The following is a 144,179-nucleotide window of genomic DNA, read 5'->3' as shown; positions in this document are numbered from 1 at the left end:
CGTCTGCTCCTTGCTGCTAGAACAAATCAAGGTATGCTGCCCATGCTGGCCAAGTTCACTGAGTATTGATTAAATTGATTTAGAACGCAGATGTCAGAATTAATCAGAATTACCAGCCTAGGGAATCTGTGATGCTGCAGCAACTCAAATGGGAAAGCTTTGACGTATCTTCGTAATGCTCCTATATCTAGATCTCTCTCTTCACAACAGAAGAGACCAATAAAATTCCTGAACATTATCACAGCCAGAGAAGCTACTTTCCCCCATGCTTTTATCTTCTTTGGACCACAATATTGTAAGCAGCAAATTCTAATAATGCCCAGCTTCTGATATGCCAGGTTTACTGGATAGGTATAAACAGGACCACATCCATTTCACATTTTTACCTAAGACTTTCAGGGTTAAAATATATTACTTTTTATATTTTTGCACTGCACAGTTTAAAGGGAAAGCATACCCTGTTATGCAAAGACCACAACAAAAATCTCAATACAGAGGATTCCGAGGAGCTATGTGATTGCAGTTACAGCAGTAGGGTGTTGTGTTCACAAGTTGTCATAAGATCATTATTCCTGTACCACAACCAGTCGCTACAGGAAAATGCACAGACACATGCACACGCATCAAGTTGCTCCACTCCGATTATGAGTGAGAGGAAATGTTTTGGCAGATCTGAAGAGAAAACAACCCAAGTCCCCAATGTCTCAGCACCAGTAAATAATGGGACCTTCCACTTGCCCACTTGGCTGGAGATGAGCTTTTGGTATCAAGTTGTATTTGCAAATGACTTCCCACATTATTTTGAGTCAGTGTTTGGACCTGTTTATTTAGTAAACACCATGAGAACAAGTATGTTGAATACTGCGATGTTTGTAATGCAGTGCTGCTTAGCTCTCTTCCACAAGAGGGAAACCCAGAAAAGTCTAAAGGGCAGATCACAGCACTCAGTTAATACAGAGAGGTATTTTTTTCTCTTTCTCCCAGTCTGTGCAGGTTTCCCTTACAGTAGAGTGCTGGCTGGATGATGCTTGCGCAAGGATGGGCCTGAGGGCATGTTTCAGCTGAGCAGCTTCTTGGGGTTCTTGTGGAGAGAAGTGCTCTCTCAGATATCCTCCCTCTGCCCTACAGAATCTGGCATGAACACAGCTAGGTGGTGTATTTTCTGTAGTCGGCCTTGGGGAAGCCCTTTCTAGACTGCAAGTCTTGGCAGCCAGAAGCGGAAAGCTACTGACAGGGAGCTTTATAGCAGCTCTCCAGGAATGAAAACAGTCTCAGCAGGGAAAAGCCTGCAGGTCAGCTTCAGTTGCTTTTTGCAACGATGACTGCAGTCTGCAAAACACATTCTGCTTTCCATCTTTTATCTCCATCTCAATAGATGGTATGTCATGACTTCCCCTATTGTAACATCTCCATCCTGAACAAATGTTGCTGCATCTCCCTTATATCCTGAGGGCAGACATCAGGGCACTTCAGATTCTTCCATGTAGCTACATAAATATCACTGCACCACACAGTAGAGCTCTCATGTTACTTCTTCTGTTTCTGAAAGTTTTTTTTTTTTCTCTCTCCCTCTCTTTTCTTTCCTTTTTCCACAACTTCAGGTCTCCACAAACCTCTCCCAGTCATTGGTGGATCATGACTGGGAGAGGCCCTGGAGAGTGTTCAAGGAAGGGCAAGACAGCTGGAGAAGGTTCTGGAGCACGGGTCTTATGAGGAGCAGTTGAGGGAACTGGGATTGTTTAGTCTGGAGTAAAGGAGACTTAGAGAAGACCATATTGCTCCTTACAACACCTTGAAAGGATGTTGTAGCATGGTAGGGGTTGGCCTCTTCTCCCAGGTAACAGAGATAGGACGAGTGGTATTAGCCTTGAGTTGCAAAAAGGGAGGTTGGATATTAGGAAAACATTCTTCTCAGAAGAAGTAGTGATACATTGGAATGGGTTGCCCAGAGAAGTGGTTGAGTCACTGTCCCTGGAGGTGTTCAAGAAATGTGGAGATGTGGCACCAAGGGACACGGTTAGTGGGCATGGTGGTGATTAGCTGACGTTTGGACTGAATGATCTCAGAGGCCTTTTCTAACCTTTATGATTCTATGAATCTATGATTCCATGACACAAAGGAGCTGGTTCTGAAAAAGCTCTCCAGCTGTAGTTTTTCTTCATTCCAGGCTTTTGTCCTTCGATTACTTTGATTTTCAATAGAGACTTCTTCACTCCTCATGGCAAGACTAGCATAGGGCATATTGCATAGTATTGTGACCAGAGTGTTGCTCCTTGCTGGGACGTCTCCTCCCACTGTGTTCTTCATGCACACTGCACGTGTTGAAGGACTGACAGACAGCTCCACGTGTCCTGAAATAATGCATTTGGCATTATCACATTTCAGATACGTGGCACTCCCTTGAGAGATATTTTAACAAAGTTAATTAGTAGCACTCATTAGTAATAAATGAAAAGCATAGAGATAAACTAGAGCAAACACAGATAGGAGATATTTCAGCTTCTGCATGTTTCCCTCAAGAAAGTACATCTATGTTGTATCTGCTCACCAGTGGCAGTAACACACAGTCCTCCCCTTCAAGGAAGCTTTAATTATTTAATGCTTAGGAAATTAAATAGATGGTCTTATTCATTCTGACATACTGCAGGCAGGTTTGATTTAGTAGGAAAGAGATATCTTATTATTCTGCTGAAAATATCGCTAATAGCAAAATTAATTAACTTCTATATTAATGAACATGTAGCTCATTCTGAAATATAAGTTGAAAAGCCTGGGGCAGGGTAATTGAGTGAACAACAATTGTGAGGGTAAGCCTTAAGTGAGTTTGGAAGTTTTTTGTTGTTTTTGACCAGCAGAAACCTCCCCTTCTTTGACTGGTAGGAAGTCCTTTCCCTTTGTACAATACCAGTTCCTTGGGTGAGGTCCTCAAATGCATTGAATCAGCCTCTTCGTGCACAGCGTCCAGAATGACCCTTCTCAAATGAGCAAAAACAACTTGTTGGCACATGTGGAAAACAGTGAGTCAGAAGGCAACTCAAAGCCTCCAGTCCCATACCCCAAATCAGAACATGTTGTATGGATGCTTACTCTTGCAAGAGAATGCTGGCCTGAAAACTGAAGTATTCTCTTGCTCCTATCACACACTGAATACATAAGAAAACAAAACAAAATGAAACAACAAAACAAAAGAAACAGCAACAACAAAAAACACCACTGGATCAGGATCAGATCCAAGCTTTGCTCTGTTGTTGTCTACATTGGGTAACCTGGATTTATACAAGTAAATGTCCAGGCCAGCTCCCCAGGGTTCGAGAGGAACTGTGCTTGGAATCTTTCCAAGATGAATAACAGAGTTACACCAATACATAACCACCACAAATGAAGACAGTGACTTAAAGAGCAAGAAGTTCATATCAAGCTAGCAGATTTGCTGTTTTGCTCCTCTTGGTTACAATGGTTTTATTTCTGTCCTATTCTTTGCTATAATTGAAAATGGCCAAATAGATCTTCTGCTGAAAGGATTTATTGGATTTTGCTAGTACATTCTTGAGATCACTTAGGCTTTCCATACCTTCCCATGAGAATGATCTCCCGCAAACCCTTACACATTGTAAAGAAAATGATGTTGAAGAAATAATGAAGAGAGCTGTCCTTATAGATTACTTGAATTTTTGGGGTCCTAATAGCATTTTTTTAAGTCCTCTTTGTAGGGAAGCAGTAAAGTGCATGTTTGGATCTCTGTGTTTGTTAATAGAGAGTTTCCATTTGAAAGTAAATAGTAACAGTGTTGTGGGGGGTGATTTTTACATGTGGGCATAAGGCTATCTCAGTAAACAAGCAGAAAAGTGGTGTACAGTCTAGAAACTCATCTCCAAGTGTTGTAGACTTGATTTTCTCAATCCTGTGCCAGACTGTTTTAGTGGTTGGTCAGAGACCTGAATATTGAAGGCTGGGGAATTTATTCCCAGGAACATAAAACAGCATTTGTTTCTGTTTTATACTGAGCTGACTGTAAAAAGGAGTTTGCTGATTGCTGGTAGGTTTTGTTTCAGATTCTCTGAAGGCTTTGTGAGCACTTCAGATTGTATGAAGATGTGCTAGACATCATGAAATTTTTTCCACATAGACAAATAATGGCTGTATCTGCTATACATAATACACAGGACAAATAGAGGATTTTCCTAAGTGAACACAAGGCCCCATCCAACCTGGTATTGAACACCTTCAGGGATGGGGCATCCACAGCTTCTCTGGGCAGCCTGTGCCAGTGCCTCACCACTCTCTCAGTGAAACTTTCCCCCTAACATCTAATCTAAATCTTCTCTCTTTCTGTTTAAAACCATTTCCCCTCATCCAAAATACCATGTTGTATGGTAACAGATCCTATCTGTACAAACATCTATCTGGAACTTTCTGCTCTCATTGCTTGGTGGGTACCCACTAGAAATGCAAAGAGGGATGGATTGGCAGGACACACATGAGCCCATCAAGGCTGGGCTTCCACTTTCCAGTTGTGTTTGGGGAACCACCCATTCTGCTCATGTTACACAGAGAGACACCATGGCCTGGCTATGGAAATGACATTGTGGGTCTGAAGCTGCTGCTGGAAAAGAGGTAGATGAGATATCCAGAAGTGAAGCAGCCAGGTCATGAGAGATTCTGGTCTTCCCCCACCTGCCCCACAGACATTTGATTGATTCCAGGCTTGTAGACACTGTGTCAAAGAGAGCTCAAAGATCATGTAACCCAGAGCCCCAGGTAAGTAGAAGAATTAGCCCAGAAAGGCTAGCTGGACAGAGTTCAAATGTTCAGTTCAGTTCAGTTCAGTGTGGGCATAAACAGAGTTCAGGAGTTAATTTATTACCTTCACACAAAAACTGCAAGCAATGGAGTCAGCTGCTGTCCTACAATCAGGCTGAAGCAGAAGGAGCCCATAGGCATTATATTTTAGGTAACAGTCCTAAAATCTCCTTTCTCCTTTGTCAGGTCAGTGGATTTTGTGCTTCCCTGCAGCATGTGTTTGTGTATGCACATGCACATAGAAGGAATGAAGATATTAAGGATGAAAAGCATCACGGACAGAACTGGTCTAATGAACGGGCATCATTATTCATCTTTTTTCTTCCCTTTTCCATTTGAAAGGGTTTTGTTTTGTTATTTTGTTATTTTTAATTAAATTGATAAATAAAACAGCTGGAGGCATGCATCAATGGATATATATTTATGGCTTTGAAATTTATCCATGTCTTAAATCTGTTTTGTTTTCATGAATAAATTTGGTATATATACTAACATCAATAGTAAGGAGCTTAATTAACAACCTTTTAGAAAGATAAGTAATTAGAGCTTAGCAGAAGACAAATTATATCTAATGTTTAGATCATTTTCTCTAGCAATATTTCACGTTGAAGGCAAAGAATTGTGCTGAAATGCAAAACTGTAGTGTAAAATGCCAAATTATATGTGCACCTCCTGCCTCCCAAACCTTGCTATTTCTGCAACATGCTGTGTACAATTTAATTAAGAATCCTCATGCAGGGACTGTTGTCAAAGAATGTGCTTTTCTCTGCATGCAGTAGTTAATAGTTTGGTTTTTTAAATAAAAAAAAATTATAATCCAATAGAAAGTGGAAAATCTGCAGCCGCTCTCCTGCAAAGCCTCTGAGATGCCAATTAAAAAGATTAAATAGAAAAGAATGTAATTTTGAGTTATTACTTGAGAAAATACATCCATAAATTATAAAGCGCTGTTCCCACCAGGAAGTGTGCAGAAGCTGCATGCCTAATTCAGGCACGTTACCAACCAGTGCTTTCACAAGGGACTGTCAAGTAGGAACTAATGCTGCTCTCAACGAAAAAAGATACATTAAGGGAAACCTACCACAATGACTCAACTCAGAGTGAACTGAGCTGAAGGATGGTGAGGAGGTAGTGTTAGCCACAGAAGTGCTGTACTGCCCCATAGCACAGGTAAGCACAAGGGCTGGCACTGCCTCATTGCTCCCGGTCTGGCCCCTTATCTTTTGCTGCCAGCTTTTGTTTGATCCTCTCAAGCGTGTCAGAATCTGGGACATGAAAAGCTCCTCAGCCCCTTGTTTCTCCAGAACAAGATTTACACTTTGAAATTATTCAGCCACACTGCTGAGATGGAGACGGAAAACAGAAAAACAGTCAGACGACAGAAAGCGGGAAAGAAGGAAACACTTCCAAGCAAACTCAGTTTTCAACACTGCAGTCTCGAGTAGCACAACAAACATGAAGTGCAAGCTTTCCAGCACTGTTGCAGAAGAGAGCTCTTGTCCACAAAACTGTTGTTACTGACTTTTATCAACTCCCCAGCAACAAGTGGTATAGCATTTAAGTATTTTCATCTAATCCTAGAAAAATCCCTCCTACAGCATACTTTAAATGTGTGCCAGTTGTATATATGAGAATAATATGACATTATGCCCATTGCAGGACCCTTAACTAGTATAATTTCAAGCTGCTGCAGCATTTGGACAGGGATGTACCAATTTCAGGCCACAATTATTCTAGAGGGTGTGCCATATTTCCACCATGAATGTTCACATTCAGAGACCTCTTTACTTTCAACATCCTTGCCAATAGAACAGTCTCACACTGGCAATCATTATGAAAATGCAAACAGTAATTTGTAAAACTGGTAAATACTGCCTCATCTAAAGCTGTCACAGTGACAAATGTGTGCTTCCTTAAGCACCCATTTCAGAAAGAGCAGAATGCGAACACCAGGGTTCCTGTGACACTGAAGTTCAGAGGTGGATTTTGACACGTGACCACGCAGATCACTGCTGCATTTCAGCAGTTTGCGGGTCTGTTCACTTCTTTGACTCTGGAATGACTGTGCATTTAGATGATGACATATCCAGAATTAGCCAGCAGACCCAGAGTGCTGCATTAAAAAACCTAGAAGAATATATATACAGTGACGGTGTGTTGCTCACTAATGGCGCGTTTATGGTTCTGAGTAAATGCTTAACAACAATTTGATAAGCTGCATAAATAAAGCACACAATAACTGTATGTCATGGAACGCTCAGACAATGGATGACGCAGTTCAAAACAAAATCTAAAAACGGATTGGTATGAGCTTATAGTTTTCAGTGCTTAGATTTATCACACATCACATGGTAGCATGGTATCCCGGATTTCTCTGAGAAAAGCTTTTCATTTAACGCAACAGTGAAGAATGCTAAATTATAAGAAAGAATTCCTACAGGTTTGGAATCTCCATCAATTAAATACTGGATCTCAAATACTGAAGAGCAAGTAGCTCCTAAAAATTGTACAGATACTTTAACATCTAAAGAGAGATTGTAACCAACATGGATGCAATACTGAATTTCAAACTGAGAGAAAGAATGAATTTTTGCTCTTGCTATAAAATGAAGAAGTCTCAGAAATCCCAGGAGACGTCAGACCAGCTATTCAGTTGCTATGAAGTGAAGCAGTTTTCTATGTGCAGTATGGTGCCCACTACGGAAATTTTCTAACACAAAGTGTGATAGTGCTCAAACCACTGTGACATGAATAATTCAGCACACAAAAAATTGGAAGAAGCACCTACTCTGAAGAAAATGAGAATTATGCTTGTGTTACTTCTCGCTTCTATTATGAACAAGACAATTAAGTGTGGAAATGTGTCAATTTAAAATTTGCAGCAGTTTGAACACTCACTTCTGTGCCAGACAAATAAAGAACCAGATCTTTGGTTTAAATCCATACCAATCTGGTTTGGCACTGTTACACTAGGAATATAACACTGATTAATGTTCAGCCCATATGTTTCACTTTAACTAAGAGGAGTGGGTCAAATTCTGGCTCCCCCTGTATGATCTGCCCAGTACGAGATATTATACGTTCACTTTTTTGTTCTCTAACTTGTTGAATTTAATTCTTACTCTCTTACCAATTATTACCAATAACCTCTTACTCTCTTACCAATTACCTTACACTCCACCCAATTATCCTGACTCCTAATAGTTTACAGTGATGTGTTCACAGTATCTGAATGTAGTCAAAGAACTGTATAGAAAATCATATTTTTACCATTTTTCTTGATGCACAAATGCAAATGGGGATAGTGGTGCAATGCCCAGAATCCAGTGAGGTGCTGCAACTTCATGTTTAGATGGTGGTTGACAACATGGAGATAAAGGATCCAGATTGAACTTATGGAGATGAAGGACTCGAGCCATCAGTTCAACTTCAGTGGAGATAGGCAGCTAACATTATCTGATGACTCACTCCACAGATCTTTAATAGATCAGTTTATTACACAGCTGCTGCCTGTAAAGTATTTCTTTCTTCACTAGTGCAGTAATGTCTCAGTGCTTTAGAAGTGCTAAAGATATATTTACCCTCACAACCTGTGTAAGTAAGAAAATGCTTACTTTGCAGATAGAAAAGCAGAGTACAAGTACACAGGAGATCCACAACACCAAAGGACTCCAGGCACCCATAGCTTGCTAAACACTGACTACTTTAGAACATCTAAGCCTAAACTTCAAGCAGAAATCCCATAGGAATAGTGCCATGAGTTCCTTCAGTGAACTCTGTTTCTTATATAACAACAAGTGGGTACTTATTCTTCATGTATTCCACTGGCTTTTTTTTTTCTTTTTTTTTCTTTTGCATTTTGCATTTTGCACTTTGTAACTGAAATGTTCCAACTACTCTGATTCTAATGATTTCAGAAAAAAAGATTTTAAAATTCACCCCGTGGTGGCGCACTGGATTAAACTATTTCGAAAGATTTGATCAAAAAGGCAAAGTTAATACAAATAATGGCATGCACAGGAAACCTGCAATTTGTACAGTATGCTTTGATCATATTGAAAACAGGCTCTACAATGAGAATACTTGTGCTGCTTCTCCTAACACAGCAGGGTGTTGTTCTTCATTAAATAAGCCTTACAGTGCGCCATAAATTAAACAGTGTTTATATTTTGCAGACTTTCCGAGAAGTCATAAAGCAAACTCCAACTCAATAAAGCATTGGGAAAGCTCTTATGCACATGGCTAATTAGTGAAGTGAGAATGGCTACTTGCACGCCATTAGGCACATGCTTGTTGATGTCACAAAATGAGGTCTTGTGATACAAACACCACCAAGATCTTGATAATAATGTAGACAGAAGTCTGTTACTTCTTGCCTGGTTACTGGAATTGGAATTTCAAAGGCACATATTGGAATTTGACTCCCAAGTCTTACTGAATTTCAGCTTCCTGTTCCTTTAGCTACACTTTGAAACCCCATCTTAGGCACACAGCTGGCCCTTTGTCTTCACAAAATGCACAAAGACTTGCTAGCATGTTCTTCCTGCATAAAATATCCCTTAGATAAAGATTTTGTCAGATGCAATGCATGGTAACTTTATGATTAATATATAATACATGGTAAATACAGACTTTAAACAGTGACAATTCTAAAAAGCAACGAATGTCAGTAACCTTGCTAGTCAGTAACAAGGAATATGGTGTTCCACTACATGACAAGTACATCAATCATTGCATTAACTTCCAAGTTACACAAATGCTTCTGAAGAAAGAGTTGGCAACTCAGCCATGAGTGTTACACTGCATTCATCACACTAATGAAGCAGTCCACGAACTGTAAAAAATAATCCTATACAACAGCACCAAATGTATAATGTTGATCTATACGGCTGAGCTTTGGCAAAATCCCAGTCTTTTTCTTCTCCTCACGAACTCAAAAGAGCAGCCAGAGGTTTAAAACAATTTCTGATAGAAAGAAGAGAGGCCATACAGTCTGAGACTCATTTAAAAGTGACTGAAACAATGCACTCACACCAATAGGTTTATAGCTTGGAAAACCATTACAAAATTCCTTTCTCTCTAATAAATTAGAGAACCTCTTAAACTTTCAGACTGACCCCTTGCCTGAATGCTTTGTCTGAGCTTGAGTGCTAAGGTCAAAGTGTTACTAGTGGTTGACAATTATGACTAACACCCATTAAAAAGGTCCAACGAAATTTTGCGTGGATTAGCTAAATGAGAAGGAAATCCCCATACTTTTCCAAGTTTCTTCTGAGCAAATTCTTTTACGTACCACAATGTAGAGTCAAGTTGCTAGACCCAGAACGTTATAAATGGTATTTGAAACACGTGGGCCTATTTGGCATCCCAGGTTGCTCATTTTCTTAGGCTCTGAGAGAAGGGGTCTCTGTTATGCTGGGTTGGGATTCTCAGTCACAGGCTGCCTCTCTCTTTTCTGTTGTCACCACACGGTATGAGTATCCCAGACAAAGATGAAGGGGAGCACATTTCCATTAACAGTCAGATGACAGTTTAGGCATATGGAACCTATTAGCTCCTAAATCTCCCCTAGACACCATCCACATACAATGCCACAAAGAAAACATATGCGCTTAGGCATATTGAGTGAAATTAGGACTGTCAGATGATAGCTCTAGCATGATATAGCACACTGGTGGAAGACAGGCAATTGAGAGAAAGATTTAGTTAAAAGTTTCTTGCTGTAACAACTATCACTAGGGCTTTTGTATAGAAACCTTGAGTTTTATCATTATGATTAATACTTTTGCTGGTCATTTTAACCAAGAGGTTTAAGCAGAGAGCACTTATTTTTTATGGTATAAACAAGGTTCTGAGGAATACTGGAGGATTGATGGCCAGAAGGTAAAATAACTTTGCCCAGTATGACCTTTTAATAACTCAAACCTAATAGTTGGTAGTCTGGGACAGTGGCTCCCTAACCTCCAATAAATATACTGTGACATTACATCATGTGTCTTACTATTACAGGGAGCATCTAGAGGGATCTGCTGAAGTCATTAATTAGTTCCACCTTCCCCTTGAGGTGTTTGGAAAGACCTGAGTGGTAACTTGTGCCAGGTAAAACCTGTACTCATACATGTTGAAATTTCACGTTTGTTCTCTCATTTAATAAAATAATAGCTACATTGGCTATATAACTGTGCTACTAAGAATTCCCTTTGCATAAGACTACAGTGTTTGTTTCCCATGCCATTTACCACATGAAAATCTGGGAGTTCGGGTTGCTCCTTTTTAAGCCCCAGGTTTGATCCATACATTGCAACTCATGGGTGTTCTTCTCTACTGCAACCTCTTGGTGGCAATTGCATAAGGCAACATACCTGAAAGCACACCAAAGGCTACACCTTTTCATGTTTTGAGGCAGGCCACATGGGCAGAGATGTTGGTATTAAAAGTCTAACTCCTTGTGCTTTACCCCAATCATATATTCTTTTAGATTTTTTGAGCTTCCTTCTTCCAAACATGCAAGCTCTGATGTTGGCAAGAAATGTGGTTTTTTAGAGGGAAAAGGATTAGTGGATGCTCACAAACTCCTGTTAATTACGCATATAATTAACACAGTTTGGATGATCCAAAGAAAGTGAAGTTTTCCGGGATTCTTTTTGTTTGTTTGCTTTTTAATAGGCTCTTTTGTTCTACTTCCACCTTCCATTCATAGGCACCAATATCTAGTTTTAACTATACACGTATCATTCCAAGGAGGTTTTTCCAAGTTTGCCTGAACGAAACCCAAATAATTGATCACACATCCTGAGAAATTCTCTTAGATGAGAACAAGTGTGCAAGTCAGAATAAGCAGCCCTTGTGCTTAGTGAAGTGCAAGCCCTCAGTCCATGCAGGAGACTATCACCCAACTGATCTAACTACCATATCCTGTTTAATGATGTGAGTAGTTATATATATAAAGCCACAATAACATAAACTGGCAGGCTGGATGTAGCCACCTTGAGCATCACTGTGTTCTAATTCCTTTGCTTGGACATCTTTTGCTTGAGTCCTCACAAATCTGTCTGGCACCATTCTCTACTACAGGCACAACGCAGGGGAAAATGTCTCATACAGCCTTCCAGGCCTGTCCCAAGAGGGGTGTCAAGAAGTTATCAAAGGATATGCATGCAGAATCACAGAAACACCATAGTTGGAAAAGACCTACAAGATCATCCAGTCCAACCATCCACCAATCACCAATAGTTCTCACTAAGCCATGTCCCTCAACACAAAATCGAAACATTCCTTGAACACCTCCAGGGTCGGTGACTCCACCACCTCCCTGGGCAGCCCATTCCAGTGCCTGACCACTCTTCCAGAAAAGTAGTATTTCCTAACGTGCAGCCTAAATTTCCCCTGGCGCAGCTTGAAGCTATTCTCTCTAGTCCTATCACCAGTTACACAAGAGAAGAGGCTGACCCCAGCTCACTACAACCTCCCTTCAGGAAGTTAGAGAGAGAATTTGTAGGAACTTGTCTCAAAACGATTGCACAACCAAGGCTCTGTGGTGGGGAAAGGGCTGTGGATAGAGGACTTTACTGAAGGTTGGATCCAGATTACGTTACTCCAAGTCTCCAGCAGAGCATGCACAGGGACAAGGTCATATGAAGTTCAGGAAGCCTATGGGTGTCCTCTGCCTGGTCAACCTCCTGAGATCCTCAGAAATGACAGCTATCCATTCTGAGAAAGTCCTTGGACCTAAGCAGTGAATGTGTGAGCAATGATACCACTCCTTAAGAACATGGAACTACTGGCTGTATAAAAGTACCTGTTCAGAAAGGCAATAGGTGGATCAAAGAACTGAAGACTCCATCACTGGATCTTTGGATGATGAATATATATATCTACCTCTTGTTCTTTTCGTTTTTTCCTATTTATCTATCTCTCTTTCTCATGATGGTACCAATCAGATACACCAAGCCAGTCAGTACGTTTCATGGTTACCAAATTTCCCTGAATTTGCTGTTTTGCATGGTTTCATTGCTGTTTTGCATGGTTTTTACTGTTATCAGGTTTGCCTGACTCATTGTTTTACAATGAATAATAAAGATAGTATGTTGAATAGTTGCTTGACTGTTCTGTCTTTTTACATTCCCTGGGTGATTACAGTGGCTGAGTGACAGTGACCCTAACGCTGCATAGCCCTGCAGACCAGGGACATCCCTCACTCAGAGCAGATAAAAAACTCATCTCCCTCGCAATTCACTGAGTGGGATGAATAAAGGGGGAAGTCTGATATCCCTATATCTGTAACTTTAGAGGCTCCAAACAACCCAAACAACAAAGCCTCAGTAGGCCATGAAGGACAAAACCTGCCATCTCAATTGGAAACCATTCCAGAAGCTAAGGATAAGTGGCATTATAGGCATGGTTCATGGTGAGACAGGGAGCCTGTGGCATTTCTGACAGCTCATCACAGATCATCTGAACAGCTAACACTGTACAGAGAAGGGTATGTGTTATTTTTCCCTGGTGCTGAGGCATTTTGGAGCCCAGTTTGATGACCATAAATACGCACTGTGGATTGAGGGGGTTGCTTGGCCCATTTTCAGTAAAGGACTGAATCCAATATTTTAATGGAGTAGTTGTATCCCGCAGACACCTGTGTTGTAAAATGAGTCTGAAAACTCCAGGTGCTCCTGAGCAGCTGTGCTAATTGCATGGCACAGTCTGTTGCATTTTAGCAAAGACAATTGCTTCTTTTTTTTCTTTTTTCCTTTTTTTTTTTTTTTTTTTTTTTTGTTAATATTATGAAAAAGGCAAGCACAGCACATGCTTTTTCAGTCAAATGAACCTGAGGCTCTTCCTACCTTTAGTGAAATATTCCACTTGCCACACATGATCATTTCTCCCATTGACCCTAACAGCTATTGCCAGCACATGCTGAGTGCAATGAGTGGACTACAAGCAGAGCTGAGAAGGACCTTTCATTTGACAAATGGTCTTTGCTTGAAAAATACTTTTACAGCACAGTAAGCATTTAAATCTGTTGCCAGTTAACTCCTACACCATTTAGCTGGTGGTTGAACAGGAAAATTCATTATTTGTTTTCCTGCTTCTCTGAGGAAAAGTGCATTTCAGATGAGGTAGCAATGTATGGAACTAAGCTCCTCACAGGGTGTACTGGCCTATTTCAGGTGTGACATTCACACTCAACTGAAACAGTGAATTACTATCGATCAGGAAACATTATTGTCTTATCAAAGTGAAATGAACACTCTGGTAGTGCATTTTTACTTCGGTATTCCAGGATGTTACACACAGACATATAAATTGACTACAAGCAGTAGAAAGAACATTAATAGAAAATAAAAGCTGTTCTTAAAATTTCCAGCAAGATAGCAAGTTCATCAGCTGGTTAGGATTTAGCAGCTGAGACATTTTTAGTGGCATGTCTCTACTCAGAATTTATTTTCACATTAGTTGGTTAATTGCATTCAGGAAACACTTTGTGCTTGGTGAAGATAAAACAAGATTTAAACTTATGGTCTCTCTCCCTGTTTTATTCGTATCATTTATCTTTTAAAAGCAGAAAATCCTCAAAATCAGTTTACTTATTTACGTACTGACTTATGCCTGCATGTGTGGACACTGATATAAAGCTTGGTGTATATACAAATTAGCATGATTTCTACTTAGCATACTGCACACAGAAATTCGAGCATCTGTAAAACCTCCTATATATTTATGATTATCAATGAAATGTTTTACGTTTTTTGACAAGGAAATCATTAGAAATTATTTTAGTAGCTTTAATGGTTACAACTATCTGTCCTCGTCCAAGGCATTCTACCTAAAAATTCCTGCAACAGGCTTTGGGTGAGGAAGACCATTATCTTTAAAAACCTGTCAATCGTGATTTAAAGTTAGCAAACTGAATAAAAACCTGTACCTTCCCTTTGCAAGCTGTTCCCATTCACAGAAATCCATATTATTTTAAAATGTACACTGGGAGAGGTTTCCTCTCTTGGTTCTAAGCACCTATGCTAGACTCTTTATGGACAGTGGAAAAAAAAAGGCATTGCCAAAGCACAGTTCAGCTGACCTTTTTCAGACCAGCTAAAGAGTGATCTATCCAAGTCACTTCTTGTTCTTCCACTGAATGAAGAGGAGTCCACTGTAAGTATAGAGGTGTGAGTACTAAAGGTATATTTACCAGATGCATGGTATATCCATACATGAACTCATACATGAAAATAGCCACAGGTATATTTCCACATTTTAGAAATCAATATTTGGAAAGATGAATCTACTGCCCCACGCTTTCCCCTGGACCTTAATTTTTCCACAGTTTTCTCTAATGAAAAATCTGTTTACTTCAGACCATAATCAACTAATGCCCTCATTCTCTCTCTAATGAGCTAAATTGATTGAATTTCCCTATCTCCCAGTGCACTGCAGATTTTCAAGCCCTAAGGTCATTCCAGCATTAGTTTATGAAGTCCTTTCTAGTTCACCAGCATCTTTTGAGATGGTGGACAGCTATGTATGATGGTGCTTTTCAAGATTGATCCCAGCAATGCTATGTGTTTTTTGGACACAAGAACACTGGCCCTGGAGTCATGCATGTTCATTTCAGTGCTGCTGAGCCTGAGCCACTCACACAGCATCTCAGCCACTAAGTTCACAAAAATCATTGTACGTATGTGACTGTTCACAACTAACTGGTTTCTCTCTGCACCCATTGCCTTCTGTTGCACAGCAGTTGGGTTTAGAAAAAAATCATTCTGATTTAGACATCTATCCAAGATTTCTGAAGAGAGTACAGCAATGAATTTAGATTAGTATACTAATTGCTTAAACAGATGAAAGGAAATATCGAAAGGGAAAACAAAATACCAAGCATATGCCAAACCTGCTAAGGTATTTCATTGGTAGAGTTCTTTAAGTAACCAGCAAGCAAAACCAACTTGCTGGCTATGATGAGAATATTACCTGAAGACATGTATGTGCAACTGGAGCAGTTAAATTTTGTGCAATGCACCTTCCAAATAACTAAATCTGGAGGCGTATCACTGTCAATAAAATTGTTTGTAACTACACAATCAGTGTTTGTGCAGCAACTGATATTTCAGCCCCTGGATCATAATTACTTATTTGCCTTAAGCAAAATGAATCAAATACACCAATTACGGTTCTCAAGAATGTCAAGGTAAAATGAGCCTGAGCTGTGATGGTTTGTTATTTACTGTTCCAGCATCAGAGGAAGCAAATTCATGCCCAGGGAAACCTGATGACTGGGGAATTCACAGCTCTCCAAACAGTGTGCATGCCTCTAGCAGATGAAATTACATGGAGGGCAGCAGCTGCTGCTTAATTAGCAGGATGATAAATCTCAGGGGAACGTTTGCCCTCTGTGTGACAAAACAGCAGACGGCAGAGGTGGGGCACTGACTGGGGGGATGTCGGTCAGTGCTGTTAGTCCTTGTATCACTTCCCTCTGCTCAAACTGCCCTGAATGTTTCAGTCCTGACTCCTGTCCTGGTCCCTCACAAACTTCACACAGAGCCAGGGGGGAAGCTGTATTGCCAAGCTGAAAAAAGACAGAATTTTTCCGCTGTAATATAATTTCCCCCCAAAATGGTCTTTATGGTCTCAGCTGAGAGTTCAGAACTGGCAAAATTGGATCAATAGGATTCTTTTTTCCCCCAATCTCAATACATCTTTCCTTCACATGTTTATTTTCTTGTTCAACTCAGAGAGAGCAATGAGTGCTCCAGACCTCCTCCCAAAATTAGTTTAAGCTCAGCAAGTGCTTAGATCTCATCCACACTGGCCAGACAATGCAGAAAAGATGAGATGGGAAAAGCACTCAGAAGTATTTCACTGCAGTATTTTCACTCATCTCCATTATAGATATATCTCCTTCATAGAATCACAGAATCATAGAACCATAGAATGGCTTGGATTGGAAGGGATCTCAAGGATCATCAGGCTCCAAACAATCTGCCTTAGGAAATGTTGCCAACTGCTAGATCAAATACTAAGCCAGGCTGCCCAGAGCCCCATCCAATCTGGACTTAAAGACCTCCAGGGATGGAGCATCCACAACCTCTCTGAGAAACCTCACCACTCTCTCAGTAAAAAAAAATTCCCCCTGACTTCTAACCTAATACTTTTTTATATGAATTAATAATAAAGATTTTTTCCTCACTGTATTTCATTTAAAGCTATACAAGCTTTAAATGAAATAAAAGCTAATACCTATACAATAATTTTCTTTTTGCTTAGCTTTTCTGTTCTAGTTACGCAGTTGCTGGACATGATTTGTTTTCTGTCTCTGTTGAATGAGCTGTATTTCATTGTGAAGAAACTGCCTCATCATAATGAGGATGCCCTTGTCAGTGCAATTCATTCTTAATGACAACCTGGAACAAAAGGGTGCAGAGAGAGATGGCTTAGTTTTTCAGCAGGATGAAAGCCTAGTAGTTAGTGGCTCCTGCTTTCAGTCATTTATCAAGAAACTGTGCTCTGTAAGAGCTTAGATGCCTGCATGAGAAGAAATCAATCTAGTCTCATTGTCTGGCTGGGATTCAGTGAGAAAAACAAAGTAGTGATTTCAGAATGGACCTTGGAGAGTATCTTAAATGTTTCATGAAACTATAGAGACCTCTTGGTTGGAAAAGGCATTCAAGATCATCAAGTTCCACCATGCTGTGCTAGATAACTGAAATTCTTTAAGAAAGCAGCACAGATAAGTAGATATATTCTGTTATGAGAAAAGTCACCAAGGTCAGAAAATGGTCTCTGTACTAGAGATATTTTTTTCATATTATCTCTAATAGAATGATTTCTCTTGTTTCATAACCTCCAGATGCTCCAAGGTCACAGATAGGCAAGATGTTTGCCAACAGAGAATTAGTGCAAATGTGGCTGAAATTTAAGAGAGCACCCATTCTGTTACTTTTTTCAAAGGTTACAACACATCACAGATAAATTCTTTGTTGGTTTTGTTGTTTTTTTTTTTTTTAATTTTTTTCCCCAACCAGCTGCAACAGTGAAATATTTTTCACTGGCAGAAGCAGTCACACATTTTTTTATCGGTAGAACTGGAAGATCAGATTATAAATAGCATCATACAGATGTTCTCCTGCTAAGGATAATACTACTTGATCCCATAAAAATCAATGTGAACTCTGTGCTGATAGGGCAGCCTTTTTCAGAGATTAACTAATCTAGAGATGGAGGGATTGCTGAGTGAGCAGTTTACAAACCATAATTTATCTGAGAAATGATGACTCCCTTTCCATATCTGATGCCCTACACCCTGGCTAGAGTAAGGGGAAACTTGGGTAGCAAATGTGAACTGGAAATAGAGACCCTCAGTTGCTCTGCTTCCCCCCCAGTCCGGAAAAGAAGTGGAGATATTAAATGAGCAAAAAAGAGATCCATTGCTGTGACTGCTTGGCTCTTCTATCCACTTAGCAGGTACAAGGAGCCAAAGCCCCATGTATATCATCAGCCCAACCCCGTATTTTGGCACCCAGAGAAAGCTGTGAGAAAAAACATACCTCTTTTCATAGATGTCTCTGCATTGCTTTGTGAGCCAAAAGGCATCCCCTAGACCTTTCTTATTTTCTGATGAGATTCTGAGATGTTTTCCCTTCACAGCTATGCTCAAGAGTGCAGAACATCCTGTGAGCAGGCATACCTCCCTGCTTTCCAGGCTCGCCAGTGGACATAAAAAAGCAGATGTTAGAAGATCCTACAGCAGTAATGAACTCTTATAACCAGTTAACATAAATGATAGAATACACATTGATAGCCAATGTCACTTCATAGCTAAATAGTGACACTTTCACTGTAAATGCCTCTTACAGCCTTCCCCCTTCTGTGATCATTTTGTCTCTTGTCTCCATTGAGGTTATCTTAGGTAAAGGAGAAGACAAACTGCCAAGAATGGGACAGACAGTTTTGTAATTTCTGATATACCACAGAAAAGAAGTGGGTCTGATGTTGGCCAGAAATCACAACAAGTGAGCTCACAGGGGCCTGCTTTTTCCAGCCAGCAGGGGAAATGAAGAACAAATTTAATGTCTTTGCCTTAAAAAAAAAGATTCTGCCAAGTCTTGAGCATATCACATAAGTAACGTTGCTGCTGTGTGGATGGAGATGAGATAAAAAAATTAGTATCTGCAGCAATACCCAAAGCAGAATTTAAATCAATGTGGCAAATTAGCTATACTAGCCCTGTAATAATGCAAGAAAGCACCTGATGGGATAGCAGCCTTACTTTTTCTCAGTGGAATCCATGGAGACTTTGCCCACAAGGGAATTATACTAGATAACTTGCCCATCTATGGTCACAAGTAAGTTGTAAACTCTGAGTTAAGCTACACTTAAGGTAGTGCTTCCTTAACATGAGCTAAGGCACAGGGGAAGGCTGTGGAGCTGCTGATGGCTTCTGCTTACTGCAAATGAGTGAGCAGCAAATACAGGAGGTGAGCTGAGGTAAGGCCAGACAGCTTCTTCAATAATGCAATTTCATCCACCTGCACACAGAGTTAAAATGCTCTTAATTGTTGCTCTACAGATGGGACCAAGATCCTCCGTGGTTGGTTTGCTGCTCCCAGGAGAGGTAGAGCTCAGTTAGAGAAATGTTATCCTAATTAAAAAAAAATAAAAAATAATAAAAAATAAAAAATTGATGGCTATTAAAATAAAATAAAATATGCTTTTCCCCTTCCTTGTATTGCAATCTTCTCACTGACAGGTTAGGTAGCAAATTTAGAGTAATGCAAAAATATTTACCAGAAATGTACTGCAGTATTTCTAGGGATACCAGCAGGTGCTGCTGAATAATTAATTTTTAATGTATTCATTCTATTTTACTGCTTAGAGTGACAGCCATTAGCAACATAAATAACAGTAGGTTCTCTTTTATGGACCAACCTCCTGTCAACATTCATTTTTAAAAGGGTAGGACAAAATATTCTCCAGAGAAAGAGGAAATGCATTTATTTCATACTCTAATGTAAATGCACACACACTCACATGTGTATACGATTTTTTTTTCACTGAATGATTTGCACTGGCAGAGAAAATCAGACTGACACTCTTAACACCTCTTTCTTTTCTCTGACCTCTGATTTTATTTTGCATTTAAAAGACATTTCTTCCTATTTACATCTCTTGAGCTAAAGAATTATGACATATATGGTATAGCATGCATTAACATGCAAAGCAAGCTTATTGAAACAAAATTATGAAAGCTCTTTAGAGAAAAACTGTTGTGTGAGATAGCTCTGTCAATACGTCAGTCCCTATCAGTACAAATGCAATAATGCGGAACAGCCAAACAAGACAACCAGCTGGTGAATATCAGTGAATTTACTGATGTCAGGAAAACAGTATTTATTTGTTCCAGTCATCAATGCTCATGGATATTTTTCCTTCCAGTTAATTGAAGCCTGCTATAAACAAAGTTGCTAAATATGATGCCACAGTAGCAAGCAGCGGTGTATCCCTAACCAACATTGCACTCAAAGCCGAAGTCCCTCTCCTATGTTACAGCCCCTTACTAGCATCCTGTGGGGTGCAAGAATTTGTTCTAGAGCCTCCAAGAAAGCTTCAGCACAAGAGGGAAAAGTACAGATTTTGCTGCCTGTGTGACATAGGGGGTTGTTGCTGTCTTACAGATATCCATTCTCAAGGTTCTCCTGGAGATGTGGTCCAGATCCTGTGGTGTCTTTCAGGCCATTCTATTGTACCTGGTCTCATACTGAAAGTGTAGAAAGATGAGTGCAGCCACAATTCACTCAGCTAACTAATCCAGACTGTGTTTGAGGGAGGTCTTAAACTTAATGAGTCCCTCGGGGGCTTCAAAGTGAAAAGTTCTATCTGTCCACATGTGGATAAAAGGGTAGAACTTCTACACTTGGCATTCTTTCCACTTGCCTGTTGGGTGCCACTTCTTCCAGCATCTTGCTGCTGCCTGAGAACATGTTTGGTAGAGAACCGCAGTTCAGAGGAAGAGTGCAGTGAGTCACCAAGCTGTTTGGAGCCTGGGAAGAAGCTGAAGCACTTCCTCCAGAGCAGCTACAGTCTCTGGATTTAAATACAGGCTCTTCTAAGTATGCATTTAAGCACCTTGTGAGCACTTTTTTGCTTGATGGGCCATGACACCCCTATCTGTTGAGGTCTGACCTTTCACTGTGAATATAGGGATTGACTAAACAGACATTTTTACGAGGAATTTTGCTTAGGAAAAAAGTTGTTGTTGATAATGGCAGCTAAACCTCAGAGCACGTCTTTTCAGACAACCTTGTTCATAATTTCCTGAATTCTTCAATTCAAAATGGAGTCTAAGATTCTCATCACAATAGTAGTGATGTGAATTTGGAGCAGCTCCAGCTCCCCATCAGGCTAACAATGCCAGGACATCAATTTGCTTCTCTCTCCCTGTGCTGGCAGAAAATGCATAAAATGGCCCATTTTATGGTGCAGGGTACAATAAATGATTTTAGGACAATTCCCTATATTTGACCATCATCTTATCCAAAAATCCAGCTCTTCTCAATGTCTTTATTGCATACATGCATCAAAGGCACTGATTTTGTCTGTTATTGAAAAATCTAGCCTCAGACTTAAATCCTAGATGTGATCACTGTCTGTATCCAAGATCTCCCTTTCTCATTCTCTCCTATTCTAGACCCAGTTATGATAGCTGTCAGCCAGGATACAATTAAAGATGATGGCTTTTAAGGCTTTCAAGAGAACTTCCGCTGAAATTTAGGCTGGTTTTCTGCTACCATCATCTGAAATCACATAGAACAAGAAAGTCCTGCTCTGAAATAAACTACTTTGCATTTTCAGCTACTAAGTTCTGTAACATTACACTTCCCACAGGGTACAAATGCCACCAAAGCTATGGCCTGCCACTGACTGTGGAGCACTGTGGTATCTGCAGTGTTTGGTCTTACAGAATACATCCTAGGCCGTGGAAAAAGCTCCACAAAATAGCTTCAGAAAGCTATGAGGAAACATTAGAAAAAGCAAAAGAAGGAAAACAACATACAGAAAAAAACACCTCCACTAAAGCACTGCAAATTAATGTTTACTGTTTATATCAACAATACTGCACTACTAGAAGAACTTTTAATAAAAACTAAAAGGACATTCATGTGATATTCTGGCAACAGTGCAGCCAAAGTAGTTCATACATTTTCCAAAGCAAAGTACTATGTTATCTAAAATTCAAGCCTTTGCCCTTACAAATTTTCAGTAACCCAAATCTTCTATTTCAGCTATGACACTCCCAATCATAACTCCAAAAAATGATTTACATGTATTACTATGGGAGGACAAGCAAGGCAGAACAAGTTGCTCGTGACCTCATGATGTTCCCTCCTTTGTTGGGGAGGACAGTGATGCTCATCTTCTCTTTGTTCATGCAACACAGAAGGGGTTATGAACCTAACTTCATCATGAGGTGTTTATTTTTCCACCATCAGGTGGTAAGAGCACATCCTAGCAACCTGTCTTTGTACTAGGCAGTGAAAGAGGTTACATTAGCTACTGCCATAACAAGTTAGCCTCCCAGCAGAAAGCACTGAAGTTTCTATGTGATGCTGCTGGCCCATCTCCCCCTCCAGCCAAAGAGAGAAATTCAGTGTGTCCTTTTTCAGTCTCCTTGACTGAAGATTTTCTATCAAGATGTGCCTAAACTTAAACTTTGAAGGATCTTACTAATTATGAATAAACAAGACACCAGGAGACAAAACAAAAATATTTTTGTCAACTAAAAGCAATCGCATTTTGTTACTGTTTTCCTTTCTCCAACAAAATTAGATTTTCCATTATTACTATTTTGAATCCCTTGAGAAAGCAAAAAACCAGTTCTTCCTGTCTTTGTAGTCTTGATCTGGTATAGTAGTTGGCCTATTTAGAGTAAAAAATACTGATGTCCTGCATTTCTTGCATGTAGAGCAAATTAACAGAGACCTGAGATCTGCACTCTCAAAATAGAGACAAATATTTACATCAGACATGAGCCTGAAATTCATAGGCAAGGCTCCGTTCCCATGCCATAAATTCAAATGGAAATCCATGAAGAGGACAGAGGGAGAATATTTTTTCTTCTGCTCCTGGAAATGACAGTCATACTGATAGCTCAGACTCACTAAACAAGAGTGTATCCATTATTGCACGAAGGACACGAAATAATTAAAATTAACCACTGTGAAACACTGGTAGAGAATCAGCAAGTATAGTTAGATCCTATAGCCACAATCTTTGACAAACTAATCCAGGACACTGCCTCCAGCTCCCTTTGGTCTCCCAAGACAGATTTGAGCAGGATGTGCTTGTACTTCTGCCCTCCCATAGGGCTGCTCTGCTGATTCATTCATAACAAGATTTGCTTAGCATTGAGTAGACCCAGGTAATAAGAAGCAAAAGCAAACTGAGCCTAGTGCTGGGGAGGACATGTTGAAAGTCACTGCTGCTGCCTCCTTGTGCAACAGGTGACACATACTTCCTAAAAGAAAGGGTGAACAGGGAATCCAAGCAGCTAGCACAAAGCTGAACAAGGTTGGCTAGTGTACTGTATTGCTCATTCTACACTGAGGCAAGATGAATTACTGGTTTATGAAATCCCTCAGTCTCAATCTTGCTTAAAGAGAGCACAAGCCTGGTGAGGGAATCAGGAGCTTTTCTATTCTCTTTAGAGAACCATCTCAGTCTCTCCAAAGGACTTAGGTGAGCAGAGTTAAACAAGGCAGGTTGAAATCTGTTAACAGAGCAGTAAGGGCACTGCAAGCAAAGGCTGGGGCCCCTACCAAGCAGTACCAGGATACTGTAATTCATAACAGCAGTTCCTGTTCCTGTGCAGTGTGTTTGGTATGATCTGGTGGATCACACGTGGGCAGCAAGGAAACGCAGTAGGGAAGAAATTTTTGGTGAGTCTTAGATCAGCAGAGAAAAGAGTGGAAACACTGTTCTCAGTCTGAACTTGTTCCTTGGAATCATGTTCCCAGGTTTGGGATTGCCTGCTAATAAAGAGACAACAAAACACCTGAGCAGACTTTGAAGAAAATGCAGTTCTTCAGTCTTAAGAAGGCTGGAGTATGGAGTTATACAGTCTGGAAAATAGAAGGGGTGAACAGAAAACGCTACCTCAAAGGAGCCCAAAGAGACTCACTTATTCTTAAGGAAAAGGAAAAGAAAAAGGAAAACAGATTTTTTAAAATCCAGAATTAGAGACATTACATGCAGTGCTTTCCTATCAATTTTTGAGATTATCCTCTTCTTCGGAAGCAACAAAAGAGCAATCATGTCAGCTGAAACTCATCTGTTCTTAAAGATCTGTATTTCAACTCCACCTATGTTTGCAATTGATGCAGGCACTGTAAAACAGAAGCATGAAATAACCTTAGACACACACACACAAAAATGCTTGCTGTCTAAACAGACAATCCAGATGAAGGGAGAGAGGAGGCAAAGATGAAGAGGGCAAAGCTGCAGGAGGCCAATGAGAAAGGAGCGCAAAGGTCCTCAACATCAACTCATTGCTTTGTTTCACAGTCCATGTTCTGCCTCCCTCAAAAAGCAAACCAACCAACCAACCAAACAAACAAACAAAAAACCCACAATGAACTGGAGTTGGTAAGAAAATCCCAAGAAATTCCATGTTGTATAAATGACTAATGGTTTTTCTCAAAGACTGGCATTAAAGTAGAAAAGTTTCAGAAATCAGATCTGGCCCATCCATATGACTCTGAAAATCAGTTTCAAAGGATTGTTCTTTTGTACTCATGAAAACTTGTCGAAAAATATTCCAAATGTAAGGTGGCCACACTGGGAAAGAAAAATACACAAAAAAAAGAAGGAAGAGCAGAAGTAATCAGGTGAGCTCACACCTCCAGCTTCTCCCAAATATAAAGACAACAACTTTAATGGCAACAACAGCTTTATTCTTCAAATCCTTTCATTCACAAAACCCAAAAGCTGTTGAAAAATCACTGGATCCTGATAGGAATTCAAGGAACTAAAGCCATCTAGGAATCTCAGAAAAGCCTCCAAAACTCCTCTTCAGCCCCTAGAATTCACAGGAACTGGTCTTCTAACTTGACTTGAATTTTTTGTCTAAAAATGGTAAACATGAATAGAGCCAGTAGACTGATGAATCACCCGGGTCATCAAGTCTCCATTCATAGAAAACTAGATATTAGTACAGTCATAATATACATTAGTTTAAAATTAGATAGTAGTCTTAAAAACTAACTTAAAAACTGTTTCAGAGTAAGCTACAGGTGTCATAGCCAAAGCTTTTCAAAAGTGTTGAAATGTGAATAGAGTAGCCAAGGGTAATTAACTAAAGTCAGAACTGTAACTGTATTCAGATGAAAATCAGTTTCAGTCTTGTTTTTCTCAAGCATTCCCCAGATAAGCTAAATTATGAGTTATGGCAATAAAAATCAGAAGATGACAATGAGAGCAATAAAGCCAGCAGACAAGCTCTCACAAAGAAGATATGAGAGAATGCATGAATAAAGGGAACACATTCATCCTTAGGTAGGAAAGATGAAACAGACAAATAAGACTTGGACATCAAAGTAACACAAAGCAGGAAATAGACACAAGATGAGGAAATTCAGAACAGACAACCTAGAAGAAGCATGTGACACAATGAAACAGAAAAGATTTGAGATATTCATGCAAAGGAGCATGGCACAATAATTGTCTGCCATTATGTACAGTAATTTCTTCCCCAAAGAAAAGATTAAGTCAACAAAGATATAGGATGAGAAAATAGCAGCTGGTTCAGAAAATACCTGACAAAGAAGTGCTCATAAAGCAAATAAAAAATACCTCACTAGTACATCATCTAACCCACTCAGATCCATTAAAAAATAGAAAATGTTAAATAAGTATAGTCTCAACACGCATTGATCAAATGCACGTACAATTTGGCATCAGCCTTATTAAGAAAATACAAAATTCAGGAAAAATAAATGGACAAATAATTTATCCAGCCACAAGGTAATTCACAGGGAGCAACTGATACGCCAGCAGTGAGTAGAGATAAAAAACACACAAATCCGTAAGATATTATCTTATGTCTGTCCTCACCTTCACTACTCAACTTTTCAGTGCTTTGTTGGCTGGCTTGCAGCTACCATCCTCTTATACTGTTTTTTGTCATTCTTACTGTGATCTGATGCTCTAGTGCTATTGCCCTGAGAGCTCCAGTCTGAACTGGCTAAATGAAACATCAACGCAGCACGGCTTCTGATTCCCGGGAAAATTAATATCTCTAAATTGAGTATCTTTACAGAAGATAAATGCATGCTTTCTATTCCCCGGGGGAAAAGGTGCATTGTTCTTTCTCGCAGCCACTCCTTGCTCAAACTACGAGGATTGCTCCAAAATGAATGCCTCCTGTTTTATGACGCTGGGCCATGACATGAGAGACAGGTGGTGGTGGTATTACAGCAGAAGTTGAACCTACTCATCAGTATTCCATTACATTTTTTGCTGTGTGACAGATGGCAGCAAAGGGGCAGTCTGACAAAATGGCGTCTGACACAGAAGTGCTGATGAAGCAAAGGTTTACAATTGAACTCTTTCATGCAGAAAAAATGGCACCCATGCATGCTTGCTGAATGTTTATTGCAACCAAGCAATGAATGTGAGCACAGTGAGGTGGATGGGTGAGGTGGGTGGTGATGCATTTCAGAAGCTGCAAAAATGGGTCACCTCCTCTTACGCAGAGTCTTATCAGCATGGCATGCAGGTGCTTGCTCACTGCTGGCAAAAATGCATAGCTACTGGTGGTGTTTATTTTGAAAAAGAATTGTACCTGAGAATTTCCTCTAGTAGTGTCATTGTGTTCTTTGTATCTGTCATAGTTTCCATAGAAATAAGTAGGAGGCATTACTTTTGGAGCAACCCATGTGTATTGGCACCAGCCAGCAATTGCCAAACTTAGGTAGCAGCAATATCTAACAAGCATCAGCTTGGAAAAGAAAAACCTAATTCAGCAAACTGAGGTTGGCAAAAAAGCCCATTGTAGGCTGACTCAAAGACAAAAGGATGGATATCTTTCCAGAACAGGAAATTTATTAAAGCAAATAGTAATCCAAAACCTTTAAATAAAATCACACATTTCTAAAGTGGAAGAAGGAAAGCAAGATGCTAAGCTTCTGCATGTGGATCTATTGCCTGAATATTGATAATACGCTGGAAAAACATTGGTCAAAATCTTGCCTGAGAAGTAAGATCCACATAAAATTTCTTATCGTAAAGTGGTAAAGGCTAACATTTATGTCCTCAGCAGCTTTGGTATCACAGGTAGCATCATTACTAGGCCGTTTTCTGGGGAATATGATGTTTATTTTTACAAAAGTTTAACATCAATGAGGGTCTCATTGCTAGATATAATACCATCAAACCTCTGGACAACAGCTGGTATTTCAGAGGTGCTTCAATGGCAATGGGTAACACCATTCTGTTCATAGAATCATAGAATCATAGAATCATAGAATCATAGAATCATAGAATCATGGAATCATGGAATCATAGAATCATAAAATGGCTTTAGTTGGAAGGTACCTCAAGGATCATCAAGATCCATACCTCCCACCTCAGGTAGGACCATCAACTTCCACATCTAATAAATACTAGATCAGGCTGCCCAGGGCCCCATCCAACCTGGCCTTGAACACTTACAGAGACAGGGCATCCACAACCTTTCTGGGCAGCTTGTTGCAGCATCTCACCATTCTCATGGTTCTCAAGTTCTCAAAGAACTTCCCCTTAAATCCAACCTAAATATCCAACCAGTATATTCTATATCCTGTTCCTACTGGCCAAATCATCCTTTCCCCTGCCTACCAGATCTGACCTCTCTGGAGGGTATACATCATCACAGCCCCTGCCCCACAGCCTGGGCACCCCTCCACCTGCACAGCATTGGCTGTCCTCGGATAAAAAGTCCATACATGAAAATGGAGAGGAGGGGCAGTAAAACTGCTTCCCAGTCTGTTGTGCAGCCTCTCTTTGCAGTGAGATTGTGGAGAAAGCAGTGACCCAGGCCCACAAGCAAGTCATGGAGAAGACAGGTAGAGGTGAAAATGGTTAGGAAGTGCAGAGCCGGGCTGCCCTGCCAGGTTATTCACAGCTGGGCACCAAAACAGTGCCCTGAGTACCAAGAGAACGATTTTGCCCTTCCATGCTTGAAGAATCCTGGCACTATCTCATCATCTCTTCTCTGTGCATCATTACTGCAGTGCGAGATTTTGAAGTTCAAGCCCTTGAGTATTCTGAAACATGGATTAAATCATTTCAGATCCTCCAGGCTGTAGTGACAGGATGTCTTTCTTTATTTTTTTTTTTATTTTTTTCTTGGAAAGCTTATAATAACTATTCATTTCATTATAATGCAAAATCAGAAAACATTGAAATCTTGAGAAAATTGGTTTTTTTGGCAAAGCATATGGAAAATATATTTAAGTACATCATCACACTTCATTGGAATTTCAGGGTAGCTAAGAGTATTAAAACTTTACTGTTGCTGAAATGCATATTGTGCAAGTGCAATCCCAACTGTATAGTTATGAGTGTTTTACATCAAATTTTGGCTTACAGAAATGATACTTGGATTATCCCCAAACTAGCTGGGTAAAGAAAATCTAGACTTGATCTCACAGACTACATTATATTGGTTGTATTATGAGATAATCATAAGAGAGATAGTTCTTGGCTGAGGGAAACTGAAAATTGTTCATTTCCAAAAAGAAAACATAGGAGAATATTCAACACCTACTTTATATTGACAAGTTGTCCACCAGCAGCAGAAACATTAGTATCCTACTCATCCTGATCTTTGTACTGATAAAGAGCCCAGAGCACACTGGAGAGTCTAGCCATTCAGAAATACATATGTGACCTAAACATGAAAAATTACTTCAAAACTGACATAATAGGGCCCTTTGGCTTTTATTAAAACTGGTTTATTTACCATTCCTAAAACTGGCAATTCATGCAATTAGTCATTCTGTAGCTAACAGAATTTCATACTAATAAATACATCATCAAACAAAGAGATCTGGTAACTATTGATCCATACTGATGTGCTCAGTAAGAAGGAAGTCCTTGGGGAAAAACTAGCAAGGCTCATTGACAGGGCTTTGAATTATATTTAAAGGGGGAGCAGTCTAATGGTGAGCCTTCCTGTGATAGCATTGGGGATTGCACAGCTAGGTTAGGGGAACAAGAGTGCTAGTGGATGCCCTCAACCTGCTGCCCTGAAATGTGCTGTAAATGCCACAGCACACTTGAAATCTTACAAAAATGAGTCAGGGGCCACTGAGGCAATAAAAAGTGGCAACAGGGAAACTCAAAGGAAGTACTTGAAAGGAATTGAGAAGTTATCCTCCAAGAAGTCACCGAGGCAGGATGCCCAGCTGAATTGCCTCTACACCAGTGCATGCATCTTGGGAAACAAACAGCATGAGTTGGAAGCCACCGTGCTGTTAGGAAGACATTATGTAGTTGCTGTCACTGAAACATGGTGGGATGATTCCCATGACTGGAGTGAGGCTACAAGATGTTCAGAAGGGACAGGCAAGAAAGAAAGGGAGGAGGTGTTGCCCTCTACATCAAGAAATGAATAGTGTGTGAAGAGGTGTCCCTGAAGAATGGCCACAAGCAAGTTGAAATGGGTGAGTTAGAGACTGAGGCAACAAAGAGAGCCTTGCAGATAGAATCCACTGCTCAATTAAGCAGAGCCTGTTGATGAGGCCTTCTTCCTCCATCTACAGGCACTTAGTGCAAAAGAGCTTATTGCTAAAGAGCTTATTGCAAAAGAGCTCTCCATCTTCAGCTATGAAATGTCAGGAATGGAAGGCAAAAGACCAGCATGGTTTGACCAGGACCTATTGATCAAATTGGAAAGCAAGAAGAAAATACACAAGCAGTGGAAGAAGGGATCCTGGGAGGAGTATGTTGCCAGGCTGTGTCAGGAATGGGGTCAGGAAGGCCAAGGCCCAGCTGGAACTGGATTTAGCAAAGAGTGCAGAGAAGAACAAGAAAGACTTCTACAGGTACCACAACCAGAAAAAAAATGTTTAAGAACACATAACTTCCCTAGTGAGCAATACAGGTGGGCTGATAAAAAACAGATAAAAAGAAGGCTGACGTATTCAACATCTTTTTTGCTTCTCCTTTGCAGTCTTCATCAGCAATTGCTCTTCAGAAAACCCTCAAGGTGATGGGTCAGAAAGTGATGTCTGGGGGAGCAATGCCCCTCCCACTGTAAGCAAAAATCAGATTTGCAACAACCTGAGAAACATGAACATCTATAATTCCATAGGTCCCACGAAGATGCATCCTAGAGTCCTGAGAAAATCAGCTGATGTAGTCACCAAACCACTGTCAATGAGACTGGAAAGTCATTGCAGTCAGTTGAAGTCCTGGTGACTGCAAAAAAGGTAACATTGCATTCATTTTTAATAAGGGTGGAAATGACAGCCTAGAGATCTACTGACCTGTCAGACTCACTTCTGTGCTGTGAAAAGTCACAAAACAGATCCTCCTAGAAGTTATGTTAGCCATATGGGAGACAACCAGCATGGCTTCATCAAGGGTAAGTCCTATTTGACCAAATGAGTGGAATTCTGTAATGGTGTAACTGACTTAATGGATAAGGGAAGAGCCACTGATGTCATCTGTCTGGACTTCAGTAAGGCTTTTGATATGCTCTATCACAATGGATTTGATGGATGGAATGTTTAATGAATGAGGAACTGGTTGCAAGATTGTACCAGAGAGTGGTGGTCAATGTCTCAGTGTCCAGATGGAGATCAGTGGTGAGTGGTGTCCCTCAGGATTCAGTACTGGTATCTCTGCTCTTTATTATCTTCATCAGTGATGTCAATAATGGGATTGAGTGCACGCTCAGTGGTTTGTTGGTTGCATCAAGCTCTGTGGTGCAGTTGATACATATGAGGGATGTGATGCTGTTCAGAGACACCTAGACAGGCACAAGCAGTGGGACCAGGAGAACCACACGAGATACGAAAAAGCCAAGTGCAAAGTCTTCCAGCTGAGCTGTGGCAAGCCATGCTATCAATACAAGTTGGGGAATGTAAGGATGGAGCATACCAGTGGGGCTTGGAAGTACAGGGGGATGGCAAGCTGGACATGAGCCAGCAATGTGCCTTCACAGCCCAGAATGCCAATCATATCCTGGGCTGCATCAAACGAGGCGTGGCTAGAAAGTCAGGGAGGTGATCCTGGCCTTTTTCACTGGTGAGACCTCACCTGGAGTACTCCATCCAGGTGTGGAGTCCTCAGTACAAGGGAGATACGGATCTGTTAGAGCTTATCCAGAGGAGGGCCATGAAAATGATCCCATAGACAGAACATCTCCCTTGTGAACACAGGCTGAGAGATCTAGGGCTGGTCAGCTTGGAGAAGGCTCCAAGTTGACCTGATAGTGGCATTTCAGTATGTAAAGGGGGCTATAAGAAGGAAGGGGACAGACTCTTTATCAGGGTTTGTTGTGATAGGACAAAGGGAAATGGTTTCAAACTAAAAGAGGGGATTTAGGTTGGATATAAGATTAAAAAAAATTAATGTAAGAGTAGTGAAGCTCTGGAAAGTGCTGCCCCAAATTGGTGGTGGATGCCCCATCCCTGGAGACATTCAAGGTCAGGCTGGATGTGGTTCTGAGCAACCTGATCTAACTGTAGAGGTCTCTGTTCATATCACAGAGCTGAACTATATGAGCTTTAAAGATGAGCTTCCTACTCAAACAATTCTATGATTCTAAGTTTTTCATTGATCATGCAGGAAGATTAACTATTCTAAACAGCAGCGGCTGCAACAAGAATCTAAACACAATTCATCAAAAATGTTTATTTATTTCAGATGAATAGCTAATCAGGAAAAAAATTTCAATCCACAGATTACCGCAAACAAATAAATAGCTAAGAAGTTTATCTGAAGCTGAGGTACCTGACTGGTCACTGTGATCTTGAAGGAAATCTAAAGTAATAGGTGGTTTGAGGATCTGTCTTGGGTGGCTGATGACAAACAAGAATCAAAAATCTGACCTCTGACTGCATATTCAATACCCAGATTTTTTTCTACTTAGTTTCCTTTTGGTGATGTTTGCAGTAACTTTTCCACTTGGTCTGAATAAATGACCACAGCAGAAAGACTAACTGTGAGTTGTATGAGCTTAGTGTCAAATCTCAAGAGCACATTCATTCACATATCATCTGTTAAAAATATCAGTATATTTGTTAGCTAAAAAGACATTCTTTGGCTTCATAATATACTCCATTTAGCTCTCTGTGAATACAAAATCAGTACTTCAATGGCTCTGCTTGGAAGCCAGTGCTACGTACAGGTAGTATAACAGATAGAGATGATGGATGGCTTTTCACTTGTGATGATTTGCTAGAAGGGTACATCAAACAAAAATCTCCACTACCATAATTTGTTAAACCAGCCAGGAATTGCAAACTTTTCTGAAGGGTTTATTTTTTCAGGTCACCATTATCATTATTTATTAGAGCTTCAGAAGTTTCCGATGGTAGCTCTAACACATACACATTTTTTAGTGTTTCAGAAATGCTATGTAAAGCATTTATTAACATTATGCAATTATGCACTTCAATGGTGCAACGCAATGGAAAAAAAGACACTAGAAGCTAGATAGTGAGTGTTTCATATTGCAGATAATTAGGAAAGCTCAGCAGCAGACAAACAGTTTCTCATTTCCAGTACAGAATACCAAAGATCTGGGTATTTTCAAAAAATAAATAAATACACAAAATCTGGGAGTAACACACAGTCCTTCTCCAAAAGTAATACACTATTACCTGACACAGAGAATAGTATCCTTTACTACCTCTCCAAATGAGGAACACACTGCAGTTGATCAGACGAGATCTGACTTTTTCTCTCCTGTCCAAATATTCCCACCCATGATTCTCAGTGAAACTCCAAATGAAAATAAAATTCTCCACAAATGGCTTCTGACAGCTTATATATCTTACAAATTTATTAAAAAATTTTTCTGCCATAATCATGTACAGAAGCACCCCGAGGCTCTCAAACCAGACCTGCTTTTGCTAGCACATGAATGCTGATAATTTTTATGCTATCTTTAACTCCTCAAGTTATACCAGCATGAATGTATTTAAAACAAAGGGCCCATTCCTTCCGAAAAGTTTTGTTGCCACAGTTGTCAAACTCACAGAAGTCAGAGAAAAATTGAAGCAGCTTTATTTTAAAATTCTGGGGAAAAATGAAAGAAGAAAACAGCAATATGTGGAAAGGAGGCCTGTTAAAATACATGGGAGGGAAGCCCACTGAGCATTTCTTCAAAGCATATCGATATCCTACTGGAAATTGTGCTGATTGCAGCACGAACTTCCAGGGTGTATACACATGTACACAGTACAGAAACCTGTTAGTGTTCACCTTGTATTCAGTTTTGTTGCAAGCTTCTATACCATCTGAATATCTGAAACAACCTTCAGTTGCTCCACAGCTTTGTACTTAGAAGGTGATGACAAAGGTATAATTGAAAGTCACAACTCTGCTGTACTCTCAGGTCTGCTCTGTCTGCCTAGGTGCTGACATAAGACTGACCTAGCTGCATGTAAATCAAACAGATTTCAAAACATTTTATGTAACTGCTGCTCTAAACCATACTTCTCTGTGCATTCATTGCTAACATGGCCTGTTTGCTACCAATAATCCAATCAGTGCCACATTCATTTCCATTTCTGGGTTTCCCTTTTTTCAGGCAGTTCTTTCTTATTTCCAGCTACCACATTTATTTGGATGCTTTCTCTTTCAAGTGCGAGTTCTAAAAGAAAGTATTGCAATGATAAAGTATCAATGACAAATAGTAAATGAGTCAGTGATAGAATAACTTGCTAATTTGTCACAAACACATTCTGACCACTGAAAACACAGTTAAGCTAAGATATTCTTAGCTCCCCAGACACTCCCATAATATAGCTCAGAAAGGACGGGTGGGGATGCAGGTTTTACATGATTGACTTTTCTTTGTGCAGTGTAGTAACCTTGACAAGCAACACTTTGCTGATACACACAGACAAAGCTTTTGCCCATGCAGACAGCAGAGCACAGTTGTTTTCAAGGACACTCCTCCTTTAGGCCCTGGGAGGTGGACCAGAACTCAAATTCTGATTCCCTTTGTGCCTTTAAGCAACATGTATCACAATCTATCTCCCTTGGACAGATGTTATTCAGCTCTTCCCATGAATTCTGAATGCTAGCTTACCTGTCTGTTCCTGGCTTCTATCAATACCAGCACCACCAGGGAACAGACAAGTAATTTCTGCAGAGTTGGAGAGCTTTCTAAACACACCTCCCAGAAGTGCTTCAGGAAAAGCTATCTAGAAAAAGGCAGTTCAGTAAATAAAAATAGTACTGGGTCAAAATTAATCATAGCTTTCTCACTGACTTCAGCAAAGCAAGATAAGACTCCCACTTGTCATTATCCTATTGAATGCAAGTGGTGTTTCTCACCACCTTCTGTTCAATTACTGTTTATTAGATGCTAAACGTCAACAAACAGGATTTCAGCAGTGTTTTCTCTCATCAGGTAATGCCATCATTATTTACATATGTTGTTTCAAAAGTAATGCCTTGTATGTATTTCCATGGAAAATACAATGTCTGTAAAGAACACAGTAGCAATATTTGATAAACCAAATTCTCAGCTACAAAACACTGTTTTTTTCAAAATATTTGCTGCAATTAGCAGCAATGAACAATAAGTAAATTAGGCATTTTCATTCAGCAATGAATAAGAACCTGTATGCTGTGTTTATAAAATCTGTACCAGCAGAGGACCCACTGTTTCATAGCTTCTATGATGGTGTTATTTCTGAAACATATCATGCACACCCTCACTGTGCTCACCTCCAGTATTCGGCCATCAACAAGCATGCAACAAGCTTTGATGAATATCAAAGGGTGAAATTTTTTCCTCATGGAGGTATTCAGTCACATACTTTTGCTTCATATACACTTCCATGTCAGACTCCCCCTTTGCTGCCATCTGTCACATGGCAACAAGAAGTGATTAAATATTGGAGGAAAGATTCTACCTCTACTGCCATACCACCAGCAGCCTCCTCAGAGGTTGGGGGCTAACATAATAAAATGAGAGGCATTACTTTTGCGGCAACCCTTGGATAAAATGACCAACATCAAATGCACTCTGTCCTTTTTGCCCAATAATTTGAAAGGTCTTAGAAAAAAGTCACTCGGAAGAGCAAAATAGAACATATGCAAGATGAATGCACATGTGTAGCTTTGGAATTGGGCAACTCTTCCCTTCCCCTTTTTGCTTTCCCGCTCCCTCTCCCTTTTCCTTTCCCTTTCCCCTTTTCCTCTTCTTCCTTTCTTTTCTTTTTGTCTTACAGTTCATTTTAAATAAAAATTCCTTTGGGTAGTGCTAATGGTATCACAAGCCTGGGGACTCTCATACGTCCCAGCCAAAGAGCAGGAGAACAATGCAGTTTAAGAAGGGGAGAAGGACAGATTGGGGGAAGGTGCCCTCTGGGGCTCAGAAATACTCTGAACCAGCTGTATGTTGTATTTATTTTAAAATAAATTATTATTTAAAAAAAAAAGATGATCAAAATGCTTTGAAAATCAAGCCAAAATGTATTCAAACCAAAAGCAGAAACCTAAATTTTAAAACAGAGAAAAATCCAGAACCAGTGTGGAAGGCAGAGCATCCTACTTCCAAGACGTGACCCCACAGACTTTCGAGAGGCTGTAAAATACAGCACACAAAGCACACAAATGAAACCAGTATCATCTGTCAAAGGAAAACTTCAAAACCTGAAAAAAGGCTCTGATGAAGAAATATTTGGCCTTTTGATTAGTAGATGAGTCTCCACCCCATCCTTTTTGAGTTTGGAAGGAAATTTATTTCCACATCCAAGTTATGGATATATTCTTATTTCTTAATCACTTCAGAAGAAGGCTCCTTCACTGCTATTTCTTCATACTGGTCATTTGTAAGGATGAGATGTGATGCGGGGGGGGGGGAAGCAACTATTTTGTTAGATTTCAGATATGCTGTTAGTTTCCATAGGCAATCTTCTTTAAGAACTTCCAAACAGCATCACAGGACTGTTTCAGGAGAAGATACGCCATGTCTGCTAAGTGTCTCATTGCTCAACTAAGCCTCTTGGAGAAGTTTCTTCTTTTCTTTTTTACTTTTTCATGGAACTGGCCCTTGCCAGCGAGGGTCTATTCTTGAGAAGAGCCGTAAGGCTGGGGAAGCAGAACATCAGTGAGCTGTCATGTGGTGAAAAGATGGGCTTCACAGCATGCTACTTCTAGCTCAGGCAGTCTCTGCTGGCAGCCGGGCTCCACAGATTCACAGGGGGCGGACAGTCTGTGGCAAAAGACATGTCACCTTCCCTATGAACCTTAACTCACCTACTTCTTTGTATCACAGCTGCAGTTACATTCCCAAGCTAATCACATACTCTAGGTAGAAAGAGGTATTGTATTTAAAGGGCTAATTCTTGTGAAACAGCAAGCATTTCCATTTTTCCTACTTCTCTTTAACTGTTGCCAAAATGAGTAATACACGGAAGTCTTATTTTTAGAACACCTGACTGGACACCATAAGCTTTAGCAAAGCCAACAGCTGATAAAATAATCAGAAAATGCTGTAAAATTCCACTGTTTTGAGGAAAATGAACAATCTCAATGCCTGCTAAATGTTAAAGGGCACTTGTTATCCATAGCACTCAGAAAGGTCGATATCACAATATGGGCATCAGATGTTACTTTGCCAGTTGCCTATTCCCAGCAGGAAGTAGGAAGGGAATGTGGATTGCTAAGTGCCCTACAGCATGTTGTTAACAGAGCTGTAAGTATAAGTGCAATTGGTGTCCTCACCAGAACTGTAAACACATGTGGCTGCCGAGATGCTCGTAGCTATATTCCTAATGCTGATTTATCCTCTAATAAACAGAATACTTACCCATGGATTACCAAGCACTAAGATAGTAATTAAGAGAGATTTTTTAAAGGGACAGGTGTGAATTAGGTACCTGTTAGCATGCAATAGATGCTAAATACCTGATTACTCCCTTTGCCTTTGAAAATCTCTTTCAGTTCTACAAGCAATAGGATTTATGATGCTAGTTTTTGGCTATCAACCATTTACGAAGCGAACTGTGCCCAGAGTCAGCAAGTCCCTGACCATTAACTAGGGTGGAACCACAGAGCCAGCAGAACAGCATTCCCTGCTTCACAGTTAGACAACACCTTGCTCCATTAATTTCATGTACTTTTTCCAATTCATTAACTAAAAGTGAGTCCTTACCAAGAATGGAAAATAAATGCCTTGCATTGCTACTTTACTTGTTCTAATAGCAATCCATTCCCAAAAGGCAAACCATGATGAGCTGTACATTATATGCAGAAATAACATTCCAGGAATACAGTTCTGGTCCAGGTAAATGATTACCTGCTACTCATGAGAGCAGCACAGAAGCTGTTAGCAGTTTATCACAATGTCACTTTCTAGTACCGACTGCTGTAAAGATAGCAGTCCAACAACATGACAGATTCTTTTGAAATGTGTTATGAAAGGAGGGCCCTGAGCACCATAGTTAAGACAGTTAATGCTAACCTAATGCATGTACATGCATAAATGGGTACGTATGTTTGCCAAATCTTCAGCCTGTGCAAATATCTGAAGATAAAACCTGAATGATAGCAGATAGAAATGTGGCCCACAGTGTGGCTTTGTAAGGCTGCTGTGTAGAAGAAAGGCTCTCCTGAGTCATGGACACTTACATCATTCAGATCGTCTTGAAAGACATTATGAGTGTTTCTATGCAGCCACGTTGAGTAGGTTACAGGTCTGCTTCCTCAGCCACCTCTGGGCTCTGCTCCCAGATGCTCACTCCCTGCATCCTCCAGCCTCCTCCCCAAAAAGCCCTACATTAGTCATTGGAAAATTCCTCCATTCAGTCAGAGAGCCACCATGATGTCCTCTGTGTTTCATGTAGGAATGCAGAGATGGGATTCTCACCTTGGGCATTTCACAGCTCCCACATCATCCTCATCCAAGGAATTAGAGACAGCTGGATTTACCTGCCTCAGAACCAGAAAAAAATCTCTGTTCTTTCAACCTCAGAAATTGATACTCATGATAAAAGACAGCTGTATATTAAGCAGTTTCCAGCCAGCAGACAGCAAAAAGTAACATGGTAGAATCTCATTATCATGGTGGATACCTACAGGCAAGTGACATTGTCACACAAGACATGAGCTCTCTGCTGCGCTGCCTGGAGGAGCGAAGCTAGCAGGCCACAAGAGGAGATACATCTCCATTGTGGTCGCTGGCTTCCAGCCAGGAACACTGCACTTACAGTCTGGGTGCTCTGCTTAAAGAGCTACAGCTTAAAGACCTCAGGGAGTGAAAAAAAAGGATCTAAGAAAATGCCCAGTCAATGTTAAGGAATGAGAATTTTCGGCAGACGAAAGACCAAGAGGAGACATCAATGTTTTCCTAATGGAGAAAAACCTGCTTTAAAGGTACCAGGATAAAACATCTTCTCATTAGTACTGAAGATAGATCAAGTAGTAATGAGCTTAAACTGCAGTTAGAAAAATTTAGATTAAACAAGAGAAAAAATGTTATTAACATTAAAATAAGCAGCTAAGTAAGGCTATGGAACCATGAAGCTACTTAAAGCTAAATAAATATGCGTGTATTAGAGAGAATTTACAGCCACTTTGCTCAGATTTTACTGCTCTGCAGTGTGTGGGTGAAATAGGATTGAACCTCTTTTGTAGGTGAATTGAGACCTTTCATGTATAAATAGACATATCTATCCATGGACTCTACTTGTAGTGAAAATTACTCTAACAGAAATAGCACACTGCATAAAGAAGGGCATGCCTGGGACATTGGCAGCAGTTTTAGAATCCAAAATACCAGTTTGCCTTAAGACATTTCTATAGTGTTTGTGTTACTATAACCCACAGTATTTTGCAATCCAATGTGTGAAGTGACCAAAACTCCATGCAGAACTGGCCAGGAATTGATCAAAAGAGTTAATGAATGCAAACACAAATATCCTATCAGAACATAACATTTGTCTGCGGTACATTTGTACATATCATAACACTGGAACAGGATGACCATGGAGTTGGAATCACCGTCCCCGAAGGTGTTCAAGAAGCATTATAGACGTGGCACTGAGGGATGAGGTTAGTGGGCATGGTGAGGATGGGTTGGGGATTGGACTGGATAATCTTAGAGGTCTTTTCCAGCCTTAATCTTTTATCTACTGATAAAACACAAGAGTGCAAAAGGAGAATACTCCTCTAAAACAAGAAGTAATAGGATTTACCATCCGAACAGATGAGAAAATTGAAACTCACTGAGGGTAATGGAGGGGGAGGTGCATCTCAGTCATAATAATCTCTTGGGGTTTGACCCCTTCTATCAAATGTATCTTAAAAGGCAGCATTGTTCATGCAGGGAGAGGGACTGCTCAGTCAAAGAGCCAGCTGAACGGAGCTGCAATGGTAGTGTTCAAAAACACTTAAGATAACTGCAGCAAATGAGGATAATTGCTTCTCCGCGTCCAGAGCTCATTAGGTTTAAGAAGTAATGAACTTACATTACAGCATGGGAGATTTATGGTAGCCATTACCAAAAATAAAAAACAAAAACAACCAACCTTCTAATCATGAAAATAGTAAACCACAAGAATAGATTTGACAGAGGTGACTATAAAGATCAGCTCGATGGTTAGTCTTCATAAAGAAAAACTAGCTAAATGTTTTTTTATATAGTTCAAATTAGACTTGATCTGACCTTGGCAAGGGAAAAAGGACTAGACGGTCTCTTCAGGCTATTTTCTTAATGCTAGTCATGTTTTTTTTCAGAAACTTACACTGATGAGTGCCCTCTGAGCTTTCTTCTGGGTGAAGGCATGTTTGTATAAGCTGTTCTTTTTGTGCAGGGTTCAAACATGCCCATTATAGGCAAGGCAATTAGCAATAATAAGTGAACTTGTGCCACTGTCCTTCACAGACTCATTAGTGCATCTGGGCTGATTTGTTTCCTATCTTGCACTCCTTCCTTGCTCATCTTCATTAGGGAAGTTCCTGATGGTGGGTCATTAAAATGGATTACTTTGATGCATGCTGCAAAGAGATGGCTGTCAGCTTTGCTGTTCCAGTTAAAAGCACAACCTGTTAGCTGAGTCCATCTTCCTGAGGACTGCTACTCTAGCATGTTTGGAAGACCATCTTCAAGGAAATGCCAAAAAATTTTCAGCCTTTCAAGGAGGGATGGAGGCAACACTTCCTGGCTTTGTCCATGCTTAGCCATCACCACATGCCCCCCTGCCTCCCTGTTGTTTCTGGTGTTGTTCAATTCCCAAACCCAGCTGTTACTGCTCATGTCCCTCAGCTGCCTCCATATGCTCCATATTCTCACTCAGCATTGCCAAAAAGCCATATGGATAAATGTACATTATTAAGACTTGGGACTAAGCATGAAAACATAACATGCAAGCTTTACTAGGTAGAGTAAAGCTCTAAAAAAAATGGGAAGCCAAAGAGATGAAACAATAAATACAGTCTGGGGAATATAGTCAGGCTTTGGTTTGGAATTTTGCCTGTTTTTGTGACACCACAGCTGTGGTTCATATTGCCTCATGGAAAAAATAAGGGAAATGAATGTGACTAAACCTTGAAAGAAGCACCAAGCAAAAGTTTGTTACAGGTGTGACCCCTGGGATATTTATTCTCCCCTGTAGTTATGCATGAGATTTTGGTTCTGCTAACTTTGAGTGGCAGAGCTTTCCCTGGACCTACTGCTGCTCTTGTGGAAATACTGGCAGGGGACTTGGGAAGAAGCAGAGCACTGCACACCAAGTGTGTGTAATGGCAATATAAACTGAGAGATGCTCTTACTACCTCACAGTGTGAACTGCGGTACCCAAGTGATTCAGGGCTTCTTCGTATTCACATGTAGATATCTCCAGGTATGTTACCTGAGAGTAAATGGGGTCAGTGCAGGTTCAGTGCAGTGATTACATCTCTTTTTGGATCTAGTCCAAAATATGTATTGAACATATCAATTTCCTCCATCTCAAAGCATTCATTTGCCATTCAGCTATTAAAAGAATTTTTCTTAGCAAGATGATACAGCGAGTTGATACAGATGCAAGATACTTTGTTTTCTGAACATGCCATCCATTTTGTTCTGACTTGTGATTATTCATCAATGTTATGCTTATAAAATCCATCTTACCTAGTAGGAAACAGAGAGCAAATTTTCCTAGCTCTTATCTCTCCTCCAAACCACTGTTCCTTCACGAGTCATATAACTAATAAAATCCACAATTTCCAACGTTTCCGTCAGTATTTTCTTAAACTAAAAAATTTGATGTGCAGGTTTAGACCTGACAGTGGGATATAATATATCATATTACCAATAAGTCAGAGGTTATTCAGCAATATGAATTCAACCATACTTATAAGTTAGATATTGGATCCATATATAATGGAGTGAAACCTTGAAACAATCAGTGAACTCATTTAGAACTGAATATTGGAAAAGGAGAGAATCTTCTAGATGTTGCATTTGTCTCCAATTATGTAATTGTGGTCTCATTAACGCAGCATAGAAGAGGCCAAATAAGAGCTAAGAGTTAGAAATAAATGTTAGAAAACTTCAGTTAGAAAGAGGGCAAAAACTTCTCAACTTCTCATTTTCAAGACAAGAGACAAGCAATTAGAATGGAATCACTGCAGAAAGTAGGAAAATTATGAAAACAAATCCCTTCCCCAAAAGTCCTGAATGCTTTTCTGGACGGTAAGATCTAAACATACATTATCTAGATCAACACGGGCCCTTCGTAGGCAAAGATTTGTCCCACACTAACATTAGAGTAGATGAAAAACACTGTAAGGCCAGCAGATTATATTATTACTATTTGCAGATCACAGCATTTTCATTTAAGAAAGAAAATTTGACAACCAGAAGCTAGATCTTGGGGCTAGGTTAGAGTGAGCAGGGTGCTGCGTATGTCAGTCCTGTTCATAATATCTCTCCCTTTGTTTGAAAAGGAGCTTGCTTCTTAAATACCTGTGCATGCATTCGCTGTTCCTGCTTGTCCCTACGACTGTTCTTTCTCCAGCTTTGGTTTGCTCCAGTTCTGACACTTTCTGTCATGCATCTTCAGTTTGTTATGACCATTATCTTTCGAGACAGCTGCAGCAGCAGTAGCAGTGTGGTAAAAACATGCCGGTGGATATTCAGTGCTGTTCTCTTTCCTGGGGTTTTCAAATGCTGTATACGAGCAGCCCTGGAAATGCCAGTGTTCATAGGAATTGAATTTTTTTCATATGATTCTTCACAGATTTTGGATGAATAGTTTCTGGACACAAAGTAAGAGGAATAGCACAAAGCTTCCTGTAATTGAACCAATGAGAATTATAGAGCACTTATAATGCAGAAGATTATTTTGTCCCATACATCTAGAGAGGGCTGTATTCATTACTTCTCTCTGGACATTATGATTCTCAGTCTTTCAACATGAAAAGGAACACCTTTTTTGCTGCACTCTGTTAGTTTTGTATTAATCACACTTAGTGGATGCAATTTTAGTATTGATTTCACCACTCACTTAAGTGGGACCAAAATCTCATATTATAGCGATAATCCTCCAGGCAGCTACGCTGTAGGAGACAAGGTAATGCTGAATGCTTTCCCTCTCCGGACACAGCTCTAAATTGTTTTGTTTTTTTTTTTGTCTTGTGGAAAAAGTGGAGGTTTTTGTTAAAATCATCAGTTCAGAGAAAAAAAGAAAAGATCGAAGGGTGAAAATAGCTGCAAGGAAAATCTGGCATGACACCTTCTGAATTATTTAGTTTTAATTCTCTTTGCCTTCAGTTTTAAAATTGAGTTCTGCAAGTAGCCAAGAGTAATAAATATCAATACTGATAAATCAAAACAGCCAAAGGATGTGAGTTAACCAGTGAATACCATGGGTCTGTTTAAGCACAAAAGGGATCCGTCTGCCTAAACACCAGCAACCCACAGTGAAATATATGTTGGTTTCTCTGCTCCCCTTCCAGAAACATAATTTGAGGGTTAATGCTTGGGATGCATCAGTTCAACCATTCCATTATCATATCTCCAAAACTGTCAAGTTGCTACATTGCACCCACTGAAGATTCTCTTCCTTCATCAGAGCCTCCTATTTGTATCACAATTGAAGTATTCTGCGCTCATACAGCACGAAGTTTTTGAACCATGCATCAAATACTTTTGATTACAAAGTAAATAATTACAAAATGAGTTTTTGTCCTCCAAGGATATGAAAGATTTCGTGCTCTGTTACATCCATACTAAACTCATTCCCATAAGGAGTTCCATATGTACCATACATACCTAGTGACCTAGATGCTGGAGACCTACAGAAATTTTCCCTGTAACTTTTGAGCCAGGAAATCATTTACAACATGAACGAGTTTTAAAACAAACTGAATTATTCTAATTCTATAAATGAATCATTAAATCACCTCTAGGATAAGTACTAGGAAAGCCTGAAAAACTGACAATGAGTTTCTCAAACTTCCATGGTTTCCAATCACTGTTGCTAAATAACATGTACGAAATAGCAGACAAGACTTTTTCTTTGGTTAAAGCAAAATAATTTGAAGTTATTACAATGCATTAATTACACAATAGCATTAAATGTACCTTCATAAACTGAGGAGCGTGACTCAATCACTCTTTCTTTCTGTTTTTCTTTTTTGTCAAGTTTGTATTATCACTAAATTAGATCTACAGCCACAGCCATTTGCACTTTAAATTGATCTTCCAAATCTGGCCTACTGAAAGCAAGATTTATATATGTAATAATTAGATTTCTCTCTCTTTCTTGGGCTTAATTTTTTGGTACACAACTAGTGTTTTGCTGTTAGAGTAATTGAATTATTGATTCTATTGCATAAAAGCTGATTCTTGCAAAGGGGCACACTGATCATGGAGATCATGGAGATGTTGTGGCATCTCACTAATTCTGCATCACAGTGCAACTCTGGCTCTGTACCAACAAATCATTAGCAAGGCATAGGTCCCTCCTACTATTATTTCAGTTTTATTCCACCATGCTTCATCTTGCCTATTATTTCTCTTCAGCACCTTGGGCACCAGGACCAAGCAAATGCAGAAGCAATACTGAAATGCACAAAATCCCTTATTAAAAGTGAATTTGCACACAGGTTCTTCTGCATTTCCTACCACAGCTGAATTTCTGCTGAATAATGGACTGACGTGGCCAAAAGAACACAATGGTGATGCAGTGGTAACATGGAGATGTTCCACGAGAAAAGCTTGCTGGGAAGCCTAATGAGACAGACAGGAGTGGAGGATGGATTGAAAACAAAACTGGCGTTCTCATATTTCTATGACTGTAATGTCACTCCAGTTTGGAGCAAAAACTTCAGCACTCGTTGAAGAATGCTAATAGCAAAAAGTACTATAGTTCTATAATGGTCTTTTAAGAGAAAAAAGATATCAGAAACAGTGATACTAAAAAGTAATGACTGCTCCTGCAGAGCTGGAGAACACTTAGGATGGTTTTCAACTGGAAAATTCTAAGGATGTGGTGCAGCATCTTATCAAGCAGAGAAGCAAGTAGAAACTGAGAAAGCGGTAGCACAAAATTTTTACACAACCAGCATGATTACTTTGCCATGGAAGTTCGACACTACTTCACCCTCTCAAACCCTCTCTTTGAACTAAGTTGGGGATATATTTTTCTATTTTTTTTTTTCTCTTTATTATTGCAGCCCTCTGCAAGGAATACACCAGAAAACTCATAAATAAAAACAAGCCAAGTAAACAAGCAGTACCCAACACAAATCATTTCAGAATCAGACTTAGAACCGACCTTCAAGAAGAGTCTATATGGTGGAGAGCAGAACATTTTTTGTATTTCTGTTTAAGATCTACAAGAAAATTAATATGTTTACTCAGTTTTTAATTTTTTTTTTAATCTGAAATCAATGCTTCCATACAGTATTTCTATCCCCTGTACAGGTCCTTCACTTACCATCGGGAGCTTCCTAGATATCTGCAACTGTAATTCTTCAGACTTCTTTTTTAATGTGAAGTCATTAGCAGTTCTTTACGAACTTATGCAAGCTCGTTTGTGTAAAACAAAGACTATTGACTGGAGGTTTGCTCCTGAATCGTAAGAATTGCCACATAGCTATTATCATCTAAACCAAAAATTCAGATTTTTTCAGCCATTCCAATGTGCTCTTGTGAGATGCAAATTCATGAAATGTTGATCATAGAATCATAGAATCATAGAACCACCAAGGTTGGAAAAGACCTAAAAGATCACCCAGTCCAACCGTTCACCTATTCCCAAAGCTCCTACTAAACCATGTCCCTCAACACAACATCCAGTCTTTCCTTGAACACCCCCAGGCTCGGTGACTCCACCACCTCCCTGGGCAGTCCGTTCCAGTGCCTGACCACCCTTTCTGAAAAGTAATACTTCCTCATGTCCAGCCTGAATCTCCCCTGCCGTAGCTTGAAGCCATTCCCCCTGGTCCTATCACTAATGACACGAGAGAAGAGGCCGACCCCCAGCTCACTACAACCTCCCTTCAGGAAGTTATAGAGAGCAATGAGGTCTCCCCCGAGCCTCCTCTTCTCCAGGCTGAACATTCCCAGCTCCTTCAGCCTCTCCTCATATGGCCTGTGTTCCAGACCCCTCACCAGCTTTGTTGCCCTCCTCTGAACACGTTCCAGGGCCTCAATATCTTTCTTGCAGTGAGGGGCCCAAAACTGGACACAGTACTCGAGGTGCGGCCCCACCAGTGCTGAATACAGGGGAACAATCACCTCTCTGCTCCTGCTTGCAACACTGTTTCTGATGCAAGCCAGGATGCCATTGGCCTTCTTGGCCACCTGGGCACACTGCTGGCTCATGTTCAGCCGAGCATCAATCAATACCCCCAGGTCCATTTCCTCTACGCAGTCCTCCAGCCACACCGCCCCAAGCCTGTAGCGTCGCCTGGGGTTGTTGTGGCCGAAGTGCAGGACCCGGCATTTGGCCTTGCTGAAACTCATCCCGTTGGCTTCAGCCCAGCTCTCCAGCCTGTCCAGATCCCTCTGTAGGGCCTCGCTACCCCCAGGCAGATCCACACTTCCAGCCAATTTGGTGTCATCTGCGAATTTACTGAGGGTGCACTCGATGCCCTCATCGAGGTCATCAATAAAGATATTGAAGAGGACAGGCCCCAGCACCGACCCCTGGGGAACACCACTCATGACCGGTCGCCAGCTGGATTTGACTCCATTTACCACCACTCCCTGTGCCCGGCCCTCCAACCAGCTCCTTACCCAGCCAAGAGTGTATCCATCCAAGCCTCTGCCTGCCAGCTTCTGCAGGAGAATGCTGTGGGAGACAGTGCCAAAGGCTTTGCTGAAGTCTAGGTAGACCACATCAACAGCCTTTCCCTCATCCACCAGACGGGTCACTAGATCATAGAAGGAGATCAGGTTGGTCAAACAGGACCTGCCCTTCATGAACCCATGCTGGCTAGGCCTGATCCCCCGGTCACCCTGCACATGCCGCATGATCTCCCTCAAGACAATCTGCTCCATAACCTTCCCTGGCACTGAGGTCAGGCTAACAGGCCTGTAGTTCCCCAGATCCTCCTTACGACCTTTCTTGTAAATGGGAGTCACATTGGCAAGCCTCCAGTCTTCTGGGACCTCACCAGTCAACAAGGAGCGCTGACAGATGATGGAAAGCGGCTCGGCTATCACCTCCGCCAGTTCCCTCAGCACTCTTGGGTGGATCTCATCTGGCCCCATGGACTTGTGGCAGTCCAGTTGGAGCAGTAGGTCTCTGACTGTTTCTTTCAGAATCACAGGGGGGTTAGTGTGCTCCCCATCATAGAATCATAGAATGGCTTGGCTTGGAAAGGACCTCAGGGACCATCAAGCTCCAGTTTCCCTGCTGCAGGCAGGGTCACCATATCTAATACTAGACCAGGCTGCCCAGGGCCCCATCCAACCTGGCCTTGAACACCTCCTGGGATGGGGCATCCACACCTCTCTGGTTTGATGCTGTACTCTCACTAAGAGAGAGTTTCCATAAAGAACTTTCTAACTTGGAAAATTTCCTACTTCAATTAAAATTCCTTCCACTCTGCTTTGATCCCACACCTGCAGCCACAATCAATGAGAAAAGGAAATCAGAAGTGTTGCTGTTCTGTTGCCTGTTGACAGCTGTGAAGGATTAAAGTATGGTATAATTGCTTGATGAGGCTCTGCAGTTTTTGCCATCTAATCACCTTGCCTTGTCCTCCAGGTCTGTGAAATGACCATATAGTCAGAACTCAAAATAGTGAAAAGCTATTGCTTGGGAGGAAGTAGAAAGCAACAAAAGCAACGTTGTTATATTAGCCTTAGGGCATACATGTTAGCAATAACATAGGAATTAAGGATTTAATCATTTGTTCAGGGGCATTAGTTAAATATACGATGTTTCCCAAGCATGCTTTTCACTTGTAATGACAATTAATTTGTGCCCATTGTTCCATCTCCAAGTGCCTATCTTTCATGAGAGCAAAACATTTGCATTAGTCTAGGCCAAACTAATAACAATTACCAAAAGAATTGTAATTTACCCATTTAGACAATTGCTGACAGCTGTTTAACAGATGAAAATAACGTGGTTTGGATGATCTCAACAGTCAGTCTTGCACAGCTGACTATTGCTCCAAAAATTGCACGTTCTACATGGAGGATCACCTTTTTAGGAAAGGGAAAGCACAAAAAAGAACCTGACTAGCCAAAAGCAATAGCCATGCACTCACCATGCAGACAATCCAAAGAACCTAATGAAAGTGTCGCTGTATAAGTTACTAGACAGAATGTCCCATATATAATAAAAGGGCATAATATTGCTTGTGCTGAAGGCTGCTTCCCACCTTGTGATACTGTGGTTACAGTGACTGCACTGCACAAAGCAGAGCTGTCATTAAAATGACTGGGATAGGCAGTAGCAAAAAGAAAATTGCTGAGAATATTGAGTACATTTGCATTGAACCAGGGTGTGATCAGATTTCAAGCTCCAGGCTTAGCCTGCAGAACAATGCTGAAATCTAAACACACACATAATAGCTGATGTGACACTTGAGATCTGTAAGAATATTAGACTATCAATGTACGAAATGATTTAATAAGCCTTGTGAAGAAGGAAGGAAATAAGAACTTCTTCATGAATTGATATAATTAAAATATAACCTTCTGTTAGGATAAAATCCAGACAGTGATGGTTCATACTCTACTAAATCTGCATTTAGTACTAGCACAACTGCTTTAGAAATAGTTACAAGCTACTTTGCTGCCCACACTTCAAGAAAGCTTTTGAAAAAGTATAAGGCTGATAAAAACAATCTAGAGGATGTCAAAGGCTTGCAAAACATTCTGCAGAGAGTCTTGAAGAACTCAAATTTAAGTTTCTTGAGGCAGTGGGGGAATGATGATCATAGGTCTGCAAATATTTCCGTAGAGGCGAACATGTACAAACAAAGCTTTCTTCACCCTAGCAGGCAGGCAGTGATCCTGATTTCTTCAACCTAACAGGCAGGGGAAGACAAGTGACCTTACCATCAAGTTGGATGACTTCAGAATAGAAATGAGGTACATATGTTACCAGTGAAGTTATTACACTTATATATATATATATTTATCTTTTTTGCCAACAGAAACACCAGCTCTCTGCTCTAGCTTCCTTCCTAGTTATGAAAATCCCTCTCTGCAGCCACCCCTCGCTTCTGTACATATCTGTGTAAAAAAAATTTTCAAGCAGAATACACACAATTTCTGCAAATACAGAGCAAACACTTCTTGGGCGATTCACATAGTGAATAAAAAGGATTCAGTGTCACTATGGTAAACACATATCAAGTCTTTGCTGTACAAGTACCAATGATCTGGGCAAGTGATTTCTTGGGAAGGTTTGATCATCAAGCTACCTTTAGTTTTGAATGTTTTTTTTTCTTTGGTTTTTTTTTTTTTTCTGATACATTTTTAAATTATTTTTCTTTTTTCCTCTTAAGGTCTTGAACCACTTCAGGCCAGTAATCCTCTTTTGATTTTGGTAGTTGCTAATATCAGTGGTTCAACATCTTTACTTCACCACTTCCCTTTTCTCATCTTGCATGGCTTTAGCCCACATACTTTCTCATAGCTCAAAACTGGTTTTCTCAATAAATGTGGCCATGGCCACACAGCTCTGCTAAAGCAAACAAGACCTTGGCTCACCACCAGCTTGATCTCTAGGGCTGAGTTTATGGTTCTGTCACAGGGTTATCTAGATCTATCTGTGTCCATGGCAGGGGAACAGGAAGCCCACAGGCCCAGTGGCTCAAAAGAGGAGGGGAAGGAGGGGGTGTTGATGGTTTACGAGTCGATTCGACCCAGTACTGTGACAAATGGGGCAGGGAACTCTTTTCATCATTACCTGGGAAAGGGGAAGGGGAAAGGGTAAGAAGATGAGAGATGGGCCTACAAACAGCGGCAACAACCTGGAGGAGGAAAGTTAATTTGCTAGATATGATATCGGAATGCAAGGTAGCACAATGTAATGCAATATATAGTTGGAACTGAGGCTAATAAATCAAATTAAAAAAGAGTGTCTGAAACCAAAGACCTTACTCTGAATTGAAGGCAAAATGGCTGGGGAGCACACCCACACACTGCCAGGCAGCGAGAAAGTCTCTGACTTGTGGGTCTTATTTCCCCCTCTGAACACAAAGTCCTCTGGGGTATGTAGTTTTTCTCTTCTGAGAGCTGGGTATCTGAAAAGTTGTCATTCCACGGAACTGGAGTATTATCTCTTTAATTCCCCAAGCTTTACATGATGTTATAATGTGGAATACCACTAGCTAAAATCAAAAAACCATGACAGGTTCCTTCATCTTCCCAGCTAGGACTGGAAACACAACATGACAGTAATGTAATAATTACTCCCAAAAGTTTTGTGACTAAAATTGATACCATTCCTTAATTACCATACATTAATTAAGCCATTCTTTCCCTCAGATTTCTTTCTGAGGGCAAAAATCACCCATTATAGGATTAGAAATTGTAAGCTCACAGATTTCCTGTTTGTTTCATAGATATTTTGTTTGTTTGTTTTCTTCTGTTTGTTAAACACCATGAAGGACTGAAATTATCATTTGGGATAATGACATGGGGAAGAGGGCACAGCCTGAGTGGTGCCTCTCATCTATGTGTGTTTTCTCCATCATACAGAGATTGCCCTGGGGACCATCATGTTCTACTGTAGTTTTCAGGGAGACAGAGGCAGAGCTTCACGTGCTGAAGGCCTTTACAGACAGTAGAAGTTTATACAAAGTCTCACAATATCACATCAGGATCTTTCAGTGTTCATTGCCAGAGTTTCCCTAGGAGAGGGCTCAGATCTTCCTAGCATTCTATGCAGAAGTCCTGCAGAGACAGGGAACTAACCCAAAACAGCCCTGAAAGTATTAAAAAATTGCTTATCTCAGCCTGTAACATCTGCTCACAATACTTGCACATAGCCTCAACCTCAGGTGACACCTCTAAAAACCTCTGGTCTTGTATAATCACACCTTCCCAAGGTGTGAAGACTGTTTCTGAGGTCCTAGAGTAACCACTTAGTGAGGATTTCCTGCATCTATTCTGTAGAGTGGCAACTGCGCATAGTGAAGCAGAAAGCACACTCTGCAGCCAGGTGGTCATCTTGCTTTCAGTCACATAGGCTGCTGTGTTTCACACTGATGAAGGTGGCATATAAGCTGAGCTTGTATTTTATATTACCTGTGATCTTGATTCTCACCAGGGGCTCAGGCAAACCTTGTACATAATCTTCCTCCTCTGGATCATTTTTTCTTCAGTGACACATTAGTAATAAGGTCATCCTAATAAGGTTTGTGGGATCTAGACAGAAGATATTTCTTCTCCTTGAGAAGAGTTCACTGATGTTGCATGGTTGGCTGGTTGTTGCTGTGTTTAGAGCTCCCCAGGACAGAAGAGGATGCTTCTTCTGACTATAGTCAGGGATATAAGCAGCCATGTGAAGCCCCTCTTTCAACCCCTGCAAGATGCCGTTAGATCACTTGTCCATGGTGATGAGGAGGAAGGTGAGCAGGGGCTGAGCACAACCCTTTCCTTGCAGGCTACCTGCCAATCCATCCACCTCCAGCTGGGGCTGCAGGTTAGGGTGCATGGGAGGGAGCAGGAATGGACACAGCCCTTTTGGTCCTTCCAAATGTAGGTGAGCAGTCAACAGGAATCATGCCTGAGATTTATGTGGCCACCACATTCCCAGTGTGCATGAGGGCTTCCTGTGATCCTCTTAACTCGGCTTTTCTTCTCCAACTACCTACACTGTCTTAAAAAAAACACAGACCTGCTGTGTTCTCACTCTTTGATCACATCAGTACTGTCAGCTCCCAGGCCAGCACTTGTGATGCTTCTCTGTTAGTAGGCACAACAGGAAAATGATACAGATGATATTTCCAATGAACAAGGAGCCAAAGTCCAATTGCTTTCACATGTGGAGGAGGTGATATCAAAAAGCAGTTGGTTGAATGCATTAAAATCAATTAAGATTTTTCAAGACCTCTTCAAATATTTGTGTCTTGTGTCTCTTTCCTGGGACGGTGTACTTACTGTACACACACAACATGAGGATATTGAACATCCTCACATTCACAGGAACCCCACAAAGCAGCCCTGGAATCCCTAATTGCTGCTTTTTTCAGAAAGCTGATCTACAGCCAATCACACGTGTTCAGATCTGAATTTTATCAGGTAATGTAGAAAAAATGCTGCAAAAAGTCACTTTGTGTGTGTGCTGCTGCACATCAGAGAGCTGTGCATGGTGTCAGTCCATAACCTATAGCAGCTTTGATTTCATGAGGATGTTCCAAGAATACACCAAAATAACTCTTTCACTACTGTTTCCTCCACTTCTACCAGCCTCACATAAACAGGGAAGAAATCACAAAGGCATAAATGCCCCTTTGAAAGGATGGAACCCCTAGGAGTCACATGCCTGCATTTAAGGACACTTTGTGAGCAATGGAGGGCTGCTCTTGTTCACCCCTTTCTGCTCCTGCACCAATCTTATGTAAGGTGCTTCTTACTGGCAGAAGGTGCTGATGTGAATGAGTGTTCCACAGAAAGCAGTTTTCTCTACAGAGATCTGCACTGCTCTGCCTAGGCTCTGGTGAGTGTAATGCTGGCTGTCAGAAACAAGGAGCCACAACAGGGCTTGCCAGATTTGACAAATGTCCGGGCAGTTATCACCAAGTCAACATCTGTGTTACAAACAGCCAAAAAAATGAGCTGGCTGAGCACTACTACCAAGTTTGGATTTGGACCAGTGGAACTCATTGTGTCTGCAGCATCAGGGTGCAGTGTTTCCTTGGGAGCACCACGTCGAGGAGAGTGGCTGCAGGGAAATGAAGCTGTGCACAACCAAGGGGTGAATAGATGTGAAAATGTTTTATTTTCGTGCTGTGAAACATTTGATTTTATTAAAGATGGCAGCTAATTTAGGAACTGGAAGGAGGCAAATTGCAATTCTGGTCACAAAATAAATCATTCCAGGACTATCCACAGCAGACTATTTGTGGTGTGCTACAAATAAATGGATGTTATAAACAAGAAAACATGCTTAATGTAGACTGAGAAACTAAAATAGGAATATGGGGACCCAGAATAAGGTAAGTAAAATTTAAAAAGTTATTAATGATGAAAAGGAATAAATACAGGAAAATATAATGAAAGTAGAAAACAGAAAACTGTTTAAAAACATAGTCAGAGCAACAATCACACCACAGACATTGGGATATATGTGCTGTCAGAAGTAGGTCTGAACCAGAAAACCAGGCATGATAGAACAGTTGCAGAAGGCAAAACCTCTTAGTGTCAGAAAATATGGGATCTGTTGTTGCTAGTTCAAAATCTAGGTCATGTTGCCACATGTGGTCATGGTAGTGGTGGGTTGACGGTTGGACTACATGATCTTAGTGGTCTTTGTCAACCTTAATGATTCTTGATGCTGTGATTCTATGATCCTGTGCCTGTGTGCAGAGCAGGCTGAGCACATACAGTGAAACCAATGGCCACTGCAGCATGCGTGGCCTCACAAAGGTATTGCTACCAGATGCTCCTTCTGGAGAGCTGCTACCAGCTGAGCTGGAGGCCCCATCCACAGCCGCCCATTCCATGTGGGGTGTCAGCAGCACAAATTTGTGGTCTCTGCAGCAGGGACAAGGCCTGGCCATGACTCAGCCATGCCATCCATGCCATCAGGTTGTCGGCGCTGCACGGGCCTTCATACCAGCATGCCACAACTTGTGTCTGGCCTTAATACAGAGCAGGAAAACATTGCTTTAAAATGTAAGCCATACTAGATGTGGATACAAACAACGGCAATTAATAAAGAAAAGGAAGAAAATAGGAAACAAAAAATGAAAGAAACCATCTCTGCATAAAAACTGAGTGATAGATTCTCAGGCTGAATTAAAGGCAGATTAAAATAGATCACCTCAGCTACATGGTGGCTGTCAGAGAGGAAATGAGCACACATCTTTCCTCACTTCCTTCATAGGTTAAAATCAGGCAAAGAGATAGTTACTTCCATTAATTTTCCCTTAAGCTCTTCATGGGAATTCATTCATCTTGTCCTGGCTCTCATCTTTTCTTCCTTTTCAAAAAGCATTTCAGCAGCACTGAAATGTATGTGTTGTTTTCAACTGTTTGACATTTCTGTGCCTGTCACTAGGAAACCACCCCTGTGGCAATGAGGTCTCTCCTCGAGCCCGTCCAAGTCAGCCTCAGCTGCTGACCAAAGCTGGAGCCAAAGCTGAGAGGCCAGCTTGATGTAGAAAAGGATGAAGGAAAACACTAAGTGTGGGCCTTTACTTCTTTGTTTCTGCTAGGACATACTTGATCTGCCAAAAGGCCTAGCTTCCTGATACTTCCAGTCTGTTTCACATCAGAAAAAAACATGCTGCTATTTAGCCAAAAACTCCAAATCAAGGTACACGATCATCCATTGTTCTTGCTTCACACAGTTCACTGACGCTATTCTTCCCATTAGTCTTGTACACATCTGCCCCATACAGAACAACATTTCCTGGCACAGTTCTTCCTCTTGCAGTTTTACCCATGCCTTTTGTCAGAAGATCTCTAACTGTAGCTTTTGTATTTGCAAACACATGGATTCTAGCACCTGTTTCCTGGCCACTACTGTGAGTGTGAACAACTTAACTGGTCAGGGAAACCCACAGTATCCTCACATCAAAATCAACTACCAGCTGCAGTTGCAACTGCACGCTGCAGATATTACCTTAATCTGTTGAAACACACAGATGAATACTGGTGCAGTCCCCGCATAACTAATTGCTCTGTGGTGGTCATCTTAAGTGCTGTGGGAAAAGCTTTTGTGATCATTCATTTTTTATTATTGTTTACACTTTGGAGTAAATGTTAATGTGCATTCTGCAAATATCTGAATCTACCATGTTCTGCCAATATGTGCTATATGCTACAGACCATACAAGCAATTTTTTTTGTTGTTTTATTTTTTTCTACTTTTTTTCAAAGTAGAATTGTCTAATTAGAAACAGTTTATTTGATTGCACAGCTTAATCTATTCACAGACTCCAAGCAACATCTTACTGACTGTGCCTCAGGACCACAAACAGAAAGACCCTCATGTTCAGGAGCCCAAGCCTGTGCAGATATGGCCCTCTGTGCTGATGTCATGGCATGTTACATCATGCCATCATAACTGTCAAAAGTCAGGCCAGGAAGCAAAAATAATAAAAATCCAAGCAATCTACCACTGTTTCCTCCCACACAGATCTCAAACTACTTCACTGCATTCCATAAACGACCTAGTTCCCATAATCCAATATCGAAGAATATAAGACATTTGCAGATGCTTTTTGGTTCACTCATGCCTACCAAACAACTGGCAACAATTTTCTTCACATTTGAAAAGCAGAAACTAAAAGCAATATCCACTTCCAAAACCTTCTTTCAACAGATGGGTCCAGAGGCTACATCTATACCAATAAACTATGCCCAGTGATTTCCCACTGGTCTTGCCCACATCTACATTAATAAAATCCTGTCCAAAACGAGAGATTGACATACAAAGTGCTTTTGGGAATGATCCATGGGTTGTCCTCATTACTAAACTGTGCCTGGCAACCATTTGGGAGGGCCCCAGCTGGCAAAGGCACAGGATTATACTGACAGCTTACTAGTACGAGTGATGGTGTTCCTGTGTCTGGGAGCCAATCCAGGCACCACAGAGCTTACTAGCAGAGAGGGAGCCATAAAGTCTCTGGCAATGAAAAACAGCAGATCATAACTCATCCCCATTTCTCCAGCATGGGAATCCACCAAGGACAACCCAAACCACTAGGAGCCACTGTGTTATGCTACGTTGAAATCTCACCCCACTGAAATGAATGCTTTTACTGTGGCATCCATTGCTATCTACCATCAATCCATTATTTGGCTGTCAAATAGCTCAAATGTGCTTAGACAAAAAGCTTTCTGCATGGCCCTGTATGTATTGTATAAACTTCCCACTGGCACTGAGATGTCAGCCAGTGTCAATAGCTGTGGATAATGGTTACTTTAACCAGTTGTGTGGTATTTGTCCTTCCAGACCCCTGCATTTGCTCATATATCTAGCTCTTTTGAAATTATGCATGAGCTCTGTAGAGGATGGTTCCTTTTTTTCAGAAAAACAAACCATCATCCCCAAAACAGGCTGTGTTATTTTTAATGATTTTGGAAGCATTATTTTTTGAGAGTTATTTAGGAGAGGAATCTGTCCGAAAGTGTTTTTAGATAGAGTAAAGCAGAGATCTGCTGAAAACCAGGTGCCAGGAATGCTCTAGGCTGAATTTGGAAGCTGCCTAGAATGTAGCTAAACCACCACTGGACATTTTGAAAACCCAAACCTTAATCTTTTATTGCTGTAAAAAAAAGATTATTTGTTTACTATCCAGATACTTGCATCTGAATAAAAAGACATTAAAAGAGATTATCAATACATTTTAGCTCTCAATTCTGCTGCTGATTTCTATTTCGTATAATCTTCTCCATCTCGAGTACTTGAGTACAGTTAAATTTTATTCTGGAAGCCTGTCTTTAAAGGTTAAAGGTATATCAACAAACAAATTAAGAACAGTGAACTGAAGGTAGTAACATTATGAAGTGCTTACAATGATGTGGATAATTCCCTGAAAATTTTAACTTTAACAGAAAGGTAAATGACTAGCAAGATTTTCCAGTATGTGTTTCTTGGCAGATTCATTTCTGTTCTTTCTAAATCACACTGGAGCAGAGATTCTAATTCTCTTGACTTTAGATTTCTGGTGAACTGAGCTTGAACTCAACTTACAGTTTTATTAATCCTGTGTAATTTTTCCAGAAATCCTGCTACTCTTTAAATCCAAACCATCTGTTTGCAAGTTGCATTCGCACAGAGGTGAACTTTTCCCTTTGCACCTGAGATTTGTTCAGTTCATTATCTGAAATCAAAAGTCTTGTTCATATTCTGTTTTACCACGTATATGCCAAAAGGTTTGTGTACTATTGGAAACTGACCAAAATATGAACACATTCCTTCTAATTGCACTTTATCTTGAGAAAGACTTCAACAATCGAATTTCATGAAAAGAAGCAGAAGAAAATATTGCTCTGGCAAGTCATTAAATATCAAATGCCCAGTTCTCTAAGAAAGGTGCAAAAAGGCCCATCCTTTTCCTCCATGACAAGGAACATTTCCTACTTTTCTTCCTGAAGCTTTGTTTGATGAAACTTCTAGTTTTAATTCAATTCAAGCCCAGCATTTTCAAGACAGAGACACAACTGAGAATGTACACAGTGAATATGAGCAAAGCAAGAGCCTTATAAACACAGTACTTCCAGCACAGAGTGAGACTAAGGCAGATCATAGTTGATCTTGTAATTGTCCATTACTAAGGATAAAGCATAAGCAAATGATAGCAGGGAAATTTGTTAATGAAATGAAAAAAAAAAGAAAAAAGGAGGGAGTAGGGAAGAGGAAAACAAAGATGTAAAGATCTTGCCCAAATTGCTGATGATGATGCAATGAGCTGAACATGAGCCTCTTGCTGTACAGAGTGGGCCAATGAGGCCAACTGCTCAAGGAAGTTCCAGCAGTTGTTGGTGACTTGATATTTCAACAGCTAGAGGATAAATTATTATCTTGTTTGAACTTGAATCAAGCAAAGATTATTTCAGGCCAGAGATTGCATTACATGAGACAAATAACATGGATACAAATGTCAACTTGCTTCATTTTCTAACATGGTTGAGTGCTTTATTCACAGACTCAACTGCTGTGCAGATAACTTTCCAAATCTTGTGTATGCAAGCAAACCGATTCCACCAAATTTATGCTGGGGATTGTTTATTTAACAACTTCCATAAACTTTGTTTTCATTAGCCTCCAGATATTACCCTGCTGGATCCAGAGACTATAAATTATTTCTACAGTATGATCAAGTGATGTTCTTTTTTTACCTGAGGCCTTTGCAGCTTGCTTATCTGGGTGATGATCAAAATTATAAGGCCCTTATAGAGGTACTCAAGAGAGAAGGAAGAATCTACTTGTTTTCAGGTATTCGTGTTTACAAATTTTGTCATGTAATATACATATGATAAACTGATGATTTCTGCATGCACACACAGAATAATTCCATGGCCAGGAAATACCATTTCCCAAGATAATCCCATTTTCCTCTGGGACATACCCTCACTCAGGTGCAGGTTACACTGCTTCTCCCTCATGCCAGCTAAGAACAAAGAAGAAATCCCTACGTATAAAGGGAAATTTCAGTATTATATCTACAATAAGTTGCTGCTGTTCCTTGTACTGCACCAAGGGGAACACCAGCTGGACCTGTGGGTCATCCCCTGTATTTTGACATACTGTGACATCTCTGTCAGACACAGGGGTTCAGGGATGTCTTAATAGAGGACACATGCTGGTTCACGGGTGCATCACTCTTGATACGCAATGATAATAGGTTTTATTTAGAAGGCTTCCTTCTGCCACTATTCATTGAGTATTTTAGATCAGGTACCTTACTCTGTTCAGTGGTTCTGTATTGCTGTCTGTAAATACTGGAGATGGACAGCCTGTGCCAGGCATTTGTGGAAGAAGTTGCATAATACTTGTTTCCACTTTCTAAATATATCTGCCTTGAGCTCTGCATGATGCCAGCAGGGTTTGCAAGATTAAGACCAGGAGATTTATCGACTCAGAACTGCATGTGCTTTAAAAATGTGAAGTTTTATAACAGCAGTTATATAGCAGTTAATACTATAATATATAATATAATTTATATCATAATATGATGTGATATGATATAAAGTATAATATATAATAAATAGTTTTACGGTATTAATACTCATATAAATTATGATTAGACACCAGTGTTTGTTAGAAACATGACACTGTCATCATCTGCAAAAGCACATTTTTAACAGGATTGGTTTTCTGTACTCCTCTTTCCCCACTAACGTACTGCACAGCACATGCTGGTATGTAAGAGTTATAGGCCAGACTTACTCAGAGATGCCAACACCCAAGAGTTACAGAGGGCAGTGATGAAATGGAGTAGTGCATAGTGTAGCATAGACACAGGGCAGTGGTAAATCAGAAACTGTATTGCATTTCTCTTTCATGAATCTCTTGCATATACATCTTGCATACAAAGAGGTGACTGAAATGATTCTGGAGATTTTGCAGTGAGGAATCCAAATGCAGAAGAGAATGAGCCTCTCTCAAAATGCTGAGGTGCAGCCAACCTCGCAGTCACCAGAGGAACTCACAAAAAAGAGTGTTCTCCTGTGCCTCCACATGGGGAGTTCCCAGAGGGCTTCACTGGAAACCTACAGGCCCTCTGTGATGTACAGCATGCTAACAAGACAGGGACAGCTGCTTCACGTGACTTTCCATCCCCCAGCTTCAAGAAGAAGTCTCAGAAGAAGAAAAGTAAAGGGGCAAGAGCATCCCTTACGTTATACTATTATTACATTATGTTGGTATTATTGCACAATACTAGTTGCATTTTGGTTTTGACCTGGACACCTACCTATGCAACCTGTTCTAGTGTGCATGCTTTGCAGGGGGGTTGGACTCGATGATCTCTGGAGGTCCCTTCCAAGCCCTGCAACTCTGCGATTCTGTGATTCATCTAAAGAAGCTGGATGAAGATGTTACTCTATAATGATACATCTAAGGGGAGGGAGCTTGTGAGATATTAGCTGGGCAAACTCACAATGCAACACAAGGATCAAAATTAGTCTAATCTGCTTCACTTTCTTCATACCCTCATCTGCTTGTGGCTTCCTGCTCTAGCTGGCTCTCTTTCTTTTCTTTTTCTCTGAAGATTCGAGTACTGGTTGTTTGAAAGCAGGGTGCACCCAGATAAAACTCTACTAAATCTTGATATTAATCTTGATATTAACATTCAATTTGATTGAGAGCCTCGTTATAGGTCGGTGCTTGTGGAAGTACCCACGAAATTTCATGCAGGAACAGTCAGTGTGTTACACTGAGCTAAGGTTATACCTTTACACAAACTTTCCAGATATTCTTCTTCCCTCCCTGAAAAGTATTCAAAATTACTAGTCAAAATAATTGAATAAATGTTCCTAAAAGTATATCCAAAAGAAATGCAATCAAAGAACTCTAAGTCATGAACCCGGGCACTTCAGAATTAGAAGATATGAGAATTATGTTTATCCGTGTAACTTCACTTTCCAGCTCATTTCACTTCTCTTGTGTTTGTACTGAGTTATTTTTATTTTTTTTTTCTTTCAAACATAAACTTCTGCTTTGTACACTGACTAAACAGTTATTTTTCTTCCTGTTTTTATCCATTTATTCAATTCCATTGCCCTGAGCTACCTAAAGTTCATACCATCAAGATATGCACTGGTGAAAAAGAATTTGCTTCCTCCAGGCTATTTCTGCAGCATTTTCCCTATGGTATCTGCCTTGGTGCGTCAGATGTCTTTAACGCAGACGAGCAGTTTTAGCATTGCTGGTGGGGATCTGTGTGGAAACAAGTGGGAGGAAGCTGGGAGGACATGAAGCCTGCAGGTGGGGAGCGGGAGGAGAGCAGGAGGTGGGCAGAGATCACCACAAACAGCTGTGCTCAGGAAGGAGGAAGAAAGTGGGAGCCCAGAAAGAAATGGAAAATAACAACTACCCCAAAGGAAATGGACTAAAAGCAGGCAAATAGAAGTTTTAGATTTGATTCTCTGGGTCTTGCTTTATCACAGAGCAATATTATTGACACCTCTGCAGCTCACAGCACAGTTCAGATTGGGCAGGACGTCTGGAGCTCAGTTCTAATTTTAAAATTCAGGCAGGTTGCTCAGGTCTTGTCCTGTTCATGTACTGGGTGGAAATTGCCAAGGGTGGAAACACCACAGCCTGCCGGGGTGCCTGGCCAAGTGTTAGACAACCCTCACAGTGAATTTTATTCTTTACACGTAATAGGATGTTTCCTTTTGCTACCTGTAGCTGTTGCCCTTCATGCTTTCAGTGTGTACCTCTGGTAGGCTTCTAGCTCTGCTGCCAGTCACCTTCTCAGCAGAAAGTTGAAGAGCATCGTTAATCACCTCTCAGACTTCTCTGTTTGAGAATCACTGAATCAGAGAATCAGAAGGGGCGTCTAGGGATCATCTGGGGTAACCCCTCTGCTAAAGCAGGTCCCCTACATACAGCAGGTTACACAGGAAAGAATCCAGACAGGCCTTGAATAGCTCCAGAAAAGGAAACTCTAAAATCTCTCTGGGCAGTCTGTTCTGGTAACAAAGCAGAGATGAACAGCTGCCTCTGTTCCCTTTGAGTGTCCTGCACTCCCAACCCACAGCCATGGACTCACTCCTGTTTTCTGATATCTGTGTGCCAGGGGTTCAAAACTGGACATACTACTCCAAATGCAGACTTACAATAGCCTCATATGGGAAAATTCCCCTCCCTCATCCTCTTGGCTATGCCATGTAATGAGTGCTCATCATCAGAGGCACGTGCTGGTGAATTAACACTCAAATTGTCCACTTGCTCAGACCCTTTTGCTACAAAGGTTGCGCTGTAGTCTGATGGAATCTGTCCCACATGGAAAACTTTGCATTTGTCTTTTTTTATCAGGCATTGCTGATGGCTGATATCTCCAACAATTATTCATCCAGACAGCTAATAATCCCAAGAGCTAAATCACGTTTGACAGGCCACGTGTAATTTAAACCAAAAGTGGCATGTCACTCAATGAACCTAAGGCCATACCACTGTCACTCATAATTTCCTTTTGGTGTCATGTTTTTATCATTCTCCTGTCCCCAGACACGTCTGGTATGTCACCAAAGGTGGCTTCTCCCACAGAGCTCTTGTCTGTAGACAGGAAGTGTCTGCAATGGCAGTGGGTGGGAGATGTGGTGATGGGGAGCTTGAAGAAAGCAAGCTGTTAACAGTGACAGGCTGGGCATCTGATCTACAATAGATGGATTGTTAGATGTTTTTATTTGCTTTTGCTAAAAATACTTGTTCAACCTGTTCAGGGCTTCAAACCAAAAGGTTTTTTAATCATTTGAATGGAGGAATTTTTTTGAATTTGAATGGAGGATCTGTGTTCTAAAAGGAACTCTGGAACATATGTTGAAACAAAAATGCTCAGTTTTGGCTTGGAACTGTAAACAAGATTGTGGTAGAACTATTTTAAACTTTCTGTTGTCTCTCCCATGCATATTTTCACAGTCTCATCTCCTTCCTGGAAAGTGTTACACTCACATGATTTTCAAGTACACTGCTTTATTTTGAAGTTCTTCTTTTTAAATTTAAACAGCATACACACAGTCTGAGGATGATCTGGCACATACATTTGTATTTTATTTTTAGCATTATGACAGATAGATAGTTTCAAAAACATTTGAACAGCTATTCCTCATGATCTGTGATGCATTTCTTGTAGTAACCCCTTTTACACAGTAAAAGAATGCAGACCTTGTGAAAATAATCCACTGGATTATTAATTATTTTTGTCTTGATTTTAATAGGTACGCTTGTATCACTGGTTTTAATTCTAAATAGTAAATACAAATTTACCAAAAAAAAAAAAAGAAAGAAAAAACAAACAAACAAAAACCCCACCAGTTTGCATATGCTGGCTGACAAACAATCTGGCATCTTTTTTGTGATATTGAATTTTTCTTTGGCAGTATATACATGTACTCGACTGTTTTTTAACATTTTTCAAGCTACCTGCATTTCTGATCTTGATTAAGAATATCCTGCTTTTTACACTCATTAATAGGTACATAAGAATGGGAAAGTACAAAGTGAAAGAATTGACAGATCAAAATATTGAAAATAATACTGGGAGCTCTGTGAGAGCTGGTTCAGTTTGGGTCTTTAGAGAATGAAACACATTACAGTCTGTTTACTGTTAAATGTCTGCAAAAAAATGGACTTAACAAGAGTGGACCAGTCAAAGATTCAGTCTCACAGTATCTTTCATGGTAAAGAAATTTAGTCTTTAGAAAATTAGCCCATGCAGATGTTTTGATAGTAAGTGTGTCCTAATGTTTTTTTCTAAAAAATATCCAAAAGCTAACTGATGTAATTTTGCTCCCTCCTTAGTCGGAAATCTATTGTAGGTATCTTTTCTCATAGCAAAACAGGAAGTACATAGAAATGAAATAGAACAGTAATGTAAAAAAAAATAAATAAATAAAGTAAAAAGTTATCATTCTAGAATTTAGTTTCAGTTGATACCCTCTTCAGACTTGCAGACTTTGAGGTTGCCAGGCAAGAGTCTAAAAACTGGCAATGAGCAAAGTCTAACCTGAGAACCACTCCAAACACTAAAAAGACACCTCTTATTTAATATCTATTGGATTCTAATTCTTCTACGTGAAAAAATAGAAACAGGAAAAAAAAAATGGGGAAAAAATAGCCACATAGGGAAAGGCAATAGAGATAGGATTACTGCATTAAGAAAAACAACTAAACAGGTCAAGGAGCCTTAATCTCTTAATGTGGAGTAAAAAGGATTCAGGGTCTCTGGTGCAACAGATGGAAAAAAAGGCTGAAGTACATGATGGGAAATTATCTACCACACTGAATGTGTATTGAAGGAAGATGCTTTTCCGGAGCTCTGTCACCCTTGTTCTGCCACTGGAAAGCTCCTGGCCCCATCCAATTAACTCTCACCCAGTAGATACGTATAAGCATTGATCCCTCCTCAGTCTTCTCTTCTCCAGGCTGAACAGCCCCAGGGTTACAGCCTTTCTTCAAAAGGGAGATGCTGCAGACCCTTAATCATCTTTGTATCCCTCTGCCATTGTTTTTCTTGAACCAAAGAGACCAGAACTGGATGCAGTACCTTGATGAGGCTTCAACAAAGGAAGAGGGAGAGGATCACCTCCCTCAACCTGATGGCCACACTCTATTTACGAACCTCAGGATACCATTGGCCTTCTTGGCCCTAAGGGCACACTTGTGGCTCATGGCCAATTGGTTGTCTACCATGACACTCAGATCCTTCTCCACAGAGATCCTTCCCAGCAGGTCAGCTCCAGTGTGTGCGGTTACACCTTCCCAGGTGTAGGACTGTTCACTCACCCTTTTTGAATCTCATCAGGTTCCTCTCCACCCAATTATCTGGTCTGTCTAGGTCACACTGAACGGCAGCACAGCTTTTTGATGTGTCAATTGCTTCTTGCAGCTTTGTGTCATCAGCAAACATGCTGAGGGTAGGCTCTGTGTCTTCATCCAGTTCGTTGATGAAAATGTTGAGCAAGACTGGGCCCAGCCTCAACCCCTGGGAATACCACTAGCTACAGGTCTCCAACTAGACTCTGCACCTCTGACCACATTCCTCTGAGCTCTGCCAGTTTTCAGTCCACTTCACTCTCCACTCGTCTATTCTACACTTCCTAAGCTTACCTACAAGAATATTATGGGAAACAGTGTCAAAAGCCTTGCTGAAATCAAGGTAGACCACAGTCACAGATCTACCCTCATCTACTCAGCTGATTGTGTCACCATATGAGGCTATCAGGTTGGTCAGGCATGACTTGCAAGCTTGACTGTATCTATCAGAATAAGTAATCCTCCTACAAATGCCTCTGAAATGGTCAGGACCATTTTATCCCATATCTTCCACAGGTTTTAACAGAGGGGTTGAAGTGAGAAGGAGATTTTCATAATCTGAAAAGGAACTCGATGCCAAGCTTCTGCTACCTCAAAGAGGTTTGTTCTAAGAAAATTTGTTCTTGAAAATTTGAAGACATCTAAGCTTGGTCAATTTGAAATTCAGATATCTAGAATCACCATTTGCTTTAAGAAATGTGGTAGAAGTCTTTTATGTGAGTATAAGACTGAGTATAGAAACACCCATTCCAAGCAAGGGGGTTCAACTAGTTTGAATGCAGAGTGGGAATCTCTTCAACAAAGAGGTTGTATCTCCTTGGAACTTCTAGATACACTCAAAGTCATTTTTGTCAGTGTACTGGGAAGGTAAAAAAGATTCAAGTTTAACTCCCAATAAATTCTCAAACATTCTACAAATAAAGTTGTCTCACCAAATAAGCTAGAAAGAGAAGGATCTGAGTAAACAGGAAGATGGGCATAGTAATATCAGATGAGGACAATGTATGTAAACCTTGATGTGACAAAAGACCATGCAGGACAAAAATGGAAGAGGAATTAGCTTTCATTATTCGGACATACTGAATTACATAATGGGGAAATGATGTAAAAAAAGAAGGCCCACAAGTAATATTTTCATTTCATAAAGTGGAGATATTTATTTGTTAAGATCAGTAAAACCAAATTATAAATAACATAACAGTTACCTATGTAAAGTTCCATCAAAATCAAAACAGTGAGCCTGTCCCTTCCAGTTGTGTTCATCAAAATGCTTCAGCTATGAAAAAAGGCATGGACTGCTATAAAATTGAGATTTGTTTCTGTCCATGTGCATGAATATTATAAATAAGACTTCCCTTATAAAAAATCACATGAGATGCTAATGGTATATTCTGTAAAATGTGACTAGGAAGTGACAACAATGTACTATTAATAAATAATACACTCAATAACAAAACGATCTTTGCTATTGAAAGACATTTGGGGCTACATACACGATGAAACCACTTGGAAAAAAAAAAAGACATTCTTCAAAGGAGCACAGAGCGCTACTTGAAAATGAACAGACTCTGGACATAATAGAAAATACGTTATTGCCAGGCAAAGAAAGTCAACCCTTCAGTCCTTGTAACAGTGTCAGCCATCAGCGAACATTTGCTACGTTGGGGACAATTAGACTGAAGCCCTAACCACAATACGCTAAACAACAACACACTTTGCGATGTTTAAAACACTCTACACAAGTACCTCTGCCCCTGAGCATGCCAGAATGATCGTGATTCAGATGTTCAGCCAAGTGCTCGTGCCATTTTGACACAACTTCCAGCATGTAAAGTTTACATAGACCTCAAATGATTAATATTACATGTCAGTCACTGGAGGTAAGACAAATCCACAGAATTACATGACCTCAGAGGCATAATGATTTGCTTATCCACTTTAAAACCATCTCAAGACACTGAACTACCACATTATCATCACTTTTTTTTCTATAAACTTGTCAAGATAGGAAAGATGCAAATCAAATTACTAGCATAACACAAGGGCAAAATTCACCATCTAACACTAAAGTCCCACATCCCATTGCTCTTTGTGAAATGATGCCATCACCAGCTGACATCAGTCTTGTGTGAGACAAAATCTCCCAAAATCGCCCAGTCCCTAGAAGCCAAGAGACACCGTGCATCTGTCTTGCCTGTGCTCCTGTATGCCAGCATTACTACAAACCACAGACTGATCCCAGGTCAGCTTGTTTCAACCACTGAGCTCCTACCAAAAATACATGTGTGGTATTTCAAATTCGTTCCTATTTCTCCATTGCTGTAAGCATTACTTTGCCTGAGCACCCCACCCAGAGGAAGGCTTGCCCTGACAAGCAGGCTGCCCCCAGAGCCAGACCCACAAGTGGGGTCAGATACAGAGCAGAAGGTCTGAAGTGCACAGATGGAGTGACAGGAAGGTGAGGGCAGGAACCTTGCAGCTACACGCCAAACCACAGTCACTTCTTTATCAGAGTGGCAACCAACAGATAACTGAAATAAGTGGGCAGGAAACACACACTAAGTGTGAGTCACACTGATACCCCACCAACACAGCCTTGCCAACCCAAGCCTGGAAATAGGTCTGATCTGATGGAAATGCAGACAGATACCCCCTTATGGTGCTGGAAGGAGGCATACTGGACTTTAGGAAGAGAGCTACTCCACTTGTAAGCTTGTTTATTACCATCAAACCTGTAAGGCTTACATTTACCAGAATCAGAGGTTGGTCATGAAAAAACAGGTAGAAGATGTGGTTCACTACAAATCGCTAGAAGTATCTTCTTTCCACGTCACTTCTCTTTTCAGTGTTTCTACAATACAGAGCTTATACTAACAATCCACCTCATGGACTCAACATTAAAAGAAAAACACATGCAGTCATTTACATTCATCTGCATCTGCATGCTATGTTTCACAGTTCATTATCAAAGCAACATACCACTCTATAAAAATATCACAGTGAGGCACCTTTAATTTCCTTCATATCTGTGTTTGCTTTTCTCTTGAGCTTTCAGAGACAGCCAGATGGAACCTGCAGTATCACATGTTAAAGCAGGATGAGTTGTGTGCATAGGAAATACAGCGGCTTAGGAGTCTTGAAATTTACATGTAAGGACAGAATTTCATCTATTTTTTGATATCTATTTTTGTCCTTGAGTCCTTGAGTTCATTAATAATAATAATAATAATAATTTTAAAGGAAGGTAACCTGTAAAGGGCTAAAATATGGCATGAAAATGCTTTGCACCACTTTCCTTTCCATAACATAGGAAGAAGGGCAGCACTGCTATCAGGTTACTACAGCACTTGACATTGCTTCTGCTTCTAAGAGAGCTGAGACACTAACACCAGAATCAGTGCTTTCGGACCAGAACACTCAAGAAGAGTGCAAAATCCTCTTCATTTAAAATTCAGACTGCTGGTAAGACTCCAGAGGAACAGAAACCTTACAAAGTGCAATTGCTGTACATCACACTTAGTACTGATTTTGATATTGGATGCACAGAAGGCATATGCTAATTCCCAGGTGAAAAAAAGCCAAAGTTCTCTCTAAAAGGATACACTTCAGATGGGTGTTCTACTTACTTAGAGATAGGATGCATTACATTATGTACATGATACACACAAGTTGCCCAGAGAGGCTGTGGATGCCCCAACCCTGGTGGTGTTAAAAGCTAGATAAAAGGCAGGTGGTGTTAAAAGCCCTGGGCAATCTGATCTGCTACTTGACCTACTGGCAGCCCTGCCCTGCCTGTGGCGGGTGGGCTGGAACTTGATCCTTGAGGACCCTCCCAACCCAAACCATTCTATGATTCTATGAGAATCTGCAAAACGGTCACAGAGATGCAAACAAACAAACAAAAAATAAGGAAGGTCAATGGAAAAGAAAGAATGTAGAGAAACCATGAAGACAACCGGATATACGTACTTCAGCTGTTTATACCTCATCTGAGATAGTAACTTCAGTGAAAATAAAAAATATTGAATGCAATGAAAACAAAAAATATTATTTCACCTCAGTGGTAGCAGGTCATAATCATGAGCATTTGTTAAAGGTTCCTCATTTTACATTGAAAGCTATTTTGGAAATGAATTTGTATGTTATTGATGGCTGGTTTGAGTTAACAAAGATGAATGCAAAGATTCAAGATTTGGCTGCAGGAAGTCTAATACGTGGACACCTGCAGTCAGAAGGTGTTCCACAAAAGCCAGAAGAATTTTCAGAGTTTTAATGTTTGAAAGGAAAAGTAATTTGTTGTCAGTCATCATATACAGAGTTATGGAAAGAGTGCACTACACAGCGAGAAAACAGAAGAACCACCATTTCAACATTTTAAGACAACTGATATCTTAGACCAGCGCTGAGCCTTTGATATAAATTGCCAGTAGAAAAAATTTTCCCTTCAAGAATTATCAGAAAAGAAAAATTGCATTTGAATAGCAGGGGGGGAAAGATCATCTCATTGCATTATTAAAGTCTGAAAAAATGATTTGACAATGACTGGAAACATTAACAGTCTTCAGATCCATCACGGAGGATAAATCACTTGAGAACATCCAATTCTCAGATACAGGCAGTCAGTGAAGAAGCTTCACATTGCAGAAAAATCTTTTTTTCATTTTCATCCACCTCACAAAATCTACTTGGCAGATAGTGCAGTACATGAATCACTTCTCTGCAACTTGCTGCAACAATTCCTCATATAGGACCTAAGTCATGATTTGATTTCAGATCATGATACCTCAGTGCGGCAGATGTTTGAAATGCAGAAAGATATTGGCCTCACAGCAGCAAAGTACAGCAGAAAACATCCATGATCTTCACTTGTGGGGAAAAATCCAGTAGCTTACAGAATAGGTCCCTGTAAGTAGGCAGCATTGCCTGGATTTGCTTTGAAACAGCTCAATTTAAAATTTTCGCAGGATGAATTCCCTCAGGTTTGAGAACAGGCAGCTGATTAAAATCTCTGCAATTCTATTGATTTGTCCAGAGTCAGAATGGTAGAAGAGAGCAGAGAATTTGGTTTATAAGTTGGAGATTTGGGCAGACAGAAGAAAACTTATTATTCTCATTAAAATTTATGAGTTTGAGCTTTCTGCAAGCTATGCATTATCTGAAGGGAATGTCCTTTGTGTACTTGCTAACCATGAGGGTGGGTTTTAACCTGGATGCATAAATTCAGTCAAACAAATATGTATATTTACTTGTTTGCCTTAGCTGTTGAAAAGAGATAAAGCTTTGCAATTTATTAAATCTCTACCCTTACTTTCCAAATGTGAGGTAACCAACTCTCACAGCACCTCTCTCTCAGTGAGCAAGCTAAGTAAGTCTCTATTCACCCAAGAGAGCATTCACAGCAGGAAGAAAGACATCAAACATCCTATAAGTGGCATGAGAAATAAGAAAGTCTCTGCTGTACTTTAGAGTTGATGCAGTAATTAACACTGGAAAGACATGAAATACTGCATGCAAGCTTGGTCACATTCAGCTTTAATAAAACTGGAGTGCTCTATGTTCCTGTGTTGTGTTTCCATATTTCCACATTGAATACCAAGAAGAAAGTTCATCATACTCACACAGTGCAAGGGAGGATTGAAACAACCTGTGGACTTGGCAGATTTTTCCCCAGTACCACAAGAACTGAGGAGCTGAGAAGCAAGAGAGCAAAGAACTTACATCTGTATAACTTCAGCAAAGCATCGAAATGTAGGTATCTCCTTTTCCTCTATCAAAAAACTGTGTTACTTTCCTTATCTCCTTCTGATCTTTGTCTGATTCTTCAGATGCCACCCCTAAATGTCTGTACAGAAACAGTAACAGACAGACTCCAGAAGATCTAAACCGATGTTCTCAGTTTGGTTGGATTTTTTATTTATTTCATTTTGACAAAAATGAAAGTAGCCTAAAATTGGAAGCTTTGTAGAAGCACAGACTCGAGTAAAATCTACAAACACTGAATAACTTGAGAATTGCTTCTTCAGTTACTGGTGTATCTATTTTAACAAAAATTGAGATCCTTTCTCACAACTATTTGTGGTGACGTTTTCTTATGCTGCCTTTGGGTTGACTCATGATATAACCATGTCTAGACTAAAAGAAAAAAAAGGTTGAACTTGAAAGGTGAAAATACTAAATAACACAGCAAATTCAAGGTGATTTGAATGTTGCTTGCCTTAGAAGGACCAAGATGGGATAAATATTTATCTTAACAGTTGACCAACGCAACCACAGCATAGAGTAGGTGGAGATCATTTTAAGATGCAGTTTTAATAGGTACTACTGAGACTTGCCAGCAATCAAAATTGCTTTGGGGTGAGAAGCGGGTTGGTCTCCAAAGCAATAGATTGTCTGCCACTGTTTTCGGAAAGCCCAGCATTCTGGCTGTGAAGGAAGAAAGTGATAACCTTGCCATATCTCAGGCCTGCTCTGCAGTGTTGTATGTGTGAACCAGGGATGACATATATGGTGACATTCATTTTAAGTATGTGCATTAAGCTAAAGAGGCTGAATACACCAGGGCTCTGAATACACCAGGGCTCATCCTGAATAATCAGAGAGGAATAACTAACTGTTTAACTTCTTGTTGCTGCGAAAGAAATATCAGGTAGGGATACCGGGCTGAACCTCCTATTGGTTATTTGTATTTCCTTCAGGAAAATGAGTTTCCTAGTATTTAATTAGCAGGCCACTAGATCATTCAGTAATTGTTTCATTCAAAAACCACCAAGAAGTCAAGCACCTGATAGATTCCAAGTGATGAAATCTGGGAATTTGAGGAACTAGAAGTTATTCTACAACAATCATTATGAAAAGCACAGCCTTCTGCCATGCTCTTTTTGTTCTCCAGTGATTGAATTATCAGTTCCTAAGTGAAGTCATGTTTTCAACTTACAGCTAATTCTTCTTGGTTTTATCAGTTACTTTTGAAGAAAATATGGTTGAAAATTACAAAGTGCATTATCTACTTAATGGCTGATTTTTAAAATCACCCTTCAAAACCCAAGGAGGATGATCATCAGGAAGATGGCAAAGAGATGACTTTATGTTGACTTCTTGGGCATAAAAAAAAGGCCCAGATGATCCCAAGTGGAGGGACTGTGTGATACTAGGAGCAGATCTCATTAGGGATGTCCCAGCATAGAGGAGAGTCCCCAGAGCACCCTTCGGACAGCCAGGATGCAGAGGACCAGCCACTTCCAGACAAGGTCTGCTGACTTTTTGTTAGTAGGAAACATCAGCTAACAGATAGAATCACAGAATAGCCCCCGTTGGAAAAGACCTAAAAGATCATCAAGTTCAACCACAACTTAACAATACTACCCCAACTCTAATAACCCATGACTAAATCCCACAGTATCCTTTCAATAAGGAGGTGGTGACTTAGGACAATAGCCAGTAAGTCTGTTATACTTTTGTTTCTGAGTGAATGGAAGTAGAGAAGGGAAAGATGGATTTTTCATCACCTCTCTTTGTTCTGCTGTACTTCTGTTTAATCAGTTCACTGCCTCTTGGCAACATCTGCCATCACATTCTGCTTTGCTGCCATCCTGCAGAAAACCTTATGTCACAGACGATAGTCTGTTTTTCAGTCATTGTCAGAAGAAAATGTCCTGCGGTTGCTTGGAATGGGCAATCTTTATCTAGAATTTCTACAGTCCAATTTATTACACCACTGATTTGATCTTCATCTTTTCCATCATCATCCAGCATTCTGGAAAATGCCTGTCCTTTGTACAGTCTGGACTTGGTCCAATGCTTATTAATCTATCGAGATGGAGAACCAAAGCAGGTAGCAAAAGGTGAGTTAGCATTTTTCTCCTTCATCATCCCCACTTCTAGATTGCACACTTCCTCACTTCTGTTCTCACTGTCAATTTCAGGATAGGGTGAACCAGATTTTAAACTAGTTTTCATGAATATGCATGAAGGAAGTGTTTTGTGCAACTACCACGGTTCAGAGATTCAGTTTAAAACAGCAGATGCCTTGCTTATAGCTTCAGCTTCCGAAGAGATGCAAACTCAGCAGCGTATGCTGTGACATCATTCTGATGAAGCTAACAAAAAGGTGAGTGTATTGAGGTTGATAAAAAAGCCAATATTTCTACATTCTATAAAGATTAAGCTGTAACAGAGGCTTTGATCTTTGACTTCTGCAGCTAGTTCATTCCAAATGATAATCTTCGTATCAACAAAAACATGAAGCACAGCATTCATGAAGGAGAGTCCTCAGAATTATGGCAAGGTCTGTATCAAATTAAAAAATGTTTTTATTCTCATGAGCACATATACTCTTATGATTTTAATTTGCCAGCTTCTCTTTCAATTGCTTGCTTTAGAATGAGCTTCAAAAGATTCATAACCAACAGAAAGGAGGAATTTTATACAGTTTTAGCAGAAGTTCATACATTGGCCTTAGTCTCCCTAGAAACACTTAAGCACCCGAAAAGATTATACCTAAACTGATTTCAGTGCCAAATATCTTCCATGCACAACTCCTATGAGGGGATTTGATCGTTCTGTTTATAATCAGGTGGCACCCTCTATAGAGCAATGATTCCAGCATTTTTGTATCTTGGCAGCTCTATGAAAAAATTAATAACTAAGAACATGAACAAATCATTTGGCAAGCCTGAACTAGCTTTTAGTGAAGATGAATTGCAGTAGCTTTCAACCTGGTGCAGGCATTAACCTCAATACTGGAGAAACTCAGGGGCTGGCAGAGGAAATAGAAAAACTAAAGTAAGGAATTTCATTAAAAGACCTTAAGATTTCTATTCACTTCTACTAAAGCAATGAAATCTCAGGACACTACTGTCAATAGACAGAAATTAACCACCCAGCTAAATGCAGATGGATATATTCATTCCTCCCACAGTTTGCTAACTCCGAGAAGCTGATTTCTGTGTTAATGCTTAAGTCCTGGATGTGACCACACCTATTCCCTGGTGTAGCCTTCCTCTTCAAAAGTGATACAACTTCAAACCCTTACACGTAACTCCACATTTCATACCAAGAATCCCAATACATGGGTCCCACTTCCCCTAGACTAGTACCAGGTAAATCTCACACTAAGTAGCAGAAATAATGGAGTGTATTAACTCCAAGATTCTTGTTAGGCAGTTGCCATTCTCAGATTCCCAACAGATTTTCATTTTCTCCGTGACTGCTCTTGCCACAAAATACTTACAGAACCCTCCTGCATCCTTTTTCACTTGTAGGGCAAAAACTTTCTTCTTGGCCAGTGTGCCTGTGTGAAGTGCCAAGTCAGCCAACTAAAACAGGTTTCTGTTGAGCTCCCATTGTAGACTTGCCTTCTCAAAAGAGGAACTTATTTTTGTTTCTCTCCTTTCCTAAGCTACTAGTTTTCTGGAAGTTATAGAAAATTATTTATCCCCAAAGCCTTTACTTCCCTATCAAATGTGGTTGCCATTGTAAGATGCAGTTATATTCTCTATAAGTAGATATGAACAGAGCCCAAACTACCAATTTTTCCAACATTAGCCACACTTATCACAAACAACATATTTTCTTCAATCCCCATCATTTTTTGAAAACCATCTCCCTGCAAACCTCAGGATTGCAAACATCAAAAGGGGCACACAAAGACAAGATTCAGTCAGCTTCAGCCTTGCGGAGAATACAATGCTCCTAGGTACATGGGGCACTAACTGAACACAAGCAAGCCAGTTGTTATGAAATACTGCATTGAGGTTTCCTATGAAAATACTCATTTTTTCTCTTCTTTTACTGAGATCTTTTCCCCAGGACATGAGAGAAGGGATTTCCAGGGTGTCGGAGAGTCGCCAGAGAAGTTCAGAACTGAATTCTCAAGTCCTGGTACAAATGACAAAAATAACAAGCACAGAGGCAGTTCTCCCCTACTCTCCTAATTTCCCCACACCCCTGGGAAATGGTGGCATCCTTCTGAAGTGTCATCTTAACACACAATATTTTGACTGCTGTTCTCACAGATAGCATCTTCTTTTAAGAACTAAAAAGTGCAAAACTTCATACATCTCATAAAACCCATACAGGCACCTGTTTTCTACAAAAGGCAGCTCAGTAAAAATTTGTCCTAATGAGCAGTAAAGAAAATCCTTCCTTACTGAGTATCCATATCATAGATAAAATATAATCCAAGTGAATGAATTATCAGTGATGGTCTATTGATGTGTTGATTGTACTTCAAAAAAAGCATATGGACAGAGATAAAATGGGTTACAGAAGCACATTCAGATTTTATCAGAACAATCTCTAAAACAGCATTTAATCCAAATCTCCCCTTTGCAATTTAGAGCTACACTGTAATCCTAAGGAACAATACCCAAATGCATATTTGGAATACCCATATTTAGGAAGAAGATTTTATTCCAAAACATATTTTTAAAAAGCAAAATAAGGCTTTTTTTCAATGTCCTACATAGATAGTCGAATTATTCATATTTAAAGAAGAGCCAGGGGTGTTGCTTTTTTTTTTTTTTAATTATATCTATATAACTTGCAGCTTGTAGTCTACAAAGAGAGCGGTTGCCAACATATGATAGGACACATTCCCCAAAATACTAGCACTTTGGAGCTAAAACAGGTAGCACAGGAAATTGTTGTGGAAACCTGACGACAGTTTTGTTGTTTCAACATTTTGACTAGAATTTCAGCTACTAACGATAGAAGTAGAAGAAAGAGAACATTATTTTGGATTATAAAGTTAACAGTGATAGCATCTTGCAGCTGAAATTGCACTCTGGACCAAGTAAGTATTTTCTTCCTGTCCTACAGTGTTAGAACAAAGCAAACAAAAAGATTTCTCATTTACATGGCAATAGGATCATCTGCTGTCCAAGTAATATCCAAAAATAAAACAGTCCTTTAGGCACTGCACTGACCGGAGCAGCCGCAGTGCAATTTGCACGCTTACATAATTCTCTGATTGCAAAGAGAAAGGCTGCATTACGTAAGTGCCTGCCTTTTCCGGTGGTTTTTTTTGTTTGTTTGCTTTGTTTCATTTTTTTTCTCGCTGGCTATATTGTTTTTCAGTGCTCCCAAAGGCTGTTTTACTTTTCAGGCTCTCTTCAACCAGAGACAATCTTGCAACAGAAGTACAAGTCTTTAAGGCTAATGTTACAATCCGAAAAGAGGAGCTAGTAGCACAAAGAGAAAGGATTTTCAAAGTTTCAACTGATTTTAAATGACACTTACATTCATTTCTGCAGTTTTTCTGTTAGAAGCACATGAAGAATCTTATCTTGCATTTCACTGAACACCTCAAATCCCCTTGATAGTCACTGAACATGTGGAGTCCAAATGAACACGGAACTAATCCCAAAGGCAAAACAGCACAACAAGTAAGGAGCAATCCCTGCTACCAAAGTCACTACAGAAATCTTGCAGCTGGTCAGTTAATACCTGGTTGCACTTCACTTTTGTTTTTGTACCACAACTTTTATCTTCAAGCCAATTTACCTTAACCAGCTGTTGCCCATAAGGTAGCATTAATATGGATATAAGTGCAATGACCAAACTATCCTGACAAAACCTACAACAGGTAGGTTCATCTATATTCAGTAGCAGGGCATTCCCAATACATTCTTCTACCAGATTCTTAGTGCCCTTCACATTCACAAGTCTTAGGAGTTGATGGTACTCAGCTCCTCAGGCTTTCACACCTTCCACCTTTCTTCCATTGGAAAACAAAAAATGGAAAAAAAGAAACAAAGAAAGTTAACAATACACACACTTTCCTCTATACCCCTTACCACTACACACAAGCACACTCACAAGGGAAGGAAAAACAACCAAAAAAAAAAGAGTTACATGAGGCGCCAATCTGGAATGAAATGGATCTTTGAACAGACAGTCATATTTGGCACTGTCAGCAAAAGCTTGTGGGTGGCCCCATTTCTCTCTGAGCCTTAATGCCCTTCTTACATCATTTAAAAACGTCACCCAGAAAGTTCATTTGAGTTGCTTCTGACATTATTTTCACATTACTGCTGAATGGACTTGATGGAGAGGTTTGTTTCCCCCACCGCAGTTCCATAGAACATACATTAAGGACATATTCCATTTGGCTTTCAAGCAGCATTTTTACGGTCCATGCAGATCCATGATTATTTTCCCTTTAAAAAGAATCAACAGAAGATCAGAACTCTCTGTAGGAGAGCAAGGAAATTAAAAACTAGTGGATCTCCCAAACCGACTGCTACGATCCTTAGGCAGAAGACTGGGTTAAAGGGTCCTCACACTGTTCTAGCTGCATTCTCAGTACACCACTTTTATGAAGGAACCAGAGCTGTAGAAATTCCTCCGGCATGGCATGGAATCCGGAATCGGGCAAGACATTGTCATAGTAATGGTGGCTAATAAACTTCCCATGCAGGTCCACTGAGAACGGCCAGAAGCCATAAATCGTTACTTCTTCACAGAGACCAAGGGCAGCACTGACTAGGAAAAGTCCTGTGGAAAGTCGTTTGGCATGGATACCTTTGCTCTTCCAGAACTTGCCAATGTCACGCAGGAAATTGGGGTTGGCGAAAAGCACCGCCTGCTTGGCACCGAAGTCCTTCAGGGTGTAATAGACACGCAGGGAGGGGCCCGTCCCTGTCTTCATTGAGAAGGCCGGCATATAGATGTAACTGTGATTATACACCTTCACGCTGTCCACAAATGCTTTTCGAGACCAAAGCAGATTCTGGAATCTGTAAAATGAGAGAGAAAAGTCTGTTGGTCATCATACAAACATTTTTCTACTCATTTCAAAATCCACCTACAAGCTGTTACTCACACACGGATTTGCAACTGATCTGCACACCTTTCCAGAGCCTAGAGAAATTCCTGACAAATTTCTGAGTGTCTCTTCTAAAACAGTGAACCTGAACAGACAGTTAAAAACCATCTGGTATCCTGCTAGCTCCAAAGCATAAAATGTTTCTGATTTCATCTCCTCACAAACCCTTCATGAACACTAATAATTTTTCCGAAAATTGATCACTTTAGTGACATTTTTCTTTACATTTTCAGGCATAGAAATCTTTAAATTAGATTTTGAAGTCTGTGTTGTTGTTCTTATTTCCTAAAGGTGTACTAAAAAAGAATCCAAGTTACATGTTGAACAAGCAATACTAAGCAATAATCAAATAGAAATTCTGGCCTTATAAAAATTTTAAGACTTGTAAGATTTGCTTTTATTATGTCCGCATAGAGATTTATATTTCCATTAGATTATGATACCATAGCCATTTATTCTCAACTTGAGAAAAATCTCAGAGAATTCTTTAGGATAAGTGGCACCACAAAAATATAGCAGCAGGCACCAAGTGACACTCAGGGACGATGTTTAAGAAGGTAGGAGTTACACAGCGAATAGGTTTAAAAGCAGTTAATATTTGTAATGTGCAAGTTAGAAGAGAGACTAGTTGGGGAAGGCAGTGTATAGATCCACGTTATTTCTCTGCTTTTATAGTTTTATTTAACTCTTGCTACAAAATCTATATCAGGTTACAACTTCTTTAAGTAGCCAATAGCTGATTCTACATTATTCTTGATTAACTGATATCTACATCATCCTTGAATTTAGACTTGAATACTACTTCAAAAACAGCACTTTAGCAAGAATATAACCTCTCCTTCCCATGTACTTTTGGCATGCCAAGATGAATGAGACATCTGGCAGGAAGCTGTAGGCAGTTCACACATACCAGCACCCTCAGTGATGTTTAACACTACACAAAGCACATAGCAGAAAAACAATAAAGTTTCCTGAATATGCTCCATTGGGTGCAAGTGACAGAGATGTCAGCCAGAGTGACTAGTAAAATCCAATACTTAAAAAACAAACTTGTTAAGAAGCAGGAAAACTTATTGTTCTGGACTGTGGGCTGTACGAGGTGATACTTCTGAGTATCACCTGAGCATGAGAAAATCACTGTGATTCACCTTTGATTATCTGCTCCCTTTCCAGAGTCGCTGCAGCCTTCAGAGCACCAGTAGCAAGTAGGCAAGGAGAATCCATGTAACTTCTGCACAAGCCTTACCGGCGCCTCCTGCTTAGCAGCTGGGATGTTCTCCCAAACATGATCCCTAATTTTTTTCTCAGCTCTTGAATGACTTTCTCATCTTGTTACTGCCTCCTCTTTCTCAGTTTCTTGTGGCTGAGACATGTGTATGTATCACAACCGATTTCATAATCACACAGCAGAGTCAGAACAAGAAAACTGAGACACTGGCAGTGGACATTTTCCTTTCTTTGGCACAGGTAGAGAGATAGGTATAAGAGCACCTTTTTTATATGCTCTGAGTTCATTTGATATGAAAACCCCTTTGGTAAAAATCACACACACAGCAAGATATATGGGTTTGAATAGGATGTCAGAAAACCTCAAGAAGCATCAGCTAAAATTTCATCTGATACAACTGCCAACAAAAAATCAAACTTCAGCAACATAGAAGTATCTCATGAACACGTCAGATTCTTTGGAGTCTTTCTTCTGGTAGAAGAAAATGTTAGTACTAATTTAAAAGACTTTGCTGACACTTTCAAAATTCAATATTTGGTCTGCTGATTTGCCACAAGTTTCTTTCAACATGTCCTGGTGGGATTAAAGTAAAGCTGTTCCAAAGCAAAACCCCTGAGATCTGCATGGTTCTTCATCACTGTTTGACTGTGCAGATCTGGTCTTTCTGTGTGGAGTAAGTAATGGAGACAAAGCCTGTGTCATCCAAGCAAGAAATTTATCCAACTTGAACATATGAAGCAAAACAATAATTTCATAACATTGCATTTGGCATTCTTTTCTGTAGAAAGAACAGACACAGTTGGATGTAGAGGGCCAGCAAAGGCCAATGTACCCTGGCAGAAATTCACTGTCCTACATACCACCTATGAGACTTCTCACACCTGTAAGTAAGTGTTCCCCCAAACAGCTTTGCTATTCTCTCCCTGAAGAGCAGCAGGACAACCTGCCAGGTATAGGAGTTGGGTCCAACCTAAGAAAGTTCTTCCATTTTCATCAGAAAACTCAGTCACTGAGGGGGAAAATAATCTCAATATTCAATATTCACCTATGCGTTGGAGCCTTCAGACCCTATCCTAAAAATTCTCTAATAGCTTATGAAAGGTAGAACAGGCTTTAAGCATATTGCACTCTTCTCAATGTGAGGCACCCCCCTGGGAGGGGCTCAAACTTCCTTTCACAGTACAAGGAACTCGAGTACACAGCTTCAGCTGCCTTCGCAGTGGTGGAGAGGAATACACATACAGCCTTGTCAATCCTGGAAGCCAGTTTTACCACATCCTTTTCCATTTACAGCTGGCTAACAACAATCACTTCACATGGAAAATAGATGTGGTTATTCTAAAGCTTCATTCTTCAGCAAATTTACTATTCACAGAAAAGCACTGTGCAGCTTTAAGCTGAATACACTTGAAATGCTCAGATATAATCATAGAGGGACAAGGATTGTCTCTGAATATTCATACACCATCATTGCCACGACACATTTACATTTATTCTACATGAATCTCCCAAAATGCCTTAGAAGTAATAAGAAGTAAATGACACTGCTATGATAATGGTCAACAGAGGGACTTCATGTAGAATGGATGGCATTTGTCATGTAACTGCAAACTGCAAAGATTTGTTCATTACATCACTTCCTGAAAAAAAAAGTTATCCGTATAGCCATATCAGTAGACTTCGTGCCCAGATGGACATGACACAGGTGGCCAGGAGATCGTGCAGAAGCATAAAACATGCAGATTATGGCTCGTCCGATGACCTGAAACAGCCAAAAAGCTGCTCCCATCTTGTGCTCCTCATGAAGGGAATTATTAGAAACAAATTGTATTTTTTGTTTCTCTTTGTACAAACAGGTGGCTTGTCCAGCTTTCTTACTGTTCACAGGATGGTTAGAGACTGAAAAATCTGGGGACAAATTGTACACATCAACAAATGTCAATATACTTTACTTGAAGCTCAAGTGTACTTGCCTTTAACAACCAATGTAGACAGGGAGCCTTTCAGGCAATCTCACCCCAGCAGTGGCTTTTGGGATACAATGCCATATCCTTCTCATCAGAGAAAGAGAACAGAGAGACCAGAAGGGCTTTCCCTTTGTAGCTGATAAGTTCAGCAGCGTATGCATGAGTGTGCTGATAATGGCTTCTTCCCACTTGTACTGGCAAGAATGCTGCCATCCTGGTACAACCCTTGCATTCAGATGAACACACAAACATCTCCCTTTGTGCTAGTCCTTGCCTAGATAAGAAATAAGGAGCCACGTGTTCCTAGTTAGTGCTTTACAGACTTGCAGAAGGAATGAGGTTGCTAGAGACATCTCTGCCCATCTGCTCCAACCTCTGCTCATGCTGCAACTTCCAGAGCAGTGTGCCCAGGCCCATGTCCAGTTTGTGCCCATTGCCTCCGGTACCTGGCACTGGGAACTGTTGAGAAGAGTTCTGTCTCCATCTTCATTGCGTTCTCCCTTCAGGTGTTTGTATACATTAAGATCCCCATAAGCCTCCTCCTCTGAACAGGCCCAGCTCTTTCAGCCTCTTCTCACATGAGAGATGCTCCAGACTCTTCATCCTCTTGGTTGCTCTCCACTGGACATTTTCTGGTGCACCTGTGTCTTCTTGCCTTACATGTTTTGAACATTCAGTATTTTCAATGGCTGCAGTGTAGCTGCTCTGCAATCATGGGGCTTCAAAATAAGCCTACCAAAAGATCCAATCTCTTGTGCAAGAGCACATCTCTGACAACACCTCGGCTCTCAGCGAGAAGCATGAAATTGCTCTGACCTTTGCAGTCAAGCTCATACAAATGCATGGCAGGCTGCCAGTATTCAGATAAAAGTGGAGCTGGAATCTCCCAAGCCTTGAATAGCACCTGAAGAAGACAGGAACTGCTCAGTAATTGGCAGTTTTGTGTCCTGGCAGCTTGACAGCAGCTTGGAGAGGCGATGATGCTGTGAAGGTTGCTGAAAGCAGATCGCAGCCTGCTCAGCTTGGGTGCTTCACTGCCGCTGCATTCATTAGTGGCCAGCAAGCGCATGAAATCCTCAGCAACACATTTTTGCTGTCAGGTTCATATGACAGATCAACTTAAAAAGCATGACTTTCAACAGGCACAAGTAGGCACAGCTGCACAGATACCAGAGAAACAAATTCCTTTTTACCAGCTGTAGGATTCCCTCAGATGCTGTGGACTACTTTCTCAGACAGAATGATGCATCCAAGAGAAAATTTCCAGAGCCAGTTCACTGTTGACAGCACAACCAAAGACTTAAGAGCATGAAGTAGTTTGGATTTTTTTGTTTGTTTATTTTTAACCTGTTTCTTAATGTTCCTGCTGATGCTCTCTAGCAGATACTTGGAACAGGAGTGCTCTCTCATACTAAGAGATGATTTCCTGCAACCACAAGGAACTTGCTGCAGATACAGTAAGCTAATCCACTGACAGCTAATAACAGCAGCTTTTTCTTGCATCTCAGTTTCCTTTTGATCTCCCCTGCGAGCCACTATCTCATGCCTATGAAGATACATCAGTCACTAACTGCACTGCCATCTGCAAAGTCACAAGTTCAGCATTCTGGATTAATTGAAAGCTGACTTCTCAAAAAGAAAAGAAAAAAAAAAAAAGGTTGAGAGTATTATTTTGGAATTAAGACAAATAGATGTCAGGGGAATCGAATAGAATAAGAGGCATATAAATACTTGTGCATTTGTCCTTACAGCAAGGAGACAACCTTACAAAAATGTTCTAGATAGTTTGATGGCAGCATTAGCCAAGAATGATTAAGCAATTTGCTGCAGTTGCTTACATGCACTTACAGCTGGGTCACAAGTGAGCTTGCAATCACACATTTGATCCTTCACTTCTGTGACCCAGGAATTTCACTGCACTCAGTCTTTCAAAAAGGGGTGCACTCATTAATGACCTACAAACTTGTTCATACGAGACACTTCTTGATTATACACCCAATCTGGGGCTTGCGTAGCCAATGTCACTAAAACACGGGCTGTGTCTGAGTTAAGAGCACCATGGTTTCCATGCGCTTACTCTCCATGTTGGCACTTCCAGCATGCATAAGGCGCAAGGTCGGCTATTCTACTTGTCCACACAGGGATTCAGAAACAAGCACCTAATGTGCTATAATTCGTCTCCTTTCTTGTTTTATCCCAAGTTTTCCAACTACATAAGCCTTTGTTTACTTAACTTAGGGAAAGCTACCTTATCCAAGATTGAATTACAATCCCATTGAAGTAAATGGCAAAGCCAACTCTGATCTCTCTGGAAGTCTGCTCAAAGCCTCAAGCAAAACAAAAAAATTCAGGCATGCAATGCCCTTCAGAGCAGTTAGAAAAGGTATAAAATAACATGATTAATCACAAAGACTGATCAATTAAATCAGAAAAATTAGAGATGCCAAATATCGTCCGTCAATGCAGAAGGCTTTTATTTCTGTGGTGGATTCCCAGTGTTTCATCTAGTCTTGTATCAAACAACTAAAGCGCGAGGAACTCAGCCCTGTTCTCACTGTGGGTCCCTCCACAAGCAGTAGGGTCACCCTGCTGGGTGGGGTGATACTATCCCCATCTTCCCCTTTCCATTTGCCTTCCTCCTTCCCCAGTCTAACTGCCCACTATGGATGCAAAGGCAGCAAATCTTCCATTCAGCTCCTCTCTCCCAACGCTCACTTTAGTTACATACAACTTGCAGATCACTGAGACTCCATACTGCCTCCTCTTTCTTTATCGAGGTTATAGAGGTTTCCAACTTCAAAAATCCTACGCTTTACTCTCATCTCTGGTTCCAAAGATTAAACATGAACAAATCAGCCTGATTCTCCTACATACATTTTTAATAGCTTTTCTCAGGTTAGGGATTACATTCACACCCACTGTCAGCTCCAAAGCCCCCAAATCAAGGAAACATACTGTGCAGTGCTTGCGATTACATCTTTTTCAGCCAGGCTGTTTATTAATTCTATGCTATTCTCACCCAATGACCTTCAGAACACTCTGATGTACTTATAGTTCAGTTAGACATTGCAGAGGTAGACTCTAATCCCTTTGAAGATGCAAGATCATCTTATGATTGGATTCTGTATTAATTAGGGTTTTTTTAAACTTCCACCCATTTCCACTTTTACACTGTCATGCTGGGAATACTATATATAGTGCCAAAAGAAAGCTGACTCTGTTTTTCAATGGAACATTGAGGTGCTCTATACACTAAAGCAATGAAACATTAAAATCAGTGTTCACTGTTTTTTTTGGGACTGTGTGTGATCGTTATTCTGCCAGCTCAAATTAGAATGTGCTTATAAATACCTCCTTCCAAAATTGATAGAGCTAAACATCAATCCATTCTGTTGCCTGACAGTTTGAATCTTAGCTTTCAAAAGATGAGCTGCTTGTCTTAGTTTGACTCTTTGAAGATTGCAGCGACTAAAGTCACAGAGAAGTGGAAATAATATAAAAGGATAGGCAGAACAGCATGACTGTAAACTACATGCATTGTCAAAAAGAAATTACTGCCTAGTATTTATAAATCTGCTGAATATTTCACAGCATTTACAGATGAAAGCCTGGAGGATAAAAAAAAACAATGAAATGTGAACCGAAGCGACCAACAAGGGAAAAAAAAATGTTACAGAAGTAATCCTGATATCTTTAGTATTCAATTCTACTGGACTGCATGCAGACCGGGTCTGTAAGAAGAAAAATCATCAGATCACACATTTCCTCAAATTTTTATGGAAATCAGAACTCCAAGAAAACCCACATCCTACAGTAAGACCATTTCTTCTACCCCTCCCTTAAGTTCCTTAAGAATAAATTTGGCCTGATCATTTTTGTTTCCTCTTGATACAGATCCAAAGAGATCTTAGGATTACCCAATAAAAGTGTTGAACACAGAGTCTTCAGAAGATTTTCTCTTGATTAACCTGTGTTCTCTAAAGCAGACCACTGTTTTTGGGACAGTGTCCAAATGGAAAAAGAACAGTACTGTATCTCCTCCAATTCTAGGCTTTTGAACTAGGTTTTAATTATTGTCCAGATATGAGTCACAAGACATCGCCACGTGTTATAGCACTGCAAGAAATGTTACTAACATTAAAGCTTTTCTACCTATTAATTCTGGCCTTAAATGTTCTGTAACCCAAATATAAAACATACTGAAAAGTTTACAGCCATGAAAGACTAATTTATAGGGGAGGACACTTTCTGGCTAGTATACTTGACTGTTTACTAAGTGTTTTTCATCACTTCCTTAGCATATTTATAATTTGCATAGATCTGTGAAGTTGACATTCAACTATATCCTCCCTTCAACCTCTTAAGAGTTCTTTTCAAGGAGAAAAGCACAAAAGTTTGCATTAAGCTGTTTTTTTCTTAATGATGTCCTGTGCAACATAAGCTGTAGACTGAAGAGAAATAATTTAAAGGAATAAATGCTTTGATAGGCGTTACAACAATAATTGTAGCTAAAACAGGTCTTCTTTCTTTCTTTGTTTCTTTCTTAAAGTATATGAACACCCAAAAAAATTAAATTATAGCATATGGACCACTGGTGGTCCCAGAGATCGTGTCCCATGGCCCACAGCTGGAGTACAAATCTATATTAACGAATGTTGTTTTCTAAAAGTTTCATAACAAAAAACTTGTTCGTAGTCCACAGAAATATGAGGTGAATCTACAATATTTAAAATGGGTTAAAAACAATTTACAAAATTCTAAAACCTGTAAAAAATTATCTATGTATTTCCTTTATTAGCTTCTCCCTCTATACAGCCTCAGCTGTCACCACTTCTGCTTATAATCAGGCGACAAATTGGAGTATTTAGATTAGTGGATGCCAGACAAGAAGCTAAAAAGACAGAATAGGAGGGAAAAAAAACATTAGCAGTTAACAGTCAAGGATGTCCCTTCAAGACCTTGGCATAAGAGTCCATGCCATCACTAAAATCCCTGGAAATGAATAAGGAGAATTCAAGCCAGAACAAGGACTGCAGATGTTGCTAGACCTTGAAGTCACTAATTTAAATGGATTTTCAGAATGTACTTTCATATGATGCCAATTCACAGCAACATTTCTCAATAATTCCGGTGGTGTTCAGTTATGCCTGGAAGGATTGGCAGGTGTTTCTCAAGACTTCTAACAGATCATAGTCGAGATGTGTTGACTCACTGCTCAGTAGATCTTTGAAAGTGCCTACCCTTCACTCTGCAACTCGTACACGGACACAGGAGGAAGAGCAGGAACACAACAAGTATATTTGAACTCTGTCCACATCCATGCATTTTCCATTCAAAAGATTTTATGATACGTGAGTAGTTTGTCTGTGAAGTAACCCCAGGGAGTTACTTTCAAGTATTTGCTTAATGTCTTATTCCCTGCATCCTTTCAACCAAATATTTCATCCAGTACCTACTCTCTTATGACATAAAGTACCTTCTCTCTTATGACATAGTTATCACGATTCCTTTGTGAAAAGCCTCTTGAAAATTCAAACAGACTTTATCTAATAGCTATAGCCATTATAGTACTCTTATGCACATATTTCATGATCTATTCAAAGAACTCTAGAAGTTTTACGACGCTGCTGATTCTTCACAAGAGCATATCCAGGTGTTTGCTAGTAGTATCTTAAAATAGTCTCTACCAATTTGAAATCAGACCTACTTGAACAATTTTAGGTTAAAGTGTTTTTAAACACCAGTCCTTTATTTGACTCCTCCCCATCTTCAAGTATCAATGCAGTTGATTAATTAATTATATTTAATTTCCTTTTATGACAAGGTCACCTATCTAGTTGATCAAGGAAGTCAGTTGATGTTATCTTTTAGATTTCTGTAAAGCTTTCTATACTGTTTCTCACAGTACTCTGAACAAAACATCCAGCATACAGCTAGACATAATGAGATGGATGAACAGTTGGATGATGGGTTGAGCCCCAAGAATTACCTTAAATGGAGTTACATCAGGCTGGCAGCCAGTTACTATCAGAGTTTCCCAGGGCTCCATTTTAGGGACAGTTCTTAAATTTTAATGTTTTCATAAATGACTTGGATGTAGGACTAGAAGATGTACTGATGTACAAGTTAGTACAAGTTTGCCGATGATACTAGATCAGGAAGAGCTGTTGACTCTGTTCAGGGTGGAAAAAATCACATGAAGTTAAACAAGAGTGTCACATTCTGCACTTGGGAAGGGGCAATCCTGGCTATACTTACAGTCTAGGAGATGAGATGCTGGAGTGAAGCTTCCCAAAAAATGATCTGAGGGTCTTGGTCAATAGCAATTTGAACATGAGTCAACAGTGTGCCCAGTCAGCCAGGAAGGTCAATCACATCTTGGGTTGCATTAAGCACAGAATTACTAAAAGACTGAAGGAAGTGACTGTCCCACTCTACACAGCACTGGTCCGTCCTCACTTCTAGTACTGTGTGCAGTTTGGGGCACCACAGTACAAAAAGGACATAAAGCTAATAGAGAGTGTCCAAAGGATGGTGAAGGGTCTAGAGGGGAAAATACATGAGGAGCAGCTGAAGTCCTTGTTTTGTTCAGCCTAGAGAAAGGGAGACTGAGGGGAGACCTCATCATGGCCTACTTTTCTTCACAGGAAGAGGACGGTCAGGAGTTGATTTTCTCTCTCTGGTGAACAACAATAGAACCCAAGGGAACAGCACGAAGCTGTGCCAGGGAAGGCCAGATATAAGGAAAGTGTTCTTCACTGAGAGAGTGGCCAGGCACTGGAACAGGCTCCACAGGGCAGTGGTCACACTCCTGAGCTGCCAGACTTCAAGAAGCATCTGGACACTACCCTCAGATGGTCTGATTTTTAGGTGGCTCTGTGTGGAGCCAGAAGTTGGACATGATGATCCTTATGGGACTCCTCCAACTCGGGATATTCTATGATTCTATAATCAATTGAGCATACACATATCATATTTTTGGAAATTTTTTCTGTCTGCCACACACATACGTACACACACATTTGACATAAAATCAGCCAGAAACTATAATGATTTCATTCTCCTTTGTTCGGAAACAACTTCAGCTTTTGGTAGGATGTTTATCTGCTTCCAGTAATTTCCCCTTTCTCTATTTTACCTTTTCTTAAGGCTTGATAGATCCTAACAGTGTGCTCCCAGTATGGTACCCATAAGAAAATTCACAATTTTGAGTGTATCATCCAGACATATTTCCAGGATGCACAGTATTTAATGCTGAGAATGCTCCTTAATTCCTTTTCAACATTATTAAACTGCTAAGGTTTCTCTTCAAGTCGTAGCACAGCCTGTACTTAATGTAAATTGCTATGACTAGAACACTTGCAACAACAACAGAAGTACAGTACATATAGCTGAAACATGCTGGAGCTTTTGCCAATCTCTTCAACTCTTTCGGTATTTTTGAAAGTGCTAAAACTCAATCAATCTTTTCTCCTCATTGACTTCATTCAAATGAGACACAGCATCTTTTCTCTTAAGGTAGCAGGAAATAGATTCTGTTTTCTAGGACTAGGGTAATACTTCTGTAAGGCAGTGCTTGTCCCTGAATAAATAAATACAGATAGTTGTGGAGAAAAGTGGAGCAAGACACTCAACTCACTATTACTCACAGTTTTCAAATGCCAGAAAGGTATCAGCGGCATTGATACTACCTAATACATGAGTAGCTTTGTAAATGAAATATGTGTTCTTCTGTCTCATATCTGTAAGTGCCATGCCCCTTGTTTAACATAACTCAGAGTTTGTACTGCCTTCTCATATTCTTAAAAACCATGCAAGAAAACTCTGCATGTCCCTTTCTTGGCGGTTAGGACTACTACTACTAGATGACAGATAAGATATTTAAGTCCTTTCCAATAGAAAAAGGAACAGAACTTGGACCTAATTCTTCAGTGACTAACTTCAGTGAATGAAGTGACTGCCTCTCACTTAAAATAGGACAATCTTCCTTGGGCAGTTTTCTGAACAAAGCTGTATGTCATTCAGCTGAAATTAGTCAGCCTGATTTTGTAGATTGCCTGTGGAGAACTTAAACTATATTATCTGAAAGTTTTAGTCAGAAAGAGTAGAAGGAAAAAAAAGGCCGACAGCCTCAGTTTTGTTTCTTTTAATTTGATTCAAGTCTTCTCACCAATTCCAAAAATCAGAGGATTGGAGCACCTCTCCTATGAAGAAAGGTTGAGGGAACTGTGCTTGTGTAGCTTGGAGAAGAGAAGGCTCTGGGGAGACCTCATTGTAGCTCTCCAATACCTGATGGGAGCATATAAATAGGAGAGGGAACAGCTGTTTTCAAGGGTGGATAGTGATAGGACAAGGGGGAATGGTTTTAAGCTGAGACAGGGGAGGTTTACTTTAGATATTAGGAGGAAGTTTTTCACACAGATTTGGTGACACAGTGGAACAGGTTGCCCAAGGAGGCTGTGGATGCCCCATCCCTGGAGGCATTCAAGGCCAGGCTGGATGTGGCTCTGGGCAGCCTGGTCTGGTGGTTGGTGACCCTGCACATAGCAGGGGGGCTGAAATTTGATGATCATTATCATCCTTTTCCACCTGGGCCATTCTATGATTCTATGATTCTATAATTCCCTTCATGAAGTTATCAAAACAGTGCCTTGACAGGAATTAGACTGAAGGGACCCACTGGTACCATATGGGTTACAGAGGACAAAGTAAGCACCTTCCCAACAAGCATTATATGGTTTTTATGTCCTCTTTTGAGCTAGCTTTTCTCTCTGAAACCCCGGGAACATTGGCTGTTATAGATGTTCACATTCAAATGATTAAGGACAAAAGTTTGACTTTCTACAAAATTAAGGTGATTCTTTTCAGATTCAGGCAGCACAAAGACTAAGCTCCTTTCCTTTCATGCTCAGAATAATTAATACTGAATTACAATAGAAATTCTACTCAAGGACTATTGATAATCACATTAATACTAAATGACTTCCACATGCTTTATGCGATTACAATAAACACAATAAACAAAGATGTAAACAATGATTAAGCCCTTATTTTAAAGCATTACTCTATAATCAAGCAAAAAGAAAAGCTACTCATTCATGGTTTGCCTCCGAGAAGCAGCAGTAACACAATATATGAAAAACCTTTAGGTTTGGACCTGACAACCAGGCTAAAAGGTATTTTGGAGTGAAGAAGGTATAGTGTGGGATCCACACACAGTTCAGAGACACGAAGACAGGATGCCATAATGGCATCCATTTGATAAGGCCATAGCATTTTTCAGATAAGGCAAGACTGTAGGTTTAAAAGTAGCTTTAAATGTCAGATGTGACAGTGGCTCTGAAGAATATGAAGAATAGCCATAATTCACATGGGACAAAGGACAGCCACAGCCATAAATCCCAACTCGAGGAGTGGTGAAAATGCAGTTACATTCCTCAAAGGTGAAAACCATCCACCAGTTACTAGATCTTTATATCCCTAAAAGCTCAGTAATATGAGATTACCACTTTGAGGTACTCTCAAAGGAGCCAAAGAAACAGAACTGATGGAATTTAGCCTTTTGTTTTACCGAGGCCTGCCAGAATACCTTGTATGCTGATGAGAAGAACTTGGGAGCTATTGCTGAAGCTCTCTTTACCCAGATAATGACTTGAAGAACTAATACACTTTGCAACAAGCAACTTATTTTTTCTGAATTTGCTTCAAGGCCAGATTTCCCTTCTCTGATTGTACTACTCTAAAAAGTTACAGTATGCAGTGTTGCTCTGTCTTGTCAAACTGGTCAGGAAACTAATGTGTTACAGCAATCTAGCACTTTGCTTGTAATATCAGCAACTTCTCCTCAAACTGGTTTTGCTTATTAGAAAAATCAGAACATTTCTTCCACCTTCTCTTCCACCTGCATTTCTTTTTTTTAAAAGAACAACCTGAGGAATATCACATTTAGAAAGATTTCTCTACTTTGCAAAAATCTCAGAAAGGTAGGAATACTAGGATGCTTTTTGATGCTTTACATTGACAGAATTTCTCAGATTTCAATGGACATACACTGATTTTTATTATTGATTTCTTCATAATATCACATGCCAGATATTTAACGTTTTAAAAACTACCAGTACATTGTATTATTCAAGAAGCACGCTGTGAACATTCATCTAAAAACAATGATAATATCTGGATACACTAGGGTATGGAGGCAATTCATTTAGCATAATCACTTGCATTCCTGAGCCTTGGTTGTTTAATGTACCAGGAGAAAAGACGGATGGCAGCGACCATATTCAATCATGAAGTGACAAGGAACACGACAGCACACTGCATGAATGCTCTAACAGAAAGGTCTCGTACTCAGTTCCAGCAGCTATACCCAGTTCCATTTTCTGCTCAACAGATCTAGGAGTATGGATTCAAAAGCAGAAACACTTTGCTCTAGGGCATAATTATTTGCCTAATGAATTGCTGCCTAGAAAGCAGTTGGAAAAAATAGTTCAGACAATACATGTCAGCTAGTCTTCTGGTTATTCTTAGAATCAAGAAGTACTAGAGGTATGTGTAAGGCATACACATAATGTCTGACATAGTTCAGCTACAGTATACTAACCACCATGTCTCTTGGGATAGCCCAGCAATGGTATCTCTTTCAGCACGATCTAGCTGAAATTGTTTGTGTACAACTCCTTTGGATGTAGTAACATGTACAAATTTCCCCAGCACCCAGGGAACAAGGGCTGAGGAACAAAGGAGTGGAAGGATCACCTGGGTATACAGCTTCTGCTGAGGACATTCTGCAGAACTGAGGTGACAGTGAGGAGCAGGGGTTTGTTGGACTGGATGTCCACTTGTCAGCACTTCAAGAGATGCCAGCTTCAGAAGGCTCAATAGAAACTCCCAACAGCCCTGACATGTTTTCTGATGTCTTGTAATGACCTTAAAACCTGTAATAAGTAACCAAATGCTACAACTGTCAGATGCTACAGAAGAAGCATAAGAAATCAAGGCCACTGACAATGTCTTGTTGCCTCTAACCTGATATTTGCTATACAAAAAATGCTTATAGATGATCTTAAAGGCTCTTGTAGCTTGCATGTCAAAATCTATGAATAAACCCACTATTCACAATAAAAAAATTTGCTCGGTATAGACGGAGCAATCAGTTTTCTCTCAACACTTTGCTTAGATTTTTCTCCTTTAAGCTTCAGGACATTAAAACTCTGCCTCTCAAATACCACAGAAATGGCCCAAGTATCTCAGTTTACAAGAGTTGATGCACATCTTTGGTTTGGTGCAGCTCCATACCACTTACCCCTTAAGACACTGAAAGATAAATATAGACAAAACTGAGTGCAGCAATACCACCTTAGCTGTCTCATTTTTGTTCTAGACATTCACATACCCAAAAGAACACCAGGAACTTATGCAAATCTTGTAAGAGGACAGTTTTGTACAGTCACATCTAAATGTACTGCTCTAAGAGTGTTCAGAAATTCATTGTCTCTGTTAAAAATGACCCCAAAGCAAGAAAAAGTACTGGATTCCTGATTGTTCACATAACTTAGTGATATTAGCTATATTCCAGATACTCCAGCTAGTCTCCAAGACACTGAAGAGATCAAAACACATTGCTGAGCTGATGACCCTGTAAACCAGCCTGTGCACTGTGCTGCTTGGTACTGGAATCATGGATTAGTCTTTAGTCCTCTTTTATTTACCAGTGTAGATTCATCTCTAAGGCACTTCAAATAAGAGAAACACATCAATGCAGAACAATAGAAATGAGAAAAAAGCCGTAATTTGCCACTGTCACAGGCTCTGGGATTACAACTGGAAGTTTCCTGCTGCACAGGGAAGCAGCCAGAGGACCTGTCTTTAGTTGCTGTAACTTCACTAGCCAGGAACAACCAGTGTGGGTCTTAGTGATGCCTAAAAAAGCCAGTACAGAGTGTGATGGAGGAATAAAAAGCAAATATGTTGCTGCTGTAAATCTTCATGCTGGTAAAAGGTTTGTTATCGTGTGTGGGTACAGCACATAAACAGACTTTCTGAGGCAGTCAAATGCTGTGCACCTCTTTGCTTTCCGGCCAGGTTCACAGCTGAAACTGGGAGTAAAATATATGCTCCAGATAATGCCTGCAGGAAACAATCAGGAGAAGGTCACCAAAGGCTGAGGAAGGGGCAGAGCCCAGTCCTACTCAAGCTGGAAGGACTGTGGGCAGGACAGAAAATATCACAGCAAAATATTCCCCACTGCAACAGAAGGGGACAGAGTATTGTATAATATATCATTTATAACACAGTCTGTACACTGTCGAGAGTTTTATGTTTTACTTTTACTGCTGAGTATAGGTCCGCATGTTTTCACATGCTTTAAATTTCCATATGCGTACATTCTCTGACCTAAAATATCCTGTTTGTTCTCTTCCTGCATTTCATTTCCTTTGGGAAACTTCCTGCAAGATTTAAGTAATCACCACCTGGTTTGCTGCCCTGAATCATTAAAAAACCCTCCATTTTCTTCCACAACAATATTCTGCAGCTTCATGGCATGCTTTATTTTGTGATACATATATATATATATATACATATATATATGATAGACCAGGAGCCCCAAGCTTTCACATGGAAAGCTCACTATAAATATTCTCTGTTGTGTTTGAAAACTAATAATGACAACAGAATTGTAGGATCGCAACATTCAAACTCATGGGGGAAAAAAAAAAAGGTATTGCCAGTTTTTACCTTCAAAATATACAGTGATATTTCATAAAACTTCCAGGGGACTTAACATCTTAATTGCACTAAAAAGGTCCCTTATTTACATTTCTCTAATATCAGCCTTGAGAACTTACAGTTAACCCAGAACTTAAAAAGAAATCTGGTAGCTAAGAGTAGCCTATCACATACATTATCGGAACAACTCCCTCTTGTATTTACTTTCAGGAAAATACTGATATTTCAGTGCCATAATAATTCTAAGCATTCAACCTGTTATTTACTTTATTTACATATTTGAAAAAAGTGTGTCGCAGTCATTAGTGAAGTATAAATTAGACAGATAAGACTAAAGAGACAAATTCACTGTCATTTTCGGTATAGGCTGGAAGGGAGCTCTACAGAGATCACCACACTCAACTCTCCTGCCTAAAACAGGTTCTCCACAGTAGGTTTCACAGGATGGTGTTCGGGTGGGCACTGAATATCTCCAGAGAAGGAAACACCACAAACCCACAACCTCTCTGGGCAGCCAGTTCTATTGTTCTGTTACCCTCAAAGGAAAAAACGTTTTTCTCATGTTCCAGGTTCTCCCCATTGCCCCTTGCTCTGTCACTGGGAATTGCTGGGAAAAAAATGGCCATGCCCACTCGACTCTCTTCCACTAGGTATTTATAAGCATTAATAAGATCCCCCCCAGTCTCCTCTGTGCTGAAGTGTCCCAGGTCTCTTACTCTTTCCCAATACGAGCAATGCTCCATATGCAGAAACATGAACACAAAATGCAGCTCCCTGTGTGCAGACACATGAATGCAGTGCTGCTGGGGGGAGTGCTGTGATGGCACAAGGACGAGGCACTGACATCACTGAGCAACAGGCTGTGACGCCACCGAGCTTTGGGCGCTGGCAGGGCCTGGCCCAGTCACTCTCGTGCCTGGACTCCTGCCGAGCGAGTGTGTGCGGCTTGGAGGCGCAGCGAGGATTTGGTTTGTGTGTACGGCTGTGCTTTGGGGACTGCTGGCAGCTGCTCTCAGTGCCCATCCGTACAGCCTTCACCTGTAGTCCCCTGGCCTGCCTGGCTCAGGCAGCTGGGGCCCCACGGGGTGCACGTGCAGCAGCACAGGTGAGCTGCGTGGGGACACGTCCCCCAGGGTGGCCGTGGGCCGAGCTCTGGGATGGGGGAACTGCCAGGGCCGGGGCTGCAGTCTGACCCTGTGAGGGCGTGGGGCACAGGGCAGCACAGGCGTGGGGTCTGGAGGGTTTCCTGCTGAGGGAGCAGTACGTTTCTTCTGTCTGTCCCTGGGACAGGGAATTGACCATGGCTTCTCTCCCTCTTGCAGTGCTCATCTTCCACTGCTGAGGCGCTGGTGAGGGAGAGCGACTCATCTTCACTCCCCATCAGGCCACGGCGCGAAGACCATGGCAGCAGAGGAGGCGTGGACATGTCCCATCTGCCGTGACGTGCGAAAGGACATTGCCTACGCAGTACCGTGCCGTCACGAGTTCTGCCTCGGCTGCATCCTGCGATGGGCCAAGCAGAAAGAGACCTGCCCGCTCTGCAGGAGAGTCATGGCAGTCGTTAAGCTTGCTGAGCTGGACGACGACGACGACCTGGACTTTGTCATCTGTCCCCCAGCACCACCAGTTCCTGCCTGCTTCCAGGCAGGCATCAACCACATCTACAGCCCCCAGCACGATGCGCCATCCCCTCCACCCTTTCTGCTGCTGCCAGAGGAGCAGGAGGCTGTGGAGGCAGAAGAGAGGCCTATGGTGGGCGGTCTCCTGCTGGAGGTCTGGGCAGCCCTGTTCAGGCAGCACCGGGAGATGCTCGACCCTGTGCTGCCATGGCTGCGCCAGGAGCTGCGAGCCGTCTTTGGGGCACAGTGGTGGGAGGCAATGGCGGCGGAGAGCCTCATCCTGAACGCCCTGTGTCACATCGGGCTGGACGGCGAGGCCCTGATCCAGCTGCTGCGGCCTGCCCTGGGGGACCGAGCGGAGACGCTCATCCGGGGCCTTGTGGACGCCCTCGTGAGCCGGTGGGGCGAGGAGGCCCACAGGCAGCGGGGACTCCAGGGATTCCACGTGTCCGGAGGGCAGGAGGAGGGCCCTGCGGCCAGGGGGCAGGAGGACAGCGTGGTGGCCACCCCTGACTCCGCAGCCTCCCCATTAGGGACCATTACACCAACGCCTGGACTCAATGGCATGACAGAAAGTGCTAACAGAGAGGAGCAGCCCAGCACACCAGAAGCTGTCTTCCGTGGGGATCCCAGTCACAGCCCTGCTGTGCACATCCCCATGGAACAGGAGGAGCCCCATGAGGAGACGGCGCAGGCGGCAGCATCAGGCCCCTCTGCCCAGGGCAGCAGCCCCTCCACTCCTGGCCACTCGCCTGCGAGGGCCCGGCGGCCCCGTAAGAGGAGGGCTGGCAGTGACCTGGACCCACAGCAGCCCTGCAAGAAGCCATCCCCTCACAAGCACTAGTGGGGATTACACTTATCTTTAATTAAAAAATAATGCGATAAAAAATTACACAGAATTACAGAATTTTATGTGTTGGAAGGGACCCCTGGAGATCATCAAGTCCAAATCCCTCCTAAGGCGGGTTATAGAAGCTTACACTGGAAAGTGCTCAAGTGGGTTCTGAATACTTTCCTGTGAAGGAGGCTCCTCTGCCTCTCTGTGCAGCCTGAGTTCTACGTTCCAATGTTCTATAACCATCAAAGCAAAGAGCTTTTCCTCATTTTCAGATGGAACTTCCTCTGTTCTAGTTGTGTGTCCATTGTTCCTTGTTTTGTCACTGGGGACTTCTGAAAAGAGCCTGGCCCCATCCAATTAATTTCCACTCAGTAGATATTTACAAGCATTGATAGACTTCCCCTCAGTCTTCTCCAGGCTGAAAAGCCCCAGGTCTCTTAACCTTTCCTCAAAGAGAGATGCTCCAAGCCCTTAATCATTTTTGTGGCCTTCTGCTGGTCTCTTTCAAGAGTTTTTCTGCCTGTCTAGAACAGAGGAGCCCAGAATCATACACAGTACACCAGATGTGGCCTCTCCAGGGCAGAATAGAGGAGGAGGATCACCTCTCTCGATCTCCTGCCCATGCTCTTTTTAATGTACTCTAGGATACAATCAGCCTTCTTGGCCACAAGGGCACAGTGCTGGCTCATGGCCAACCTTTTGTCCACCAGGACATCCAGGTCCTTCTCCATAGAGCTTCTTTCCAGCAGGTCAGCTCCTAACTAATGTATGCAATTATTCCTCCCCAGGTGTAGGACTTCACAATTGCCCTTGTTGAATCTCATTAGGTTACTCTCCATCCAACTTTCCAGACTTATTATTCCACAAAGTCTTGGTTTTATTCAGAACACAGCTGGAGCTCTCAGTGCTGCTTTCTCCCCTTCCACCAATCTGTCACCACCAAATCATCATATTTATACAAGTTATTTTGTCCCTAGGGATCAAAGATCACTTAAATGGTATGAGTTCACTGAGGAGAGGTGCTGAATAGATTAATGATGAACACTTTACAAGAACAAGGAAAAGAAGCAGATTTGAGAAGTACTCTTAAACCTATTCTAATGCAATTTAGATGGGCATATTTGGACTAGGCAGTGGGTTTTAAGGTGTTCAAAGCACACACTGGAAACACATGTGCATACCCATTCACCCTGTGATTGTTTTGTAGTGTAATGTGACAGCTTTATATCAATGACAGTAAACCTTCTAACAATATTTAAGAAAAAAAGCACACGGATTTAAGAGACAGAACACTCAAAGTAGGTGTCAGTTCTGGAATTGTGTCTGTTAAACAGACATACTCTGGTCTGCAGAAATTTCTAGGAAAAAAAAAAAGAGAAGATAAACAAATATGAGGCAATCGGTCTTTAAATGGAAATAAACAAAAATAAGTGATTGTTGGTCAGATTCTGATGTATTCACTCATACTTATTCTCTATACTCATTACTCATACATTATGTGATTACTCATTCTCTCCATGTAAAGTCTGATTAAATAGCAGAATTTCAGAATGCTATTCAGCATGAAGGCATCAAAGCTGTTTCTGAAAAACAAAACTATGTGAAAGATACTCAAATTGTCAGTAAGGAAGCCGTACTCCAACAAATACTGAGCAGCTTCTTATCCCATTGACTTCTTCCTGTGCACAGGAGCTGGCAACCCACCAGAAGTAGCCAACACAGGGTCAGGCAATACCTAATAAACATACTACTTTATCTTTCAGAAGTACCATTTTGTTTATCTCAATGGAATGAACTTTTGGCAGACTTCCATTTCCTATTCCAGCAAATCAGCTGTGGCAGAAAAAAAAAAGATGAAACCAAGATGAAAAAATCTTATAAATCAGTATCAACCTACCCAAGTTCTCCACACATCCAGAGAATCACTATGCTTTCACTGCTTACTTTTTCAGATCAAAAATTTTAAAAAGAACAACTGCTAGCAAATAAGGGGAAAAGAAAAAAAGAAAAAAAAGGGAGAAAGGGAATAGAAAGAAGGTATTAGTGTAGTACACTCTTTGTTTAGCTAATTATGGAGAAATTAAGCTTTTAGTACATCCCAGACCAGATGGTAGCAAACTGTCCTAAAAAGCAGATAAAAACAAATTTCCTCAGAAAGACAGTGGTTGAACTTAATAATACAAAAGCAGTTTGTGCAAATTGCTTTTCTATCCAAATAAAACAGAACTAATTTCAATCACTCAGCTTTATCCCAAAAGCTACAGATGTTATGGATACTCAATCTTTAAGAATGAACTTATCTAACTTAGAAAGGGAGATTAATGTAGGAAAGATACTTTTCACTTACAAGAATTTGCTAGTATAAAATGTAAAGACAAAATTAGGTGGGCTTAGCTAGCAAGAAATCCACAATGCATTTACTGACTGAAAACTAAAAGTTCTACCTAAAAAAGACGTATAGAAATCACAATTCCTTGTTTTGACAGCTATTCTCTTTTTACTGCTTTTTATTCCTGTAAGAATAAGAGAAGCATGGAAGATAGGGAGGGAGCTGGGCTCTCTAATGTCTTGCACATCATAAGTTCAGTTTTTTTATTAGGGATTTTGCTTACCTCCCATTTTGATGTTCCTGGGCAATGGATCAGAGCTTAGCTGAAATGTACTACACTTCTTTCAGAGTACTGGAAGAGGATAAAAACATTGCCAACATTTTTAAACTACTCTCCATGTGCTGGAGATTGCAAGATGCTTTCCTCAAAGGATTTTTCTATTTCCTACTGTGTTGAAGCACTGAAAGAAACTAATGGGATATGACAGGATACACGATTTGAAAGGCAGGATTAAGCCCATATGAATGCCATCTGCACTTGGTGCTAAATCTGGATGAGTAACATCACAGCAATGAAAAACTGAGGATCTTGGAGGCTAGCTTAAGTGACAAACACAAAGGAAAGATTTCATTATGAATGTTGCGTTCAGAGGTACAAAATGGGATGTTCATTCTTAGTAAAAATAATTCTGGCGGATACTTCCCATAACACCATTTCCCTTCATGTTATTCTTCAAGATGTTTCCGTCCAGATGCTCAGTTATCTTAGTCAGCACAAAACACTGTTCCTACTTTCTACTCCAGTCTACCACTTTCAGCTGCTGCTACTTCTTTTCTAGTGTCAGAAGAATTGCATAGATCTGTGCACCCCGCCTGTGCTTCCCTCTTCTTTAATATACATCCACATGGTTCTTATATATTCAATTAATAAATACTTCAGTGTCCAATTTCATAAAAAGCTTTTTCCTATTTAAACTTTATATTGAGAAAAAATACTGCACCGTTTTATTTCTTTTGAAAATTATATACTAATTCCTGGGCAAACAAGGGGTGAAGTAGGAAAAGTTGAAGTAGAATACATGCTCCGTTAAGGCAACGTGGTCAAAGACAGTTTCAACGGAGAAAAAAGAAAAATAGTAGTAAGGAAAGGATAATGCCGTAAATAAGACCATAAAAGAGCACAGATTTGACCAAGAAATGAGAAGGGAGGCAGTAAAGAGAACCAAACCTGGTTAGCCACATTGACTGCTGAAAAAGTATGAGGGTGAGTGTTTATTCCAGAAGGGTTGCCTGATGGAGGAAATCCTAAATTGGGATGATAAGAAAAAAGAAAGATAGAAAATGCAAACACATTTAGATGCAGACCTGACAAAGTAAACAGAGAGATAATGACAGTAGGCAAACCTTGGGGTCACATTGATTGATGGGCCATCAGGAAAGTGTAGGTGCTACTTCCAGGAAGATCAACCTGAGCTTTGAAATCCCAGACACACAGCAGTGAAGTGGGTACTGCCACACACACTGAAAGGATATGCAGAGGAAGAGAAGCAGCGTAAACAAAGCAGGGGCTGACAGAAAAGGGTTTTAAAGGGGCCAGTCATTGTGCTTGTATGGATTAACCTGCAAAGAGGAAAGCAGCAGCCATAGCCTTCAGCCTAGGCTGAGACCCTGTGTCTTCAGCTGGGTTCCGGGAGCTGGGAAGGATGAGACATGGGTTGCTGGAGCAGGCATCTGCGTCTAACAACTTTTAACAGGGCAAATATTTTTCTCATCTCGGAAATAAAAGAATAAAATGCTCTGAAACATTTTTAATCAAGCCATGAAAAATGCTCTGTTTGGATTTGTTACCCTCCATGTCATGCTTATCTATAGGTGTATCTTCAATGCATCCCAGAGAGGATTAAAACTCAAACTCAAAATTAACTAATTTGTTTATTGTATAAACTACCATGTGCTTGATAAGAACTTGCAAGTAGTTTTGAAAGGAAACTGTAGAAATGCAATAAATTACATTTTTCAAGAAATTAATTACTCTTCTGAAAAACGTATCTCAATGCTACCCAAAAGTTGCAGTCCCAACACCAAGGCCTGAGCTTTTTATAATCAAAAATACAAGATCTGGATCCTAATCCTACTTCCTTTATCATGAAGGGTGATAATAATCCAGGTTCTGGAAATCTTCTAAAGAAAGCTATATTCAAAATTATGCTTATTATATATTAACACCTTACAACAGTTTTGAGAAAGACACATCCACCAGTGAATGATAAACACAACTTCAGAGCTCTGATTAAAAAAAAAATAATCAAGCCTTCATTTTTTGTCTTTCCTCCACCACCTTCTCAAAATTATGAACATTGTACTGAAAGAAAATGGAGAGCTCAGAGAAAGACAGAGAAAGCTGTAATGAAGTCACAGGAAAATGGTCAGAGGCAGACATTGATATGACTGTAGAAACCAACAGCTTGCAAACAAAGATGTTATGGAAACATCATTTAAAATAATGAAAAATATAATTTACCACACTTTTAAAATGTGCCACAGAAGAAACAATAATGTCTCTCAAATGGAAGGATCTGAACTCACACCCAGAGATGCTAAAAAGAAATTCCCATTGCCTTCATCACAGAGGAAGACACAGCATAAATCAAATCCATGATAACGATTCTCTGGGAAGTGAGGTTGTCATCACCTGATGAAAGTGGACCTACTATCTAGCTGCATCACGGTCACACCAAGAAATTCACTGAGATTAAGTTATCCAAACCTTAAAAAAGATTAATTCAATATTACCCTGAAATATATCCCAGGTGAATGTACTTTTGAGAAGATCTATATCAGCTTATGTTGAGAGATGGCATTTATCCTTGTAAATTTAAGGGATGATGGATAGGTATATTATGCATTAACAGTGCAGTATGAGCATGTTATGACAAGTAATCTTCTTGCCAGCAAAGAATAATGCCTTATCTAGTGCCGGAATCTTAAACCAAATGAGCTGGATAGACAACAGAATTATTGAAAAGGACAAAAAGTCTGTCAGTGCAAACACTGACCACATACAAACCCCTGCACTGTGCCTAAATTGCTGAGACTGGGCCTAATACTGAAAGACATGCATCTGACACAGCACTGTGGTTTAACCCAGCAGATGGCTGAGCACCACATACTCATTCACTCCCCCACTTTCACATCAGATGGGGAAGAGAATCAAGAAGAAGAAAGTAGAACTTGTGGGTTGAGATAAAAGTATTTACCAATATAGGGAAAAGGGAAAAGATAATAATTATGACAAAGGCATATATATATATATTTCACACATATATATAAATGTATATATAACAATTGATGCACAAGAAATTGCTCACCACCCCCTGACTGATGGCCAGCTAGCCCCAGAGCAGCAGAAGAGAGCAAGATGAACTCCTACCCCTTCAAAACTCCTCCTGTCAGCTATCCTAATTCTGTTTCCTCCCAGCTCCTTGGCCCCTTCACTGTGCAACTCTGCTTAGCTGGGAACTATAAACATTGTTGTATTAACATTGTTTTTTTCCTAGAACCAAAACACAGCATTATACCAGACACTTTGAAGAAAACAATTCCTTCCCAGCTGAAACTAAGACACACTGCTACCATATACTACTGTGGGATTAGAAAGGTTTGCTGAGTCAGAAAAACAACAGACCCAGCTCCCTCTGCCTGAATAACACCGCTGATGTCATGTCTGATTTCAGTGGAGTCACTACAGAATTTCATACTAGAGCACAATTAGTCCATCAGCAGGGTTTTGAAACATGGACAATTGTCAGGGGAAGTAGGAAAGGAAGAAAAGAGGAGTCTCTGGGACCTTATCCAAACCTTTTGGAGTTGATGACAGTCTGTCAGACATGCAAAGAATCAGTCACTAACCCTGAAGAACAGCCATTTAAAAATTTCCTTTAACTCTAAGCACTTGGATGAAGAAATTAACATGGAAAGGAATGTGTGTGAAGATAACTATCATGCACAAAATGACAGGAATGATGAAAATAAACAATTCCACCACCAGTGCAGTGAAGACACTGCTGCTGCAATCATGAATAAAAACAAAGCCCCATCAGCACAGTCTGAAAGCCTGCTTGTACAGCACCAGCACAGGTGGTCACAAATAAGGTATAATAGCATCACGCTGCTTTTAACTCCCTCAGGCAAGGTCTTGTATAGCAGATGGCCCATCCTTTTGTTGTTTTGTTGTTTGTTTGGTTTTTTTTCATTCTCAACTCATCATTTGATCTGCTTAACACTGTCCTCACTGTGCAAAAAAAAAAAAAAAAAAAAAAAAAAGCATTGTACAAAATTATCTCTACCTTATAGCACTTTGAACATGTTGTGAAATGAGGCAGCTACAAAGATTAACATAATCTAGCACATGCAGGTTATTTAAACTGCTAATCATGCCTTTGCTGCAAAGCTGGGGTTGTCATATAATGAGATAAGCTGAAGGCACAGAAAAAAAAGATGTAAAGGTTGCATCGACCAACTAAAAGAGACTGAGTCTAGAAACAGAGAAAAGATGTTTTGTGAGATGTGGTGTAAAAGCATAGTCAGAAAATTCCCCAAAAAAACATCAAGATAACAGTGATGTGGAAATCAGTTATAAAAAAGTAGCTATATGTGAATTGAAGCATAAGGGAGTCGCAGGTTGAGTTTGGTTTGTGAGACAGTGAGAAAGACAAACGTGACCTAAATTGATAACAATTGATAAAAATTGATACAGGCTTATATGCAAGTGCAAACACTTCTCAAAATCACTATACTGTCTTCTCCAGGATATGGTTTGTGCCCAAAGGTTCCCGATGCTGCAGGGTGCTCCTGAACCTTTTCATGATTTGCAAACTTCTGTTGAACAAAGCCTTTCATCTCCTTCCTAGCACCAAAGAGCATTAGCCTAGACCCTGGAGGCCACCACTATTCCTGCAAACTGTGTGCTGGCCCAACACTGAACAGTTAGCTCCATTATCCAGTTGCTTCCCATTTCTTTAAGCAGAATCATAGGACCAGTCAGCTGATACTTTAAGAACATTGTGGTGCCTATAATTCTATAAATATAATTCATGATTAAGACGTTTCTCCCTCTTTTTTTTTTTTCCTATTATCATGCTCAGTGAGTGGTGTCTGGAATAGTGTATCTCCAACATAGTCTGCACAATGAAAAGTTTACAGCTGAAGAAGTAAAACAAAGCACACTTACACTGTTCAACCACCAAATAATACAGAACAAGCTTAGCCCATACTGCTATAACTAAAGGACCACAAAACATGAGGCAGTTTAGATGTTTTGAAACTGTTTTATAGCAAAGCTTCTCCAGTTTGCGCTGTAACAGTTTGCTGTCCAGTTTGCAGTGTAACAGTTTAACCCCAGCTGTTTATCTACTGCTTGTGTATAGATGTTCACATTTCTGGCTTTGTGCCCAGCTGTGATCATGGGGCTTTGTGGTTACAAATGGAGACCCGAGCCAGCTCATGTTGTTACACATTCTCAACTTCCATTAATCTCTCTGAGATTCTTGGGTGAAGGTAGGGGAAGATAGAAGACAGATAATGAAAGAAGGAAATGTACAGCACAGTCTAGGACACGATCAGTTCCGCAGAAGAAAGGCCCAAAAAGCCACAAGAAAATTAGCAAAAAGAAATGCACTTAGACAACAAAGGCTCTCGTGGAATGGAAGTGTATTTTAAACACTGCACAATACGTGGAAAAGGAAAAGGATCATCAGCCAGGTTCCTCTGGGAAACTATTTGACAATAAATAGCTGAGTGATTGACAGGCCATGACCAGGGACGAGGACAAAGTGTGTAGGATGGCAGGTCAAGGGAGAAGCATTTTCATGCCAGGGTACAGATAGCAAAGCTGATGGGTTCATAACCTTGTTTTAAACTCTGCTTTAAAGGGTAAAAACAGAAAAGAAAAAAAAAAATGGAATCATAGAATTGTTTGAGTTGAAAGAGACCATTAAAGGCCATCTAGTCCAACTTCCCTGCAATGAACAGGGACACCTACAGCTTGATCAGGTTGCTCAGAGCCCTATCCAGGTTGATCTTGAATGTCTCCAGGGCATCCACCACCACTCTGAGCAACTCATTCCAGTCCTTCACTACCCATATTGTAAAAAACATTTTTCTTATGTCCAATCTAAATCTCTTTCCTCTCTTTCGGTTTGAAACCATTTCCCCCTGTCTTAACACAACAGATCCTGCTGAAAAGTCTGTCCCCTTCTTTCCTATAGCCTCCTTTAGATACTGAAAGGCTGTACTTATCAGTATCAGGTACTAATACTGTACTAATACTGTATCAGGTCTTGCCAGAGCCTTCTCCAGGCTGAACAGCCCCATCTCTCTCAGCCTGTCCTTGTAGGGGAGGTGTTATAACCTCCAAATGTTGGTTCACTTTGCCACCCAAGGAGAGCTGCTGTCCAGTGGAACCACTACATTTATGTCAAGACCCAGTGGCAACTTCACAAGATAGACTAACTTGACTCATGCCAGAAGAAAAACAAGCAAGCAAACAAATAAGCAAACAAAAATCAGAGAATCTGTCTCCTGATCAGTACTGCAGAGCATTACTGAGTAGTTCTAACTTCACAGTAAATGTTAATCAGCCCTTTGATCTAGCCTTTAATCACTTAAATCACAAATACTCTCAGTGACTCCACCATGACTAACTAGGCCTGTTTTTCCTCATCAAATACCAGATAGGCCAAGCTTGTTCTCTGTTGTTAGGCAGATGAGGGTAGGCATTTACACATGGTTTTGTTGCTAGGCTAATAACAGACAGACTAATTTTGGTGGTATAGTAGAGAATTCCAGCCGCATGGACAGCCAAATTGCAGTGAATCTTCTAGGGCTCCTCCATTTCCCATTTCAAGCCTATAAACAATTTCCTCTAGGTTAATGAACAGTACAAAAACACATACATCCATCATTTAACAAGGCAACATGCTCACAAAGATTTAAAATTCTGGACTAATGGTTTTCAGTTACTGCAGAGGAGAGCTCTGCAGAAGAAAAAGCAAATATCACCGTTACTGTAAATGCCTCTTTCTGGTGCACTTGGATATATAAATATGTAAATATTTATTTACAGCAAAAGTATTTATTTTGCTTATGGGAACACTGACAATTACTTAGACAGTTCGGTATGTGTGCTCCCACCTGACACATGCATACATTTCTGGAGAACCCTTGGTAGTTGCCTCATATCACAAAGTAAAATTTCATAAAGCTTTCTGATATTTTGGGGCTTCTACCTACACCACAATATTTCTTGCATTTTCCCTCCCTTTCTCTTGTCTGTTGGTCTTTCCTCTTTGTCTTCCACCAGCTTCTCATAATGTTACCTCTCATGTGCTACCAAGACCAAAAACTCACTGATGTTATAACATCCTCTGCAGTACAACAATGCACAGATTGCTCTTACCACAAAAATAATGCACAGCAACATACACAGCATTTGCATTAATTGATTTTGTTGTCTGCCTTGAAACCAGACCTTCAAAAGTAATAAGGAACTGCCCTATTAGCTGTGTACTCCTGTGTATTTGCCTTTGTTTCCTAGGAAATGATGTTCAACAATAGGCAAACTCTAATGTTATAATTGAGTCAAAGATCAGTGAGAAAATAAGCTTTAATCATATTTAGGATTTCAAACAACAGTTTTCACTCTCAAATCTTTTGAGCACACACTTATAGATCTTTCATCTAATTTAAATTGAGATAAAGGAAAAGTGAGTGCAGAACAAAATGTAAAGGCCAAGTATTTTTACCGGTTCCACTTTTATTGTTGAATCATTCTTCAAAGTATTTCTTTCCTGGGGGTTACAAGTACTGCCAGGACTAAGACAGACACACAGTCCTTTCCTTTGTGACTCAGCAAGATATGTCTGGATGCTGAGAACCGGGCATACTGCACTAGCCTAGGGGTGAGAGAAGGAAGGGCTTGTTGTAACAGAGAGGGAAATAATTGAGGATCTCCACTCCCCTTTCAGTCCTTAAGTACTCTGAATCATGAATTTGTCTCAGATTATCACTACAACAACAAACAAACAACCAAAAAAAACCAATACTTTGATTTTTCTGAAGGGTTATCTGGGAAGAAAATCCTTAGTATTGAGAACAGCTGTTACATACTCATTTCTAGCTAGCATGCTTGTTATGTAATTCAGGGATCAATTTCCCAGTTCTGCTGATTGGAAAAAGCTTTACAGTAAGCTCTCCCTCTCATCCTACAACAGGAACTCTTCATAAGAGCATGTAACCTTCTGCAGTGCTGAAGCAAATAGAACTGAAGGCACTTACTGAAAAATAAAGAACTTCTCTGTGGAGTGTTAAAAATTATGGACTACAATGCTCCCTCCAGATAACACAGCATGCTTTATTCCAACTGCTCTTCTGTCATAGACTGAACATATATAAAATCCAGTACCTCTCCCTCCTCCTCCCTCCAGCCCCTACAACAGTGTATATCTGTCACAAATCACTTCTTATGTCTCACTTCTAAATGCACCTTTATGGCTAATTTTTAAAATGATGTTGACTGAGTTGCCACAGTGAGAGACTGATACTAACAGAGGTAAATAATCATCTGCCACTTCTATGTCTGATGTCTTATAGCAAAGACAAAAAAAAAAAAGACTATTTAAAGGAATTACGTTATACAACAGAACGCTAAATGGAAATGGATGGATTTGCAGAATTGCTGCAGGCTTTGACTCACAGTCATTGTGATAATTTGAAATATAATGACCTCTTTCACTAGCAGTTTTCTAGAGATTGCTGCATCCAGGAAAAGATAGCACAATGAAACTTGTGAATGCTCTCCAGACATTCCAGTGCAAAGCTCTGCCACCTGCTAGCGAAGCACTCAGGTGCACTGAGTTAAAACCACAGAAAACACACAAAATTCCATCAATTGTGCCTTGAATCAATAGCAAGCATATAGGAAAGAGGGGCTGGTAGCTTTACACTCATTAGTTTATTTTTAACTCATTAGAACAGTATGCACAAAGGGAAAAGCTGATTTTCTTGTTTTTTGGCATAATTCAGTAACCAGCTAGTGGAGATCAGAACCTGGTAATCTCCTAGGTTTATATTTCAATTCTGCTACAACACAGTGAAGCAGTAGGCACTGCTGCCCCATGAAACCCATCCATTAGCTGAACCACTGGCTTTGCAGATTTACTAGGTTTGATATGTGTGATGTGTGCCAGGTGCCACTTTCAGTTCTCAGTAATCAAACTTCTCTTGTCTCTTAGCTACTGTGGAACTGCAGATTTTGCAGTTTGTGCACTTAAATACAAGGAAGGAAAGGTGCTTTCCCTCACGCTCAAGCTAACTTAAATGCCCAGTCAAAAGCAAAAATCAAATTAGCAGCATACCACAGAAAAAAAGCAGAAAAAACTGGTCATGTTGCTGAGCTGCAGTGAAGTTCAGAATAGACGGTGCCTGCATCTGTACCAGACACTGGCTTTGAACAGACCAATACTTCAGTAATTACCTTCAGCAGCAGAAGAAATTCATAAACCAGAACGGACAACACTGATCATAGTATCAGTAGCGTGACAAGGCTGCTTCTCAATTTTATTGTTCCAATATTGTAACTGCTGTGCATACAATACTTAAGAATATTAGAACCAAACAAGAAGCACTGTTCACTGTGTACGGCTACAAAGCTGTACCTACAAACAAAGATTACTAGAACACATCTCCTCCTTAGTCATAGCATTAACCCTTTCAGAAGAAAATGCACTACGGCCTAAAGCTTTTAAGGGAGTCTGTAAATGCACAACAATGAATTAAAAAACAGGATAGCATCACTTTTTTTTTTTTTTTTTTTTTTTTTTTAATAATAAATAATATGCTGCTGCTGTCACTGATTCCTTGAGAAGTGAATGTTAGCATTCTATTGGCCAGAAACACACTGCTGTTTTATGGGTAGTCATCAAAATGTCATGCTTCAAAATATTAGACAGCATTCCTTGCTACATACAACAAAAATATCCAATTACACCTTCTGAAGAAATCAGAGGAATTTAAAGGCACAGGCACCACAAAAGATACAGGAGCTGATGGTGACAGACATTTGGAAACACAAGGATCTCTTCACAGGTAAGTCCTCTCCCCATTAACTGCAGAAGTCTGGACTTTGTGATGTTGGCAGTTAGGTGAGATGACTTGCAGTGTGGTTGGATCCTCAGCTCTACAACTGCCCCGAGTGAACAACTGCACTTAGAATAGGAAATTCTGTATGTTATCACACGGAAAAGCAAGGCTATTAAATTACATCTGAATCAATGTTTTGTTCATATTCCTTCAATCCTATTCATTCTAATACATGGGCTCAAACACACAAATAAGAGTGTTGTTTTCTGCACTGGAAATTTTGAAAAACACTCAGAAACTGTTGTCCAGTGTTTTGAAAAACAGCTTAATTTCCTACAGATTTCTGCAGTAATTTTTGGACATCTGGAGAGCTGATTTATAAGCGAAAATAACTGAAGTGGTAAAGGAAATAGGGAATCTGTCTCTGATTAATTACGTGTTACATGATGATATCATTTCATGAATTACTCATTTAAATAACAACCTTTAGTTTGATGCCACTTTCATTATAAAAGAAAACTCATGAAAATCACAAGTACCTCACATTTAATATCGATCTGGTCCTTCCATATGTCTCAGTTTCAACAAAAGACAAAAGGACCTCCAGCATTAACGCTCAATCACTTGTAAGAGAACCTATTGTTGATAGGGCACTCTGCCCTATTCAAGCACAAGGGATGTCATTAAGTTCTGTACAAAAGCCCAAACATAAGCTTTGGCAGCTGAGAGACAGAGTGCAAATGCAGAAAGTACTGCTGTTCAGATGACAGGAATTAGTATAGCTCTGCTGGCTTCCTAGAATTATAGTGAATATAATACACCAGCTGAGGATGTTATCCATTATCTGTAACTCCAGCTGTGCCTGCATAGCTAATCCAGTCAGATCTTTGAGTTGAGACTTACATGGCATGAAGCAGATTGCTTTATATAATTTAAACACAAAGAAGAAACTTGCTGATAATTCCTGCCTGAACTCACAGTGACTCAGAATTAAGTGAACATGGCACAGCAAGCAAACCAACAGTGTAGTTTTCCATAGGACTGCTAAACTATCCACCAAGGGGTCCAGACATGCACAAAAAATGTGATGGAAGTCTATTTTTTTTTTTGGTGGAAATTACTTGTGTAGTGCAATTCAGTTTCAGTTTCTTTCAAGCATTCAACCCTCCACAATCAATCAAGCTCTCACTATGCATGAAGTCCAAAGCATCTGCAAGGCGGGAAATAGTCAAATTGTTTACTTCTCATAAACAATTTTCTCTTGAAGTTTTGTTTTGTTTCAGCCCCAAATTTCAGGGCAAATGTACAGATTCAGCAAATTTTAAGAAGAAAAGTGCTTGTCTGTTGTGAGCAAATGTAGAAAGGGAAGAAAAATCCAGGTCTGAGTAAATTTGCTTAGCAAGTTAGAGGATACGTGACAATTTACTTCCAGCTCTATTAGTGTGCCACCAGCCTAAAAGCAGTCAGTTCATCATGTACTTGGATGTCCTCTTTCTTCAGGCTGCTGCTTCTGTCAGAGCTGTCTGAACAGCTTGCACTTCACAGTTGTAGTCTAAGCACGCAACCACTCATTCACTTTGCACAACTCAAGCTTCTGCCAAACGGCATGAAAGAAAGTTGTGAAGAACCTTCTGAGCAATTCACAGGAAGTCTTTTCCAGGCTGCTGCCAAAGGATGTTCACAACTGATTGATAAGCAATGCAGAGAAGGAACATACGTCTCACCAGAGGAACATGCTGCCCCACATCAGTCAGAGGCATTATACTGTGCGGCACTGACATAGTTTTGCTTCCAACCACACAGAGTTGGTGCTTCTTGTTCAGTGTGCTACATGTTTAGCGACAGAGGGGAAGGGGGGTGGGGGGAGGAATAGTGCAAGAAAGATGAGAGGTGGATCTAGGGTTTCTCTGCACCACTCTCATGCAACCTTCTCTTTCAACTCCGCACCGTGCGGTAGCTGCCAGCCCTCCCATATTTCGTTGGTTTCAGTAGCAACAGCAATTGCTTACAGATCTGTATGTCAGGCTGTGACTGAAGTAGTCATTTGGGTAGTCAGACTGTATTGCTGCTTTTGCCAGTTCCTCCCCATCTCCTCTACAGAAAAGGAGAAAGAGCAGAAAGAAGCTTTCAAAAGGCTAGATTCAGCCCACATGCAGCCCTACAGTCAGACAAGGACACTTTATATACAAGTACATACAAGCAGAATGAAGCATGACATAGACGACAGGAATAAGATTATCTAATATCCCAGCTCATCGCTATAAACTACACTCTGCTACAATGGCAAAAACAGCATTAACCGAACAGCATTACTTACATTCTACACAAACTCACCAGGAACTCTAAAAATATTTATTCTAAAATCAACCAACACATATCCTTACAGCCAGTATTTCAAACAAGTAATCCTAAGCAAAATGACCTTTTCTGACATCACAGAAATCTTGCCTCCTAGTTCCTGCAATGTCCACTGCAATGCCCCTTCCACACTCAACAATATATGCCCTTCGGGGAATTAGATTAGAAGTCTTTCTGAGTAGTGCAAAATAAGCAAAATTATACAGAAACTTTCAGGTCAGGGCTTCATCTGCCACAAGTCACCTGAAGGCAATGAACCACATTTTGAAGGTTGTCATGGTGCATGCCTTTTTCATGTGAAGAGAGAATTTCTCCCTTACAGGAGAGTTTATTGTGTGGGACAGAATTATTATTTGTAATTAGTACACACAAAAGGGGAAAAAAACATTAATATATTTTAATATCTTACACATATTTTACTTCAAGCAAGTAAATAACATCCAGTAGCACTGACGACTCTACAATTTTTCTACTTGAGTTTCGAAAACTGTTGCTAATGGCAGTTATTTAAGGCCTCAGTTTACAGAGATACATTTATAGGCAAAGATGCAGAGAGCAAAATGAGAGGCAGGGCAAATATTATGCCAGAACTGAGCTGACCCAGCAATGTTCAGGAGCAGGAACACTAACATTAGGAAGAATAAAAGGAGGATGGTGAAGGTCCTCACATGCTGTGGCTGCTTCCTGTGCTTCTGCTTAGTGGAAAACCAACAGGAAGGGACACATCCTGAAAAACTGATGGATACCTTCCACTCTGTGGGAAAGTGGGATGCTCAGGGTCCTGACAGTCCTTGCTAATGGAAAATTCCTTGGACTTAGTACATGCCTCTTGCATGAGGAAAAATACAGATGAGAACCAAAATTTGCAGTATTCTGACAATGTGTGAACAGCAACTAGCAACTCTGCAAACAAAAGCAGCTTCTCTGGCAGGTCCCATTAATCTTTTAGTGCAGATTTAATGCTCATAAAAGAGATAGCATGAGAAACCATGGATTTAAGTCTGCTTATAATGTTAGGCACCACAACAAGCACTTATGATTGAATGTTGGGCAAAGAGCCAGGAAGATGGTGCTCTGGATTTTCACTGTCTCCCTCATTCTCCTGCTGCTCCATTCAAAAAATGAAAGACAATGATATTTCATGTCTTGCTAAATGACCCTGCTCCACAACAGTTTGTAAACAGCAGCTTGACTTAAACTTACTCCATTTAGAAATAAAAACCTCTAAAGTGGGACAGAAATTAACTCCTTGATATCATGTCCTGGCCAAAAAATCTGTTGCTTCCTTCTCTCCATTACAGTTCAAGATCAACAGTCAGAAACTCCTCTTTAAGGCTAGCAATAAACCTTACATTTGACTGCCAAATATGCTTTAGAACCAGTCCCACTTTTTGCAGCTTTTCCAAAGGCTCCTTCCTGCCTCGTACAGAAGGATGAGAACAGCTTAAAGCAGCTCTCAGTGGAGGACCCTCTGGGACAAGGCATGAAGGGACTCGAGCCAGAAGATAACCAGTAAAGGAACTGTATTTATGAATGGCCTTGCATTTCACTTACTAGCAGTATCAAGACACCTTCATGTCAGTACAAAGGCTTGCTTTTGTTCTACTTGAGAGTAGTTTGCACTCAGTGTTTTAAGCCTGTCATGCATTTACATTAACTTTTACTGGCCTAAACGAGGGCACAAGGAAAATCAGCATGACTGAGAGACATACAGCTGGACAGAGTGGAGAGCATGACCTGAGGACAGTGTGGTAAGGACTCCTGGGACAGTCATCCATTTAGCATGTCCCTGCTAAAGCCCCAGCTAGGTCAGCTGATGGGAAGAACACGTGCAGATGGTAAGCCATCCTTCACCAATAATGAATCGTTTAAAGAGTAATGAGCATCACTGACCCACACAGCTGTGCTTTCCATCCACAAAAAAGGACTGTACATGGACAGTGATCATTTTCATATCAATAATCTTGCTCAGAATTACTCTACTTTGATCTCTAATCTGATTCAGGTTTTCAAGGCTACTCTCCTGGCCATTCGTCCTTTATTTATTTTACAAATAATGGAAGTTTAAGAACAAACTCGGCACTGATCATGGAACAGATCATCCTGGATGACATGCTTGATCGCATGAGGAATGGGCGTGTGATCCGAGACAGCCAGCACAGCTTCACCAGGGGAAGGTCATGTTTAACCAGCATACATTAGACTCCAATTAAAAACAAACAAGTAAACAAACAAAAAACCCTCTGAAACAGTATATGATCTAAAATACCAGCGACAAGAACTACTTATACCACCTTAGTACATGAATTGGAAGAGCAATTGCAAAGAGCAGTTAGCACGGATACAAATCCAGACTAGGAGAACTCACTGAGAGTAGCCCTGCGGAAAAGGACTTGAGGGTTCTGACAGGTGAAAAGCTGACATGAGCCAGCAATGTAAGCTTGCACCCTTGAAGGCCGACGGTAACCTTGATGATCAAAGAGCTGCAGCACCTCTCCTATGAAGACAGGCTGAGAGTTGGGATTGTTCAGACTGAATAAGAAAAGGCTCCAGGGAGACCTCATTGTAGCCTTCAAGTACTTGAAGGAAGCTTACAAGCAGGAGGGGGACTGATTTTTCATGCAGTCTGATAGTGATAGGACAAAGGGAAATGGCTTTAAACTAAAAGAAGGCAGATTCATGTAAAGTGTTTATGAAGACATTTTGGGAGGCAGTAGTAAGCTGGGGGTTGGCGTCTTCTCCAATGTAACTAGTGATAGAACTAGAGGGAATGGCTTCAAGTTGCACCAGGGGAGATTCAGGCTGTATGTAAGGAAATACTACTTCTCCAAAAGGTCAGGTGCTGGAATGGACTGCCCAGGGAGTCACTGGAGGAGTGACTGGCCCTGTAGAGTCACTGACCCCAGAGCTGTTCAAGGAATGTTTAGATGTTGTGTTGAGGGACGTGGTTTAGAGAGCGCTATTGGTGACAGGTGGGCGGTTGGACTGGATGATCATGGAGGTTTCTTCCAACCTTGTTGATTCTATGATTCTAAGACATTTTTTATTCAGCAAGTGGTGAGGTGCAGGAACAGGCTGCCCAGAGAGGTTGTGGATGCCCCATCTCCAGATCTTGAAGGTTCCCTCCAACATAAGCCATTCCATCATTCTATGATTATATGAAAGATCTAGTGGATAGAATTAAACTGAGTAGGGGGTGGGGAAAGGAGGAGATTAAAATCTCATTACAAAAAAGGCATAGTTATATCCTGGAGCTTCAGCTCAGGTTCCACCATCTACTGATAGTATTCTCAGCCTTGCACATTTAAGCAGATCTTTCAAATTAGACACCTCAAAAAGTATAGGCACCTGATACAAGAAAATAAGAAATTTTGTTTAAACAGAGGAAAGGCGTTTTTTCCTGTAAGGGCAGTCAAATACTGGAACACGTGGCCCAGGGAGTTTGTATATGACAGACTGTGTATGACACAGGCCATACCTTTTTTTGTCTAGTTTGGAAGCAGCTCTTTTTCTGCAGTGAAGACATGGCTTCATTGACTTCAGTAGGTCTGAGGTCAACCCTTGAGAGGATTAATATTGCTACACTTCCAGGGTACAGATGAAGCAGAAGAGAAAGAAAATAAAGCCTATGACTTTACCCCTCTAGTAGATAAACAAGGGAAGGTCTGTAGGATAGGCAGTGTCAGCTGATTCATCTTATAAAAACAAACTAACAAAAAACAACAAACGAGAAATACTTCTCAGAACAGTTGTTTTTAAATTCCACACTTTTTTCTTGTTTATGTTTTGTGAAACGACTCCTGTGATTGAATGTTTGTCTATATTTTGACCTAATATTTTGTCTCCCTACAGACCTCACATTTTAAGTTCCTTAAACTACTAAAAGAATACTACAAGAATACTACTATTCAATTGCGAGAATACTACTATTACTTTTTGGAAGACACTAGACATGCACCTGGACTGAAAAAGGAAGCAAAGCTTCCTGGGCATGTTGAATACAGAGGAAACTTCTGTTGTATCCTCTTGTTCAGAAAATGCTGTCTGTGTTGTTCCTCTTGAAAGGCCTCTGATGAGTTTTCCATGAACTGGCTGTGAAATGGTCATGTTACAGAATCCTTCAGTTCTGACTTTATGCTTTTTTTCACAAATTTAACTTACTCATAGAAGAAATACAAAGATAAGACCACTCCAGTAAAAAAATTATTTATCTTTTTGAAATTTTGGCTTCTGCAAGTACTCTACCCATTTCAAATATACATGTATACCTAATTGCTCATTCCGTCAGTCTAGATACAAATGGAACGGACATCTCTACAATAAAGTCAGAGTATTTCTTCTAAAGATCTTTTAATGAATTGTAATTAGTTTGAGTAGAGCTGCCTGACACTTCTTCCTGAACAGTTTAAAAACACATTTTGGAGCCATCAGAATTAAGCTATTTAGCATTTTCAAGACTTCTCTTGAAACATAAATTAATCAGTATTAGAATAGGTTCAGAACTTTCTGAGACCAACAAATAATTGACTTCCATGCATTACACTCCTTGGCTTTGGAAACAGGTTTTAATTCCTGAAGATACTTTTCTTCTCAATTTTGATGCCCTTTACTTTTTTCTTGTCTTCTGCGGCATGCCTTCTGAAAATCTAAATACTTCCTACAGTGTTTAATCACTTCCACTCTTTTTACATGTACTAAACTTAGTCAGAGTCACTAATTCCTTCTGATCTTCATTTTTCACCACCCTTTTAATACCGGTACTATTCTTTTTTTTTCGCATTCCCTGAGAACTTGTGAAAAATAGTCTAAAAGATCCTTCTTTGACAGTTCTCATAGCATTATGGCTATTTACTTAGAAGCTCCTAAAAAAATTCTCCAGATCCCTCTAACTTCTAATTTACTTATGGATCCCTTAGCCTACATGTCTGTTCTCACTTCTGTTCTAAATCCTTTGTTAAGATTACTTTTTACTATTTGTTACTATTTTGTCCGCATTACCTGTTGTAGCTGATATCCTTCTTCTTTCAGTACATTTATATTCTCTAAGATTCCAGTTTCCTCACTGATGCAAGAGTACTGTCTTGCAGGCGTTCTATTACTCCACTTCTAATAGATTTCTATTAACTTCTCAGTATTTGACTGCAAAACTGTAATTTGGAATTTTATGGATCACAGTTTGTAGCTTTCCATGCAACTATCAGTTGTGTTACTCTTCAGTCATTCCACAGAGAAACTGGTGGAAATAGAAAACCATACAAGATTAAATTTAGCATGCAGGTGCTTTTGTAAGGTTGTTCCTTTCCTTCTGCTGTTAGTGCTGTTTACCTGTTCAGGTAATTTTTTAACATTTCAAATACATAACTCCCAAACAAGGTTGCTTCTCTTGCTTAGAGTAACAAACTCAAGGAACAGAAATGGCAAACAGTAAGCAAATAAAATATAGTGGAGTCAACATTTACTTTTTAATACGGAGCATTAGAAAAAGAAAGGGGATGAGGCTCCTTTAACTAGCCTCAACTCTCAATAAAATAAAATAAAATAAAATAAAATACTAAAAGATGTGCCTTACAGGAAACTCTGGAGATAGATCAGTGAGATAAAGTGTACAGCTTTCTTTATAGATTCATTGCATGACTTGGATTGGAAGAAACTTCAAAGATCAACAAGCTCCAACACCCCCTGACACGGTTGCCAACTGCTGGACCAAGTACTAGATCAGACTGCCCTGGGGATCAGGTCTCCCCACACGTTATATTACATTATTATGACTACATTACACGTATTACTGTATTACGTATTATGACTGTATTACACATGGGAGAAAGTAAAAGGTAATCACTCCCTCCTCCTTTATCCCTTAGAACTCACAATGAATTTCCTCATGACTTTACAGATATGGTAGAAGTGCTCAGCCTCAGGTCTTCATAAAACTTCAGAGACAGAGTCAGCTGCTAATATTCATCTAATCCAAAGTGGTACAAAAATTGTGTCATGCCGAGAACAACAGACATCCTTTTACAGTTGATTTCCCAACAATAATTTTTTAATATGAGAAACCACGAAATAACTATTCACCAGAGCCAGCACCTGAAAGGGGCACTGAAAGGCCACCCAACTGCAAGCCCCATGTTTGCCTCCACAACCAGAGCGACTGACTCTCACTGTTAAACCTATACCTTCTCATGCTGTATTAACCAACTGTCCTGCACAAAATGATTCAGTATTCAGCCACATCTGAAGCAAGTATATCACTTGCTCTCCAAGGATCTTTACAGCTAAACATTCATCTAAGCAAATGCAAGGAAAACACTAATTTAACAGATGTCAACTACCCAAAATTTCCGCAGAAGTAAACTAGAGGCAATAAAAAGCAAATGCCAATTTTTTCAACTGTTCTGTTCAGAAAAACAGCAGTTTCACTATAAAATAAAAAAGCTCAACTCCACTTGGAGGTGTATTTTCACTGAAAATTATCCTATTTTTGTGATCATGCATAAAAGGCTGCAGATGAAAAAAGTTCTCTGATGCTGACATTGACTCATTTTGAGCAATTTAACAGCATCATGTAAGAAATACAGAGGAGTTTTTTAACATTCTGACTCAAGCCATTTGTCCTTTTAATCAGATCAGGTTTTGCTTACAAAAACCATTTTCATGAATCACAATCTCACACTCATACTTTCTTTTTTTTTAATTGCAAATTTAGCTTAGAGCTAGCGTAATAGTATGAAAAGAAAAAAAAAAAAAAAAACCAAAGGCAGAGATGCTTTCTAATAAACCAAATTTCTTACATTTCCTCCTCAAAGGACAGACTACACTTTCTGGATAAGGATGGACAGAGAAGGCCACTCAGATGCCAGAGCAGACAGGGAAGAAGAGGGTGCCTCGTCTGTCCCCCTCAGGGCTACTCAGTTTGGAAGATAAGTGCAGCCAAAGGCTCCAAGAGCAAAAGAGAGAGCTTTAACTGACAAGAAAAAATCCTGTGTCAAGTTCTTATTGGTATAAAGCACTACAATAGTTACTGCAGTGATTTATACCAGAAGAAAATCTGTTCCCCTTAAAAGACTCCACATTGGATTTTCTCTCTCCATTCATCCTTTTCTTCACCATCTGTTTTACTTATTTAGTCTTTTCACTGAAATACGCATGGAAATAATGCCCTGAAGTATTTATTATGCCCCTCAAAAAGCTTGATTTTGATAATAACAAATTTTAAAAGCCACAGACTACGTAGAATGATCAGTTCAATCTCTAAAAAGAGATTGAGCACTTAAAAATCTTTTGGGATGTGACCTTGAACAAATCTGACTGCTCATAGAAGACACTATATGGATCGATCTAGAAAAATGGTACTCATACAAGTTATTTCACTAACTAATTTCGAAGATATTCCATACTTAAATATGAAGGATGTACTTGGGTACACTACTCCACATATAGGCAGTGGGTTTAGTAGCTGTCCAACTGCATCAACATACGGATGAAAAAAATCACCTTAATTAAAAGCATTACTTGCTCAAGGACATATATAGATCTCCCATTTCACAAATCTAATAATGGAAAACCAGACAGCTGGTTGTCTTTCTGTTTGGTACTGCTGGCAGACTCTTCAAGATAGTGGTCTTAAGACAGCAGGAGGGTGGAGAAAAGAAAAATCAACAGTTTTCCTGCAATGACTTGCCAAAAAAAAATGAAAATGTGTGAGACAATGTGTTAATGAGTATCAGCACATATGGGCAAGTACTGGTGATTTTTGTAAGACAAAAATTTGCAATTAAAATGCCATTTGCAATACAGATAATTAAGATTATCACCAAAATCCCTTTTTAAAGTAGTGGATGCACAAATATACATGTAAGATAATGCATCCTATGCCTCTCTAGTTCTACAATAAATGCGTGTTATATTGAAATTTGAAGACTTTTCTATCAGAAATCCAAATGAATTCTTTTAATCCTGATGTCTTCTATCTTTACTTTACAATAATCACTAATAAAAACTGATTTTTTAGACCATCGAACTATGATTTCTTGAGACCTCATTTGTAATTTCTCATTTTATCCCATTATCAATTAGTCCTTCAACTATTTTAGTATGGAGATTTCTATAGAGTAATTGAGCAGAGGTTCTCCCAAAATAACATCTTGTCTACCCTTAGCCTTGCGAAAATTCTACTCATACAGCCCAACCTATCAGGCTTGTTCTTAAATACAAGCTACATGAATTGAACAGCAGTCTCTAGGATGCTCTTTCTAATATCTAACAATCAGTTTTGCTGATTACGTATTGTCTCACCTCCGGTCACCTTAGCTAACAGCATCCCAGGAAAGTGTTACAGCTCTCCTGAACTTTTTAACCGCTTCTGCCTTTGACCTGATGGCAGCCCTGGGAAGTCCTCTCCAACACCACATTTTCTGTAGAAATGAGGACAAAAACAGGTGCTCCTCACAGAGAGAAAGCAGGGCTTCAGTTGTCAGCAAATTTAAAGATTTTAAATGAATTTCACCTTAGGGGAAAGACTGATTGAAAGACAGTGGGGCTCTCCGTATACAGAAGGGTTTATTGTACTCTGTATCTTGCCAATAAGAATAATTTCTCAGAGATGTTATCCTCTTGCTGTTGGCAGAAACATTCAGAGAATACTGTAGAATGTAAAAGGGCAGTTTTGCGATGTGAATGAAAACAGTGATTCTTATCATTTTGGAGTGCATCTCAATGGAATAACTTGAGATACACTCAGTATCAGCAGTAGGTACCAGGAACGAAAGAACAGCTCAAATTATTTAAAATTCCATGGTAAAATGAGTTCACAGGAAAAGATCCCCATCCCCTTTATTCCTAAAAAAAGAACAAGATGTAAGCGAGACATTTTCCTTCAAGAACTTATTTTTCTCTTTTGTTTGCATGGTTTTTCTCTAATTGTTTTTATGATCTTTTTCAATTATTAATGTAAGATGTAACTACCTATGATTGAAATATCTGGTCTTTAACAAAGACACAGTCAAGAGGAATTCTGATGCATTATTTTCATGAGCATTAGCAACAGGACTTAACGCTGTGCATCTGTTTAATCGAAGATTAAATAAGCTTTTAGCAAATTAAACAATTGCCTTGGTTCAGTCTTTTTATTCCTAATGGCTTAAGACATAAGGACTCAAAGCTGTCTTTGGGACTGAATCTAGAAAAGATTATGAGCTGGTTCTTAGGTTCAGGGAGCGCCTTAGAAAAGCAATCTAATCCCACTCATATTTTGTGGCAACGTAATAAATATCAGCGATATTTAACTGACATTTCAAAGCTTCACGGGAGAGTCATTGCATTTGTTAGCCTTTACTCTCATTCCTTCATCTTGCTTTAGTGCAGGAAATGGATGTTGCCAAAAATTGAGAAGTATCACTGAGATCAAAAAAGTGAATTAATTTTAATGCAAAAAAATTATTCACATTCAGTGAAAAGAAGCTCATACCGAACTGCCAAGTCTGATGACTGACCCTAAACCTTGTTCTTCAAGTTTCAGTCAGACTATTTCCATTAGCAGTGTTATATAACTACTGAGAGACTTCACTACAAAGACTTAAGGGCTCTCCTTTCCTGCTAGGCCAGCAGGATTTCTCCATGTTATTTTCCTATCCTATGCCACTTTCCAGCACGGAGGGCTCAGTCTGAGCAGGACACTGGGAGGTATTTCTCCAGAGAATGCTGCAGACCTAATTGCTCATCATGCAGCAGGGATTGTGAGGGCAGTGACTCCAAGCCTTCTTTCACAATCTGCTCTTCAAGCTGACAACAGCAGCAGCTCAAAGAGCAGCTGCACAGCTGTTTGCTCTTTCCCAAGTGCAAAGAGTGTGCCTTCAAGCACACTGAAATGAAAAGGCAGAGAAGCTTCACATAATTCAACTGATGTTGGATTACGTCTCAAAGGCGTAAGGTGTCAGGAGGTGCGTTATAAACCTCAGGGGCTTCTGTTAGTTATAATGATGCTGAATTACGAGAAATAAAGAATGCTACCATGTTCTTTGTGCCACTTGCTAATGAGATTATTTCCACACAGGTCAGAAACACAAACAGCTCCTGGATGAAACACTTACCAACAGATATCAGTAGATCTGAATCACAGTGGATGCTATGAAACCATCTATTTGGGCTGTTACATCCACATTAACAATGATGTACGTCTACACAGGTTAGACAGAGTGAAAAATCATGGCAAACAGAAAGGAAGATTGCTGCAAAAAACATTTGTTTGCAGATTATTTGAAAGTTCAGACTTTCAGGTGTATTACCAGATATTTATCAAAGTTGTTGAAGGTTGCAAGATAGTATCCAACTGCTAGTTTGCTTCTCTGAAACAGCTCTTAATCAGTGACTCAAGAAACACATAATATCTATATCCTGAAAAGTGACTCCTTGTACCACTTAGTCAAAATCCGCCATTGATCATAAATCATTAGTGTCCACATAAATGTTTTCATGTCCCAGTTTGATCCACTGACTAGTCAGGCTCTGCTCCACAGCTGTACGTAAATGACTAGATATAGAAATGATACAGAAACAATCTCAGTAAGCAACATTACCTTGCTGATTTTTCCACAGAGCCTAAGAACAGCCAGGAAGGTTTACATAGGCTAGAGGGACTAATAGAAGGGAGATGCCTGTGACATACCTTAGATGAAAAATGAAATTGGGGCAGTCATCATGAATCTCCTAGTCAGCCAGGGAAATTTCTATCATAATACCTTTGCTGTCAGTACTACTTTATGTTAAGAAGCAACATTAGGGTAGGAAATTCCTCATACTTTTTCAAATCCAGCCGAGAACTGAGCACCATATTTTACACACAAAATCTGTACTACCTGCATGCATAATGATATTGCTTCTTTAAACAGAGCAGGAACTTGATCTCTAATTCTTTCATTATTATCTGCTTACTTAAGGATTTGTAAATGGTAACATTTAGAAAGTATCACTGAAGTCAGGGTACTCCCAGACTGAAATTTTTTACTCTCCCATCCTAAGGCTCTCAAGCTAGAAGAAATATCACTGAGCAGTAATTATCAGCAACAATTTAGTTATCTGAAATAAATCATTTTGATTTAAAAAACAAAACAGAAAATTACTTCCCCATCCCTGATATGAAAACTTTGCCCTACCTAATATGCTTAATCATAAATTATCTAGTAAAGATATATCTTTTAGAAGCAATGAATGGTATTGCGGGACTAATTCACTAAATCTGCCATAACACACTTGAGAGATAATTGAGACGTCAAGCCTCATCAATATCAACCTACTTAAAGTAAGGACAAGAGGACAGTGGAGGAATGATAATGAATAATGCCATTACTTGAAGCTAGTTAACTTATAGCTTAAAAACAGATACATATCAGTCACTACTCTGAGAAGGTCCTTGAATGTTGTGAAAGTCTACATTGATAAGTATCTCAGTTCCTTAAAAGCTTATTTCTATAGAAATTGATTGCTTTAGGAGGGCAGTAGTCTTCTTTGTATTTTAACTTCCTGACTTGTACCTTTGATTAAATTTTAACTTACCACACAGGAGTCCAAATAATGAGGTTAGAGAGCACACAGGAAACATTAGTAAAATATACACATTTTAAAAAAAAATCTCTTTCTGACCAGGCAGAGGAAAATAAGTGCCAGATCTCTCAAGAGCTTCAAACCTCAGAGGAGGTTTCTGCTATTTTTCAGCACTATTAATTTGTTCTCAATCTTATTCTTAGTAATTGGTTGTATATCTCCTTATCTGATCAATAAACATACATATAAACACCACATTACTTTCTCATCAAATGTCTTGCATCGCAGTTATCATCCACTCATGCTGAAAATGGACACTGAAAACAATCCCATTTCCTGTTATCCTATCCTTTCTCCCCTTTCACTTCCTCCATTTCCCTCCTCGTCAGCTCACTCCCCATTTTGATATCCCTCTCTCATAGGGTATCATTTCACAGGTGCTCACTCCTTCCTTTCTTTCTGTACTCGTTAACTCCACAGCCTCCTTAGTATAGTTCCATAGTCTTCCTGTACCATCACTAGAACTCTTTTCCCTTTTTCTCTTCTTCTCTGAAAACATACTAAGTTCAGTAAGCTTTCCTCTGTAGCCATTGATGAAGGATGTAGGAGACACAGAAAATATTCACGAGTTTAACAATTCTCTGCCTTGACAATTGTAAAAACCTTTGCAAGCATTGTACTTCTCACTGCTCTTATTCATTTTATCCACAATGTACTGCCAAGCTATGTGATGTTCTGGACATTTCATCCCACTTCTTAAATAAACCTCATTAGCTCTGTACTCATCTGGAGTACTGTGTCCAGGTGTGGAGCCCTCAGTACAAGAAAGACATTGAGATTTTGGAAAGGGTCCAGAGGAGGGCGACTAAGATGATCAGGGGGCTGGAGCACCTCCCCTATGAGGACAGGCTGAGGGAGTTGGGCTTGTTCAGCCTGGAGAAGAGAAGGCTGCGTGGTGACCTCATTGCAGCCTATCAATACCTGAAGGGAACCTACACCCACGAGGGGAGTAAACTCTTCAAAAGGGCTGACAACAGCAGGAATAGGGGAAATGGATCCAAGTTGAAGGAGGGAAGATTTAGGTTGGATGTTAGGGGGAAGTTCTATACAAGGAGAGTGGTTAGGCCCTGGAACGGGCTGCCCAGGGAGGTTGTGGATGCCCCGTCCTTGGATGTGTTCAAGGCCAGGTTGGACAGGGTCCTGGGCAATCTGATCTGAATGTGTGTGTTTGGTGGCCCTGCTAGGCAGGGGGGTTGGAACTACATGATCCTTGAGGTCCCTTCCAACCCGGGTGATTCTGTGATTCTGTGTACCTCCCATAGGATTTTCAGATCCCTCATCCTCAGACCCTGCCCTGAGCAGTTCCCTCTTTTTGTCTGGCACCTGGTGCATTCTCTTCCAGTTCTGTTTGTTTTGCTTTCATCTTACCCTAACGGCATTTCTGTGCCTTCCCCTATTCACACGCTCTCTGCTTGAAACAGCTCTTGAAGCTGATGACTTCTCCATTTCCCTCTTGATCACCTTCTCTTTCCTACTCTGTTGAAGACTGTCATACAAACCATCTTTTTCACTTACAATTAGTCAATTCTTTGATTCCTGGCAGAGAGAAAAATATTACATTTAGATACCAACAAACATCAATTTTCAGTTCTGCTCAGTGCCTTCCTTCTTTCTCACATACCTGGCTTTCTATTATTCATTTTATTTCACTGCTTTGCTTTCTTTCATAATCCTTCACCTCCCCATACCTGCATTATACTTTTTATGCCTAATCATCTCCTGCTCACTCCCTTGGTTTATGCCTTTTCTCTTTGTTTTTCAGTGAATATGACAGGTTACTACTAGATCTCATTCTGTCTGAGAACAGCCTACCTTATTCTGGGTGACAAAAAAAATAAATACAATAACATGGCAATTAAAATTCAGTAAGGCACAATCAGAGCTGGCACTAACATCTTTTTCCTGGTCTCTTTCCCTCTCTCAACAGCTATTACAATTTGGAAAATTTCAACTAATAAAAACCAAAACTTTATCCCGATCTCCTAGGAAGCACAGCTTGTATGATCAAAACCTGCTGATCAGTCTATCCTAATCACCTTTGTACTTGTAAGTCACTATCAAACAAATAATACAAAGAGAGTAAGGACAGAGAAGTTATCAGAGTTGAACCAAAGAGCAATAAAAATTAGCATCTTCATTAACTGTGGGATGCAGCAGCCAGTGCAGGATGCAGTCCACCCATTTGGTATGCGCCTGGCTTGAGAGCAGCCAAAGCTCTTCTGGCACATACCCAGTGATACAGGTAATGAGAGGGAACTGGAGGTACAGATATGAAAAAAAAACCAGAAGAAAAAACTGCAAGAAGCCAGCCTTCCTTAGCTTCCCTGCTTACAGTGAAAAAATCTATGTTTATTTCACCCAACATGAAACCACTGTGCATTTCATCTTTTCCAGGATCAGGACATAACTCTGGCACACTAATATCTAAAACACAAATGACAAATTTTTTCTTTTCTGTTTCTCCAATCCAGAGACAGAGCAACATGCTCCCTACCTTTTCTGAATTATACTGGGATTTGCAGTCACCAGCTGGGTTTTCAATCCAACATCCTTGCTGTATTCTCTGGATAGAGGAGGAAGGTTGCACCTGTGCACAGAAAGACATTCAAGATTTTAACTGACAGTCAGGATTGACAGGCTTCATCCCCAGTCTTTTTTATTCTGCAAGTTTGCAGTTTTAGAAAAAGAACTGCAAGCTGACAGAAAATGTGAAAGTGCTGTACAAACACTGGACCAAGCTAGGCATTCTCCTACTATACTACATCCCATATGCACAATAGGGCATTTTTGCACCAGACTGTGGGGAAATATACAAAAAAAAAAAAATCTTTTGTAGACATGATCCTATGAACTATTAAGCAAAAACAAAGTGACCTGGCACCTCTGACAGGTTGAAAGGCTACAGCTGTTATTATCTACAGCCAAAACTTTTTTCAAACTCTTTCCTTCAAATTCTCTTTTTCACTCTGCTTTGTCTTGTTTTCTAGCATCAGGCTCTGGATTGGTATCACACACATCACATACGTCTTGCAAACAACAGGTAAATGCCCTTCAGTATAAAGAACTTACCAAGAAAATACAGAGAAAAAAATGCAAGTGATTACTTACAGTGTGCATACTATGTTCTCTACAGTCTTGTTCTGGCAGACAGGGCAATAATATAAAAAAGATAAAGTGACCGAGTAGATCTACTTTGGCAAGCAAACAGGGCTCCAAAAAACACAAGTGGAGAGAAACATGCAAACAAGGAGCAGTCCTAAATACTCCTAATTAAAGAGGTGGAAGAAGAAGGAAGGATTGTAAATAAAGGTGAAAATATGAGGCTGCTCCAAAAGTAATGTCTCCCACTTTAATATCTTGGCCCACAATATCAGAAGTAGATGTTGGTGGTATGGCAGTAGAGGCTGAACCCTCCCTCTGATATTCCATTACATCTTGTTGCTGTGTGTCAGAGGACAGCAGAGGGGCTGTCTGACAAAACAGCATCTGACACAGAAGTGAGTATGAAGCAAAGGTGTGGAATTAAATTCCTCCATGCAGAAAAAAATTGTACTCACTGAGATTCATCAGTGCTTGGTGAATGTTGATGGAATCCAAGCACTGGATGACAGCACGAGACAATGGAAGGTGTGTTTCAGCAGGGTGACAGTGGGTCACCTCCACTGTTGCAGATTCTTATGAGCATGGCATGCAGCTCTCGTTCATCACTGGCAAAAAAGGTAGCTAATGGTGACTATGTTGAAAAATAATGTTTTGTAGCTGAGAATTTGCTCTATCAAATAGTGTGATTGTGCTCTTTGTATCTACTAGAGTTTTCTTAGAAATAAATAGGAGGCATCACTTTTAGAGCAAATGACATAAATTCAAGCTGTATCCAAGATTCAGCCCTGTTATAGAAATTAGTCACGAGAAATGAACTCAACAACAGCAATTACACTAAAAACGAGTGTCAAAACACTGCTTTCAATTTCAGAGTTGTCTAACTTCTTAAACCAAAGATATGAAGAATAATACTAGTGCTTACAGGGTAAAAACAAAACCAAGATTCTCAAAGAAAAGTGGAATTGGGAATTTTTCTGGAGCAAGACTGTTAGTGCTGTTGGGTTGTTTTCTGAGGTGGTTTTGCTGTTGTTTTTTTTTCCCCCAAAATCTTGTACAGACAAGCTGAGGTGCATCTCCCTGCTGCCCCAGGGCCTCAGCCTGGCAGGGAGCTGTTACTTCAAATCCACCACTTCTCCTCTGTTACCAGGGAGACACGGGTCTCCATGCCTGGGTTGCACTTCTGGGAGAGGCAGCTTCATTTTCTTCCCATGCTCCCATTAAACTCTCTGGCACTCTGGTTCAGGAGCACAGCTCCAGCAGTTTTCAATGGTAGGTCAAACAAATGTTTGTGAAGAAAGATGTATGTACAGGTGACCTTGCCCTAGATTAAAGAGATGGAATAAGCGACCTCTGGCAGGCCACAGTTTAATGATTCCTGATTTGAATAAACATAGACTCATATGGCCTTTTTTGATTGAAGGTTATTTAAAAGTACTGTGATGGACCAAGATACCTCCTTAGTTTTATCATCTTAATTTATTTCTCGCACCAGTTGCAGAAGCAATACTTAAACACGCTAACTCCCTTCAGCAGTAAATCACTTTCCTGACCTGTCCTGCGTGAAGTATTAAGAAGTGGCCTAAGCAGCCAACGGGAAACTCAGCAAGAAGTCAGTCCATCTTCAGAAACTCTTTGCCCTTTTCTCAAACGGGTCAGCAGAGTGCCAAGCTCCGTGCAGGTGAGTAATGTACCAAGAAGTAAAAGATTCACAGTAAGGTGCATGTGTTTTTTATTATCTTACTCTTCTCCTGGTACTGAGGAGTATGTAAACATGCAGGAAAGAAGGTAGAAGCAGGACAGTGTCCGAAGTCAGCATTTTTTGATATGAACATAAATGAAAGAGGAGAACTTATTGGCCAACTTACTTTTGTATTTCCCTGCTAAGGCATAGATTTGATGGGGGGAAAAAATCATCAAGAAAGCACAGCAATTCATGCGTGCCTTTTTCACATGCAAGGCCTTCCAGTTCAATAGGTAGAAACAGCTGACTGAAATGAGAGGGATCCTTCAAACTTCACAGGGCATGAACACCTCTTCTGAGTTTCGCCCAGAGATAAGTACAACTCCTTCAGGTGCAGAGAATCCAGGCAGCTTGGCTGAGTAATGGCGTGTGCATTTGACAGATGTTATATGATTACCTAGCTATTTGTACGTATACCAAATGCTAGGGAATAATAAGAATTTAAATGGGATTTCGAATATTCATTTCTACTCCTTTGTAGCACCTTGACCAGAGTCAAGGCTATAATTAGCTATGGCAAATGAAAGCAATATTTTTTTGGACTTGTTTACTAACCCCAAAAACAGCGTCATATTTAACGTCTACAGCTCCATCTGGGCTGGTATGGCTAGATGGCATGGCAGAGTATAATTAAAAGATAGTAGCTTGTCCTTCCCAAGTTATGATAGCCACTAGTCAGCTTGGACATGATGACGAGTTTCTTCCATATTTGGAACAAATGCACTAGCAAACAGCATGGAAAACATCCCCCAGTCCTCTCCCTGCCAGATGCACAAACCATAGCAGAGACATAAAAGGCAGTTGGGAGACAGGGAGAATCACAAGACATATAAATATTTCTTCACAATCTAATGCAGTGAAAATACGTATCTTCTGTCAAATACAGAGAAATAGTTGTTTATGATTTAGTATCCAACACTTCTTTCTTAAAATACTTGCTTGTGTGAAGGGAAAGGGAAAATTTTAAAAGTAACATCCTAAAAATAAACATTACAAACTTGAAAAACACCCACATAACTCAATAAAAACCTATGGTAACTACTCTGACTAAACACGTACACCGTATGCCATGCACCTTTTTTATTGCAGATGAAGTGTGCTGTGGCCTACGGGCTGAAAACTGCTGCTCTTTTAATCTCTATGTTGGTACAACTGTGTTTGTAGAAGATGCTCAGAAATGAGATGAGTCTAAACTCATTGATTAACCTTAGTGATTAGTGTTTATTGAAGAAGATGGCTGCAATCGTATTTCCATAAGCTGTGCTGTAAGTGAAATCAAAAGCAAATGAATCGAAGGAATGAACAATGGCAAAACCTGCCACGACTATTTTGCACTGCAGAAATAGTATAAAGCCATCAGACACATTTCCTATTAGAAAATGCAAAATATTATGCAAGTTATTGTCATTCTCTTCCTCTCTCAGCTCTCAGATTACAGAGATCAGATTTAGAGAAGATCTGCTACATTTTCCACCTGCTACAAAAATATTCTCTCCCAGTGGCATATTACCTTTTACCCAACAGAACTGAAATATTTTCATAAATATGACTGCACCACTAATACAATACAGCCTGCAGGCAGTTTCTGGGATTTTTGCAGGCTTTTACCTACTGCTTCTTTCCAATCCAAAATAAGTTCAGTACAGACAATGGCTAGTTTACCCTCCCTGGAGAGAGAAAAAAAGTCACTTTCTCTGATCAGGATCTAACAGCTGCTTTAAAAAATGCTTTTATTGTTTCTGTAACTGATTGCTCCTATGGTATTTTAACTTCCTATTGCATCTACATAATATTACCATATCATACCCTGCAGTTTCTTATTTTAGTCTCTGGAACATTGAAGGAGCTTTGCAGTAGTGGCAATCAGCACACTGAGTCCCTCCTTCTGTGCCTTTGTCTTCAGTTTGTTGTATTTCTTTACTTTAACATCAAAAGCAGTTTTGTTCCTTGAGATGCAAGCCAAAAATTATAATAATTCTGTCTGCTTTAGAGCAAGTTTGTATGGCCTTATCATAAGCTATCAGGATTCAATAAGTAGACTTGCTAAAGCAGGAGCTCATTACGCATTTACCTCAAAAACCAAAGAAATTCCATTTCTCATCTCTTCAGAAGCAGTCTTCCAGTTTCTGCCCCACAATGTTTTTCTTGTTCATGTTTAACAAAAAGGGGCCAATTTCTGTCTCTCCTCCTTAAAGAATGCGGATCTACAAAGTGCCAAATTCAGTCAAGAAAGCAGTAGCCGATTCAGCACCCTTCTGACAAATTCCTATGACTTCAAAAACTAGAGGTACAGCAAATGTGGGGAATTCAAAACAAGATGGCATCAAGGAAAACGGTTTTGTCTTCTCTTAGACAGAAGTTAATCTGAAGGGAGGAAAAATGTGGAAATACTTTAGCTTGTCCCAACTTATTAATCCTTGCCCTATGAATCAGTATCTACTCATCACGATTTTAATGGGATGCATATGATTGCATTTAGAGTTGTGAAGGACGAAGCACAGTACAAGACGAGGCTCCTATAAGGAATAATTTAAAAGCTCCTAAATCCCTGTCTGTGACACTGTACGATCTGTCACAACCACAATGCACCCATCTGCAGATTTCCCCCACAGTACACACATATCTGCAGAGGCCAGCCAAAACTTTCTTTATTGCCCTTTCTCACACTTCTACCCAAATCACATCCTGCAAAGGGGATAAAAAAAAAAACAAAAAAGTACCCAAGGCAAATTATAATTGATTAATCACAACCGAATAGCTTTGAAAAGTCAAAAGACTGAGCAGGGGGAAGGGCAGACAATTTGTCACTGAGGTTTCCATCTTACCGCATGACAAAATCCGCTTGATCTATTTGTTTTCCGCAGCCGCTCTTTTTGAGAATCCCACCGTTTCCCACCACAGAGCATTTCTTCAGTGGCAGCTGGAAGGGTGTAGCCTAGCAACACAAAACAAGGACTGTTTTTACAGAGGAGAACACATACATCTTTGTAGCAGCTGCTCCTGAAGAACCAGGGAGCTGGCAGGGCTCAAAGTGAGGAAAGAAAACGGAGAATGAGGAGCTAGGAAAAAAGTCCAGAAATTAGCTGGTAAGTAGACAAAGGACAGTTCTTATCCCTGTTTCCCCAACCAAAATTCAAAAAAGATGCAACACAGAAGAGAATAACAGTTCTGCATAAACAAACTGCATAGTTACAAAGTTGTGATAAACATAATGACCAAGATAGGCACTCCAAATGTGTCTTCTAGCCAAGCTGCAGAGAGAGGAAAAAAAATTACCAAGAAAAAAAAGCCATGAAAGTGACCTTTCACATAAAAGACAGCTCTGGACAAGAAAGGAAGGAAGAAGGAACAATGTGAGTACAAAAGGGACTCAGGAGTTACCCTGTTTCCCTCCAGGAATCTTTCACTGGGCTGGGTCACCCTAAAGCATAAAGATATTTAGAGCATCCCAGCAGCTTCATAAGTGCTCAGCTCTCCAAATACAGCACAAACAAAAATTAGAAAACCATTTTAACTAAGGAGCCCTTGTCACAGCTGAGCAGGGCATTAAATTGCAAGGTCAAATTGTCATGCTATCTTATGTATCAAATTCAGTATTAAATATGATTTGCACAGTCTTCTTCACTCCAGAGGATCTCAAAGCTACATGTGGAACATCTTCCTGTCAGCCTTGAGTCATTCACTTTTAGTGGTGTTGAGGCAGTCATTTAAATAGCTCACAGTACATCAGTGTAGCCCAGCACAGATATGTGTGTATAGATATATGTGTGTGCGTGTGTGTGTTTGTGTGTGTGTATATATACATATGTAAAACAGGGTCAAGGGGTGAACAGCATAGGAATTTCAAGTAGTATGATAAAGCTATAAGAATGGACTCCATCTACAACACAGGAGTTAATATTCTCCTCATGCAAAAAAAAAAAAAAAAGTGCAGGAATTTTTCATTTATCAAACCTGTCAAAACCCGACTTTGCAGCAGAGACGGAAGCTACTGTCTAGGCCTCTGAGAATGCAAACGCCACTGTGACAGGATACAGCATAGCAAAACAATTATTTTCACCTGGACAAAAAGTTCCAACAGTGGCAACACTTACTGTCACTTAAATGTACAGAGCAACGTCTAACATGGCATAATGTATTCACGAGGCATTACAGCAGTGTACATAGCATAGAAAACAGATCCAGTGCTACAGCACAAACTCTGCATTTGTTGGTATTCATTTCTACTTTATCTTCTCCCTTAGATGTATTTGTTTCACCATCTATTCTCAGCAAATTAGATTCCATTCAGCTAGTATAAATACATAATCTGCTATCTAATAAAATAAATTAAAGCATTTTGCGTATCCTAATATATGCTAGAGTAGAAAAATCAATTCCAGTTTACTGAGGCCCACTGAGCCACTGCTGGGAACCCAGGGACAGCACAGCAGAGCAATACTAAGTATGCAACTGCATTCTGATTCTGCATTCGCCTTCCCAAGAACATTTTTTAATTTACCCAGTTATTGAACTAGCAGCATATCTTGAAATTCAAAGGACTCTTCATTGTTGAGGTGACAGTGACCAAATGAAAGCTCACAGGTTCAGTGCAGGGAGTGGGGTAGGGATAAGTTTTCATAAATAACATCACTATTCTTATTCAAGATATGTCAGAGCTCTTCCAAGACAGCCAGTTATGCAAAGACAAGGCTGCGACAAATAAATCACAAAGGCAGCAGCCGTTAACTTAAGAGCCGTGGTAACCCTGTCATGTAAATTTCTATGACTTCAGTACATGTTGAATTTCTCTAGACCCCCAAAACAAACATTAAAGAGTTACTAAATGCTTCAAAATTCTCAGTTGCAAACAGCCCTTGATATTTCTAGAGATGAATTCCTCTCCTTCAAAGGAGGCTTATATCCTGTTATGTTCAAAGATGATTATACTACTTATCATTTGCATATATACTTTCATTTCCACGAGCGTATGAATCTTTGAAACTCCTGCCCTTCAGAGAGCCCAAGAGACAGACAAACAAGATCAGAACTGAAAGGATGATTTGAGGGAGTTAAAGGGAGGAAGAAGTGGCAAATAAAACCACCACTGTGGCCTAACCTGTGAAGAAATCCACTCATACACAAGAAGAAAACCAAGCTGAATGCAGTTCTCTGTGAAAAGCCACCACTCTCAGAAAAGCCCACAGAAGCTTTTGCCTCCCCCAACAAAGTAATGAAAATTCTGGACATGACATAGACAGTTTGCATGCCATTGTTTAGCTTAAAACATTCAATAGGTTCAGCTCCCAGAAGACTATACTTATAAACTCAAGGCAGACATTAAGTGTCCCTGATGCTTGGAGGCATTTCAGCTGCTTTTACCCTAATGAAGAGAAATTCCTTAGCATGCTCTGGGAGAAACATGTATTTTTTTTTTTTTAACATTGCACATGACTGTTCTTCAGTCATTCAGGTTACAAACCTGCATATTGCTCAAACTGCAGGGACATTTCAGGAACTCTGTTCTCAGTCCATTTGTACAAACTGTCCAGTCGTATACAAATCATACAATTCAAGTGTTGCCTATGAGCTGCTATGAAACACGTGGCTCCTCTGTCTCTGCAAAAGGCAAAGAAAAAGCAGTACACTCCTGGGCTTTGAAACTGTTAGGAATCATAACCCTGTGATGCAGTTAGCAGCTGCAGAGTTAACCCACTGCAGGACCTCCAAAGGGTACTCACAGGACAGATAGCACAGGTAAAGGATCTTCAAAGCTAAAGTGCTGCGGGCTTCATTCTGTGACTTTACACAAGCATTCAGCTCATTCCTTCCTTTGAGCTGACCAAAATATAAAATGCAAACATCTTAAGCAAAATACCATATGGAAGCTTCACCCTAACATGCAGTTGAATTACTAGACCTGTTAATACCTTTCCACACCACTATTTGGCTTTCAAGAGGTTTCCCCGCATCCACTTGTTCCTACCACTGCCTCACAGGGTACAGACTGTGGATTTAAGGTTGAAATTAAATAATTATCAAAACCTAGAGTCATTTGTTTGGTTGTTTTGTTTCATTTAAGAGCAAAAAGCACTGAAGATGGACTCCAGTAACGATTTGTTTTCTTTCACTACTCTCTTTCTTTCTAACTAATCTTATGCCATCTTCATGGCACAGGTAATCTGTCTTCAGATGTTTTGAATGTTATGTTGAAGAGGTAGATCAATGCTGTAACTTAGTTGAGAATTAAACCATTTTTACCTTTTTTGTAAAGTAGTCTTAGGCATAAAATGTCAGTAGGAGGCAATTTTCAATCAAGAATGTTACATTTTTTTAAGGTGACGGTGCTATTTGGAGAGAATTCTATACAGTAAAAACAAAATTTCTTCTGAGTTTCTATTACTAGAAAAATATGTTTCAAAGAACTAATAAAAAATTTTCTAACGCTCTTCCTCTTTACCTCCCACAGTGCAACTCTTTGCTAGGAAAATCACCACGTGCTGGGGACCCAGCTGTCATTTATGCTAAATACTCAAAAAAGCTCAGTTGCTATTCTCCTTTGAATTATAATCTGGCCTGACAAATGCTTGCTTTGGATTGTAAAGTTGCAATAAAAGTATTTCCATTTATATTAGCTTCCTGAATCTGCGCTGTTTTTACTGTCAACAGATTTGTTATTTTCCTCATTGATTAAATTTTAATGAACAGATTCCTGTGGGTGGACTACAAAACTCAGCACAACAAAACCAGTTTATCCAGTGTAACAGAAAGAATATAAAAATAAGTGACCAGTGCACGTCCATCTTTAAGCAATCATTACAATAGAATTAGATAATATTATTAACTGAAAGAATAAAAAAGAAAAATAAACAAACCCTTGTATACTGCCATAAGCAGGGTCAAATCCTTAAAAAGTTTTAAAAACAAAAAGAAAATAGAAAGTTTTCATAAGGTGCTTTCTGAAAGGTATCTCTTCAAACGAAACGTAAAACAGAGACAAAACCAAAATAGTGAAACTCCACTGATAACCAATGAAGATGCTCTAGTTCCTATTTATGTAAATGAGGTAAGAAGCTGCACATCCTCCTATGAATTCAGTGACAAATAAGCACACAAAGCAATAGATTAATGGCTCCCAATTGAATACAGGAGTAATTTAACAGAGCATCTATGCAGCAATTCACTGATTAGTTTCATCATTCATCTAAGTAAAAATAAATCATTGTCATCAGTTAAAAGAACATTACACAATACTAATAAAACATAATTTATTTTAGATAATGGTATTCTAATTCACTTTGATTTCATTGTTAAGTTGTTAATGTGTTAATTTTTACCCACTCACTGCCAAAGACAGTTAATCAGCAACCAAGTTCTTACTGGAAAAACAGAAAAAATTACAGTGTTCAGCCTCTGATTTAATACTGATGATGTCAAAAACACTAAAAACATAGGGAATATAAATTAAAATAAAACGGGTTTTCAAATATGCATTACTGGATTTGGAACAAGATGCTGTGTTTTACTGTTCGCTTTGAGAAGACAGCATCCTGAAGAAAAAGGCCTAGTTCTCCTAATTCTTCTAAGGAGCCAACAAAATTGCAAGAGTCAACAAGAAGCCAAATTCGGCCCTGACTATTCTTTTCACCCTTCTGCATAAGGAAGCAGCTGACGCTTTAAAGGAAGCCTATATTTGTCTTAACCAGAGGTAACATGGCATTGTTTTTCATGCTGTTGGACATGTTGGGATGGAAAACACTCCTTCTTCTTTGCTTTATTGTTTACAAATCATCTTTGGTACGGCAGGCCTTTTGTTCCTCCACTGGAGCTGTCAAGCAGGGAGACATGAAGGCTCGACAGCAGCTGGCTCCAAAAACATCAACGTCACTCACACAGGGACAGTGTGTCCTCTGTAGGGGATCGCAGAGGGCGGATGCAGCTCCTCACGTTTCAGCTGTCTCTCTCAGCCCCAATGCTGCAGTCCCAAGTGAGCTGGATGGGCGCCAGCCCAGAGTGAGGGGCAACTACTGATAGCTATCCTGCAAATGTGACTGTGTTAAGAGGAGCTACTCCTCCGGAAGCAAAGAGGACTTCAGCCCGTCCCGAAAGTGCGCCACTGTTGACATTCTTTTCATCCCTGAAAAGTAACTGATATTTTCTCAGGAAAATAACTGTTTTCACATTAAAAAGAAATACTTAAAACCTAGCTTTGACATGAGGGCAGGCCTGATGACGGCTGCAGCTCCCCACAGGGAGTGGAGGGGCAGCACTGAGCTCTGCTGTGTGACAGCGACAGGGCCGAGGGAACGGCATGGAGCTGTCAGGGGAGGGCAGCTGGGGGTCAGGGACAGGGGCTGCAGCACAGGGCAGTGGGCATGGAACGGGATGCACAGGGCTGTGGGCACTGCCCCAAGTGGCAGAGTATAAAGAACATTTGAACAACACTCAGATACAGGGTTTGGATTTTGGGTGGTCCTGCATGCAGCCAGGAGTTGGACTTGATGGCCTCTGTGAGTTCATTCCAACTCAGGCTGTTTTATGATGCCATAATAGGTCTCATGTAGTAATTCGTAACTTTGAACATTTTCTATCATAACCCTATTTCAGCTTGGCCTTTCTGTTTATACTTACTGATTGAAATAATTGCACAAAGTTTGAAATGCATCCAACAGTCTAACAATAATTTAGAAGTTATTTTTGTGTGGAGAAATAAGAAAAATGGGTTAGAATGGGTTTATGTGTGCTGGAGAGACAGAAAATCTTTTCTCATAAATCTTGAGAGAATGTTGGGGGCTAGAAGATGCATAGATTTTAGGAAACCACAGTGACGCATTACTGGTAGATTTACTGAATGCTGTGTAATTCCTAAATTGTTTTGCATTCATGCAAAGGTCTATCACAAAAGCTGTGAAACCATGTAACCTATATTTTGCATGTGAAAAATGTCAAAATCACAATTAAAGTCTCTCCACTAAGACTTTCAAAAAATGTTTTAGCTACAACTTGAAAGAATTCTCTGTACTCTCTGAATACGAGAAATGTTAAGCAAGAAGCAAACAAAAATTTTGCCTTTAAGGTAACACTGTTATAAAACAGAGGGTTAGGAACAAGCATAGTTCACAGACTCATATCATAGAATGGCCTAGGATGAAAAGGACCTCAAAGGTCATCGAGTTTCAACCCCCCTGCTATATAAAGGGTCGCCAACCACCAGACCAGGCTGCCCAGAGCCACATCCAGCCTGGCCTTGAATGCCTCCAGGGATGGGGCATCCACAGCCTTCTTGGGCAACCTGTTCCACTGTGTCACCACTCTCAGTGTGAAAAACGTCCTCCTAATATCTAACCTAAACCTGCTCTATCTCAGTTTAAAACCATTCCCCCTTGTCCTATCCACCCATGTTGACAGTGATAGGACCCATAGTTAACTGTGTGTGCAACAGATCAAGATGAAACTCCTGCCAGACTCAGCTATGTACTTAACACACTAACCTTTTGTGTATGCTAATTATGAACAGTAGTAGATTAGCTGAGTGTGCTTTTTAAAGTACTGGACTCAGATACTAACAAATTCCAATATCTGACCACAAAGAAATTACTACAAGGAACTGTGACAGTGACCATGAAATCCCTCTAGGAGATGGGAAAGGAATCTCAAGATGAACCTCCAGCTACCTTAAATAGTTTCATTGCTCCACACAGGTGCTGTTAAGTAGCAAATGTTGAAATCTGAAGCTCAGTGCCCATACAAAAGAGAAATGGTCCAAGAAGAGCAAACTTCTCTGCAACACCATTCAAGAACATCTCAGCTATCACAGCAGTCATTATTGAACTGGAATTAAACACTGAATTTCATATAAATTTGTACCATTCGCAAATATATGTTTGTGATTATATTACTTTTCATGAGATTAATATTTTGTTATGCATTTGTATGGGATCATGCAATGACAAAACGTCACTTAGACTTAGCATTGCTCTACTGCAGCAGGAAAACCTCTTACATTCAAAAGGATACATGAAATATTAACAGGAGAGCAATCACACAGAAGAGACCACTTTGCAACATACCGACATATTCATAAGAAACATGGAGTACCAGTAACTAGCTGGTAGTCACTTTTAGTCCAGGCTGTACTTAGCAAGAACTTCAAAATGGCATGTTCTGTAATAGCTTTCCACCCAGTATGAAGTCGCTGCAACTACTCACTTGCAGTGGATTAAAAGAACTCTTCAAATTGCTACCACAGCATTTAATTTTATCCAACCAGCCTTCATACAGCCAGGATAGCACAATGTGGGGATTACGAAAAAAATACATTTGGAAATTGTAGCAGTTTCATTTAAAAAACAGACTTTCAAGGCTGTATCATAAACAGTATTTTAAATGGCGAATGCTCCAGAAAAATAAAATGCAAGCTTCTATTCTGTGTGACTTAAAAGACAAGAATACATTAATGAGTGGGAAAACTTGAAAGTTCCGGAAGACTTCTGGATCTAAGCTTTACAACCTGTAATTTACTGGAACCCCCAAACTTTGAATTAAAAATGGGAAGAGGAAATATTTTTTCATGATTAATTTGAACAAGGAACTCAACCTACTGGAGTTGAGTAGATTCTCTTACTCTGAAAGATGTTATAGTTTCCAACATTTCTACAACTGGAAGATCTCACAAAAGACTTAAGGTACCTTCTATATAGCTGCATTTTGATTTTCCTTGAAGAAACCAAGTCCTAAGTAAAGTGTACAAAAGGAAAGATTAAAGTACAAAATCAGCTTGACCAGTATCTGTAAATAACTGTCTATGCTGGTTCCCTAGACACTTTCCCATACACTTGAATAACTTGATTTTTTATTTTTTTAAATCTTATGTGATAATAAGAATAAAATTAAATTAATAGGCTGAATGAATAAGCTCTGCCTGCAACCACAGAAACAGTCAGCAATACTTTTCTTTTATCTGAACATTTGACAACATCAGATTCCATGCTGAGCTTAGAGGAAAACATCATCCATTATATGGGATTCTCGAGCTTGCTCTGCTTTGCCAGCACCTCAAAAGCTATGCACACAACACCCCTACAGTTAGAATTCAAGACTCAGTACTGTCAACTCACACTGTACAGCACTTACATATGGGACTGCAATTTGTCTTCTGGTTCACTGGCATACTATGGCAGAAAAACATTCAAACATACCAGGTATTCCAGTGGTTACTTAACGTTTCACAATGCTGAATATTTATCAGCAAGCATTTATCTTTTGGATTGGAGACCTAATTTCAGACACTCTTTTTGAAGGATTTGCCTGTCCTCTACTTTTCCTGTTTCTTTCTTAATCTACTCTAAATTTAAGCAGATGAGAGAAAGCAAAGAATTTCACATGCTGTGTGCCAGAACTGCATTGCTACAACACTTCTATGCTCAAACCAAAGATACACTTAAGTATTTTTGGAGTTTTGAGTAGATATTTCATGGAAGAAAGGATATTTCATCATCGAGGACAAAACTGCATTTTTAATGTTACGCACGTTGAACAGACAACAAGAGTAGCTGTAATGTGATTTTAAGAAATTCTTCCAAAGCCCAAATAAAATGCAGCAGAAACTTTTAAAATTAATCTCCTGGACTACAGTGTGCCATTTTCTGGCCAAGTAAGTTTTGTATTTAGACATACATTTTATCTTTCTGAGCTTAAATTTTTGGTAATTAACTATAATATTCTAGTTACATATGATTGCCCGGTGACAATGTCCTCCAACTGTAATTTCTCCCTCAGTGCTTTCATGATGGAAGAACAGTAACAAGACAAAATGAGACAGAGTAAGGAAAATCACAAGGTTTCTTAAAGCTGGTGCAGGAAAGACTAGAAACCCTACTCACATTTTGAATTATTCTCTTGTGAGAGTGGGGGATAACAGGCAGTCAAGTATAGAAAAATATCTGGAAATTGTGAAAGATTGAATTCCTGATCAAGTAAGGGATACTGCTCACTTATTATCCTAAAACAACAAAGGTTCTCACAGTGCTATTTCGTACATATGCCGCCACTATGCGGACAGACTAAGAGAGTTGAGGTTGTTGAGCCTGGAGAAGAAAAGATTCCAGGGAGACCTGGAGAACAGCCTCTCAGTATCTAAAGAGGGGCTATAAGAAAGAAGGGGACAGACTCTTTAGCAGAGTCTGTTGTGATAGGATGAGGGGAAATGGTTTCAAATCACAAGAGAAGAGATTTAGATTGGATATAAGAAAACTGTGTTTTTTATGATCAGGGTAGTGAAGCATTGGAAAAGGTTGCCCAGAGAGGAAGTGGATACCCCACTCCTGGAGACGTTCAAAGTCAGCCTGGACAGGGTTCTGAGCAACCTGATCTAGCTGCAGGACTCCCTGTTCACTGCAGGGAGTTGAACTAGAATAAATAATTGTGAAATATAGTAATAGCCTGTGTTGAACGTGAATGGGGATAGGAAAGAGAGCAAGCAGAAGGACTCTGAAGACGATGTCAAAAATCTGCATATATGTGGCTGATTTACTAAAAAGCACATTCAGCTAGAAACGAAAAAGTTCTTTAAATCTTACTAGTAGCATACAGTGCACACAGTAAGGCGTTTCATAAAAAATATCAAGGGCTTCCAATTCTACTGCGTATGAAAGTCACTAATACTCAAGCAAATGAATAGCTCTCTGAATGCCTGAGAGCTCTCTGATCCCATTGATGTGAATAAGGATCTGCTGTAAAAGAAACCAATTCAACTTCCATAGGCACCAAAAAATGGATTTAGTCATCAAATGATCAAATATCAAAGTTTGAAACTTTTGGCTTTTGTTTCTTAGGATATCTTAAAAGCAGTATACTTCCATTTAGCTAGTATATTAAACTAACTTCTAAAACCAAAAGATCTGATAATAAAAAGATTCTTGCCTTTGCTTTACCTCTAAATAGTTCTGAAGAATCAATGACATCTATTGAGAATCGCTAATTAAAAAGACATCAAAGTCAGCCAGCAAGGACTGATCTCTCTAGGAAATTTGCAATTAGAGGATGAGTGGAATTTAAACACTCAGCTTGGTTTTTGGGAATTACTGTTGACTTTCTTTAATAATTCTTCCAGATAATTTTTCTCTTCTCCATTAATGAGAAAAATTAAGCCTCTTAAGAAAGTTTCACTTTCATCTATCTATATAAAGTTTCACTTTGAACTATAGATTTTAAATCTCACATAGCACACAGTCAAATCAAATACATAAAATACACAAGGAAATGAGAAACAGCTTGAAGAATAACTATGTACAACTATGCTCCAAGGAACTGTTATATTCAAACAGGTCAGAAGCCTGCAATAATATCTATCTTATGTCTTTAGCTTGTTCTTCACCCACATGCATATCTAGATGGCATGCATGTTGCCTCCTAACGTAACTAACACAAGAAAAGGTAACCTATGAGCTGAAAAATGAACAACACTATTCTTGGATAAAATTCTTGATAAAATCCAGAAGAAAAAAGCATATAAAGCAAGGACCTTCATTCAGAATACTGTCCTTCTTTCAGCCAGTCACTCTGCAGAATCAAAGGGTTAATATAACCTTGCTGAGAAGTGAAAAAGACAGATAGCAAAACAGTAGGATTTACATATAATGAGTGGCTACCAATTTTTTTTTAAAGGAAGTATTTAGAAGTTATGAAAGAGGTTTAGAAGTTCAGAAAGGCAGGAGGAAAAGCCATCATGATTACAAAATCAATGCAGTTTCCATAATATGCTTTATTTTTCCAGTAATGAAAACACATCTTGAAAATGAATAGTATTGCACACAGGCAGCCTCATCTCTCTTGTTTGAACTCCTTTGAATTAACTTATTATTGTATCAATAATAAAATACTTAGCAGTATAAGATTAAAATGGGGGACAGCATCATTTCACTATGTAACAGAGTTGGTTCCTCAGACAACAAACAGAATTTATTATTTGTTGCAAACCGATTGAAAATAAAGTTTGGAAATAACTCCTCCATTGAGACAAAAGCAAAACAAGGGTCTTGACTTCAGGGACCAAAACCAACCTACAACTAAAGTCTCAGTAGTGCAGTTTACATATCAGGATCTGAAAACTGGAAGTCCACTTAATTTGTGCACACTAAGGCAATTCTAGCTACTGAGACACCTTTTTTCATCTGCTGGTGCTTCCCATGGGTTAAGCATCATACGATAATTCAGGCTGGGAGTGACATCAGGCAATCTAGTCCAATTTCCTGCTCCAGGAAATGCTCAATACGTGCTGTTTCTCATGTGCTTCAGTGTCAGTTCAGTGATTTTAAACAGTAACCTGTATGATTGTTTAGCTGGTAGCATTTATCCTGTAGCGTTTTGAGGAGCAGCAGGACAGGGGCTGACCAAAGGGGCCAGTCAAAGCCTCTGCCCACCTGTGCCAGCATGTCATGACCCTGGTCGGCTTCGGATCGACAAGTGCTATGGTGGGATGGGGCCCTTCTACTAGTAATTTTTTGACTGATATGAACTAATAGAGCACCCTCCAAGGCTCACAGAGTCCCACCAGAAGCACACAGACCCCCTGCGCCTCCCCATCCCCCAAGTTGGCTGTGGTTATTTCTGTTTGGATCATGGAAGGTGCTGTTTCTGAGGTCTGGTTTTCACTCGAATTCAAGTAATAAGGAACCACGGGCCTCTCTGAGACAGCTCTTAATACTTCTTCATACCTTGATACCTATTCTTCCTTCAGTTTGGTCAGTAGAAATGTCTTACAGGTACACAAGCAAATATTGAGTGCATAAATTCAAAAAATAATGTACTGTTCCCTGCCAGAGGTGGCAATTTGGAAAAGCCAATGTCACAAGTTTTAAGAAGCTGTAAATCTATTCTGCCAGCTAAATAAAATGCCACAGAAATCAGACTAGCAAATAAGGCATCATACTGCTTGGTTTGTTTGTTTTTTTTCCAAAACATGCTGTCAGAACCAATGAATAATTTTTCAAGCATCCGATTAGACTAAAATGAATTCATTTTTCACTAACATCTATTCTCAAACCAAAAAGCAATTCAAAGGTAATCTAGTGATAATCAAGATGACTCACTCTGCAGGAAGCAATTAACATAACAAGAATGCACTGGTTTGATTACTGCCTGTGTGCTTAAGCATCACACACCAGCAAACTTCTCAAGAATTTTCCTTCCACTTAGTTCCTGGTACCTATTTCAGGCCTTCTCAGACACTAGCCTACGATGAGAAGTTTCCTACCAGTAAACCTTTCAGCTTCATCACTCAGAAGAAGAGAGATCAGAGTTAGGAGTTTTATCACTTAGGAACATTTAATCTTCCTTAGGGACAAGAGGTCATTAATCAGCCCTGTGCTGAATCCTCTCTCACACCTGGCGGTGTACAACATGCACATGCAGCATGACAGACACCTGTAACTGCCATGTAGCATTTTTAAACACACATCCTTGCCACGTATGTTTCTCTGGGCAAGAAAACCAGTCCACTCTCCTTTTATACTCATTGTATTTCTTCAGTTTCCATCCCTTCACAAAGATAAAAGTCCTACAAGGACTGTCATGGTCTTCCACCCTTTGAGAACTCATCTGATTTTGACGCTTCTGTTAATCTTCTAAATTCTCCCTTAGCTTTTTTTATTTACATGGGAAGTCTCATGGCAAGAGACAGCAAAGCTGTCGGCTTTTCATAAGACATATAGTTTCATCTTCCCACAATATCTGCAAGCTTGTTTTTAGAGCTCTTTCAGTCAATTCAAGAGAGATATTAGAGAAGCGCTGCTCTCCACTCATGCCTGAATAGCCTATAAAAGGCAGGCTTAGAAAAAAAGTTATAAAATGACATTGCAAATGTCATACATTATATTCTCTCCCAATATTTTTCAGCTAAAAATGTCACACTTGAAAAGAAAACAAAAAAAAAGATGCTTTTTCTCTAGGAGTATAGTCTCTGAAAATGTGACCTGTGATTAGAAAATCAGATCAGGTTGTTGTTTTTGATTTTTTTTTCTCTTTTTGTATTTTCACCATTGTTAAATTCCATGCAGAGCAAGAACACAAGTGGACCACTTCAATCTCTAATTTTTTTGTGTGTGTGTCAATCTCCACGCAATGTCACACATAATATTTGGAAACGAAAGACTAGTTAAACCATTCGATTGAAACAACCACATTAATAGCAACATGTTGATTTTTTCCACTAAATACAAATGCAGTGATTTTAGAATATGAAGAGAACGAGTAGCATCACTTTTCTACTGCTCATTACATTTCCATGCCCCTCACCAATTATCTGCAGTATTTTCACCAGGAAGAAATCGGACTGTGCTTGTCTGAAGCCTATACTGTTTCATTCTTTCATTCAGATTCTACTTTGCCTTACTGAGACATGGCACATTTTCAGGTATTCACCTTCACCAAGCTAGACAAACTGGCCTGGTATATGTAGAACACCCATGTAGAGCTTTTCCCTCTGGTGCATCTTCTAGGTACATAGTCAAAAGCTATGGTTGATTTAACTTTGTATACCCACCTGGAGAAGGATGCTAGCTGCCAAAACTTAACAGGCCAGCACAGAAGAACACCTGGCCATAGAGGCCATGGTGCTAACAACTTATGGCCACATACTGGAATAACAGTGGCAGTTATCATAATCCAGCTCATAAACTGTAGATAAAGGCCATGTTTCTGACCGTGGTCTCACACTGACAAGGGGAAAGATAGAGGTCCTTCCTGAGCTGGAGTGAAACACACCTGGCAACTCTGACGATAGAAGAGGTGACCTGGAAATAAAGACAATGGTCCAGCATAAAACAAACTCCTTCACCTCCTTGGGATGTCTGGCACAGTAAAAGCACCAGATAGAACTGCACAGAGAATCCAATAATGGGAATCAGTTTTACTATACTGAAGTTCAGAAACAGTATTTTATTTCCTTTGAAAATTATATTGTTTTATTCAGAATTAAATATCATAGTGAAACTTTACCAGAATTACAGAGCTTCATTTAATTTCTGGATGATAATCTCTCAAGGCTGTGAAATTTCTAATGCCTCATAAATTAAATCAGGATTCAGATGAAAAAGTTAATGGATATGAATGAATTAATGGCCTATAATTTTCGTTCACAGTGAAGTCTAGTTGCACAGCTTCCATTTCAGCAGCAGAAATTTTCACTAGAGTTTCAATTCTGAACAGTGTATCTATAGATACAGCAGACTGACAGACGCTGCACTTTGAATATTACTGGGAAATGAGTAGAAGGTTGTTTTAAGGCTTGATGCTTAAGATAAACTACCAGTGGTTCTACATTAGAATTCAAAATGGGTCTCTCATATCAAGTTTGGAAAAGCCGTGGGTGATAGGGTACAGTATTTTGTTTACATCATTTCTCACACTCCAAGTTAAAATTCGAACATCCAAATTCCACACATCAAAGAAATGGTACAGCTCCACTGAACTTGCAACAATTGGCACGTAACAAGACAACACAGAGCTAAGAACTCACTTCATACCCACAGATTTCTCCTACAGTGAAACAAGAAGAAAGCCAACATGTTTCAGGACAGGAGCCATCTGTCACATCAACTAGGGGTGGAGAGGGAACATCAGATTTCTCAAGCCTCAGATACCATGAATGAGACTTGTGTACCTGTCCTTTCCTGTGCCACATTTCCTCACCACTAAGCCATCCATATACAAGCTAGTCATCTTCTCCTCCTTTAGAATTTTTCATCCTTAGAGCATTTTTCTGATAAGAACACAGTGTTAAAAATTAACAAAGAGGGGAAACAAAAAATGAAGCTTTAGGTTTTGGTGGAGGCTTATAGGTTAATAAAAGGGAAAGATCTGTAATGCAAAAGCTCACACCTTAGTTAGCAAAGATAATAAGATCTGTAATTCTTAATTAGAAGCACACAAATGTAGAGAGAAATATCAAGCCATAATATGAATAGTTTTCAGTAGAGATCTCCTTAGCAGACCCAATAATGTCAGTTACTTCCAAAGTACTGAATGATGTAATTTTATATGAATATATATCCCACATACAATTATAAGGAGAGTATAATTACAAAA

At 40.0% G+C, this 144,179-nt stretch overlaps 1 protein-coding gene across 1 annotated transcript; it reads right to left on the bottom strand.

Annotated features, from left to right (window-relative positions):
• Positions 1–69,379: 69,379 nt before the first annotated feature.
• On the bottom strand, positions 69,380–136,171 carry ST8SIA1 (ST8 alpha-N-acetyl-neuraminide alpha-2,8-sialyltransferase 1). The gene is made up of 4 exons (XM_042834882.1): positions 136,166–136,171; positions 128,942–129,051; positions 123,768–123,860; positions 69,380–76,381 (listed from the first exon to the last, which is right to left on the bottom strand). The coding sequence occupies exons 1-4, from the start codon at positions 136,169–136,171 to the stop codon at positions 75,895–75,897; spliced, it is 696 nt and encodes a 231-aa protein (XP_042690816.1). The 3' UTR covers positions 69,380–75,894.
• Positions 136,172–144,179: the final 8,008 nt, after the last annotated feature.

This window comes from Centrocercus urophasianus, unplaced genomic scaffold, assembly GCF_019232065.1.
Source record: "Centrocercus urophasianus isolate 14NV4802_14NV808 unplaced genomic scaffold, USGS_Curo_1.0 seq_5, whole genome shotgun sequence".
NCBI classification, from domain to species: Eukaryota; Metazoa; Chordata; class Aves; order Galliformes; family Phasianidae; genus Centrocercus; species Centrocercus urophasianus.
The sequence above is the reverse complement of the archived record's forward strand: the minus strand, read 5'-3'. Positions and strand labels throughout refer to the sequence as shown.

Bases quoted from the DNA above. Each gene is read 5' to 3' on its own strand.
- ST8SIA1 (XM_042834882.1), bottom strand. The intron at 123,861-128,941 runs GTAAGATGGAAA...TTCTGTGCACAG, and splicing joins CAAGCGGATTTTGTCATGCG to GTGCAACCTTCCTCCTCTAT. The intron at 76,382-123,767 runs GTAGGGAGCATG...CTCATTTTACAG, and splicing joins CCCAGTATAATTCAGAAAAG to ATTCCAGAATCTGCTTTGGT.